We start from the raw sequence: 117,860 nt of genomic DNA, 5'->3' as shown, positions 1-117,860 counted from the left end.
GTATCTCACTGTGTCTGCCCAAGGAGTTAAAATAGCTGCGCTGTTGTAGGCTGGAAGTCTCCTGCCACAGGGATTAAACAAGGGAGAACCCACAGGATGGCACATGCAGTGGCTGAATGGTGCTTTGGGAGGTGACATCAAATCCAGACACAAAAGTACAGAGAAAAGTTTCTCCACATTGAATGGTGCTAAGAAACAGAGGCCAGTGTTGTACTGAAATGCTATATGTGCTGACAGATAAATGAACCAAAAGAGAGGTGACAGTATAAAGAATATAGTTATTGAGCAGAGCTATATTTACAGAGGACCTCAGCCAGACCAAGGTTAGCAATAGAGATACTGTTTACTGTTCAGACACTGGTCTGACAGGCTCAGCCTGTCCCCTGGCTAAGGGCAGGTCCATTCCAGCCCATGTCCAGGGAAAGGAAAAAAAAATTAGCCAAAACAAAAGTTACTGATTGTATATATTTATTTTCACAAAATAATTACATTTTGCTGTAGTATATAATTGAGTACAGTCATTGAGCTTAGCATATGTGGTCATCTGAAATACTTTACTTGTAACAAAGAGAACTTTTTTCCTATAAATAATATAAAAAGTTATATCTGAAACACATATATCACTCTTTGAGTTCAAAAATAAATCCAGATAGACCAAAGACAACATGAAACATAAAGCACCCTCCTCTAATGCATTAAGCAAATGGAGTTTTTGTTCTAAGACAGAGCATTGATACCAAGGTGTTTAGTCCATCTCCTGCATGTAGCTGTTAAATTTTACATCTCTTTGAACACTATACCTAAAAATACTGATTCTATGAATATTTTAATTTATTCTTTACCTCAAAATGCTGATAACTTTTATCATTATAATTGTTATCTATTTGCTATAATGTCCACTTTTCTAGAGCCATATATTTTATAAAGAAAATTCTTAACAGGAGAAATAAATAATTAAAAGGTACTCCAATTCCAGAGATGCTTTGTGTCCAGAGGGAAAAAAATGTGTGCTCTAAGAGAAAAAAATTAGTTGCTTTGTATTGCATCTTGCTTAGTGGTGTTAAAATGATAGAATCCAAGTAAGAATTTCATTCTCCAATTCCTGAAAAAAATCCTTCAGAATAAACATGAAATACTTCTGTGAAAGTGTTGAAGACATAAAAAACTCATATGGCTTCCATGGAGGTCAGATGTTTTTGTTGGAGAAATCCATTGAAAGTTACCAAGTGTAAAGATTTCTAGAGCAAAGTGTTTCTGAGCTGATAACTGCTGAAGGCTTGGAGAGGATGAGAATGAAGAATGATATGGGTTTGCTCTGTTCCTTCTCCTCTGTAGGCATCTGCTTGTGAACACTGCTGGAGACAAGATTAGGGGCTAGATGGATACAGCCACAGCCGCTCCCTCCCCTTTCCTACCCTTGATATCTCTGAAACAACTGAAGCAAGGACTCTAGAAATACTTAACTAAGCCAGCAGCAGGTCTAGTCTTGTGTATTTAATGAGGCAAGAGTCCAGTTTGGAGAAAAAAATAGGTTGCAATGATATAATTAAAAATGGAATGTTATATGCAAGGAAGAAGTATTAGAATCATTCAGGCTATCTCAGTACCTCTAATTTGAATTCAGAGTTTTGCACCTGTAATACTTTTGTTTGAATGTGGATCCTGATGCTTCATCTTTTAGGCTTGTGTGAATCAACTGGAAAATAAAATAATTCCATGTGGACATCGCACAAATGCCTGGGCAACCAAATAGAAAGAAAACTGGCTTTCCAGTTGGATAGGCAGCTAGAAACCCTGTGTAGTGGATTTTAATGAATTATTTCTGCATGGAGTTGGGAAGAGAAGCAGCAGGCACACAAATGGCAAGGCAGCATTGTATGGTATGAGCTACACATAAGCTCACACTGACTTTCTGCTTTCCCTTGACCTGGTACCTTCTGAGAGTATCTTCTGCTGGCCACTACCATCACTGCAACGTCTGCTCATAAAACCCAGTGTGTGGGTCGTGCTCTCCCTGAGACTGGCACAGCAGGAGGACTTGAGAAGGAAGAATCTCTCTGGGGGGAGCCAGACAATCTATCTAGGGTTTTTGGAGGACCCTGCAAAGGAACATCCCTCTTACCCTCACTCCACAAAGTGACCTGAGGCATTTTACCAGGGAATGCTATGGACTTGTGGATGGTTCTCATGCTGAGAAAGGGAGGTTTGTTGTTTGCAGCAACCAGTACAACTGGGAAACATTTCAGCTTCCTTTAGAGGATTTCCCAGGGTATGCTCCAGGCTAGAAGTAAACTGGGCAATATCATGTTCCTCACTTCTCTGTCCTTGTTGTCACAAGGACTGTTCACAAAGTCCTTAACTCACAAAGTCTGTGAGTTATAGAGGAAAGCTGCTGCATAAACCATCACATCATTTTGGGCCTGAAACAGCAGCCTGTCCCATATCATCCTCTGCACCCAAGGAGTAGCTAAAGAACAAAAACTATTCTGTGTCTAGGGAAGTGACTTTTCTCCTTGTATTTCTAGTCACACTTTTACAGCCTACAACATTCATTAGTATCAATTTGATCGGAAGCCTGGTAAAGAGTATTTTAACAAAGCAAGCTGTATACAGGACATTACTTTCCTGAATAATTCCTTGTCTTGGCAGCACAGCAAAATTACATCCTTATTATCCCAGACATTACAAGAGATAACCAAGAGATAGTTGCTGTTCTAAAGTGCCTGTAGTGCAAATGTGAAAGCACAACACTGGAGGCAAAATAATACAACTCTCATTTTATAGGTAGGAAAGAGTGGCACAGAAAAATTAGATGCCAATACTGCATTAAAATAGAACCCACCTCTCTAAGCTCCATCGATAGTACTTGACCCTCAAGACAACCTTTCCTGTTCTGCACCACTAAAGAGTGCTAAAACCATCTGATTTGCACAGTGGTATTTCAATCTCTCCCACAGTTGCAAATAATTTTTAAAGATGCAAGCTGGTGGGGAATCACGTCCTTGTTGTGCAACAAATTGTCACATTTTCCATGTCTTGGGTTTTGGTTTTTTTTTAATCATGGAATCATGTGCTTATTAGTTCCCCTTGTACTGCAGCCTGTCTGCACAGAGAACAGTCACCAGGTGCTATGATAAAGAAGAAAAAACATCCATAAGTTATTTTTATCAATCCACTGGGAAATATTAATAATTCTTCAACTGTTAGATGTTCATTCTTATTTGTCCTTCTGGATGTGCATCTCATGCTGAGTGTTAATTTTTGTTGCTTTGTGAACTGATCTACGGACTGTTGTCCAAAATCTGAAACATTTGGAGGCATGGCCAGGTGAAAAGGGGTAATAAGCTAAAAGCTAGAGCACTATTCAGCTCACAAGCATCCCCATTGCCCTGCTGCATATTATTGCCTCTTCAGATCTACTGCCCTGGCTGCATGCATGGTGATCTTTAACCCAAGCCTGTTGTAATAATCTGGATATGTTTAAGCACTGGAAATCATGTGCCTTACCTCACCTAAATCACTCTGAGAGAACTGGGTTGCATGTGTGGCTACAGCAGAAGCATGTGTTGAAGATGCTTCCTGCAATGTTGCCCCTGTCTCTGGTTCTCTGTGTGATTATTGTAAAAAGTTTTGAGGTAAGGGTAGGGAACACCTTTAAAGGAAAGTCTGGGGGTTTTTAAGGGGGGCTAGATCTATCCTAGTATTTAAGTTTATGGCATTCATCAGTGTTGACAAATTTCCCTGCAGTCCCCCAGCCCTCGGCAGCTGCGTGCACACACATGACACATGTATGTGGACATCACACTCACTTTTCCCCCTGGCCCTCCCTCACAAGCTGTCCAGAGACCTCCTTGCCCTCTCCTGCACTCCCCATCGACAAGGGGGTGCAGCTCAGCTGATATGTCATTCCAGCAGCACAGTAGATCTCTGTCCTAAGAGAGAAGAGACTCCATTCATCTACCACCCGAACCAGTAGATGTGACAAGCCTGGGACTGGAGTTTCAATGACAAAAACTGGGACTGGGGGAGGGCTGTCATAGGTAAAGGTTTTGATGGAGTGAGGGACTCAGGAAGATGTAGGAGTAACCTCTTCCTTCTCCCAAGTCTTCTACAATGACACATTGCAATGCTTTAATGTAAGGAGGAAGGGGCACGTGTAGAAAGAACATTTATTCTTCTGAGATCTCTTTCCTACATGAATTCCCATCTGATCCTCTGTCTAAACCTACAATCTTCCTTATTCCAGGACTGGCAGTCTTTCAGCAAAGGAGGGGTGGGTTGTATTTTTCTTTCCCCAGTTAGCTATTAAGTGTGCCAATGGAAACTTGGCGGGAAGCTGAAGATGCTGCCTTTGCTTGTAGGGGGAGGTCTCAGCTCCTGCTGAATTTGGAGCTCCTTGGGGGCCAGAAGCAAATGTGTGTCTCTTTAAATGTGCCACTGTGCTCTGACTGACAAAATCTGCCATGTTCTGTGTGATAAAGCTCATCTGGCCCCATCATATCTTTCCTATTGTCCTCTGCACTCTGCAGCTTGGCTATAGTTGGGCAAGTGACCCTGGGAATTACTCCACAAAATAGCAGCCCCAGTACCCTGGTATACAACAGAGGGAGGCAGGCAGCTGGAAAAGTGTGGCTGGTGTGTAGCTCCAGTTATTCATTGTGTAAGGCACCTTTCTTTTTTCTGTTTTTCCAAAACTGGTTGTTATAAAACAGAGAGGCCACACAGGGGACATATATTCTCCAAAGAAGAGATAAATACTAACTATGTGGCTGGGACAGCAAATGTTGGGACTGACTTTCTCATAGACTCCTTTAATATCTAAACCTACAGGAATGCTGACATTTTTGGGGATAAGCCTGCCTCACCCTTCATAATTAGGGCAAAAGCCTCTGTGAGTTGGCAACATCCCTGTGTTGCCAGATACTCCTATGTGTCAAGTACTGAATTATCCAAGGACCCAGAGACATCTTGGTGTCAGTGGAAATTATGCAACATATACTTTGAAAACAAATTCTGAAGTTTAACAACAGATTAATTAGGCCATTTAACATATACTTAAATGTCTTGCTAGATCAAAGTTGCACCGTATGTGCCTTGCTATGTATGGGGACTGACTGTCATACGTGGATTTCTTCCTCTGTTTCCCCCAGGGAGCAGCTCTTTTGCGCACTTAAATGAGCTGGAAACAGTTGAAATTAAATCCCAGTATGTAACGTGAATCCTGTGTTTAGTGGGTTTGACTTTTAAAAATGCGAACACACACAGGCCCTGATGACTTCAATAGCATTTATGGGTGCTCGGTGATTTTATAAATGTCACACTATTTATAACATATTTCTGTGTCCTTTTTTAATATTCTCTGTTGGCCTATCCATTTTTCACTGTGGTATCTTTGATTGGTATAGTCACATCAGGATGTAGCATGTATTTGAATAATTAAGAAAATACAAATTAAAAAAAAAAAACAAATAAAAGTTATCTTTATTCTAGTCCCTGTTTTTCCATTGCTCAACCACCAAAGATAACAATATCATTTCACCTTTGCTTTTTACATTCTATGAAAAATACTTTTCGTTTTGCAGAGGCTTATTAAATGTTCCACGTCCAATTATTTCAATCATGTGCCCCTACAGTTTCCCCCCTAAGCTTTAGAAAATTGTTTCGGCTATATCCAAACTCATGCCCACTTCCTGGCTTCTTGGCCGCAAGCCATCAGTGAGAGCTCTGCTAAGAACCACTTTGAGGCTCTCCTTGAACCTCCTCTTCTTGCTGCTTCCTACAAAGAAGTAAACCAGGGGGTTGATGCTACTGTTAACGGTGGAGAGAACAATGGTGACGTGGTTCTGCTGGCTGAGCAAAGATGACCAGTGGTGGTAATTCAGAAGATAGAGCAGCCTCATAGGCATGGCAAAGATGAGGAAGACAATGACTGTGGCCACAATGATGATGTAGAGCTTTGACGAATGAGGTCTCAGGGAGTTACGGCGAATCCTGATAACCAAGATCAGGCTGGACAGAATCATTAGAGGAATGAAGATCATGAAAGTCAGGATCCACGTGAAGATGAGCAGTGCTTGGCAATGGTTGCCGTCGTCGAATTGTTCCTTGGTTGAATCATCTTTGCATGTTAAATATTCGGCCACTGTCATGAAAAAAGACAGAGTCCACAGAATGGCGCACACGATTGCCGACTGGTGCTGCGACCGGTGGCATCGGTACCAGATGGGGTAAACAATAGACAGACACCTCTCAATACTGATGGCTGTCAGGAGATAGAGACCAGTATTATAGCCAAGAAGGAAGACAATAGATAGTGTGGTGGTTACATAATAGTAAAAACCGTATGCGAATCCAAAACCAGCAATGTACTCAATTGACAGAATAAACGTACAAAGCAGTAAGGAGATATCAGCAATGGACAAGTGTGTGATGTACGCAGTGAATGGGTTTCTTTTGATCTGGAAGCAGAGGCACCAGAGGACAATTCCATTTTCACAAAAACCCAGGAAGGAGATGATCATAATTACCCAAAGTGGGGTCAATATCTCCCAGACCCTTTCCTGTGTAGAAATGTTTCTGTGCATTGAGATGTTCTCTGTGCCTTCGCTGGGATGAAACGTTATGTTTGACTCATCCATGGGGAAAGCTCAAGTTTGGATAGCACAGCTCTTCCTTCTGTAAATATGTATAAAAATATACTGTGAGCATTGTGTGCTCCTCCCCTCCCCCTTCTCCTTCTGTTTTGTGGACCCTCAATTTCTGGACATACATGACGGCCTTGGAAAAAGGCACACCAGCTTTGATATACTGATGCTACCTAAAACCCAATTAGAACTGCTCTTGCCAATGTTAAAGGTCACTAAGCCTATCATGCTAGCAGAAATCCTGAGCTGCCTTCTCCAAGGGGCTCAGCCTGTGAGTGCTAAACCACAGCTAAAGAGATTCTCTTAAAGAGCTCTTGGACAAGCAATGTCCCCATCACACTGCACAGTTTCATTATATAGTCATGACAAATGGCATTGGTAGCTCTTGTTAGAGCCCTGGATTGTTCCCAGAGAGGTCTCTTCAGTTCCTGTTGAAGTTAATGGCATTAATTTTAAGTTAAACTTATGCATTTGAAGTGAACTTGGCTCATAGGCTTTTTGGCTTAAAAAAAACATTGATACCAACATCAGTTTTCCAGAAAGGGATTTAATTAAGTAAAAATAATTTGTAGTTATTCAGCATTGTATTTCCTCCAAGTACAGAGGTGGAGGGAAGGCAAAATGGCACTGTTTTGAGAGAGCAATTTCTTACCTGCTTTAAGTGCCATTTATCACAGCATAACAAAATTTAAACATGTTTACACACTCTGAACACTTAATATGACTGCAGGTATCTTGCAAACATTATAAATCTAACCCATCACAAGGAGATGTTGTTCATCACACCATGTTCATCATCATCATCATCACCACAATCTGTTCAGTTTCCCTGCCATTGTTACAATGGTTTTAACTGTTGTTTTGATGAGTTATGGGGTAAGTTCTCCTTTTATCTCATCACAGAGAGTTGGTAGCATTGGCTTCTGCTGATTTTCATACAAATATTTCATACCCCATTCCCTGTTAACTTCCCAGCTGCCCTGTGATGATGCACAGTCACATTCAGGACACTTCTGGATTTACTGATGTTAACAGGGACTAACTGTTGACAATAAGCTTGCCTGGCTGACTTGGTTCATCCACATAAGTTACCTTGTTCATTAACGTGCCATAGTAAGAATTTACCCATACTGTCAAGTAGTTAAGAACATCAAATGCAAGGTAAAGAAGTTTTACTGGAGTAATGATTATTTAAAAGAGCCATTCACCCTAGTCATAATTTTTCTCTCATGACCCTTGCATTTCCTGATTTTAAAATAGCTCCTTAAGACAAGGATATCACAGTCTAAGAATGAGCATTCTGTAACAACCTGGGAAGCCTCAGGCCTTGCTGGCATTTAAAACTGTGCAAAAACGTTAATGATGATCCCACCTGTATGCTGACCATGCTACCACCTGAGACAGTTGAAGACAACAAACAACATAGCTGGAGATGTGGTAGGGGACAGTGAATGCAGCAAGTAAATGCAGTGACCAGAATGAGTGGCAAGCCTCCCAAAAGCAGTGCTCTGCAAAAACTGCAAAGGAAAGGTGCTCAAAGAGTGTGCTGCTGGAAGTCCAGTAAAGGTTCACAGTAAAAAAAAGGAGAGGAGAATCTACTTCAAGAGTTAAAACAAGTAGGAAAGGAAAAAGAGAATTAAAAGACTCAAGTATGAAAAAGCAACAGAGTATGAAAATATTCAAGCAAGTTCTGGATTTGTATCACTGTAGGAAAAGAGTTTTCTCTCTGGAGAGTAAAACCAAGAGGAAAAAGTTCTTGACTTACTAAGGTCATTCCCACATGATAGCATTCAGAGATGAGGATGGAAAGAATCCTCTTCTTCCAGATACATCCATGGTTTGTCCAGATTTCCTTGAGGCTGTTGAAGAACTTCCTTGAAGAAGCAGAAGTTCACCTTCTCCAACCATTTGCCTTTGGTAAGAGGGGGAGCAAACAGGGACTCTGACCATGACTCAAAAAGAAGTGTGCAGTCCTCCCATTGCTCCAAAAGTCTGAGGCATGCCAAATAAAAGGTCCCAGGCTCATCATCTGAGGCTAAGCTTCAAATGGCATCACTCAGTAGCTGGCAACCCATCTAGCTGAAAGCCTGGGATTTAACTCTTGTGGGAACTGAAGGGCAGTATATGGAAAGTTGTCCTGAGCTGCTACAATACCAAGAGACCTAGTTTAAACAAACAAACATGAAGGGAGTAGAAAATCTATTTGGGGATGTTAAGATCCAAAGAAAAAAATCTCAATTTAGAACTGTGCCTCCACATGCCATCTAAAAGAAAAAAAAAGTCAATTCGCAAATTTGTTTCATATTTTTTGATATGAGAAAACAAGAAAGTGAGAAAGACAAAGAGAAAGTGAAAAAAAGAGAAGGAAAGGAAAGGAAAGGAAAGGAAAGGAAAGGAAAGGAAAGGAAAGGAAAGGAAAGGAAAGGAAAGGAAAGGAAAGGAAAGGATCACAGAGGAAAGAAAATAGCCCATCATTGAGTTAGTCTCATACATCCATTCCTCTAGGTAAAATCTATATCTAGAGATTATTCTTTAAAAAAAAACAAAAAAATCAACCAAACACAAAAATCTTTTCATGAGATTTAAATAGTCTCCCCTGAAAAGTTCAAACAAAACTAGGAGCTTGAAAAGTCTCCTGAGGATACCCCCTGCTTTTGTCCCAAGTATTAGGTTGTTTTTACATTCAGATATTAGCAGAACAAACATTCTTAGCCAAATAAGGAGAGAGTTTGCTTGGTCTTCTCCTTTAAATGTTTCACTAAAACTACCAAATCCCCAAACGGGAAGAGCAACTAGCTAATGTGAGAAATAAATGACCCCAAAGGGAGGGTCAGAATAAAGTTAGGAAGGGAACACAGTGAAATAAAACAACTTCTAACTGTTTTGTTGGCTTAAGTTGTAACCTACCTTACATTCAACACCTATGGGACCAAAAATTTCAAGCTACATCTGAAAAAGGAAAAAATCTGCTCCTTTCCCCAAAAAGGAAATATGCATACAAGTAATGAGAGAGTCATTACAGGAATATGTTAACATGTCAAGATTGACCAGGTACTTGTGTTTGCAGCCCACTGCAGTCCAAAGTTGGAAATGCCCTGGCATCCCAGTCTCCCAGAGGCAGTTTGTGAGATCTCCCTCAGGCACACGGCCCCTCCTGCATGACTGATCCCTGTAGCACCCTCAGTCACCATCCACATGGCCAGGGCACCAGAGTGAAACCTGGTCTTGAGGGAATGGGTCAAACACACCTTATCCTTGGTGATTTTGGGAGTAAGAGGAAGTTTGAATAGCAGTCTTTATATCAGCTATTTCTGAATCAGTTTAAGTATTCAGATATGAACAAGAGGGCTACAATAGCACAATGTGGAACTTGAACTGATTTTGGGACTAGAAATTAGTACTGACAGTAAAGACATGATGGGCAATATGGAAACTCTTGTAATTTTGATCTAAACTGAATATACAGCAAGATGTCACATGAATGATAATTTATCCTAAAATCTTTCTCTCTGATGCTAACTTGGTGGGACAGAGCAGCTTTGCAGTGGGTGTAAACTGAATGGACTAACACTTGTAAGTATCCTGTATGTAGGAAGCTAGTAGTGTTACCTTTTATCTTACACATTTTTCTTAGAGTCTTTGAATAATTTAATTTTCTCCCATCTCCAATTCCTGGAAGCAGAAGGCAACCTGTAAAGAACTTCCAATTTGTTCATTAAACACAACCCAACAACCTAGGATTTATAAACCAGATTAGAGGGGTTTATGTGGTTGGTACAGGTGCCAGTGTATAAAAAAGCCTCTGTGTACCCAGGGGTCAGGTCTCCCACTTTATATTTATATGAGCTTATATATATACTTATATACTTATATATACTTATATATATACTTATATAACCAAAACCCATCAGGGATGAGCTTTGTAGCACTTTCAGGAAGTGCAGTTTTTCCTGATGGTCATTCAGTCATTACCACTTTCCAGCTGAAATTTGTTCCTTAATTATTCAGCTCTAACAAAGGGTAGGAGTTGGGCTTAGGTTTCAGAGTGTGGACTGAAGATCTGGGTGCAAACCACTTACAGAGAGCTGAAGAGCACACTGAGAAACAGGGGTTGTAAGAGGGCCAGAAACTAAACAGGAGGCTTTAGAGTGCAAACAGAGGATATGGGACACACTGAAAACAAGCTGGAGAGGGACTTCTTACAAGGGCATGTAGTGACAGGACAAAGGGAAATGGCTTTGAACTGAAAGAGAGTGGGTTTAGATCAGATTTTAGGAAAACATCCTTTACTGTGAGGGTGGTGAGGCACTGGAATGACTTTTCCAGACAAGCTGTGGATGCCCATGCCTGGAAATGTTCCAGACAAGGTTATGGGGCTCTGAGGAACCTGATCTACTGGAAGGTGTCCTTCCTCATGGCAAGGAGATGAGAACTGGATGATATTTAAGGTGCCTTCCAACACAAACCATTCTGTGACTACAAAATGCATGGATCCTAAGAGTTTTAAGACCCCTTAAGTCTCACAGAGACTGGAAGAGCCATGATGACTTATGGATACTCCTCAGTAGGTGATGTGAGAGTGTCATTAAAGTAGGAGTTAGGTGTGGGGTAAACTTAAGAATTAAGGTTAACCTAAAATTCACCACAGAACTTGCTGGACATCTTTTATCCTACTCCTACCAGCCATGATCCTAGCATATACCAGTTCCCTAAAGGGTGGTAACTGATGGCTTGTGTTTAATAGGCAACAGGCATGAAAGCTGGCTTTAGTGCTGCTTTCTGCAAAACAAGGTGAAAATATATGTCACCAGCAAGCTTTGAAGCCAACACAGGTCATCTTTTAACAGCTAAAAGTAAGGTTATGGTAGGAGTTAAAATACAAGAAAACATAGGATAAAGATGACTAGGTCTGTAATTGGTATAAGGCTGAAGACTTCTTGGTGGCTGCTCAGTTGCTGTAAGGCCAATTGTAAAATCCTATTAGTGGCAATAACAGGATTGTGCTTTCATGAGAACAGTATGAAATAGCAGGCTCTGAATCAAGGATTCCTGCTTAATCCTGTAATCCTGAGAAATTTTGACAGCTAAAGTTGGTTGAGGTGAATTAATCGTATTATTTTGTGGGTGGTTAAGACCCACCACATTATGTTTATGAAAATGGATTTAGGGCCTGAAAGCCAAGTCTACTGTGGGAAACAGGGAAGAACCTTACCTGAAGAAAGAATTAAGCATATAGTGAGAGATGAGGTGGTTTATAGCTGGTGTTGGGACCATACAGGCTCCTAAAATTGTTTGGCAAGGCTGTTTTCAGATTACTTGTCTATTTTTTGTCAGAGAAATTTTTGAATGATTCATGAATTTTAGGTTCTGCTCTGAAAATGCTGATGAGAAAAGGGTAATCAATAGCAGAAAACAAGGTGGGGCCAGGCAAGCCCCAAGCTGGTGAGCAGATCTCTGGAAGCAAAGTGAAGTGTCTGGCCCATTACTCTGGTGGTGTTGCCCAGGCTGGTGGAAGGTTAGAGGACTTGCTTATGTGTTAACTTTATGGACTGACTGTCTCACAAGCAAGGGAGGATTTGGAGATGTTCCTGCTCCTGACTTGAGCCACACCTTCTTTTTTCTGACCTGCCCAGCTCTGGGTGGCAAAGCAGGGCTCAGCACTCGGGGTGATGCCAGCAGCAGCCAGAGCAGAGCTCCAGCTCGGCAGCCTCGGGGCAGGGCGTGTGCTGCTCACCAAACCCGTGACTGCTGAATTTTGTGGGGACACGGCTGGCTCCACTCCCCACAGCCAGAGGGGAAATTGGCCAGTTTGGCTATAGAAGCTGTACAGACCTATTCACACAATAGCAGATGTCTGTGTTTACCCACCTGGGTGGCAGCACACGTGGTGTTCTGTATCTGAGCTCATACCTCTGTGTCTCATCACAGCTGGTGAGAAAGCAGCCAGAGTAAATTGCAGGGAGTTTCCCAAATCAGAGAGAATCATAACAAGTGAGGAGCTCTTGGTGTTGCTGTGAGCTGGGGAAAATGAATGCAAAATAATTGTATATACAAAATAATATAATAATAATACAATAATAATAATAATACTATACAAAATAATTGTTTCCTAATGCCGATCTTTTTCCCCTGTATCCTTGGGTTCCAGAGGCTCCCCAGCTGTCTGCAGACCTGCCTTCAGCCATAACATGAATAGCAGGTGGTTGTTCTTATCTTGAAGACAGTGAAGTCTGTCCCCAGTGGAAATTCACCCTTGCTAAAATCATTCTCAGACTTATTTCCCTCTTGTTCTGGTCACTGACGGCACAAATCCTTGCACCAAACCCAGGGTCATCACGCATCAAAAGAGAAGATACCCTGCACCTGTCTGCTGGCAGCCCAACAGCAACCAAGCATGAGGGCCACCACTGCTGTGCAGTGTAAGACAATACAGGAAACAGTGTTTTCTCTCTACATTTTCATTTTGTATATGCAAAACAATGCAGGAAACCACTGGGGAGACAATTGGGTAAGAATGGCAGCAATAACCTGGTGTGTATGATTAGTATAGGCGGTTTAAACCACTCTAGCTTCAGTTGTGCAAAGAAGAAGTTACAGTTAGAAAATGTGACTGAGGCATGATAGAGATGAGTCAGAGCTTCCCATGAAAAAATGCTGGAAGGAAAGCTCTGAATGCTGATTAGCCAGTAGTGCACATAGAGTAAGTCATTTTGTATTATTGATCAAGTTAATGAAAGAAGGGTCTGATACCATGGTGCTCTCTCTTTCAACACATGTTGTTTCTGGATGTCCCCAGCAACATATATCCAAATTCTTCTTGAAAAAGTGTTGTTTGTCAGACTGAGTTGTGTCTGTCAAGTGCCCACCCTTGTAAGAAAGATCACCCTGAAATAATCTTTAATCTTGAATGTACTAATCTGCCTCTTGTCTTTTAATCTGCATCACATATTTATCATTTGCATGTATTTCCAGCCTTCCATAAATTAGCCATTATTCTTTATTTGCCCTCTGTACTGCAGGAGTAGGTGGTTAAATAAGATGCTTGATGCATGGTACTGTGAAACCTCTGTCTCTAGTGGTCAGTTCACTGAACACTCAGGATTTTTCACCTGAAGTCTGATGGCTCACCTGTCTCCCTGTTCTCTGCATGAGAGAAATAGCTATACTACTGAAGATTCCTTGTACTGGAAAATTGTTTAAAAGGATGATAACTGGTGTATGGAGTCACCAGGAGTTTAAAAAAAAATTATGTAGATGACACAGGAATTGTTAACAGCCCTTTCTGGACACTCTTTGGAATCAGCCAGGAGAGGTCTGTAACTCCTTAGGACAACATCTTTGCAAATCATCTAATGACATGCTGAAAATGGAACTAGTGTGTATGACTGTAGTTAGATAATAAGCAGTAAACAACAAGAGCTTTATAATGACATGCCTGAATGAGGTGTGTATTACAATGTGTTGGTGGGGCTTAAAGAAGGAATTTCCACCAGAACTGTAAAAGTGGTCTAAAGGTCCATGAATTAATTCAGTATTTTAAAAATCAAAATTTCAGTGTTGTAATGGGTGTGTGTATATCACATTGTGGTTTTGCAGGGAAACTGTAGCCCAGTTTTCTCATGTCTCATTTCTCCTTTTTGAACAGAGCCTCCCACAGTGCACCATGGAATATGACTTTGTATTACAATCCTCTTTTCTCTTGGTCTCCAGCTGGGAGCATGACTAATTGAAAAGAACCAGAGCAGAGTGCATCAAAATATCATTGCAGAAGGAAAATATTTCCTCCTGCTTTAGGATTTTTCCCAAATGCTGAATTTTTAAATGAGGACTCTCAAGAAGCTAAACATTTTCCTTTGAGTAAAGTTCTTCTATTATTTCTAAATTGCCTCTAATACCCATCTCTTTCCAAAGACAAAACATAGACTCTGAGATAATTTTTATTTTTCAAGGTGATGTATCTTGAACACAAGTGCAAAACAAGCTCATGCAGTGGGTTTACTGCATGAAGTCAGAAGGTCACTGAATGAAAACACTGAACTGTCTCTTCTATCAAGTGTACATATATACATGGGGAGGGTCTAGAGTCCTAAAATATAAAAAAGGCCATTATACTTTCTGAAAAATGAAATTGTTCAAGTGTAGCAAGACTACAGGACAATGATTCTGAGGGTAGAAATCATGAGGCCTGGGATTACTCTGTTTCAGACTGCCTCAACATCATCAAAATTCCTCCTCTGCAAAAATGGGAGGAGCATGGGAGCACTGGGAGGCCAACTTCAAATCTGTGAGACACTTATCTAACACAGTAATATAAATACTAAAAATACAAGGAATTTACTGACTGCTTCAACCTCACAAGAACAATAAGAAATTAGTTTGAGCCTCTTACAGGCAAAACAAGGAGTCTTGGCTTTTTATTTATATATTTTCACCTTTTTCAACTTTCACCTTTATACCTTTGACAGAAATGGGACTAGATGCTAAGCTGTGGTAGTCATCACATGGAAATCCATGTCATGAAACCACATCATAATTCAGGCCCTGCACTGTGGGGGAACAGAATGTAAGAGAATAGTGCAGAAGGCAATCTCACCCCTGAGGAGTTGCAGCTGTGCTAATCACCAAAGATTAGGAACCTGCCTGCCCTTAACAGGCCACAGCTGTGTCCAATAAGAAGAAGAGTGCTACAAAAGCGTGGGTTAGCCCCTTGAGAAGGGAGTTGGAGTTTGTGCTGTGAAGAAGGAGTCAGTGCTGTGAGGAGCTGTCTGTGAGAAATCGCTGAGAAGGTATGGGAACTTTTGTAATAAAATGCCAACACTGCACATGAAAAAAGGCTGTTCTTGAGGACTTTGAGTTCAGGATTTCTGTCTCCTACAGTGATGTAGTGGTACATCTTGCCAAAGTTCCAGCATAAATGCCTATATTGGTTATGTCACCAGTTTGCTTTCAGAAACAGTGTTGACTTGTCCTCTTCTATGCATAGTTTGATTTGGTAACAAAGTATTTGCCCTGCAGAGCTGAGATAACACTACATAAGCTGTGTTGTGGACAACAACCAACTAAATTGCAGCTGGAGATAAAGAACCTGAAATTCTGTGGTTTTAGGTGTTCTGCTTCTTCCTCCTGGATTAAAACATAAATTTCCTTCTTCCTTTGAGCTGGAGGGATTAAAGACACCACTTCTTTCTCTTTCCTTAACAGGGACTTCAAAAACTAAAATATGTTGAGTCAACTGAAGTTTCTATTTTCTTTATTTAATAGAAAATATTTTCCTTGAATTTAGATGTTCCAGGGACTACTGCTGCCTCTATTTCCTGCTGAATACATTTCCCAGGACTACATTTTTTTATTCCTGGTCATACTTTGCCTTTATCTTTTGATGGCAAGCACCCATGATTTTCCTTGCCCTATGAGCAGCACACCAGCATTTCGTGTGGCTCTTAGCCATGCAATAAGTGTTGCTGATCACAGTGGAGGCAGATGCAGGTGGGGCTCCAGGGCATGTCCCGGGGGGCAGCCGTGTCTGCTTGTGCACCCACAGTGGGATGGAGTGGGCCTGATACAGCTGTGCAGTGTAGAAATGTTCAGGCTACCACCAGCCCCCATGTCACCACATTGCTCTTCACAGAGAAAAGCAAGGTACAATTCTTCCCAAGAATATTTCTGGTTTTCACATTCTCTGAACCTCAGAGAAAGAAAAAACAATTATTATCTCATTTACTGCTCCTGTGTTTGTTCACAAGTGGAATGCATCATGGAAGATTGTTTACCTGAAGGAAATTGATAATTGGATTCTGGTATGAGTGTTTTGATTCACTGGCCAATTGAATCCATGTGTGTGTCAGGACTGTTGGCTGACAGTCACGAAATGCTGGGCAGTGGAGTGCAGTTCAGTGCTTGGCAGATTCAGTTTAGATGTAATGTAACATAGTATAGAATAATAAAGTAATTATTTAGCCTTCCAATAAGATGGAGTCCTCCTCATCATTCCTCCCCTTTGTTGGGGATGAAAATATCTCCAATACCCCCAGGCCAACACAGTCCCATGGGATGTAGCCCTGGCAACAAAGCACTTTGACTGCACTTTCACTGCTCACAAGGCACCTACACAAAAAGACTGAAGGCTGGTGGCTCTGTATCCTCTATCCTGTTTCTCTTTCTCAGTATCTTTTATTTTCTCTCTCTCTCTCTGATCCTGGCTTAATCTCTTAATGCCTTGTTGTGGTTTACGTGTACCCACATTCCCACTGACGAATCCACGTTTTCAGGGAGGTGGACAAGCAGAGTTTACAGGCATGACTCAGGGCACGCCTAAATACACTTAATAAGTTTTCTGCAACTGTATTATGTGGATTGTTCTGCTATGGTACAAAGAGATCAGACTCTAATCTGAGACATATTCTTAGCAAAGCTATTTCCTAGTCCTCCTCCAGCTATGGGTCGATGGAAGGAGATGGGAGGTGTCAGTCACAGAGCTATACAGCTCCTCCTCAGCAGGCCAAGTGTATCAATCACCCAGGTGACTGTGTAGCACATAATATTTCTATCTTACCAAAATTAAACTTAGTACTCTCCCAGGTGAAGAAAGGCTTGGTTTCTGGCATTGGGGTATTTTTTTGAGGGACAGAGATGAGGGAAGGAAGAATCAGCAAGAGACTAGAATACAGTTGGTTGTGTATAAGCCATATGAGTCAGAGGAAAAAAGTAGATTAAGAGATTTGTAAAATAACCTGATAATCTGTATCTCTTTTTTTTCACTGGAAAGTTTTGGAGACATTGTGATGGCTGAAGACCAGAATCAGAGCTGTCTTTTGACACTGCACAGAGATGGAGTGCCAGCATTCAGAGCTGGGAGGTAACTCCAGTGACAGAGTCCTGAAGCAGAGCCTCCTGCAGCACCATGTCAGGATGGCATGGCAGTGGGGCTCACCCTTCACATGGCAGATGAGTCACTGGAGTCCATGTCTCTTGCACCATGGCTGTTGGTTTGATGACCCTGCTGGGACAGAGGAGGCAATAATAATAGATACTGGCCAGAATCTGTAAACATGGGGTGGTTTTTGTTGCTATCACCTGTGATAGTCTCAGTGGGCATCTACTAATTCTGTTTTGGCAGAGCTAAACTACACTACAGCATATGTGAGCCCAAAACCAGGGAATGAGCCCCAGGTGCTGCCTGATCCCAGCTAACTAGTTTTACAAGGGTTTCTTGCATCCTCTCAGCTACTTAAGTGAGTGGCTATTTGCACCTCAGGATGGGATCAGGGTGCAGGTTCTGAATACAAGGCTTTGTATGGTATATAAAACACAAACTCTTCTGAAGGGCAAGCTCAAGTCAGGATGGAATGAGAACATGTCTTAAATGCCACCTAAATTCTAGCTGCTGTTCAGGCACTTTATTCAAACAAGGCTTAAATTCTTCAGTCTTCACATTTTCATCAGCTGGGAAGAAACAGCTGAGGGGTGGTGCTGCCTGTTCCATAATTGCAAATGTAAATCTTTCTTGGAATGATCATTAAACTGTAGGTGTGTGATTCCTGAAGGAACATTGTGCCAGGCAAAACAAGGCCAGGCTTTTCAAGCATTCGTCCCCTTGTGTCAGTGGTGAAACAGACTTCCCTGGTGGGAAACATGGGATTGATTAAGCCTAATTATCCCTTCTGGCTTCCAAGAACAGGCTGTAGGTTAATGCAAGAGGAGATACAGTCTCTGCCCCAATTCACAGCCAAGAGCACTTCCCCACTGCAGTAACTGGCATGATCTGTGACTGGCAATACTCGTATTGTCTCTTGTTCCTCAGACATCTCAAATACACCATTATACCCCAGGCACATGACTCCCTGGTATCGCTCTCAGACATGGCTGTTGTAGCACCATGAGGCAAATTCTGTGTTTGTGCACTTCAAAGCCTTTCTTTCCATAGAAAGTATTGCCTAAGAGTCAGAATTCTCTGGAATAGGCACATGTGGCCCCTCTCTTCTAGGGTCATTTCTTTCTCATATATCGAAGCCAAGCTCAGATGAGGATTTGGAAACACTTCTGGGGAAAGGAGGGGAAGCATTTATTTTTTGGGTGTCTGCCCTGGTCTTTTCTGCTCTTGGATAGCTGCGCAATCTGATGGCTGTAGAAGCCAGAGATGTTCTCCTGGGGCTAGGCAAAGGCCTGGGGTGCTGAATCGACTGCTCAACAGCTGATTTGAAAACAAACAGGCCTTAAAATAGTATTTCTGCCATTCCATTGGCTGCAAACTTTCAGCCCTGTGTTGAATTGGACCAAGCAGAAGGAGCAAAATAAGCAGTACTGAAATTACTCTTCTGCCTCCTTTGTCCACCATATTACTCCTGTGTCCACAGCTTTGGGTGTTTCTATTTTCCTCTTCCTTCTTTATGGCGTTTTTTTTTCCTGCTCTGTCCTTTCTCATCATTTCTGCAGCTCTCCCTTGAGGTGTTCACTTTCTTCTTTTGAAAGCCTGAAGTACCAGACAAGACTTGAGAGACTGGGAAAATGGAAAGAAGAATGATCCAAAATTAAAAAACTCTGAGGTAAAGAGGTATGGGACTTTCCCCTTAACTTCAGTGCAGACAGAGCCATCAAAGCATGAGTAAAACCAATATGGAGAGTGTGGAGAGTGCAGGCATCTTCAGTATCTCCCTGCCACATCCTCTCTGCATTCCTACTCAGCAAGCCACTAGTCTGATCACAACCTGCTTCAGACCCTTCTCCTGTCTCACCACCAGCAATTAAAGTTCTTCTCTCTCTACATGCTAATTTCAAACTCAGCCAGTGGCTCCAGGGAGCTGCCTTCACCCCCTCTTACATGTGCACCTTCTACCTCTGGGAGAAAATTTTTTGTCCAATTGTTTATGTAAAGTCCTTATTTGGTAGAGGTCTTCCAGGACACAGACATACACACAAAACATGGAATCTCAGAAGTTTCTTCCCTTTCCTAATTTAGGCAGAAAAGAAAACCTTTTGTGTCACCTTAACCCTTTAGATACACTGAGCATTGAAGGAATGTTACCTTTTGGGAGGCATTATGCTGTCCCTCCAGTTACAACATCAGCCCCAGAGCTTGTCCAAGTGCATGTGGTTACCTGCCTCAGCTTCATCTTTCACTTTCCTCCCTCATGGCTCATCTACAGAGTTGGAACACCACTAACACACTTGGGAAAGGAGTCATGAGTTGGACTAGCTGGGGGTCCCCTCACCATGAGCATGGCAGCTGCCACCGAATGTCTGCAATTCTTCACATGCACAAGTACCATTATCTGCAAAAAGTAGCATGCTGGTGTTTTTTTAAGACAAAAATAATTATGTCTAACACATATCTTAAACATTTGAATTACCACAGCAGCTCCCACTGAAACCTCCAGCAAAACTCATCGTTTGGCTTAACTGAGAGCAGGACCCAGCCTGACACTTGTTTGAATGTTGACTTTACACTTTTTGTTCTGAAAGACTGAGGAAAACTGCCTGTGAAGCACACTCTTTTCCTCCAGTTAGGAAATGATATGATTACTTCTGTTGGACATTATCTAGAAGTGTCAGAGTGACTTGGCCTGGATGACAAGAGTGTATCAATCACCTCTAGAACAACAGTGAAACTGGGCTGGAAACTGATCTGGTGGCAGAGGAGTATGGCTTTGGAATAAGCCTGAAATAAGATGAGGCAGAAAATCCTGAATACTTTCAGGAAAGAATACGATCAGCTTAAAGACTGGATTTTGGGCGTTATTTTAATTGCAATAACAAGAAATTCACCTTTGCAAAGAGCTCCCTTCTAGTCCTGCATTCCTTCTTGAGCACATTACTGATCTTACTTCAGTGTAGTGAAAAAAAAAAAAAAGTCAGCATATTCTCGTTTGCATCTCTTCTGCCCTTGGGGATTCTGGATTCAAGCACTTTTTGTGCAGGAGTGGTACTAATAAATCTGCTTATTTGGCTTTAATCTAGTTCATGAGTATGTCTGTGACTTTCCATTCCTGTACAACCAGTGGAGCCTTCAGCATCCCATTTGCTTCACTTTTCAGGTCTTACAAGCAGGAGTTGTGTGAGAAAGAAGGTGGTTGTCTCCTGCGAGTCCCTGGAGACCAGAGCAGTCTCAAACAACTGTAATAGCAAAAATACACACCCTTGTGCCCACGGTTCCTCCTTCACAGGAAACAAAAAACACATGAGGCTGCCACAAGGCTCACATTCAGCCCCAGTGAGAAGGGCGTGGGGCTGGGAGGTGTGGGCACGGTAAGCATAATGCAAGAGTCTTAGCAAATGCCTCTGAGCCACTTTGCTTATGAGAGAAGACAAATAGTTTGAATTATAATACTGGTTGACTCATTGTTTTAAATCAATGCCACCTAGTAGTCAATTCTTTTTTTCTGTGTCTTTTTTAATAAATAGAGTACACAAATAAGTATTTTAACAGTCTAAAGGGTTTCTGCCGTTTCATTCAAAACTCGGCGATCAAATGCTCCAAAATAGATTTCATTCCAAACTTAATGTTTTTAATAGTCTCATTTTAAAGAGCAGTGGTAGGGTTTTATTCTCACTTATATTCTCTAAAAATGCCCTTGCACAATTCACTGCTAGGTCTCTAAAAGGAGACTGATAAGGTTGGCAGGAGATAACCCGGGACACACTGGGGAAGGTCACAGTGACAAAGCAGAGTGCTCAGCCCTTCCTCACAACAGAGGCATTGAGGCCAAGTCTCCTTGCCTTGAGACACAGCCTCAGGGAGCACAAGACCATGGCACAACCAAGCTCTCCCCTTTGATGGATATAGAGAATCGACTGAAATCATCCCACTGGAGCTGGAGAGATCAGTGCTGCACCCCCAGTTGAGTCCTTGGAAGGAAATTACAACAAAGTTCATGACTTGTGGAAAATGTAGGACCTATTCCCTCCAAACTTTGACCATTATCAGCTGGTACTACCATAAATGGGGTAAAAGCTTCTTGGTACTTTGTGCTTTTCCAAATCTATGTAAATATGAGCAAACTACTATTTTTGCTAGATGGCAAAAGGCAAAAGATTGAAAGATACCATGAGTTATATTTACATTCTTTTATACATTTATCTATTAACACAGTACATTAATTACCATTTTAACACAGAGAAACACAGACCACTGATAAATGACTTTGTGTTCTCTAAAAAATCATGAACTGTTCAGTTAGATAAAGAAGACCTTATCCAGATGTTGATTTTTTTCTTTGATGGTAGTTATGATTTCATCAGATTGGTTTCCATGTTAAGTACCTAGTAGCTGATGAAGCACTTTGTAATTCAGGTATTTGCCAACGTGGTTATATTTCCTGGGTCTTTATCAAATGCCTCAAAAGAGGAGAAGCATCTTACAATTCTTTGGTTTCACTGGGATGGAGGATTTCAAGAAATTAAGGTCTCTCAAACTGTTTGCTAAGGGCTCTGGGAGCAATGATGCAATCAGTATCTTCAGTAATTAATTACCTAATTTTTAACTCACTCATAGTTCTCTCCAGTTTGATCTTGTTCATCACTGTCTAAAAGTGGCCTCCAAATAAGGCTTGACCTTACCATAGTGGTCAGTACCGTGACATTCCTCATCTTTGCCGTGCTGTCAGACTCACAACCGCTGTAAAACAAAGGCTTCCTGCATTGCTGCCACTCAGGCTCCTGTACATTTCTGCTTCATTCAGCATCACCAGCAGTGCAAAACCCCCAGCCTCCTTCTCTGTCAGGGCATGAAAGAAGATGAGAATTGGAGAAACCATTCAGAGAGCCCTGCAGAAAGCCTTAATGAATGGGACATGGGGAGCAAGGTGAGAACAGAAACAGAGCCAGGATGGGTTGGAAATGCAGAGGTTTAGTTACACCCTCTTGAAGGGATGCACTCTGCAGATGGATGAGTTTTTCAGATTTTTGAAGACTACAAAGACAGCAAATTGCTACATGGTATTACCCAAGAAGAGTCATAGTCTTCAGCACAAGTGGATTTGAGGGGGAGGTGATACCAGTGGCAGGAGGCGGTATCAGATTTGCAGCGTGACACAACCAAGCATTTTGCCATTGGTAAGGGAAATAAGTTTTTGAGGGGAAAAAAGTTAAACTTCACTTTTTTTTGTTTTAAAAAATAGTCCCATTTTTTGTGGTGAAAACTCCATTTGTCAATGAATTTGGGATTTCTTGGAAAAACACCAAAACCCACTAAATCTTTTAAACTTAAATAAGATATAGCATTTCACATCTCAAAAAAAATGAAGCACAAGTGGCTACAGAACAGGAAGCTGATGCTTGGGTATTGCAGGAATAAGGAGTGAAGGAAGGAATGCTTAATCCACCCTACCAGGTAGGCACCCTGCCCCTGGCTAGACTATTAAAATCACACAGGGTCCTTGCCAGAGTGATTCAAGGGAAATTTCCTCCCTGTCTCTGTCCCAGCTGAACAAGCCAGCTGAGCAGACTAAAAGGGGCAGAGAACCCAGCTCCAGCACAGAGGGCACTGGCACCAGTCCAGGCTGGTTCCTGCACCTGTGACAGGCTAGGGGCAGACTAGGGCAACCTTGGATGTATTCAGCTTCCTGGGACACCTGCCTGACAATGAGACACAGAGCCAGCACTATCCCTACACTGGAAAAAGTGTTGGTGTCAGGGGAAATCCATACTTACAGAGGAAGCTGCATTCATTTCCCAACTTCAGAGCTGTAGGAGGAGAACAGCAGGAAAGAAACACTGACCCTTCCTGTAGGTTGGCAGGTCCACACATCCACATCCATTGCTCCATCTCTGGTGGGATTTGTGGTGAATGTGGCAGATTAGAGGGTGAATGTGCAAAACCCTGAGAGAAGTGGTAACCTTCAGCAAGGAGAAACTCATGTGCAGCTGAAGTGCCAAAATCTCCAGTCTAAAGACTGGAGATCTTTTCTCCCTGTTTTCTCCCTGACTGACTATTTTCTCCCTGCAGATCATCATTAGCAAAGCCTTTCACATCACCTCCAGCTCCCAGCCACCTATTCCTGCCTGTTCTCTCCAAATCCAACTTTTTCTCCCAGTCCTTCTTCCTTGCTGAGGAGCAAAGCCCCATCTCTTTCCTGTGCTTGCTGTTCCAGGGATGTGGTGGGGGCCAAAAAGTGCAAGAAGTGGGGGGACCAGGGTTCACAGATTCACAGAATATTCTGAGTTGGAAGGAGCCCACAAGGATCATCGAGTTCCACTCTCAAGCAGATATCCCGTACAGGGACTGAACCCACAGGCTCTGTGTTATCAGTACCATGCTCTGAGCAGCTGAGCCAGTCTCAGTGTTGGGGTCCTCCTGTCCCAGCAGCAATGAGGCTGCTGATCCTGGCCTGTGTGTCAGGAGCTCATGGCCACTGCTCTAGCACAAATACTCATAGAAATATGAGACAGGCAAGCACATCTTCCTCAGGAACTGCCTACAGCAAGGGGATGCGGTGGTGCTTTGTGAAGCCACAGCCCTGCCTCCTGCTCGATTTGAGCCCACCATGAGCCAGCAGCCACAGACAGGCGCTATTTGCTCCTCCTCCTTCAGCAGTGACACCACTGGAAGCATGCAAGTAAAGGAGGGAAAGTTCAGTAAGGAGCAGATGTAGAATCAGAGGTGCCAGCCAGACTGTGCAACCACTTGGGAGTCTAAAGATGGAGACAGATGCCTGTAGATTTGGGAAGAGCTCTGGTTGCAGTTCTGTTCCCCCATCACCATGCAGTACTCTTGTGTTAAGGTGCATTTAGGACATTTATCAATGCAAGCCATGGAGCAAGAGCATCCCCCCTCACAGGGGTGCCTCTGGCTGCAGAGAGCCCCCAGACACCCCTCACTGGGCAGCCAGACCCAGTCCATCCCCTGGAGACTGCCCAGCTTCTGGAGGCTGTGGGACCCCAAGGGAGGCCCAGGAGCCCAGCATGTCTCCTGTGGCACTGCTTCCCATGACCCAGTGGCCCTGTGGAACAATTGCATCAAGCTGCTTCTGTCCTGCATCCCAGGGGAGGGGGCAAATTTTGAGCACTGCAGGCAGCTGTGGGAGCCTGTGGGTTTGCAAATCCTCTCACTTGTGTAGGAATGACAGAGTCAGTTGTGCATGTTTCATGCACAGGACAGATGAGTTCCAGAGTGAGTGAATGACTGCCTGTTTTGGTTAGGCTGGCTGCACTTGTAAGCAAGCATCTTGTTAAGTGGTGAGAAATTAAGACAGCTGTACCTCTGTTAAACAAAAGCTGGAGGCAAAGCAGGAATTTCTCGCAGCACCTTTTCAAGCAAGGTCAGAACATGTTACAGATCTGTCCAAACACTAGTGCCAAGTTTTATGGGGCCGGGCCAGTAAAATAGTTTGTATTACTTCAAGATTCAAAATGAGGATTGCAGATTACTCTTCCACTGCTTATAAACCCAGGTAAACTCCAGGAGTGTTCATGGGTGGACCAGGTCCAAACTTAGAAGTACTTTAGGATTTCCTTAATTTGTGTGCACCTTTTGTTTAATAAGCTGTCTTTAAGTTTTAAATAGCAGTCTTTTTTATTTTCCTTTTTAACTGGATGTGTTTCTGCCAGGGCACCATGTGTTTCCCCTGCACAGTGGCTATTACCTTTCACAGATTTCCATCCCACAGATATTTTAATGAGGTTCTTTGCCAACACACTTGCTGCTGCCATCTTCTTTTAAAGCTTGACCATGGAAGGTCAATAGATAAACACAGCCATCTCCAGAAACAGGAGAATGAGTGCCAATCTCTCCTGTGTCTGGAAGGGGTCTTTAGCTGTCCTGCATGGGGAGGAAGTGGTGCAGGAGTCCCATCTCCATCTTACCTTTGGTGAAACATCTGTTTATATGCTCATTTGGCTGGGGAGAAAATTCAAGAGGATGCAACTATTCAACTGCTTGTTAGGATGCTGATGGGATTTGAATCCACTTTCTCTGAGGATATGAGTCTCATTCCCCTGCCCAAGGTGCAGGGCAGGGGTCTGAATGTCAGGTGGGAACATATTTGCATACTGTATCTGTGGTTAAAAGGGAGCAACCCCAGCCCAGGTACCCCTCAGAGATGGGACTGTGCCAAGATCCTTCCCAGAAGGGAAGCCCAAAGGCACTCCTATAACTACAGCAACCAGTGGAGAGGGGCTGGGGCTGTTGGGGAAAGCCATGGGAAAAAGAGAGATTAAAAACCAGAAAATAAAAGTTTTATTGCTGCTGCATATAAAAGAACACCACAAAAATGTGTTAACAGAGCAGTTGCACAGCAGGGTTTTTCCATGTCTAAGGCATATGGAAACTCTGTCAGTCTCTTCATCAGCACACGAAGTTCTGACCCAGCTGTGGTGCTGCAGCACAGCCAAAGCTGTTCTGGCTTGAGGGAACCTCCCACCAAGGGGCTGAGCACTGCTGGCACTTGGCACCAGGCTGTTGCACTTCATTCATCCAGCAAGACATCTGCAACCTCACTGTTCCAAGGTTTTCTGCTATGATGTCTTTTGAATGAAAACAAACTGTGAAGAAGAACTGTTGGTTCACACCATTTAAAACCACAGAACTATAAAAAGTTTTCTTCTATATGGAAAAAGTATCTTTTCAGAGAGGTAAATCCTGCTCTCCTCTCCTCCAGTGCCAGTGGGAATCTGGCCTATTACCACTGAAGCCATGAGCTGCAGCATGAACAGAGGAATATTTAGAGATAGGTCTGCCTTTTCCATGCCTTCTCATTTGAGTGGAGATGTTATATCAAAACTCACATATTTAAACTTGAACACATAAAAAAAAGTCAATGTATCAAAAATCAAATTGTTCTTGTAAATAAATATATTCTGATCTGCAGTGTTCCTATTTGCAGGGCTATATTTTTAGCATACACCTTCACAACTTGAATTGTAACATTTTTTTCATTGAGGGTTGGAATTATCCTTTCAAGCCTTGCAGCTGAAGCATAATTTTCTCACAGAGCTAAGAGGCAGGTGGGCTGTAGCTGCTGCTAGGGACTCTACTGTGGTTTTACCACTGTCTAAGGGAGACAGGTTTGATTGTCTGAACTGCCAGCCCTCAGAACAACTCAGGAGCTCTGACATGCATCTCTTCAGGGCCAGAGTCACAAGTCAGGTTGCACCACCATGAATTGGCCTCACAAGAATCTAAATTATCTCCTACTGTCTAAATTATCTCCTTCTTGCAGGAGACAGACAAGAACAGGTATAACCTGAAAAACTTTGGATACTTCCAAGTTCAATTAGTAAGAATTCCCTAGTATGGAGCAAAAGCAACGGCTGAGGTTGGAATGGCCAGATTGACATATTCAGGAAGTTTTTGTCTTGATCAACATGAGCTCAGAAAAACTTGCTGCTCTGTTCCCAGGGCCAAATGTCTCTGCTCTGATTTATTTGACTAGCCCCCAGCTAACACATTTCATTGGAAGTGGAAGCCAGTACATCACAATGAGCCCTTCAATAGGCTCCAAGCAGCGCAGTACCCTTGATTATCAGAGAAGGCAACTTGTTTCTGTGAAGTCTTCCCTTGGAAGATCAAAACAGACTTAACTCACTCTGATCTCTTCATATTTTTACTCTGCATGTAAACTTAACTGATTTATACTAGGAATATCTAGTAGTTCTACAGCAATTGTCGCTTCTCCCAGCTCTAAAGCAGGAAAATCAAGTCTCTTGATTCACTACACCATGTTGCTACATGAAGTGTGTCTGTCTCTTGGAAATGGAAAACACATGGTCAGACCCATGGGCTATTTCTCCAAAAAGGGTGAGAGGATCTCTACTTTTGTCCACGGGAAAGTGTGCTTCTCTAGAGGTGAGCCAAGAGAGAGAACAGCACTGCAGGGAACTGAGTCATTATGTGTCTGTATGCCACTCTGAGAAGAATATGGGAGGAACAAAATTTAAAGACAGCACAGTTTCTTGGCTCCTTCAAAGTGCATGCTCTCTTAGAAACTCCTGGGCTTCTCACAGGTAACAGCATCTGTATCTTCATAATGCTCAGACTGTAAAGATCAGATGCAAGTGAGGCTTTGTCTCCCCACATTTAAACAGCTAGCTGAATCCAGACCTCAGAGAATAAGGGTATTATGTTTCCCAAGAAGAGTGTTTTTATGTGAAAACACATGCTACTGTATATAACAGCCAGTGGAAATCTTCCTAAACCTACACAACACAAAGAGCCTGTGCTCTCCTTGACACAAGGGGGGTGTCTAATGATGCTAGAAGACAAACTAACATTACAGAATAAACAGGGAGACACACTGGTACTTGAAGGAACACTGTGACAGAGAACCCCATCACTAAAGGGTTATAAAAAAGGTCATCAAGAAGTCCATTACTTGTCTTGTTTGTGACACAAGAGCTGTAAACCACAGCTGTGCAGAACTCAAGAGCCACATGTGAAGATGTGCAGCCCTCCTCCCCTCAAGAGCAGCAGAGAGCATGTGATCCTCAGGCACACCGCAGGGCTGTGCTGCTGCCTTCAGGTCCGCTGCAGCAGCTCCCACCTCACAGTCAATTAAGGCACATTCTGCCTATTAGGTGAGCATGGGCCCCATCCAATTAAGTCTGACTAATGACATCTAAGAACCATTATATGGAAACCCTGGATCAACAGGTTCTTTTTAAGAAGAGGAGATTAATAAAAAAAAAAAAATCTCTGAATACCAAATTCCCTGGATTGACAAATACTCCAGCTCTATCAAGAGAAACTGATCCACAAAGCATGTCTCATGCTTCTTTGGACAAAAGACTGCTCACATGCTGAGCACTAGTAGCAAACAGAAATGTGTGCTGACTCACCTGACCTCTGTATACTCCACAAACTGGAACCTGATAAACTCCATTTATCTGTGTCAAACCTTAGCTACACTGCCACTGAAAATACCAGTGCATGATACTGCACTGACAGCACTGCAAATTATTTACTATTCCCCAGAATCTCTCATGAGCCCCAAGAGTGGTTTCTCCATCAACTCTGCCCATTTTCATTTGGTAAACAATGACATTTCCCCTGCTTTACAACTGAAGCTAAAAATAGCATCTTTTATTTCAGAACTTCCTGAACTTTATCAGAAATGTGTTTTATGCAGCAAGCACTGGCACGGGGAACAAACTGAGGGAATGAATAGCTGTGAAGAACCTACAAAGGACCAGAGAAAATTAGGCATTGAAACAATCATCTCCCCCTTCAGGAGGAGATGATGCTTTGAGCAGATTACAAAATACCACGAACTGCAAAGCAACACACCCCCTTTAAAAACAGATTTCCAAGAAAACAATTCAAACAGTATTAATTTTTTGGGTTTTTTCCTGTTCTTTTTTTTTCCTCATTTTATTGAATGAAAGAAAACAAAATGGACAAACACAAGAAATAAGATCAGTGTTCCTCACATCTCATCTCTACAGTAGTCCTTTAGAGTCAACAGCTGCGAGCTCCTCCAAGCACAAAGGCCAAGAGAGACCACAGCGCCACAATACCAGAGATTCTAAGAGACAAGAATAATAAAATGCTGTTAGGCTACTTATATGTATGGCTTAATTTTTTGTTTATTAAGAGCTTAGATTCTTTTTCAAACCATGTCAAGGCAGAAATTCACCCTTCATGAGCATCACTGTCACCATCTCACAAGAGGAGTGCACTTTGAATCTGGAATTCTCTCCCACTGCCAAGCTTTCAACTCAGCTGTAGAAAAAAACCCACATCCATCCCACACCTGAGATTCTGCCTCCCTCTCACCAAGCTTATTAGAGGTGGTGCTACAGCTCAGTAAGATTACAACCTCCCTGCTGTGACAGCACATCCATAGTTTTGTGCTATCCTCGGGGAAACATTCCTGGGTTAACCAAGAGCAAGAATAAAGTCCAGTAGCCCAGGGCTGAAAGCTCACGAGCAGCCACCCAGCACCTGCTCCCGAGTCCCCTGCTCCTCCGAGGGCTGGCAGGAAGACACTGCAAACACGAGGCAGGCTGCTGCTGTGCCAGGGCCTCGGACCTGAAAGGAATGCTCCCCCCGCCCCCGCAACTCACTGCAGCAGGCAGTTCACGCTCGGCGAGTGCCTCCAGTGGCGATAGACGGAGACCTGCAGGTGAGGGTGGTGCCTGTAATCCCGCAGGACGTGCCTGACCCTGCAATGAAAGCATGGCTTGAGCTCAGCCCGCAGGCCGCTTACAGCACCCCACAGCTCAGGGCAGCAATTTCTATCCAAGAGCTGTCACAGCAGAGAGAGGGTGGGACAAAGGCCTGGATCAGAGGAAGAGAGGACATTGAAAGTTAAGACTTTCTGATCACTTACTGCTTGTATTTATTGGAGAGCAGAATGAACTGGTTCTTTGAAAGCCGTCTGACATCAAAGCGACAACGAGCCTTAAACTCTTGGTAAATCTGTCCCTCGGTCAGCCCCGGCCAGCCTCGGACATGAACAACCAAGGCAGGGGGATGGCGGCAAGGAGAATCTTCCCCAGAAAAATTCTGGAAAATGTACAGTATTGAGACATACCTGAATTTGGAAATACTATAGAGCCACTATTAATATAATAATAAAATATGCAGAACATGACAAATAAATGACAGGTTGTGTAATATTGCTGTTTGTGTAAAATTAATTTTGTTTTGCCCCAAGATTCATCTAAATATTGTCATAAAAGCAAATTGTCACGACTACCATGGAGAAACTACCTGAGAAAGAGTAATGTAAACTGGCTAATGCCATCTTACAGAATAACAACATAAATATAGTGCAAAGCAGAAATTCAACTCATTGGCCATTTCAAAAGATCGACTGCATCACTTGTACAATGACAATTTCTGCCAAGGTGGGCCCCAGCACCAGTGGATTCCTCTCCTCAAAGGAAGCTGTCAAGCAGGCTGCTAACCTATGCACCCCACAAACAGGTCACAGACCTGCAATTCATACGCACAATGCTTGAAACACCACCTCGGATGAAATTCACTTTGTTCACGTGCTCAGCCAACACGGCGAGGTACTGCGAGAAAGAAGGCTCAGCCTCCACTGCACCACTAAATCAGAAAACAAAAGAGAACAAAGTTTTGTTTCTCCAGTACTGCACTGCTACACAGTCCAAGCTCTTCAACTAGTGACAGAATAGATATTTCAGATCTTAGTATCTTCCTACAGAAGTCAAAAAGCTGCAAGAAAAGGGAAGGGAACTTAACTGAAGGCACCGATTCACACAGATTTCAAAAATGGAAACTAATGGAAAATTATTTGACCCTTACCCAAGTGAACTGAACTTGAGAGAGCTTGTTCTAGAACAAAGAAGTCACAATGTCATTTCCCAACCTCTGAGCCATCACATGGCCCCTGATTTCATTTTTAAAATGTCAGCTTTGACATAAAACTTTGACATAAATACTACTTTCAGATTTATAAAATAAAAATCAAATTAGGACATGACATTTCCAATAACACTTTCTTTTGTCCAAAAGGAAGACCAGTCTGAGAAACAAAAAGTCAGACAGAGCAAACAGAAGACTGTTTTCCATAGGAAAAACATCCCTTGTAATGCAATTTTCAGCATTACAACACTTAAACATTACTCACTCTGTGGATCTGCACAGAAGCAAATGAGCTGACATCAGAAGAACTAGAGAAAGGAATAATGAGGTGGCATTAGAAGAAAGCTAGAGAAACACAGCTAAATACATAGAAAGCAAAAATGCATTGAAGTGCAGCTAAGTTACTAAGAGCAACAGACAGTATATAAACAAATATTTCTTAGCATCAAATAGATCTAGAGAGAAGAAAAGATTGCCAAATCCCAACACGAGCTCTGAAGGAGTTTTTAAGAAGCATTTTACCTGAACCACAGAGAAATGCATCATAGCCTGCCTCATGAGGAAATTTCTTCTCACCTGTAAGTGTCCAACAAAATCAGGAAGAAGTAAACAAATCTAGCATGCTGTGAAAACTACTACGCTGCAGAATCCTAATTCATGAGATCTGCTATTCTGAAGGTTCTTTTCCCCCTCCCCTCAACTCTGTTTCCTTCCTCACCCTGAAAACTTGACACTCAGTAAAAAGGCTGTGCTTCTAACAAGCATTTTAAAACACCGAAAAAGAAGCAGCAGTTACATGAATGCCTGAAAAGCTTAGCAAGATGCACATTGAAAAAATTTAACTTTTATGAAAGTCTAAGCCAAACTGTGTTGTCTGTGTTATTGGTGGTATGGGAACCATTTCAAACTCAGGAGGCCCTGTGCTGCAGGACACGATGCTGCCAGGAGAAGCCAGGAAACATCTGCCTCACAGCCAGTATCACACCATGATCCTGGACCAGCCACCAAGCTTCGGCTACTTTGCCATTAGTTCCTTCTACCTTCCCTTCTAAGACAGCTGTTCCCCACCTCCCCTTGCCCCTTCCAAGGGCTCCTGACTTCACAGTCCAAGTCAGGTTCAGTTCAGCCCAACACAGTGTAAATGCTGTCTGTACCAGCAGCATGAGGCAAACCTGCCCTGCATTTCCCTCAGCAGCTACCAGGGACATGCAGAACTTGGGAGTCCAGGCTCTGGGTCTGAACAAAAATCTCTATCAGCAGCTCTGGGCAAATTCAGCAGACCCACTGGCATTCCTTCATCCTTTGTATGTGGTCCCCCAGAGAGTGCAACAAACCTCTTTTGATCTTCCTTACTCTGAAGATTTGCTTAAGAACATACCGTATCTTGAGCAGCCACTTGCAAGAGCTATAACAGGGCACGGTGGACCTTTGGGATTCTGGTTGCTGCTGAAGACAAGTGGATGTGTGATATTTTTGTCTTTTCTCAGTATGTTAGAGAAAAGTTACTGTTCTCTAGTGACCTGTAGCTTCATTTCAGAAAAAAGCTACTGGAGACTTTAAAATGAACTTTGGTAGGCCTCCAGGAAAAGGCTGAAATACTTACTTGAGTAATATCTACTCAAGTATTTTCAAAATATCAGTTTTCTTCCTGAAAACTAACTCCTAAATCCTTTCTTAGTCTCTTACCTCACTCAAAACTTATAAGCAGCAAATTTGTTCTAATTGCATAAAAAACAAAAAAGTGAGCAGAATTAAAACTGCAGGGAAAGAGGTTTACTAGATGGTTCTATTTGAATGGGGAACCCTGGAGGTTAAACAGATATCCCTGAAATGACTGAAATAAAACAATGAACAATCAAGCAGAATATGCAGTCTGAAATTGCTAATAAACAAACTCTCAGAATCCCAGTACTGTTTTTAAAAAAATATTATTTTTGCATCTCCTTCTTGGGACTAGGGGGTAACGGGAAACAGGCAAAATTTTCCTTTCTTTAGCAAAATTGACATGCAAAAAAATTAATTCACAAAAGAAGTGTGAAGTAAGTCTCCTACCACATCATGACTATGCTCATGAGGTACATCATCTACTCATGTGCTCCATCTGAACATTGTCTTTAGTTACTGCTTTGGGCTCAGTGCAGCCCTCTCTTAGGACAGGTATTTGAAATTAGGATGTATTTTCACCAAGAACTGCATCTTACTCATTTCAGAACATGGCATAAGCAACATAATTCTCAAGCTGAGTGTACAGTTGTATGCAAACCAAATTTGTGACCAATGAAATAAGGGCAATTCAATGAGAGAAGTGACTCAGAACAAATAATTTATTACACAATTCCTTTATAAGAAAGATGTGCAAATCCTTTGCTCTTAAATTTAGAAAGACAAGGATCCAACTGAAAGCATTTGAGAGGAGGGAAAGTATGAACATGGGATGTGGCTGACTGTGAAATATCTTTCCAAAGAAGACACAGGGATTGCTGAAAGCTCTACTGGCCACCACTCACCTGCACAAAACTGCATATGCCTCCACAAGATTAGATACTCGAGGAAACCGACATTTCTATAAAAGAAGAATGTATTAGAAAACCAACCATGACAAACCTTATGGTGAGTTCAATTACTTACATTGCCAATTTGTTAAATGAGATCTAAAATTAGAACTTCCCAAGGCAACACTGAGAACTGTTTGCAGTTCTGTTATCACAGGGCACTGAGGAAAGATATCCTCTCTCTTGGGTGAAACACAAGTTAAAATGTCAAACAAAAAAACCTGTGCATCTCACCTTCTGCACAGATTTTGTTACAGTCTTGGTGTCTATGATGACAGGAAACAGGTTGTGAATGTTCCTTTTAAACTCCTCATAGCTTTCTGAAAGCAAAGCACATGTGGAGAAAGGCATCAGGAAACTGAGGAAAATCCCATGCAACCACAAAGTAATAGGAAAGAGAAGTGACAGCAGGCAATGATGCTCTCTTCAGCATTTAGAACTCAGAAGAGGCAACCAGCCCAGCTACTGGCTAAGCCCTGCAGGTGTCTGTGGTGGCAAACTGCCACTGTACCTCCTGTTCCACCCCCAGTGCAAAGGCAGCAGCCCAGGACAGCAGCTACGCACGGCAGTACCTGGGAGGGGCCTGTAGAACTTGTCGTGAAGGTGCATAAGGTCCATAAGCATGTTGTGTCCCACCAGGGGCTACAGGAGGAATATAAACATAACAGCCCATTGGAGCACATTTCTGAAGAGAGCTCAGAGGTAAACACAGGCACACTCAACAGCTGTAACCCTTTCATCCAGCAGACAACATCCACACACACTCACACAGGAGTCATTTGGGCAGCAAGGCTCACTGGAGAACTACTGCCTTCAAGAAATCAGGCTTGTGGACCCTCTGAGAACCTATTGTCTCAGCAGCATTCTATTTTCAGTGGAGCTAAGTGGATTCAGGCTTCAGTTGAACAAGGTTCCAGCCATCAGATTTATATGCTTACTTGCAAGGGCAGGGATGGTCTTTGCTGCACATCACCCATAGTCCTCTAAAGCTGAAATCCATCTGATAAGCTGCATACAGAACGTAAGAATTTCCACACAAAGTCAGACCTATGGCCCACACGGTCCAATAAACTGGTCTGACGCATGCTGGAAAGCACAGCTTGCCCAAAAGGCAATAATCTGCTCATCTTTCTTTGATGGTGACTCAAACTGTAACACTAGGGTTTTAATATTGCATTTAACACAGCAATATTAAAAAGAGATGAAAAATGAGAGCAGGGTTAAGGCATTTTACCTTCTTGACTTTAACAAGTATTTGGAAGAGGTTGGTGAAGCCCCGGGCAGACAGGAGAATGAGCTTTTTCTGACAGTGGTCATAAGAAGAGTTCTCCAGAAGCTGACGATGCTCTGGACTCACTTTTTTCACCATTACCTGAAAAGAACAGTCACTGAGTATCTCAGCCTCCCATGTTAGTTGTATGTACATTGCTTACTGGGGATCAGTAATGCTGAGGTCAAGTTCAGCTTCAAGGCACTGAAGGACTGAAAAACTGCATCCCCTGGGACCTTGGGACTGTCTCACTTCTATACGGAGATCAGTGCTCCAGTAACTAAACAGCCTGCTCAAAGGGAGTCTTAATTGTGCTTCTCTACTCAAGAGGACAATTCCTACCAAAGGGCTTTTCTGAGCACAAATTAACCTAATTCAATTGAACTTGATGGTAAGTTCATATGTAAGTTGATATGGTAAGTTCATAGTAGCAAAATCCCAGAAACAAACAGCAATCATACAAGCAGATTCACCAAAGGCAATTCTTCAGATGAGAAGGCTGAGTAAATCTGACATTCTGGAGGCATTGGTTATCGGACCAAAGCAGGACTAATGCAAAAAAAAAAAAAGATTCCTGTAAGCTAATTCTAAGCAACTGACTGATATCATACCCATAACCCATACTTTGAGAAGTCTACAACCATAGTTTTACTACAGAAAATATTGTACTGAATGTAAAATACCAGTAGGGAATAGCAAAACAGCAAATCACAGAGTAAAAGTCTTCAAGGCAGCTTCATGGCAGGAGTTAGCAAAGGAAAACCACAGAAAATGCTAAAACTGTATATTCCTATGGAAGTATTGAAGGAGGGACTTTATTAAGTCTGAAGACACAGAGAGGGTGCCTCCAGAAGTGCTCCAAGGACAAGTACTTCCATTTAAAAGGATTTTGGGGTTACAGGACAAACAGAAACCAGAGTTACTCAGTTTTCTGTATCCCTTTTCTTAGGATCCCACAATCTACATTTCCTTTGTCATAGTCTTCTTCTGCTCCTTGACCCTATCATTAAAAGTACAAAAAACATTTCAGAGTCCCTGCAAGAATGCCAGTCCTATCTGCCCAGAGAGAAATTCTCTTTTCAAAAGGTCCACATTTCCATCTCACCTTCTTGTCTCCAAGAGGCTCTGTCCAAACATTTTCAAGAGCCTGCCTCAGAACCAGCTGAACTTCAATCACATGATAGCCTATGACACACACAAAAAAGGCAATATAAGCTTCAGAGGTGCAGAGAAGCCCATTAAGGAAAATACACCATTCCTCTAGACAGACAGACTGACATATCTCTCCCCCAACATATAGAAAATATTCCTCAGCATATGATCCTGGTACATTACCACACACAATGACTGAAAGAAAACAAAACAAACAAAAAACATAGACACACACACACACACACACAGAGGAAAGAAAACAACAACAAGAAAACAACAACAACCACAAACCCACAGAAATAAACAACAAGAAAACAACAACAACCACAAACCCACAGAAATAAACAAAACACAAAAAAAACCCCAAAAATCACATTTGCAGTGAAAATTTCAGGCAAATGAGCTTTTGTAAGGACACGGAGGAAAGGAAAAAACTAACTGAAGAGGGAGGAAGGCTTCTACTCTGAAAAAAACACTCTCTGGTTTGGGACAGTTTCAGTTTCAGAGCAACAGACCCAGAAGCCAATCACACAAAGGGTACCAATCCATTTTTCTCCACAGATGACAAGGAACTAACCCAGTCCTCTTCTGAACAGCATTAAAAGAGACACCTGAATCAGTCTTCTTGCTTACTTAAATAAATGTCTTTCTTATCACAGGTGCTCACCAGTGCCAGACTCTATTAAAATATCAGTATTATACCTAGCTGAAAAAGCAGATAAAAATCACAGCACAGTTTCCACCCCTCCTATTGCATACTCTGCAAAAACTCAACACACAAAGCCTTGAATACTCTGTTCTTCCTAACCTTTTCTATATTACACTCCCTGACCTAGAAGACGAAGTTTTGGGCTCTGTGAGTAAACCTACAAATTATTCCCTGCAAATATTCCCTGTTCTTCAAGTCAGCACAGAAGTTCCTCAGCTCTCCTATAGTGCTCCCAAAACCTAACACAGGGGTAAGTGACCTGTTTATTCCCACTTTCATATATGTGTCTCTATGGGGCTCCCTGTTGCTCCAACGAGAGGGACTCAACTCTGAAAGGAGGGGAAGAAAATAAAAAAAACCCAAATCACCCAGGATTTAAAGCATGTAAAATGTTATCCTGATTCAGAGTAACTACTAATTCTCCAGCTGCTGCTCAGAAGAACAACAAAATGGAAGCTAATTACAACAAAGCATGCTCCAAACGTCCAGACATCCATATCTGCTTCAGAAAGACCCACCACCCCAAGAGAGCAGAATAGAAGAGGCCAGAGATGAACTCCTGACAGGAGGTGAAGTATAAACTGGGGAAAAGAGTTGTAAAGGCAGGATAGGCACTGGTGCTTTCCCTCTCAATAGAGCAATTTAACAGAAGAAAGGACAGCTATAGCCCCAGAGGTTCACAAGAAATTATGAAGCCACTCAGAGCCCACAGGCACTTAAGAGAGGCACTGTTTCATACCACTCAGATCCTGCAGAATCATAGTATCCTCTTCCTTTGCTGCAGCTATCCAAGTGGTCACTTCATCAATAGCTTTCTTCAGGACATCCCTGTCTGCATTACTGGTGCTGGATGAGGGAAAAGAGGCAATGTGAGAAATGCTCTTCACAGGTGAAGCCTTGTGCCTTGCTGTAGGAATGCAAAAGCTTCATTTCCCAATGTGCACCCAATTCTCCACATAATATCCCGAGATCTCAATTCTCCTTCAGACACCATGGCATGCCGGAACAGCTGGCAGCGAGCTGTTCAGCCCGACAGGTTTCAGTATTCCTACAAAAAGTGATCTGAGTGAAGCTGAGCCATGAGCACAGTACTGAGGAAAAGCGCTCACCTGCGGACTTTCCAGGTACCTGCTAAGAGGTGCTGCCTAAGGATCTTCTCCTGTACCTCATTCATGTACGGGATTCCATCTTTGAGGAACTGAGGGGAGAGAAAATGCCAGGTTGGTTACATTCCCCTGGATTTTCTCACAGCACATTAGAGAATTAGCAGATTAGTCAGGACAAACAAACTGTAGGCAATCCAACAGGTATGGAGAAAAGAAAAGGATATTTGTCAACTGTAATCAGCTTTTTCGCTCTTCTTTTACTTTTCCTTTAATAAGATGCTTCCAAGAGTCAAGAAGTCAGATGGTTCCTGCCCAGAATTGCAAAACAGTACTCTTATGGGATAACAGTCTGAATTTTATGGGAATTGTGACAATATGTAAGATGCTGGTAAACTGATACTTCTGCACCTTCATGGATAGTAAAGACACCCACCAGGGTTTGTTTAGCAAATCCGTAACTCACCAAATATAAGGTTCTGGGGGATTTTTTGAGGCAGGAGAATCTGTCTGACGTTGACAAGGATGTGGTTATTGCCTTTATATTAGTTCAGACAAAACAGCACTCACTACCCCTGTTGGTAAGGAACTGCATGATGCATTCATACTTTAGGAAGATGCTATTTACCCCAGAAACGTTAACATTTAGGGATACTAATCTGATTTCTTCTGCAGTTGCAGAGATTTCCTCTGTTCTGCACTTCTGGCAGAGATTACATACCTTGTTGTAGTCAAAGCCATAATGAGACAGGAACTGAATACTAGATGCAGAGAGGGTGAATTCAACATCCTTTATTCCCAGTGTTGAGGGAAAGAGAAAAAAGTTATATGAATGCACCACATACCTAAAATGAAAAGAAAAATATCTCTAGAAGATAATTACAATAACTCTGCCCAAAGGGAATTATGTTTAAAATTTTTACTGCACTATCCTCATTGTAACAGAAAACTGCTTTTTGACTTACTTGTTTGAATTTTCTTTTGAGAATATTGCCAGCCCTGCAAGAAAGAAACCTCTGTTGAGATGGCAGTGTTTAGCTGGATGTCTACTGACTGCCTGCAAATGAGATGAGGGATGTGGGGAGCCCCTCAAGAAATACATGCTTTCCATTCAGGAATGTCACTGTGCCAATCCTAGCAGCAACTGCCAGGCCACTCCCTGGATTCCTGAGAGCTGAACAGGACCAGCTTTCACTGCTATGTGGGAAAATGAGTCAAATCTGAATTAAACAACAAACAGACTGAGCAATGGCAAGAGGTGAGGTGGTGATGAGTCCCTGACTGTGCATACACAGATGAGTCTGTGTGACCAACTACACTACAATAGTGTTTGGAACAAGCTGGGCACCACAGAGGACTGAAACATGGGTTCTCAGTTGTTTTTTTTTTCCTTCTGTTAATCCCTAAAAGGCACATGAAGATCTTACATACCCCAAGACTTTCAACAATATTTCAAACTGTTTTCAAGCTTGCTTCATGACTCCTTACTGGTTCTTAACTGCCAATAGCTCTCCTCCACAGGCCCTTTCTCATGCTGATTTGTTATTTTAGGAATAACAGAAATAGCAGCCTTTATTTTCCTCATAGTGCACTGTATCGAATGACACAGCTTTGAACAGGAGCTGCCGTCATACGCTTCTTGCTTGCATCCTCTGATTTAAAAGCCTCGTATTTTTAACTGTGACCTTCAAATATGGTCAACTTTAGACCCGTAAAAACAATATAGCCCACCTGACTTTATTTATTAAAAAGCTGATAGTGTTAAACTTCGGGGGTGAGGGGGGGGGACCCAACAAGCAAACGTCTCTGGAATGAGTGAATTAATGCCAGAGGCACCTGCAGGACGTTCCTGTTAGCAAAAGGCCAGTCACCTGTACGACCGCGGGAGATCACTTTCCGTGTCAGAGCCGCACTTACCGAGCTGAACCAGGGTGAAGCGCTGAACACTCTCCCTGGCCTTCACGTACCGCTCCGCAGGGGAGTCAAACAGGCTGGGAACAAAACCAGAATTGGGGAGAGGGGACACAAGAAGGGCTGCTATGTACAGGTTGTTCTCACAGGGCTAGGAGCAACAAGTCTCCCTCACATTTCAAGTCCAAGAGCTTTACCTGGGCTCGTTGTTTTGTAGGGAAGTTGAATGCAAACCAGTAAACTCCATATCAAGGGCTGTTGAAGTGGAAAGAACACAAGAAAATCTGAATTCGACGCACCACCAGGACGGGGGTCTCTCACACTCTCTTCACCGTAACCTTTGTCCAACCACAGGAAGCAGGCTCAAGAGAAAAAGCTGTGGGGCGCACACCTCCAGCTGCCTCATTCCTGAGGCAGGATGAGGCAGGGACACCTCCCCCACGCCCCTCAGGAGGGGCCTGCCTCACCCTGTGCTGTCTTCGTGCCCACACCCCGAACCCCAACACCCCTGGCCCCCAGCCGGCCGAGCCGAGGCCAGCACCGCGGTTGAGGTTCCCTTTCCCGTTTGAATCCCCGCGCCTCAGTGCTCGCTGTTGTGGGCGCAGCAGCGCCATTATCGGCTGCTATACCACTCAGTGCCCAGGTCCCCACGTCGGGCAGGGGCCCTGGGGGGCCGAGGGCAGCACTGGGGGCCAGACGAGACGCCCCGACGCTCACCCACGAATGCGGCGCGGAGGATGCGGCGCCGGAGGCGCGGCAGGCGCTGGGCAAAGCCCTCGGCGCCCACCTCCATCGCCGCCCTCCCGCTGCCCGGCCCGGCCGGCGCGCCTGCGTGCCCAACGCTGCCCCGGGGGGCGGGCCCGATCCGCGCCAAGGGACGGGAAAGGCAGCGCCGCGGGAGCCTCCAGCATGACCCGAGCGCTGGGAACGAAGGACTGGGAGGTTTAGGCTGGAAATTGGAGAGTCTGCGAAGGCCCCCGGCACAGCCTCCGCTCACAGGGAGCGCAGGGGCAGCTCCCACTGCGCGCCTGCCGGAAATACAGATCGCTCAGGGGCCGTCACTATCTGAGAGTTGCTATTATTATGAACCGACAACTCGGTAAAAATCTAGTAAAACAGTGGTTGTTTTTCATTATGTCTGAGGATTAAATAAAAATGCCAGAAGCGGGCCGGGCTCACCCCGCATGCTGCTGAATCCCGGCACAGACTCCTGGCATTCCCTTCTCCTGCCCCAGAGCACGCACACACAAGGCAGCAGGCACAGCAGCGGGACACAGGCACAGGAGTGGCACTGCCCAGGCTGGCCTCCCTGAACTTGCCTGTCAGAGGGTTCCAACAGAGTTTCTGTGGGGATTTCACAGCCTGGTCGTAGTTGGGAGCTCTGCCGAGCCATCAGGCAGAAACGCTGACAGCACCAGCCTGTGCGAAGCAGCGGACAGACACACAAAGGGAGAATGGGGCTTCTTATATAGCACAAATTTCTGCAGCTTCCCTTGTAGACCTATCCATGTGGTTAAGCAGTTAGAAGAGTCTCAGGATTGCAAGAAAGGTGCAAAGATGAGTTGGGGGAGTTTAATATTTTCACTAAGACTTTGCACATCTTTATCACTTTATCACAGTTCTAAACATTAGTGTAATGTCTACACTTTGCTAGGTTAGACTGGCAGTATACAGGGATCAAATATCAAAGCATTTCCAGAGTTCAGGCTGGAACAAACAAAATCAAATATTAAAAATAAAAATATTTCTAAACCATTGAATTATTAATAAATTTTGTCAAGTTGAACTATGGTAAGTTGATTCTAGCATTAAAGGTGTTGATCATTTTAGAATAAAGAATATGACACACTCCTATCCATTTGAAAATATTTTATTATAAGATGACACATTCCAACTTTTTCCAGCTCTGGACCTTCCCTTTGCCAGTACACAAACCTAAAGAAGTGATCCTTGTTCCTCAGAAAGTCTTCCCAACAATCTCCATTTTACCGGTAGATTCTTCTTGGTTCATGAAGAACAACACCACCCTCCTTCACAGCTTTCTCAAATTCCTGGATCTTGTTTAAAAGACAGACACAAATAAATACAAAAGAAAGCCAGCAGGACTTAAATATCAGTGGGAACATGTTATATGGAGGGGCAGAGGTTAACAGCCTCATGGAAGCATAATATCAGGAACTGCAGCTTGTCAAAGCCCTTCTGAGTGTTGCAAGGAGGGACTGTCAAGCTACATAAGTAAATTAAAGGGAAGTAAAATTAATGCCTAAAAAGGAAAGAAGGGCCAAAGGAATAAGTAGATGGGTACTTGCCGAGTCACAACGGTGTTCCCAGGGGATAATGGCTTTAAAGTTCACAAAGTTGATTCCTGCTTCCAAACAGCGCTGTGCCACGACACGGCCAAGGTTTCTGCATGCGGCTACTCCCTTGGGACTGTACAAGTGTCTCTTTATGGCCCACTCTCGGGTAGAGGCAGATACCACAACATCCCCGTTGGAGCGCTCGACAAAGGCTTCTACGTAATGCTGCGTCCGCTCTAGCCGTAATCTGAGGACAGGAAAGAAATAAAAGAGGATTATAATGTCTTTTCCAGAGAACAGGGTCAAATGCTTAAATTACTTCCTTTATGAAATAAAATTGAGTGTATTAATATAGTACATTATATTACGAGTTTTGCTCAGTAAGACACAAAAAAGCAATCATGTTGGGAGGAAAGGGTTAAAAGTGGAAGAATATCAAGGAGGATTCTCTCAAGTGACCTTGCAGCTGGGAATGCCAAGTCCTGGAGAATAACATTGTGGGAAACCCCACATATTATGGCTACTGCTGTTTATCCTCTGACTGTTTTGAGAAGTAGAATCTCTGTATAGAGATAACACAGGTGTTCAAAGAGCCTTGGAGGCTCTCTCATGGACATGCTTGAGCTCCCTCTTTTGACAGACAGAGCATCAAAGCTCAGAGATCATAAAAAGCACAGGGGAGACCATAGCATGATGGGAAACCTAAATGCCCCTAATAAATGGGTGCCAACAGCAGGCTCACCACCTGCACAGACTAGGCCTAACAGTGCCTGCATTCCTGCCTGTGTCTCTGCCTGGGTGTTGCTTTGGGATCCTTTAATTAGCAAGGTAATGAAATTAAGTGTACTCTTTGCATTTCAGCCATAATTTTGTGGTCGTTCCAGCTGCCTGCCTGTGTCAACTCACACAACTCCTATTGCTAGCTCAGAAGAGTGAAATTCCAAGAGCAACTTCTCATCAGCTCCTCAGGGCCACAGTCCTATGTTGCCTCAGAGCAGTACCCACTCCAAACCAAGCACTGTACACCTGTTCGGTGTGGAACAGATATATATGAGGAGAACTGCTCCAACAGAAATGGAACTTTGCGGTCACTCTGCAGTCCCTTAAAAGCTTGAGCTGACACAGCAGGTGTTGAGATCTGACACAGCAACTTGTTGAGATCTGCAAGTGGTCAGAAAGTACCCCATAAGCATCTACACATAACAGTAGAATATTTATTAGGAGCAACTATTTCTTATTGCACTGCGATAGTATTGGCTTTCCTGGTATGAACAAACTGGATGGGGTTCTCCCACAAAATAAAGACTTTGAAATGCCAGCTTAAAATGAACTTATTTTCCAGAGGACAAGTAAATTAAAACAAAACCCACACATTTAAAACAACCCTAAACAGACTATTATGGTGTCTCAAATAAAACCATGAAGCATGGTAAGCACAGGAGTGAGAGAACGCAGAGTTAAAAAGCTGTTGCTTAAGCAACATTACCATTGCCTTAACAATAGATGGAAAAATCTTGACTACATATGCTTTCACATACTACTAGTTCACTCCTCTCTGAACACAGAGGATGCCTACTGATAAAGACACACTAATAGAGCAACCCAAAAAACATGTTTTGTATGTAAGTTTCTGGGGTTTGTTTTGTTGTTTTTGTTTGGGTTTGTTTGTTTGTTTTTTTCTTTTGGAGTCTTCATTTCTGGTAGTAACTTCCTGACTCACCTGTGCCAGAACTCACGCTTTGGCCATGTGGTCTTCCAGCCACGCTCCTTCCTAGCCAGGGCCATCTGCTCCAAGTTCCGAGGATTTCTGTTAGTGAAGTTTGGGGCAACAATCTCATTTTCACTTGTGTCCACTTCAGTCTCAGTTTTGAGTCTAGCTGTAGTTGATGCAAAACGAACACCTTGGGGGGGAACGCAGATAAAAAACACCAAAGATTAAAAAAAAACATGCAGTGCAGCCAGTAGAACGGATACAGTACAGAATGACACAGCTTACAGAAGTCAGCAGGGCAGAATCATCTTGCTTTTATTTTTTAAGCACTTAACAGATGAACGACAAGACCTCAACCTGTTTCCCCAATCTATGAGGTGAACTGCAAGTATACTAACGCCGTTTCTAAACTCGTATATAAGATACAAACTCACGCGTGACTAGGTCCAAAGCTTTACAAAACGCTGAAAGCGAAGTACACAAGAAATCAGAGGCGGCGTTACCAAAGAACAAGGTATAAACCCTTCATCCTTGACACAGGAGCACCAAGACACCCGGCCGCCGGATGGCCCCGGGAGCGCGGGGGTCGCGGAGCTGCCGCCGGGAAAGGCCGGCACGGCGAGCCCTGGGCTTACCCGCTGCACGGAGCCCGGCGGCCGCCAGCAGCAGGCGGCTGCTCAGCGCCATGGGGAGCCGGAGCCGCCACAGCCCCGGGCGGTGGCACACCCCTGCCTCCGCTCAGGGACACCCGGGCGCCGCCATGCGCGAGGGGCGGCGCTTCCCGCGGAAGCGGCCGCGGGAATTCCGCCCGCCGCCGGCTGACGGCTCAGGCGGAAGCGCCGAGCGCGGGGCCGGTGCCGCCCCGCCGGCGGAGCCGCCCCAGCTCCCCGGGGAGGGGTGCCTGTGCGGTACTCACGTCTCGTAAAACACCAAAAAACACCGCTCCGGCTCGGGGGATCATATTTTAACTTTTGCCCGCGGAAAAAGAGCTTTAGGGAATGCCGGCCTTCGGGTCGGCTTTTCCTGGAACGGGTGTAGGGAAGAGGGACCAAGGCGCGGAAAGGAAGGGGGAGTGGGTAAATAGCAAGAATAGGTGTTTCGGGAACTACCATCTTCCTGTTTTAGGCTTCTTTTCAAGTGCTCCTGCGGCACACAGGTACAGCAAAGCTTCTCTGCCTTCCCAAAGCATCCTCCTGCCAGCATGACCGCGCAGGAACCTTACTTTGGAGCTGTATTTAACTGCTGTAGTCCTGAAAATGCTTTTGAGTCATCTAAGAGCAAATTGTATTGAAAGGAGGATGAAGGTCTGGAGATCTCTTGGCACCACCTGGCAGGGGAACTCTGGACACTGCCATAGGAGCCAGGTATAACTCTGGCAGTGGAGGTCACTCCTGGCCACACAAGGTACCTGCTTGTCGACATTCAAGAAGCCCGTTCACATCATGTCCTACGAATTCATACATGCTTATCCTGAACCTTGCAGATTCCCCATCTCCCCCTGAAGTTTCCCTCAGACTAGCAAGTTTTCCCCCTATCCTACAAGCATCGTCACTTAACCTGGCCATTGAAAAGTAGTAGGATAACGGGAACAGTTACAGCTCAGAGACCTTCAAACCATACAATGTGTCATTATCAAGTGCAATCGCAGTCATGAGTCAGGGTAATTCTCATTAAAAATGTTCTGCCTAAAGTATCAGCTTGAATCTCAGTTTCTCCAGGAAGCAAGTCTTCAGCTTCTTCACCTTTTGGCATCTCAGAACCCGAGATTGGTCTCGGAATTTGCAGCCTTCCCCCAGACTCGGGGTACACTCCCGAGCAATGGGTAACGTGTTTGAGAAGGGCAGTTATGGCACCGCATGCCGAGGTCCCCACTTTGGGAAGCTGGGTCTGTCCCAGCGCATCCCTTACCCCACCACCGGCGGCGGCAGCACTGCCCGCGCCTGCGCGCCCAGGCCCGCGACACCTTCTAGAAGCTCGTGGAAGCGCCCCGGCCGCGCCCCGTCTCGCAGCGCCTTTGTTCAGCGGCGCCCGCCAATCGCGGCTCGAGGCCTGGGGGCGCCGCGCCTCGGGATTGGGCAGGCTCGGGATGGGGCTCCGCCCCCCGCGGGGCGTGCCCCGCCCCACCGCCCCCGCGCGCAGCGGGGCGCGTTCCCAGCGTGCCTCGCGCCGCCCCGGCCATCCCGCCTCTCCGCGCCCTCCCGTCCGTTCCCTGTGCGTGTGGCGCCGCGCCCGGGCGGCAAGATGTCGACGATGGAGGGGCCCCTGGCCGTGTTCGGCGAGCGGACCAGCGGTGACACGGTCCGCACGCAAAACGGTGAGGGCGGCGCGCCCGGTGAGGGCCGGGGGAGCGGGGGAGAAGGGAGGGGCAGCAAGGAGCGAACATGGCGCGGCCATGGTCACCCCTGCCATGTGCTCACCCGCCCCGCTCTGCCCGGGAACTGCCGCCCCTCTCGAGAGATTCCTTCCGTCCGGGCCGCTGCTCCCTGCAGAGAGGGAGCAAATGGAGGATGGAGAGGGAGAGGCAGGCGGCAGAGGAGCGCACGCCTTCCCTCGCCGCTTCCAGGAGTCTGAGTGGCGACCCCGCGTTCCCCTCCCTCCGTCCCTTGGTAGCAGCGAACACCGGGCCACGGCTGCTGCTGCTGCCGCTGCACGGAGGCCGCTCTGCCCCGTCCCGGCCGCGTAGGGCCTGAGGCTGCAAGGCCTGCGGGGAATTCTGCAGGGGAAGGGGCAACTGGGGAGGGTCCCCGCCGCCCAGCACAGGGAATAAATAACCTGCTTCGGAAAGTGGGGACCACCTTCCAAATGCGTGTCTGTAACTGCGCTTCTCAAACACGTTACCCATTGCTCAGGATTGAACCCCAAGTCCTGGGGGAAGGCTGCAAATTTCGAGATCAATCTCGGGTTCTGAGTAGACAAAAGACAAAGGAAGAAGCCAAAACTTGCTTCCAATCAAACTGAGATTCTTTCCTGTAGCTCTGATGGTACTTTAGGCAACTACTTAAAATTTACGAGCCTTGCTTTAATTCACGCGTGAGATTCCACGTGTTAATGGCACCTTTGGTACAACGTTATTTCTTCTAGAAAGCTGACATTAATCATTGTAAGCAAAATAAATTGTGTTGTTTGTAGTATTCTGTTGTCCGAGTTATAACTCTTCCCATTTAACTACCACTTTTTCAATTTCTAGATTAAGTGGCTATGCTTGTGGGATAGAGAAAAACTTGCCATGGTCTGAAGGAAAAGGTTGATTGTATCTTTTTCCTATATGAAGATGGCAGAACAACCTTTAAACGAGTCAGTGTTTTAGAGGCTTTGTGTTGTTTTAGTAGTGACTCAAAAGTCACTTTTGGGTGACTTAGTTGCAGAAGTAAATGTTTTGTTTCAGTCACAGGCCTGATAAGGACCAAAAGATGTTTTACTGATTGATGTGTGGTGATACTGTTCTCTGTCTGCCCAGAATTGAGGACTAAGTGCGAGTGAAGTCTTGTGGCACAGCTTGCTGCAGCCAAAAGCAGCAGTGCTACCAACCCCTCCTGATCTAACACCACTGCTCCTCTGACCTCAGTCCTGTCCTCCATCTTACCGAGACAGCAGAGAAACCATTCTTTTTCTGGTCAGTCAGCGTAGCTAAACCAGCCAGAAGGGAAGAGTGAGGTTTGGCACAGATTGTATTTTTTTAGTAGCAGCAAGCCTAGCAAAGTAAGGTAAAGCCTCAGGTTAGATAGGCTGAAATGTTATGCTAGATTAGATCACTTGTCAAATTCCAGATCTGTTGGTTCTTGGCACTGTTTCTTACAAACCTGAGAATCATCCTAAAGCTGGGAAGATAAAACTTGTTTTTATTTACTTCTTTCATGTATTCAGTTACTGCTGCATCTGCTATTGCCAATATTGTGAAGAGTTCTCTTGGGCCAGTTGGTCTGGATAAGATGTTGGTGGATGATATTGGGGTAAGTAATGTTACTTCAGCAAGTGTCAGGAGGGCTTGTATTCCTGTGTAAAAGTGCTCCCACTTAGTGGGCTTCATAGGCTTAATGTGCATGTACCTGTTTTATCCTGAGAAGGGTAGGAGAACTGTGGTAAAATTGAGTATTGTGTAATGTGTGTACATCGTTTTAGTTTCATCTGTTGTGGTGGTAATGTATATGTTACAGTTACTTAATTTCTGTAGGTAAGTCCTTGTAACCACTTAAAATATGGATCAGATTGCAAGAAGAGAGTTTCACCATTTAAGTCAGGTTTAACAGGTGCTGACCTGTATATCCTGGTCTCCACATAAGGAGAAATAAAAAAAAAAATTCAAGTAATTCATAACCAACTTTTAAGCAGTATTTTGTATTTTAAAATATTTCCAGCAATTGAAGAAAGTTTGTCATTTTCCAGGCTGATGTAATAAAATACTGTTTTGGAGGGAAGTCGTTGCATGACTGCTTATCCAGTATTTGCAAAATGTTTGATGAGTTTCTGTACCATAGAGGCTTTTCAAAAGAAGGGGCAGATTCTGCACTGGTAACATTTCTGTTGCTAGAATGGAACTCCACGCTAAAAAAAAGCAGGAAAATTTTGTTATAAATAGTTATTTTATGGGCAATTGGAATAATAATTTCTTTTTGTATGAACATTACAAAGTGTAGCAGTGAAAGTGTAATAGAAATATACCTGATATGCATATTTGATTTCTGAAAATTAGGACGTGACCATTACTAATGATGGTGCGACCATTCTGAAACTGCTGGAAGTGGAACATCCTGCTGCAAAAGTCCTTTGTGAGTTGGCAGACCTGCAGGACAAAGAAGTTGGTGATGGGACCACCTCAGTGGTAGGTAGCAAGTTTTACAGGCAGATATATTGAACTTTGCATAGTTTCCATATGCAAAGTGGTGCTCCAGAAGGGAATTAGCTCACTTCTGTTTCATTATTGATTTTTCCTATCTTGAGGGTTGGTCATAGAGGCTGAATTTAGGTTTTTAATTTTTAACAACTGCTAGAAGTGAAGTATGAACAAGGGTACTGAGTGTTGAAAATTTACCTGAGACTTTAGGTACCTTGGTGGGGGTTGGAATTAGGTAGCTCTCACCTCACATCAGAAATTGGTTTTAGTTCTGTGGTGCACAAAGTAGTTACTTTGCTTGTGTGGAATGCACATATTTCGTGTTTGTATTTCAAACAGGTAATTATTGCTGCAGAACTTCTCAAAAACGCAGATGAGCTGGTGAAACAAAAGATTCATCCTACCTCCATTATTGGTGGATACAGGCTTGCCTGCAAGTAAGAAACTGATACAGTTGAATTTCAGCATTTTGTGACTGCATTGATACAGACTTATTGGCACCAAGTGGAATATGGTGGTTTGTTGCAGGAGGGCTGGGATTTTGGTTGGTTTGGGTTGGATTGTCTTGTGGGTTTTCTTTTTTTTTAATTGTATTTCATAATCATGTAAAGGAATGACAGCCATTCTTAGAGAGCAATTGATTTTATCCCTTTGTTATTTGAGGTAACATTTAGAAGAGCTGAAAACATGTACGTTTTTGTCCTTTTGTGGGGGTGGTTCTTTACTTGTATATTTGTCTTTATTTTACAGGGAAGCTGTTCGCTACATCAATGAAAATCTTGTTATTAACACAGATGAGTTGGGCAGGGAGTGCCTAATTAATGCTGCTAAAACATCAATGTCCTCAAAAATCATAGGAGTGTATCCTTTAAATTGATCAAGTGAGTGAAGTGGGAGTGGTTGATTAGGGAGCTTCAGTAGCGAGGTTAGAGTATCCTTGGCAGCAGTTTTTATGAGCATGACACAGTATTGAAGCTGTTGTGTTTATAACAGGCATTTTACAGGTATTGTGACATTTAAATCTGGGTTGGCACATCATGATAGCCTTTAAAGCGTAGTGTTTCCTAAGAATTGCTTTGCTTGTTGGGGAGATGAGTTAAAGAGTTGTGTGAGTAGAAGAATGTGTTACAGAAGTACCTGGGAGTGAATCAGAGGAAAGAAAGTTGAATTTTACTCCATGGGCACAGAAAAACCTGCATTTTTACCTTCTATGCAGACTGACCATAGGTTATGTATTTTTCTTTAGCAACAAAAGGTACGTAAAATGCAGGTTTCATACTAGTCTGTCATAATTTCCTACCAGCATTTCAGCTTTTGGAATGACTCTTTCCTTTAAGACAATGGTAAGGAGAGCTAGCACTTACATGCCTTTCTGAAGCTCTTTTTTTGGAAACTTAGTTTTGGCACTGTCAGTTATTTCTGTCATGGTTTGTTTTGGGTTTGTTTTATTTTTTCCCCCTTAAGCATAACAGTAGTTTCCTTCTTCAGTTTTAACCTTAACAGCCTCTCAGTGATGGCGATTTCTTTGCTAACATGGTGGTGGATGCTGCCCTGGCAGTTAAATACACAGACCAGAAGGGTCAGGCTCGGTACCCCATCAACTCGGTCAATGTCCTGAAGGCCCACGGCCGCAGCCAGAAGGAGAGCATTCTCGTCAACGGCTACGCGCTCAACTGCGTCGTGGGCTCTCAGGGTAAGCACAGCCTGCCTTCCAGAAATCCTCCATCTCACCTCAGTCCTCTCCGTCTTTCTGCATTGCTCTCCTTACTGGCTGTGCTCAGTGCAAATCATGTGGGTTTTCAGTTCCAGAACAGTTAAACAGGAACACAAAATACCGCACTTCACCAGTGCTTCTTAGACTAGAGCCTGCCAGCTAGCAGTGATCCACAAAGTGTTGGTGAGTTGCTGGAGTTTCCCTGGATCAGTGTCAGCATTGTGCTCTGGTGGAACTTCAACGCTTCCCTTGTGGGGAGCCACTGCCAGGTTTGTGGGGAACTGTTCCATTTAGCAGAGCTGTGCTGTGATTAGGTGACTTAGAGGATGTGAGACCAATAGGTCAGATTGTCATGGTCTTGCACATTTTGGGGACAGGGTATGTCAAAAAGTAACACAGGAAAGTCTCAGCATTTTTCTGCAGTAGGGCAGAACTGAAGGTGGAGAAGCAAACAGTAGGAATCTGAAATGTGAAAGTAATACTAACTTTAATCTCTAATGCTGACTTGATGTTCTGTTAAATTGATTTGACAAAATCCTTCTTGCTTATTTTTCCTCATCAGGTATGACCAAGAGAATAGTTAATGCAAAGATTGCATGCCTTGACTTCAGCCTGCAGAAAGCAAAAATGAAGCTTGGTGTTCAGGTTGTTATCTCAGACCCTGAGAAGCTGGACCAGATAAGGCAGAGGTGTGTGGAAGTTTGAATAACTGAGGCAGTGGGGTTTCACAGGCTTGATTTGGTGTCTTCAGTTGAGGTGGCTCAATTTAATTTTGGCTGAGTGCAAGAGGTAAAAAATATTTTGAATGTTAACGTTTTCCACTAATACCAAATAGTAATGGAAGATGCCTTCACTTCTGGAGGCAGAACTAGTATTAAGTCAGTTTTCAAGAAATGCAAGGATGTTTGTGCAGTGATCCATTCATGCAGAGCTCTGCATTAAGGTTTCATGAAGTTGGCTGACAGATGTGATGGTATATTTTATAATACCTTTCTATAACTTTGACATTAATCTTTGCAGAGAGTCAGATATTACCAAAGAAAGAATCCAGAAGATTCTGGCCACTGGTGCCAATGTGATTCTCACCACTGGAGGTATTGATGATATGTGTCTGAAATACTTTGTTGATGCTGGAGCTATGGCAGTACGAAGAGTCGTAAAAAAGGACCTTAAGCGGATTGCTAAGGCATCAGGAGGTATGCTTGTGTAAGAATAACTGGTTTATAAATTTATTCTTCAAAGTAGAAGCTGTTGTTAAGGTATTTCTTGACTCTTTTATAAAATACAACTTCTTAACATTTAAAGTCAGGATGAGTAAAGCTGAGCCTTTTTAGCTTTACTGTCGCTTTTAAGTGACCTTTGTCAAAGTAATAGTATTGTAAAACTCGATTGTTGAAGATGTTCTGTGGTAGGAGAAGCAGCTGCCTGGCACTGTGAAGACTGGGCCTCTTGTGGAAATAGGAGCCATAATCTGTGTTTATTTAGAAGTCTTTATTATGCATGCATTCATAAGCCTCTGTTTAGACAGTTAAGGACATTGTTTAGATAGTTCAAGATGAATAAGGAACTCCTAAATCACTAAATCATACTTTCAAAAAAAAAAAATCTGGTCCTGTACATATTTTTATCTGTCAGTTCTTTAGTTTGGAAGAAAACTCTTTCATTGTGGTAAAGCATGGGAACTTGTACTGGCTGTGAAAAAAGAAGTGCTGTAAAAGTTGAACAAAAGGAGATGTTCTCAGGCAGCAATTCAGTATTTCTAGCTGATAAACTAGAAGTGTTTAAGAAAAATCTATTCAACACAGCTTTTATTTCTGCTTTTCTCTCTGTACACCTATTCAGGGAAGTGGGCAAAGGATGATGTGCAGGAATTAAATGTTAACTTTGCTTTTTTGTTTGTTTGTTAAAGCAACCATATGTTCAACCCTTGCAAACCTTGAAGGTGAGGAGAGTTTTGAGGCATTAATGCTGGGACAGGCAGAGGAAGTGATTCAAGAGAGAATCTGTGATGATGAGCTGATTTTAATCAAGAAGTAAGGATCCTTTTAAAAATACTCAGTTTTGTTCTTTACTAAGTTTGAGATAAAATTGCATTTATTTACTTGATGCTATCTGAGTGGTTGGAGTAGTTATACACATAGGAAAATAGTTATACAGAAATCCAGTGCAAATTAGAGGTGAAAGTATCAGTATCTAGTCTTTTTTGCTGGAGCTGGATACATTACAGTATATGAGACAATCAGATTGCTAGGCAGTTTTTACTTAAATTTTTGTTTATAAACAAATGTTTCTAAACTGGCTTCCCTTTAGAGATGGTAAAGGGAAATAGGTACCATCTGAGTAATTTCATCTGAATAAAGAGGTGTGAGCTAAATCTTTCCATTTGTAGTGAAAGACAGTGTCCGCTTGTGCTGCTGTCACTGCTGTCAGGTACCTGAAGACTTAAATATCAATTCATTTCACAAGAACATACTTTGGATAATAACTTTTCCACTGCTTCAGTATCCCTTCTGCATGTTTGTGTTCCTGTGGTGTCATTTGAGCATGAATGACACACCCTGCCCATAGCACTTGTGTATCAGCTATATGTGACAGCCGTTTCTGTAACATTGGCAGTCATTAACTTACTTGAGGGCTGTGCAAAAGGGATCTTTCTTACTATCTAAGTACGCTTTCCCCTCTTTGATGGGGAAATATCTTGTCATCTCACTTTGACAGGTAGCTTTCTTTAAAAGACTAAAATTCAAGCTAGACGCATGCATGTTAGAAATTAAAATGGTGACTAAGTTACAATGTATGTATCCTGCAAGGGGGCATAATAATGTTAAGATTTTCTTTTAAATGTTGAAATAATGAGGCTCAACTGAACTTGGCTTTAGAAGAAAAAATTTACCAAGAAGAATTTTAATCTAGGTTCCATCCAACACAGCTGACTTCTGATTCCTTTTCTTCCTAGTACAAAGGCTCGTACTTCAGCATCAATTATCTTGAGAGGAGCCAATGACTTCATGTGTGATGAAATGGAGCGATCTATACATGATGCTCTCTGTGTTGTCAAAAGGGTTTTGGAATCCAAGTCTGTTGTCCCAGGTGGTGGTGCTGTAGAGGCAGCACTTTCAATATATCTTGAAAATTATGCAACCAGCATGGTAAGTCTTGCACAAAGCAGCAGTGGTGTGTATGTGTTAAGACTTGCACCGTATATCTCCAAGCATTTATTTTCATCTACTAGAAGTCATTTCTGTGGTTCATGAAAACATCATCATCTTACAGAATCTAAGATGGTTCTTTAAAATGGAGGATATTAGTTAATTCTTTCTCTCATAATTAGATTCTATGTTTTTTTTGACCCAAACACAGGTTTTGCATGTGAAAACCTGTACCTGTTAGTGCTTTTCTTGATTGTGGCTGTATTTTTTCCTCTCTTGTTGTAGTATCGGGCTAAAAACTTTTTTCCTCTTTCTAGGGATCACGTGAACAACTTGCAATAGCAGAATTTGCAAGATCCCTCTTAGTAATTCCAAATACATTGGCAGTAAATGCTGCTCAGGATGCCACAGATCTTGTTGCAAAGTTGAGAGCATTCCACAATGAGGCTCAAGTTAACCCAGATCGCAAAAATCTGAAATGGCAAGTATCTGTCTGGTATAAGGCTGGTAAAGTGATGTGGGTTGGTGACCTAGATGGAAAATTGTTCTCTCACTTTACTGAACCATGGTTTGCATAGTAAAAAAAAAAAAAAACGTCATCAGTGAACTCCTTTTCCCCTGCCCTTGAGTTGTGTGTATGTATTGCTGTAATGAAGCAGTAGCTACCCAGCATACTCCCAGCTGTATTTCTGCTGTTTCTCCCTCTCCATCTGACTGCATTCCTTCTTTGCAGGATTGGTCTTGACTTGATCAATGGAAAACCTCGTGATAACAAGCAAGCTGGCGTCTTTGAACCAACCATGGTCAAAACTAAGAGCCTCAAGTTTGCAACAGAAGCTGCAATTACTATTCTTCGAATTGATGATCTTATTAAACTGCACCCTGAAACTAAAGAAGAGAGAGGAGGGTGCTATGAGGATGCAGTTCAGTCTGGAGCACTTGAAGAATAACTTAGGCTTTATTTATGTTTGTTTCACTTACACTTCCCACTCTTATAACTAAAATGTTAATAAAACAAGTGGTTGAATGTTGCTGCTATTTTCTTGTGAACAAACTTAATTTTTGAAAGCAAGCTTGCTTCTTGCAGTGAGAATTTAGGCTCTAGAGTGTTAATAACTAGTGTGCCTGCAGTAACCACTGACCTCTTTGTCAAGTCAGTGCTTGAGTGTCAAAAAGTAATGGTGTAAGCTTACTTACATTTAGGCAAAACAAACAAAATGTGAGTTGTTAAAATGTTATTGAGAAGTTTATTAGTAAAATGTTTCAAAGCTAGTTCACACTAGCTGTTTATTCATTCCCTCACATTTATCTCTCAACGCACATGGCTATTCCCATTCCTCCTCCTATACAGAGAGCAGCAACACCACGTTTTCCACCAGTTCGTTCCAGTGCATAGAGGAGAGTTACAAGGATGCGACAACCAGAGGCGCCCAGAGGGTGGCCAAGAGCAATAGCTCCACCTTGTATATTGATCTAAAAGGAAAAAAAAAGCCAACATAGACAGTCAAGAACATTTAACTGGCTTAGCTGATTTTCAACATAAATGACTTCACGGGGATCTAGCCCTTAATTATTTGTGAGCTTGAAACCCCAAGCCTCACTTCATGCAAGAAAGTGCATATGAGTGCAACAGCTGGTAATAATCAGTATTTCTTCTGCAAGGGTGCAGTCTTCACTCTGAAGATAAGAGGTGAATTTAGGGAGGGGAGAATAATACCCATGGTTTTTCCCTTCACTGAAATAATACTGTGGCAAATATATTTGAGGCAGCAATTTCAAATTCTGCATTAAGTATGTTTGAGCAGTTGCCTAGATTTGCACAACAATCCACTGCAACAGCACTGCAAGTTGTTCAGCTAGGAAACTGCTAGCAAAGCCAGCGGACAGAGCAGTGTGAGGAAATGCCTGCTGGGGCTCCCACCCTATTTGCTTACACCAAAGGGATTGCAAGAGAGCTGTGCTCATCTTTACAATCCACATGCATAGAATGGGACAAGTTTGAATTACAGGAGGTAAGCTAATGCCAGCCTACAAATCATTACCTTTTCTGGGTTTACTTTCAGTTCTTTTGAAATTGCAACAGATAGTGACGCAAAGGCTTCATTAATTTCAAACAGGTCAACTTGTTCCAGAGTCCAGCCAGCTTTGTCAATCTGAGAAAACAGTGCAAATAAGACCTTACTATCTTTTAGCTCTTAGCACCAGAGGAAGCTTTTCATAAGATGTAAATAGTGTGATTTGAAGCTTTAGAAAAGTTGAAGGAAAACAATTTTTTATAGCCAGTGTTGACAATTCTTGAAGACTACAGGCTTCAGTGTCAGACAAGTCGGTACAATGAGCTGTAATAATGCTGGCTGCTCATAAAAAATCTTGATTGATTTTACACGTAGTAGCAGTGGTGGTGCAATTGTGAGAATCAAACTGTACCCGGTGCCCTTACTTCAACAAGCACTGCATTCAGAAGCAGGCTTTTAACAGATTAAAAACAATTTTTTTAGGACATAGTCTGACTCCATTAGGGTCTCTATTATATTAACAGAGACTTTTAAACAGGAAAGAGTGTGGTGTCAACCATTAGTGATCAGTGCCACATCTGATTTGTCCAGTCTCTCCTGCCTTTACATTGAAAGCTTGCACTTTAAGCTTTTCACAGATGACTATTTTTGAAGATGGTTTGGTCATGTTTTCACTTGAGAAACTTGTGATGCAATTGCCTGCTCTGGTACAGGCATAGGCATGTTTCACATGTGTACATTTTTACTTCCACTTGCTTTGTTTCTAACAGCAATACTTTATCAGCAGAATCATCACTATTGATGTTTCACAACCTAGGCTGGCCAGACTGGTGCACCTCTGAGGCTACAGTCAAGGAGGGGAGCCTTTTTCTATAGATAAAATAGACAGTATGGACTATCCCATTCTTCTGGGAAAAGCTTAAGATACACAATGTTATTGTAACTCTTAATGTATAACATAGTCATTCTCTTACTGTAAAGTGCTACTCTAAAATTCTGAAGTGATAAACAATACATGGAGGGTCTGAACATTTGGTAACACACAAAGTTTAATCACAGAATCACAGAATATGCTGAGTTGGAAGGGACCCATGAGGATCGTCAAGTCCAACTCTTAAATAAATGACCCATAAAGGAATTGAAGCCACAATCTTGGTATTATTAGGACCATGCTCTATGAAGTAGTGTGCCCTTTTTCATAGTATGTATACAGTTATAGGTACAGCTCTGTTCCACAGTTTATACTAAAACTGTATTGTATATGCAGTTACTGCACCCTTCATTTAAAAGAACAATTTGAGATCTGGTAAGAAAAAGCTTTAGCATTATAGTTCTGATTTTCTTGTCAAAAGCCACAGAGCTTGGGTGAGTTCAGGTAGGACCTCCACATTGCTAGGACATTCAGAGGTGAACAAAGTAAAGCCTTTACAGAGTATTAAAAAAATAATAGATCAAATCTGTTCTTAGCTCTTTTCATGCTCACTTTCATAGCTAAGCTTTAACAAATAATCAGCTGGGGCTGCTATGGGTTATGGATGCATTAGCAAGCAGTGTGGTACCAGCAGGGCTGCTCACTGGGGCACTGAGAACCTTGTCCTGTGGACTGAACACTCAGCACATCAGTGGGTGCAGTAATGCTCGGAGCACGTTAGATGTGGCTTTGGAACTCCCCTTCCTGTTTAGTTACACCTGAAAGGAATCCAGTTTGTAAGCTCCAAACGTTTTGCAGGCCAAACTGAAACACAATGGGCACTGTCCCATTGGCTAATGCAGATGGCACTCAGTGGCCCTTCCCTCAGTGTTGTACTACTGAAAATACATTCAGGCAATGATTTGAAAATTAACTTGGCCAGACACATCATCAGAACTGTATCACTGAATTGGGTTAGTTACACACATGCCTGAAATTTGATCTTTAGTTTCCTAGGTTATCTAGATACCTTTCCACAAACCTGACTAGTTTATGCTCTGAAGTCCATTTATGCACATACACATTGGGGTTTTCTTTTTCCAACATGTAGGTACTAACCTAGTAGCACTAGGATTCCAGTCTTATATACTACACAGTTTTGAGGCTGTTTTTCACATAGTTTACTTTTTTCCTACTGAGTTTTCTTTAGAACAGGGCAAAACCAAGACATGGCCAGAAAACAAAAAGCAATTAAAACCAAGAGTTTTAACATTATGGATACACAGATAAGTGATTACTTACAGCTTTCCTTATTGCTGAAATGGGCCCTACTCCCATAATAGATGGATCTATACCTGTCTGAGCCCAAGATACAATCCGAGCCAAAGGCATAAGACCTCTCCTAGCAGCTTCTGACTTTTTCATTAGAAGAACAGCTGCAGCTCCATCATTTAAACCTGTGGAATAACAAACAACTTGTATCTATTTGTTGGACTTTATGGCTTTTACTGTACCACTTTCTCCTGCTTGCATAAAATCACAACCTAGACAAAACAAAAATCACAAATAATTTACTCGTTTAGGTCAGTACTGCTCATGCCAGCCAAGTCTGTTCTCTGCCACAAACACTTGAAACTATATTGCTGTAAATGTGACACATTTGTGATTCTATTTGGAAAGCAGCAGGTGGAAGAATCAAAATAAAATCTGAAAAGTAAGTACATCACACTTGTTAGGCAGGCTTTGGAAGGAGCAGCATAAAGACACAGGAAGACATTTAAAAGCTGCTTGTGGCAGTCCCACAGGAGTAACATTTTTAAACATTAATCATTAAGTTTTCCACTGTCCAAACCTGCAGTGTCAGAAACCCTTAGACAGTTTTAAAAGGAAATATTCCTTCCAGCCTATCAAATACTGCTGTTATTGCCCAAACTCTTGTATTGTTTCATAGAAAACAAGGAAACAAAAGACAACTCTCTAAAGAAATCCTCCACCACATCTCAAATGGAGTTCTGCCTACGATGTCAAACACATTGCCATTTCCTGCAAAGCAGTGAACACACAGCAGCCACACCCCTCACAGAGACCCTGCCTTCAGCCACAAGCAGCTACTGTTCTTTTCCATGTCATTTAAGCCAGATGGACCAACCTGAAGCATTAGCTGCTGTTACCGTCCCAGTTCCATCTGTCAAGAAACAGGGCTTTAACTTTGACATTGTTTCCAGGTTGCTCCCATGTCGAGGGTGTTCATCTATTTTAACTTCTATAGGACCTGCAAAACAGCATTATGCTCACAAGAGTGTCTAACCACGCAGACACATCTCTAACAGAAAGACAGCAAAACCAACATGCTGAGTGGGAATATACACCATATTCCTTTCAACCAACAAGGCATTCTTACACTGGAGACAGCTGCCAACTCAGGGCAGTTTAGCAAACAGCTGCAACCCTCTAGCTCCTTCTAGCAGGGCAGACAGCTCAGGTTTTCTAAGACGAACACTAGCAGCTAAAATACTGTCTAGTTATGCAAAAGTCAGTATTGCTCTTGCTGTTCCTAACCCAATACCTTCTCTTTCAGCAGAAGGCTATATGTCAAATGATACTTCTGGTAATCTTGTTACAAAGAATAGTCAAGTGACGTTGAACATTATCATCTAAATTGGTATCATGTAATAGTTTGTAGCCAGCCTAAAGCCAGGACTTTTTCTGCAGGGTCTCTTAAATTGAATTGTTGAAGAACCGATTCTTGATATCTTTTTGGAAAATTCAGTTTTTGCACTACCTCACAAGGAGCTGGGGAATTCCCCTGCTCAAGAAACAGACTTTGGCTCAAGCGTTGTAATAGGTCTGTTTGTACAGATATGTAGATTTGTATCACTCACAAATCTAAAGAGAAGCATATCCATTATATGTAACCTGACTACATAACTAACTCGTAACCCTAACTATTGTCACTCTGTATTTTACTAAATGGGCAAGGTTTGCCAGATCAATATGACTGTTTTAAGTTTGGTGCAGCAGGAGTCTTAAGAAAATGAAAACCACTGATTTCGGTACTATATCTAAGCCTATGTTAAGTCAGTGCTTTGTCTAGGTTGTTATTCTATCTTCAATAAACACACTATTACTATTTGCAGAAAGCTACACTGAGATATTCCACATTTGCATTGCTTCTCTCTTATTTAAAATATAACCACTGAAAGCTGCAAAAGAGAGCAACAGGCCACATGCTTACAAAAAAGCTGTGTAAGCGGGAAACCATCCGGGAAACCATCCACTGATTACAGAAGCCATAACAGAAAATAGATTCTTTTCCTTAAAATCAGCTCTCATTATCCATTCACACCTACCTTTTTTAGAAGGTACAAGAACAGGAACAATTTCTTTTGTAAAATAGCCAGCTTTCTGTGCTGCCTCTGCCCTGTTTTGTGACTGTACAGCAAGTTGGTCTTGCTCCCCTCTACTGACTTGCCACTTCTTGGCCACATTTTCAGCTGAAAGGGGAAGAAAATGCAAACTGCCATCAGGAAATGCCAAAATTTTAAATTGCAAAATTGTAAGCACAAAGGTAGTCAATAATGTTTGCTGTAGCAAGCAGCTGAGTTTGTTGAACCGTTTTCGTTCTGATTTCCTAATTTTGTTTACTCATGATTTTCTACTGTATTTACACTTGAGGGTGAAGATTTTTGTGTGGAATCTCCTCCTAGATGATATTATCAAATTAAATACAAATGCAAACAAGCTTTTGTAGTTTATTGCTTCTCTGAACTACTATGCTCAGATCTCTCTACAGGAACTCTCTACAGCCACATCAGGAAAGGGAACACTTCTGCAGTCACTCTGTTTCACGAGCAGGGTCTGGAGAAGCAGTTGGCTGACCATCCCAACCAGGGTGCAATAACCTGAAGCTGCAAAACCATGCATATCCACAGGGCACTTTATGTAACTCCCCCTCATCGTAAATCTGTGCTGCTGAATGCTCCAGTTACATACAGGGATTATTTTATTTATATTTTTTCTGAAATTAAATTTCTCAGATGTAGAAGAGGTGCAGAGAGATTAGCTCAGACAGAAGAAAAACCCAAAGCAGCAACTTTACAAACAAAACGGAAAAGGCTTTCAATGTCTTTCAATATTATGTATTTCTTTCTTTCTTTTTCATGACTGCAACATAAGGACAGCTTACATGTTATTTGTAATTTCAGATTTCTGAAATTTCATGTCAATGAATTCTTTCAGTTGACCATTTCATTTTATGGACTGTCATCACTTACCTGTTATGCCCATGTGATACTGATAAAAAGCATCTGTAAGGCCATCAAGGATTATGGTGTCCTGCAAGGAAGCCTCTCCCATTTTGACCCCAGCTCGCATGTGAATGACGTGAGGAGCCTGCAAAAGCATATATTGAAAGGAGTGAGATGTCTACATCTCCAATACACAATTCAGACAGACCATTGCAGAGACAGACCCCTGCCTGGTGGCTGGAGGTACCCATCCCAAACCCTGCCCATCCCTCCAGAGCCTGCCAGCTGGCATGCCATTTGGCCTGTGCATTCCCCTGGTAGCAGACCACCACACTGCAAGTGTTGTTTCCTCTCCACAGACCAAATCTGTCATTCCTGGGCCACATGGCTGTAGCTCTCCCATCCTACTAGCCTGCTCCAGCTAGTTCCCCATTGCACTCTGCTGTCAGGGAATGTTAACACCACTTTCAGCACAGGCAGCTGAGCCCTGGCAGAAGAGGCCATCCGTTTCTTGGGAATCAGATCACCAGCTCCGACCCATTCCTGAATACAGCCTTGGAATGAACACCTCGAAATAAAACTGCTTTGCTTTCTTTCCAAGCCCTAATTTCTTGGCAAACAATAACATTTTCAGTTATTCCTTCTCTGGGCTTCTTGCAATACAAAAATCCTGTCTATTGTGCTATGTCACAGGAAAATCTGTAGGGGGATAGAATATAAGAAAATAAAGATAGTGTAGAAAGTAATCTTACCCCTAAGGAGTTGCAGCTGGGCCAATTATCAAAGATTAGGAACAGGCCTGACTTTACCAGGCCACAGCTGTAACCAATGAGAAGAAGAGTGCTATAAAAGAGTGGGGTGGCTGGTTAAGAAGGGAACTGGGATCAATTGGCTGCTTTGTGAAGAAGAAAGAGGCAGTGCTCTGAGGAACTGCCCATAAGAACCACCAAGAAGGATGAAACTTTTGTGATAAGGAGACAATAGCATAGAACCCCTATAATAAGATGACAACAAAAATCATTCAGCACAACAGAGCTAGATAGAAATAAAAATGGAATTTTAAATGTAGCGTGTGTTTGTAGGGCACGTTTTCAGTAGCTACAGTATGAAGTCTTTTTTTGCAAGAAGTGTGCTACTGTTGCACGTGTAAATTCATTCGCAAGCACAGCGACCCTTTCGCTCTGCCTCCGGGTACCAGCCTGCAGACCCAGGCTTTCGCCACGGGGCTCTCTGCTCCCAGCACGTCAGCGCAACGCTTGTCTCACCCTCTGCTTTACCTTGCTCATGCTCTCCATGCCCCCTGCGACCACGACACTGGAGTCTCCCATCAGTATGGACTGAGCAGCCAGACACACAGCCTTCAGGCCCGACCCACAGATCATCTGGCAGCTCCAGGCGGGCACGGAGTACGGGATTCCCGCAGCCACGCTGGCCTGCCGCACGGGGTTCTGGCCAGCACCTGTGGGAACAGGCAGCAACGTGCTTTTGTCTGTTCTTAAAAACACAAATCCACCTTGTCACTGGTCACAATACCCTGATTCCACAAAAATTTAGAGCTTGCTCCTTTTAGCTGGTGGGTAGAGAAGTGCCCAGCAGTAATCTATAAAGAGATAACCTCTCTCATTTATATTGATCAATAAATACCTGCTACTGATAGTTTGATATCTACAGCTCTGCTTTTGATGCCAGGTCAGAGGAAACACTACTTCAGATCAGCCCTAGCCTGTTGTATGTGTAGGATGAAAAATCATTTAAATTGCTACTTTCTGAAGAGTTTCTTTTTGACATCTTCTGTACATCACCAGCAGTTAACTTTCCCTGAAAGTTCATATGGAAACCAAAAGCACAACTATGCACAGATGGACCTGAAAGCTTCCAGTCTTTCTTGTGATCTTGATGGAGATAATAGGAGCACTATATTCAAAGAAAAGAGTCTTCATCTGCATCTCCCGAGGCCAAAGCTCTTTGTACACAAAGAAAAGGACAACGAGAGCACATCATTCAGTAAACTGAAAATACAGAGGAATCTGAATCATCTTTAAACAAAAATATATATTTCCTTCCTCCACGTTTAAAATACAAAGCTGCCTATGATTCTACTGATTAAACATTACCCTGGAATAAGCAGGAGCTAGTTCAAAATAAACAATTCCCTGCCAGTTACACTTTCATTAAATCAAAATATTTGTCTCCAAACAAGTTGCATCACAAGATCTTGCAGGTTAGTCCTGTAGATAAAACACAAATGCAGGCCTAGCTCTTAAAATCTCAGAGTTATCATTACTTAGGATGTTCAACTCAGCAGCTAAGATGATCAAGGTAAGAAGGATGCTGTAACAAAGAAAAGAAACTGACATTCACATATACACTGTTGGCTACTTCAGGGATTTTTTAAAAAACCGAACTTCCCACAACATCCTTTCCAAAACCCCATCCTTTCGGTCACCCAGAGCATATGGAGAAGTAGCCACGATGCCTATCAAGTCCTTTGTTAAGGAACCGTGTTTCCAGTGGCAAGGCATACCGCCCTGGAAGGTGAAACCCGGGCCGTTCCCATGGGACAGCCCCGAAGGGATGCTGGCGCGGGCGGAGCGGTGCCCCCGCCGGGCCGTACCTGCGGTGAGGACCTGCCCCAGGATCACCTCCGACACCTCCTCGGGGGCCAGCCCGGCCCGGCGCAGCACCTCCCGGATGGCGGCGGCGCCCAGCTCGTGCGCGGGGAGCGACGACAGCCCGCCGTTGAAGGAGCCTGGCAGGGGGACACAGAGGGAGGGAGAGCTCAGCACCGGGACACCCGCCCGGCCCCGCCGCGAGCATCCGCCACCCGCCGCCGCCTCTCACCCACGGCGGTCCTGGCGGCCGACACGAAGACGACGGGATCCGCGCTCATGGCGGCGGCAGCGGCGGGCACGGAGCGGAGCGGCGGAACCCGAGCGGAGTGGCGGGCGCGGAGCGGAGCAAAAGCGGAGTCGGCGCCGGTCCCGCCCCTCGCCGCCGCCGGGCGGGGCGGCAGGACGGAGCCCGGGCACGGGATTCGCCGCCGGACACCTGAGCACAGCGCGGGGGCCGGGCGGGCGGTGGCGTGGTCGGGCCGGCCCCTGGGGCGATCGATGGGGCGGCCTTGGCCGATTCCTTCCCAGCCCCTTCCCTTCCTTCCCCTTCCCTTCCCGGGAGAGAGGAGCGGCTCCGCCCGGCACGCCGGGGCTGCCGGGGCTGCAGGGGCCGGGCACTTCCCCGTGCCCCCCGCTCGCACACCCGGTGCCTGCGCAGCGCCGGCTGCCAGCTCCCTCTGGATTATTTATTTACAAAATAAAGCGTGCGGGTCAAGTGCTCCCTTGTCATATTGTGGCTTTACGGACAGCTTGTTTATTTTTCATGGCGGCGTTTCTTAGGATCTGCGTGAGCAGGGAGAAAAGAATAATAATTTGAATTAAACTATACAAAACTGCCTATCGCTGGTTTGATTTGCACGGCAACTGACTCGCAGAGATTATCAACACCCTTTAAATATACTTACTATTCTAATATTAAAATATTAACATTTATAATTTAATTTTTAATATTAAAATATAAAATGTTTTAATATCTTTAATATTTTTCCTAATTTCAGCAGAAGCCAGACATAGGTATTTATATTTATATATTTATATTTATATATTTTTATATTTATATTTGTATTTATATTTATATTTACAGTGCTCCGCCGCTGGCCCAGAAGCTGTTCCTGCCTGACCTGATGAAAGAGGCAAGCAGGAGGCTGTTCCGTGGGAAGCGATGCTGCAAGGGGAAAGGCGAGGTGGTCTGGAAGGACGCAGCGCTGGCCTCAGGAGCTGGAAGGAGAGGAGGCGGCCGCAACCCACAGCCGGACGGGCAGGCAGGAATGTTTCTCTGCGGGAAATGTAGGTGGGAAGCCTAGAGATGCGAGGTGGGAAGCAATAAGAATAAAGGGAAGAACCAAGAAAGTAAGTCAAACTAACAATAGTTACAACTAACAACAGTAACAACTAACAACAGTTAAAAGAAAATTTATGCCGGCTGAAATAACTGGTCTATTGTACAGCCTTGATCTTCAGTCCTTACTCCTTCCTTCCTCATTCACGGATACCGCCTAAGGGACATGCCAGCCAAAGCACTGCATTGAATTTGCATCTGAAGGCCAAGAAGATGGTTAGAAAATCTGCTAACCACCACTTAGCTACAAAGTCGGGAGACTTTTTTTTCTATCCAGGTAGTAAAATTCTGCAGGTTTTCATAGAGAGAACAGAAGTACAAATTAAGTCCTAAAAAAGCGCATAGCATGTGATGACAAACACCCACAAACATAAATGTGGTTATATATGCAGTGAATGCACCAGTACACCTGTGGTCACATCCTGCATGTTGGCTACTCTGAAGTTGGCAGTATTAAATCTGCATCCACAAAATGTATCTGAACCTTCTGTGAGGGCACAACAAGCAACAGGAACACTACAATCCCTGAGTTGGATTCTTCTGACTCCTATCAGCCTCTATACTTGCTTTAAAATGTAAAAAACTACAGCATTACTAGATAGGGAAAAAATCCTACTTTAGCTTTGGAAGGCAAGATTGGCCTAGATTTCACCAATAACTGTTAAATCATGCTGCAGGACTCCAACACTCAAAATACATTCCTCCTTTTAGGTAATTTGGTCTTTGTGAAGGATAAGGCCAAAGTACAAAACCATGTGTTCTTCAGTTACTTTGGGGTTTCCAGCTTTCAGCAAGAGATGAATCCCCTCAGGTGTCTTCAGGAAAGGAAATTGCTGGAAAATTCCGCAAGCAGCTATAGGCAGACTGATGTACCAGTCTCCTAAGACCGCACATTAAAGGATGCATTAATTGGCAACATACATGCAGCACTGCTTTTCTTTAAAGGTGCTGTGCACTCAGAGCAGCTGATAAAACTGACAAAAATGTAAGATTAAATCTGGAGGGGAAAAACATGTTTTGTGTCTTTTCAAAAGGCTATCACTAAGCAAGTAGTAGAACTAACATAAAAGCAAAACTCAGGAATCTAGGATTCCAAGAAATACAGTGATTGTTTCAGAAAAATATTGTACAATTCCTGAGCACCCTGCATGACTGAATGTAGTCCCTGCACATTTTCAAAATTCAGCAGAGAGTGAGTAACACAGACATATGAGGGCAGCACCAAGTAACATCATTTATCAACTGTACCATATACCAAAATGTCATTCTTAATGCAACATTTGACTGATTACAACTTAAGGCCATTGATGGAAATACAAAGTCAATAATGTGAGATGAGCTCAGATTAAATGTCAGCAGGTGTTCACAACTGACACTACACCTGAAGTAACCCTTATGAACAGGATTCTGTTGAATTTAAAACTTTACAAATATTGAATGGAACATAAAGTGAGGCTTCAGCCCCTTCCCTCCCCACAGTTCACTAGCAGACAGAAAAAGTTCAAATATGAAGCAGCCTTAGGGCCTTGAGGCCAGCGTACCCCAGTGAGCTGACCTGCTGCACCTTTGCTCTCAGCCCCAAACATCAGAAGAGTTTTGCAGCTCAGCATTAGTGACAAACCAGGCTGTGAGGCTGGAGCACCCCAAAACAACAGAGATGAATTTTATCTTGGTATGTCTATCAGGTTTGCAGTATTCTATTTAACTCTACTTGGGTGGTGTCCAGGGTTGATATCCAAATGGACAAAAGGGGCATGTAACATAGTGAAATAATGTAGCAATCGCACAAAGGCAAATAATTATGAAACATTCATGGTACAGATCAAAGTTAAGTTATTTAAATGCAGAAAAAACACTTCTGAATGGGAGTAGGCAGCTGTGCTTTTAAATTCAATGTAGTTAATGAGCAGCATAATACTCAATAATAAACTACTGCCCTATGCTGGTACATTTTGTCGTTTCTCAGAAATCTAAACTCTGGGAAATGAAGTAATCAATTCAGAACAGAAATCTTACCTGCTATCAGTTGCACAAAGTTTATTTACTACTTTGCTGTGAACACAATCAAATGGACAAGTGCCTTTGGTTAAATACTCAAGGTGCAAAGATTTTTGCATTTTCATTTGCTAGTGGTGGCTCTGTTTTATTAGAAATAGACAGAAAGTTAGAGGATTTCAGTGTTCACTGATTTACTCTCCTGCTAAATAACTTTTTTCTAAATCTGACCTTTTAAGAGATCAGTATTGTTACCAAAATGCGAAGCCCTTGCGTTTTTTCCTCAAATCTGACACTTGGTCAATGAATACTGGCAAAACCAGGTGTTGGGAATGTGATTTTAATAAAAACTAAGCTGCACCTCTTAAAGAAAAAAAAAAAAAACCCAAACAAAACCCAAACCAAATCCAATTACTTTAAATTAATAAATCTCAATATGAGATAATTCTATTTTTTAAAATAGATTTCACAACTTTCCTGTAACGGCAAATTCTCTAGTTTATAAAGTCTTATACACAAATATTGGTACTAATATCTGCTATGGGAACTCAGGCTTCCTGGACGCCTTTAGTACTTTAAGACCTTTCTTCATGTGTAGAAAGACAATTCATTCTTTTTCCAGGTCTTCTTAGCAATGGACTGACATTCAGTTGTCTATGAGTAGGTTCAGCACAGAAGGCCTGTTTTAAAAACAGACAGATACACTGTTTTCCCAGTGAGGTAAAGAGCTACATTTTCTAAAATTTCTCAATCTCCCACCTGACTGACAGGGTCCTTGGAAATCAAGGGAATGAAATGTCCTTGGCTGTGCTAAGACCAATCTGTGTTTTCCTTGAATCCATTTTTGTAAGGGAATGTTCGTAATCTAATTGGTGCTTAATTAAAAAATGTAGTCTTCCCCTCAGGCAGGAAAACATTTGCACTACTAAAACTATCTTGGCCTTTCTATGGTTTAAAAAAAAAAGTATAGTAAACACCTGGGCTTATATCCTTAGCAACTATATGCACACCTGTACTCCATATGCAGTATTCATCAAGCATCCCCAAAAATGAATTTGAGTCATAATTTGGTTGTAATTGTATCTGGATGGATTATCAGTCAGGGGATGTCTTCAGGAGAGGCTCTGGAGTTCACTCTCTCTATATATATATATATAAATTGCTGTTAAATAAAAAGTAATTATTGCAAGAGCTTTCTGAAGAAGTTTATTTACTTCTTGCTATAAAGATGTAAGCAAAATAGGTGATAATTCCACTAAGACCCATAAAAGCATGTTAGCAGGGGATATAAAGACAGCATTAAGCCTGCAGCCTCACATTCAGGAAACTTCTCTAAAAGAGAGTTCTCTGATGTCAAATTTGGGCTTTCTGCAGCCTAGATCTTTACCTAGTAGTTACCTGAAGGACCTCTCTGTATCCCTTTCCTCTCAGTGCAATCCACAGATTTTATCTTTCTCCCACACCTGTAGGCTGCAGCAGCCTTTTCCAGTGCTCCTGAGAGCTCATTCTCTGCTGCAGATGTACCATGGGTTTGCCTTGCTCCATCTCCTGTCCTTGCAAGTCAAGGACAGCCTTTGCTACAGCCGACTGGCCTTTCTTCTGTTCCTGATATTTCAAGGTCCTTTAAAATGCCAAGAGTATGTACAGTACTCCAAACTTTTTTTTTTTTAACTTTTGAAAAAGGCTTTATGTCATTTTCCCCCTAATTCCTCACTTTCCTGACCTACAGACTAATTTTTTTTTTACAAGTGTTTTACACTAGGAAGTGTTTTCCTTCAGAGCCTGCCTTCCCTGGGGACAAATAGCATCCCTCAGAGCTGGGAAGCATCGTGGTATTTGTGTTGGTCCACATGGCTTCCGTGTGAAACCAAGGGGTGGAACAGAAACCCAGAACTGAGCCAGTAAAACCAAGGAGGAGCCATCCAGTTAATGGATAATTAAGTTAATGAGTAACACACCATCATTCAAGGAACCTAAAACCCAGTGAGCTCTGCTGCCCACTCATTCATAATCTGGTTCCTATTCCATTTTATCATTACAGGTGAACCAATATATGAATTTGGCTTTTGTGTTGATGCTTGGACAGATCAGGACACGCCCTCTCATCCAAAGAGCAATGCTGCCGCTGGGGGTTATGATAGCACCTATTACCTGAAAAGCTAATTTACTCCAGTTACCACACTGTAAACACAACCCAAGGCGGGTGTTGACACGTTTGTTCCAGCAGCACTAAAAAGTCCCAGGTTAGTTCTCACTGTGTAAGAGATGTGCAAACAGAACAAAAGAGTATTTCAGTTAAATGTCCTCTTCCCAAAAGTATCAGAGGACTGGTTACCAAATTGTTGCCCTTTTTTCCCTAAACAAAAATTGTAGGTGTAGCTTGATAATACACTTACCAACTTGAAAGTACAGAAGGAAAGCAGCCCAGAATATTAAGCTCTGTGGGCTGATTCCACTTATCTCTACATGTCCCTGGCTGCCTGCCTCTTGTTTAGCTAGCATATTTCCCACAAATGTAATCTACACTTGTAAAGATAAATTTAAAATAACTAGGTGCTGACAAGGGGTAAAAAATGCAGGACTATTTTCTACATGCTCATGAACACAAACAATTGTGGAAGGTTTACCATCCCACACCTTTGAGGGTGTCTGAGCTAGACCCTTTATCTGTACTACTGAGAAGACACAAAGGAGTTTTGGTTTCTGAAGAAAACAAAAAGTAGCCAAACTCTAGACAAAGTACTGGGAGATCTTGAGTTTAAATCACCACTGATACACAGAACACGTTAGGTATGTTATACACAGAATAAAAGAAGCCCTGAGCATACGTCTGCATCTATTTTATGTAGAAAAAGTTTCAATTTCTTCTCCTGCTTGGTTTATATGCATTTTTAGTATTGTAATGTTTACATTTGCACTCAAGGAAATCAAGTCAATTTGCTACATTAATGTTTTTGTTAAGGCCTACTCTAATGTTCATCTCTCATGATGCCATATCCTGGGATGGCTTCATCTGTTAATTGGTATCTTGAATGCTTAAAACAAATATCTGCAAGAAAAGCAGGAGCAGGTAACCGTACAGTAATCACAGTGCATCTTTTTTCACTTTTAAATGAGGTAAGATTTCAAAGGCATTTATTCAGGTCCTTTCTCCTTGTGGTCACCTTACCACCCTACCTCGGGTAGCTACATCAGATCATTTGCAGTGTGGTTTTTAAACGTTTTAAGTTCTCACTGAAAATTCTGTGTATTCATATATACACATACATGTGGATGTGGGACCACGTGCCTTAGGTTCTATTCTGTAGTGATTATATTGTTTCTGGTACCATGAAGAGTCAGGAGAGATTTCTGGAGCACCTTCAGCACTGACATAGTGAGTGACAATCAATTACCCAGGTGACAGACTAATTTAGCATGCAGCAGCTGTTCGACTTTGCCGACAAAAGGCAGAAGTATTTACCCAACAGCACAGCCTGCGAAATCACGGACGGTAAGAAGGATAAACTTTATTTTAAAGCACCAGCTCACTTGCTAGACCTCCACGAAGGGCAAACTTCACTTTATCAGTTTTTATTCCCCAACGCGTTAACTGATGTTTCACTTCTTTGGAAGCAGCTGGAATTTAAGTCCTGTATCTTTCACCAGTGGCGGAGGACACTGACTCGTACTGCCGGCGGGCAGGTAGCCCCGGCAGCAACGCCGAGCAGCCCGGCACCCATCTTCTGCTTTATTTACTGCTGCGCGTAGTTTTTCTTCCCAGAGCTCCCATCTTCCCCGCCAGCCTTCCGGGAAGGCGCCCAGCGCTCTTCCCAGGAGGCGCCGGGTCCCGCTCCCCTCAGCCGCTTTGGCGGGAGACGGGCGCCGCTCGCCCCATCCCGCCGGACAGCAGCGCCCCCCGCTGGCAGGAGGCCGCGCGGCACCCCACGGACACGAGCCCTACGCGGCCCGCTCAGCTGACAGGGTTTAAATCGGCGCTCTAATAACCCGCGGGAGCCCACTTTTCCCGGCGGGGCGAGCGGGATTCCCCACAGCGGCCGCCCCGCAGGCGGGCTGAGGTACCCGGGCCACGGCCCTTCACCGCTACGGAGCCGCCGCCGCCACCGCCCCCCCCACGCCGGGTGCGCGCGCAGCCGCCGGCCGCGGGGCGGGGCGGGCGCTCATTTCCTCCCTGGGCGCCATTTTGTAGCGCAGAGAACCCGCAAATAAAGAGCGGGCGGGAGCGGCGTGCGGGGGAGCTCGGGCGGGGGGAGGCGCGGCCGTCCTGGCTGCGGAGCTGGTGGTGGCGGAGGCGCCCGCGCAGCTGGTGGCGGCGGTAGGCGTGGAGGTGGCGGCGTTTCGCCCCTGCTCGATGTGAGGCGGAGCGCGGCCCAGGCAAGCGGCGTGCGAGGGGCGCGGGGCCTCCGCGCCGCAGGCGGGAGGTGAGTGACCGTGCGAGCGCTCCGCCCCAGCGGGACGGACGGACCAGGCAGCCCAGGGTGCCGGACCCTGCGGCGCCTCTATCCCTCAGCTCGGGCGCGGGGGAGAAGAGCGGAAGCACTTAGAGCCATTTTGTACGAGGCCCCGGAGCCTGGCCTGGCAGCGCGGCCGGGATCCTCCTCCCCCGGCCTTGGGCTGCCGCCGCGCCCCCGGCCGCGGGAGCCGCGTTTGGTGCTTCCCTTGTGGGAGAAGAGCGAGGGCGGCGGGGCGGGCACTGCCTGGGCTGGGGGGCGGCCGCAGCAGCTGGGTCTGTCAAACACCTGCGGCTGCGGCCCTTGGGGTGGGGGTGGGACTCCCGCGGTTGTTGCTGAGGCGAGTGTGAGGGCTGGGCAGTTACGGGGCTACTGTGAAGCTTTTTCTTCTAAACGTCAGAAGGCTCCTTAGTACGAGGGAGACAGGAAGATACTGGAAGGGGTCCAGGGGAGGGCTACAGATATGACTTGGGGTCTGGAATGTTTCTGTTGCGAGGAGAGACTGCGTGAGCTGGGCCTGTTTACTCTAGGGAAGACTAAGAGGGGCTCTCATCAATACATACAAATATCCTGAAGGCGGATGCTGTCTTAAAGTGAAGGGTGCTAGACTCTTTTCAGTGGTACCCAGCGGCAGGACGAGGGTCAGTGGCCATAAACTAAATAAACATAGGAAGTTTCACCTCAACATGAGGAAGAACTTCCTTGCATTGAGGGCAGCAGAACAGGCTGCTGTAGTGGTGCATTGCCCCTTAACTCCCTTCCAGGCTGCAGTGTGAGCTGAGAAATTTTTGAGCAATCTCAAGCACACTCATTCGGGACAGCTGCCCAGGCAGGTCACGGAATCTCCCTCTCTGGAGACATCCGGAACCCACCTGGACACGTTCCTGTGTCATCTACTCTAGGTGACCCTGCCTTGGTAGGGACAGGGGGTGTGTTGGACTGTGTAATCCCCAGAGGTGCCTTCCAGCCCTAACGATTCTGTGATTCTATAAATTATATGTTTGTATATATATGTACACACGTACGTGCTTTGGGAGCTGGGAGCCCATACTGGGGTTTTCCCCATGGAACTCTTTCTTGGTATCGTTAAAATAACTCTCAGTTTGTGTATAACAAGTAAAGCCTCATACCTGATTCAATTACTTTTTGTTCATTGAGGTTTTTAAAAAAGTTTTTAAATTCTGTGCTTTATAAACGTTGTAGGAAAAGCTGTGTGAGCTTCTATCAGAGTTATTAAAATTAAAATGTACTTCCCTTGTTTCACATTTCTTTTAATTGAAACTGCCATAGATGCCAAAACCATTGAGTTTTTCTGAAAATTCTTTTACTGCCTGTTATTCTAAGTATGGAGTATGGTTTTGTGTTGCTTGTTGTTGCCAGGAGCAGATGTGCAGGAGTGGTGTGTGGCAGCCACTGTTTCTGCAAAATCATGCAAGTGCTTAGTTAGGATAGTACAGTTAAGCTGTTGATAATATAAATCACACATACAATTGTGTTAATTCCAGTCAGTTATGTAGGAATGTTGTTTACATTGACTCTTTTTATTGTAGAAAGTGACTCTTCATCATGTTCTTGCAAGATATTTCTGATGTGGGTAGGAGAGAGATGATTTCTTCTAGAGGCGAGCCGAGTGATAAGCAGCATCTCTTGATGCGCAGTGCTTGAGAAGTTACTGTATTATGTTAAAATACGTTAAAATAATGAACATTTCAGTGGCAGTTGTGTCTGTAGCATACAGATTCACCTGTTTGTGGACAGAAAACTAAGGAAAATCACCGTGACTGTTGCCGTAGCTGGCCTGGCACTGCTGCTGTTTCTGAGAAACACGGAGCACAATGACAGCAGTGTTCAGCAGTAATAAATGCTCAAGCTTCTGCTGAGTTACTGCAGGTTCCCAAAAAGCTGTTGCAGGGCAGTAGCAAGGTGAAATTTATATGTGTGGAAAGAACACTAAGTGTTTATCTGTAGATATTATCAACCTAACTTTTCCAGAATAACCTATGGAATATTTTTAGCTAGTGTGTTTTTATTTTTTAGTGTGTGGTTTTATCATAGCAAGTAATAATAGGTGGCAGTAGGGAGTAACTTCTGTAATGCAGTGACCCATAACTTCAGTCTTTCGTGCTCTTATCTGAAAGCAAGAAGTGGTTTTGTAAACAGTGATGTGCTGGGTGTAGAGTTAGAGTAGCCTGGTCTGGTGCTGGAATTCTGTGTGAGGTCTGGAGATGCAAGGTTTGACTACCTTTGCATTGGAGCATCAACCTTTGATTTCTTGTAGTCTTGATTGTGACAGCAATTGTATGTTTATAATTGCTATATGCTGCAGCAGGGGTTACAAGCCAGATCTTTGGGGGAAATTAATGTTTTTTGGTATTTGTGTGCTTCTGGTACTTTTTTGGGGAACACACACGTAATGACGTGTGCACCATTTAATCAGTGTTAGGCGTAGTTGTGTGAGACATCTGAAAAGCATGTTTCTCTCTGTCAGGAACTTAACACTAGCTGAGATCTTCAAGACTACTTCCAAACTCCAAAGGAGTTAAAAGCTCTAAAAATATTTGGAAAAATTGCAGTGAAGGGGAAGGTAGGCAGCTTAAATACAGGGGTCACAAGCATTCCCTCTGTAATCTCAGGTTACTCTGAATGATTGAATTGGGTACTGGCAATTTGTATCAGCAGCCTCTTATGCTTGTATTTTATATTTGAGGTATGTTTTTGGTAAAACAGTTTCAAATAAGGAGCTGCATGCAGAAGTTCGAGCAAAATACTTGAGTAACTTCTTGTTAGCAGGAGGGAAGGGGGTGGGAGTGAAGGGCACTTCGTAGTTTAGGGAAGCACTTAGGTGTCTGTGTGTTACTAAGCCTAGCAACAGGAAGCTGCTATTCATTAGTGAGATGCTTCTACTGAATGTTTTCTTTCTGTGGGTTCTAATGTCAGTATTTATTATAGGAAGGGAGTGTGAGTGTTGGTTGTTTTGTTTGTTGTTAACCAGGCCCTTGTTTGGTAGGGTGCTGTGTAGTTGTCAGCAGTGTCAGTGAGGGTTGAAACCTGCTTCATTGGAATGTATTTGCTTGTCTTACTGACCGACAGTTTTAGGATTTGCAAAAGTTAAATTGGTTCATTGAGTGACATTGTGAAAAAACTAAGATAATCCATAAAAATCATTGAGAAAATAGAATATCTACTCCTTAAGAGCATTGTTTCTTTAAAGCTCAGTGTTCACAACTAAGGAGTTGACATATCCTTTCCCTGGTACATGTGCAGTAGTAGCTTTACAAGCTTGTCAACTCTTAATATTTTATGCAACTTTTCCACTGGAAAGCATATTGTGAAGATGCATGCCCTCAGCACACCCTGCATTTATTGTTACTTGAGTGCCTGTAAGATTTAGGAACTCAGTATTTCTTATATAATCATAGTTGGAGAAAATACTGTGTTGGAGAAATTACTTTTTGGAGATAAGGAAGCATGTCCTGTAACTCAGAGCAGTGTGAATATTTAACTTAGCAACATGCAGCCCTCTTGTGCTCTGTGTGCACCAGAGGAGTTCAGTTTGATGGCCTATCTAAGCTATTTTGCATCATACTTTTCTTGAGAATATTTGCATGGGTTTTAAAATAACCGTACTTCCCGTTTGTTTGAATCTTAAGAGAATAAGTACTTGTAAGAACATGTTGTAATGTTCACAAATTATTCTCTTTTATTCCAAAGAGGAGGAGCAGTAGTATAAATTGCTTTCCTCAGACCCTGATTATCCTTTACCATGTAAAATACAATGTTATGTAGATGTAGACGCATACTAAATGTCAGTTTGATACAAAGTAGGGTGGTTTTGATTAGTTAAATAGGAAGGATTGATTACTGATTGGCTTTTTAGATAGAAATAGAAAGTTTGAGATAACTTTTAGAAAAAATGCAGCTGACTATATCTAGATTACAGGAGCAAACATCATAGTGTTATTTTGTACTCTGGTGCTGCATTGTGCAGGACCAATATTTCAGTGGTGTAATATTGCAAACCAAAACAATTAAGGCTATAAGTTTCTGACTTGTTCAGTGTTCTGTTTACACTAACTAAAACTCCTTTTTTTTTTTCTCCCTTCAGACTTCACAATGACGAATGAAGAACCTCTCCCAAAGAAGGTATGTGTAAAATTACCTGTGACTTCACCCTTCCAGGTAATCAGGACAGCTTGATAAGTTATGCTTTTCTTTTTGCTTCATAGGTTCGCCTTAGTGAAGCAGATTTTAAGGTTTTACCTAGAGATGAGCTTATCCTAAGGTAACGTAAAATTCTTTTTTTCCATCTCAACATTTTTGTGAACTTCCCGTGGAAGATGTGTGAATTTACTCTTTCATTGTCTTTCAGCATCCTTGTTCTGAAAAACAGTTTTATTTGTTTCATAATTTATCTCTTCTGTAAAGTTCTCCTCTTGCCTCAAATATTTGTAGTTTGGGAGGGAACACTTTTGCCAAGAGGCAAAATCCTTAATAGTATTTTGTAGAACATGAATACATGTACTTTTTTTCCTTCAATCATAATGATAGAAGATATGATTGCTTACATTCCTTGACAGATAGCAAGCTATTTTAAACATCAGAAAAATGTCAACTCTTTACTTCTCCTGTACTTTTTTATGCTTTCTCAGTCCTTGCAGTTGTCTTCTCAGCATGTTCAAATATTAACAGAAAAATGTTAAAATGAAGTTTTCATTGCCTAGAACTTTGATAAGAAAGAACCTGGCTGTCTTTTTAACTTTTTAGAAAGCTTAAGTGTCACAACAGGAAAAACTATGGGGAATTCTGTTGCACATACCACCTGCTTAAAGAAACCACCCCGGCCACTTGTCTCTGTATGCCTGAATTTCCTGATTTGTAAGCCAGGGGCTGTCCAAACCAGCCTTCTGTGGGGCATCTGTTTATCTGCTGGAATAGTCTGTGCATTTTGGTAAACATTAGTTCTTGGCTTCTTGTACACTGAGTTATTAGTGTTATTAGGGTCTCAAGGTAAATTTTGCTGTTTCATAAAACAAAGACTAAATTGTGTAGAAACAAGAGGTTACATATGCAACACTTAGTGTGTACATGGTGATCAGCTACCCTCCCTTCTGGGTAAACTGTCCTGCCAGCTACTTTTGGGGTGACAGTTTTTTCCAGGGAGTAAACGGTCTGGCTCCATATGTTTAAAACTAGTTTCTGTCTGCTTCTGAGTATCCAGTCTTTTGGGTTGTAAAGAAAAATGTTGTTAAATGCTAAGAAAAATTGCTTCTTTCATAAGTGGTTTTGACCCTGTGATCCTTTTTATAGAAAACTCCTAAGTCTCCGAAGCTGTGCCCTTAACTTGCTGTGATAAAATTAATGTGAAAGTTCCAAAGCATAGATTCTGTGCCACTTGCTTTCTGACTGATAGTGTGAAAACAAGAAAAGGCTATCAGTTGTAGTCAGTTTCTGTAACTTGCAATCATTAGTCACTACATAGAAGAGATGAGTTTCCAGCACATATTCAGGAGAGAATGTGACGGAATGCCCCCAAGGAGGTAAAGTATGCCAGCAGCTCACCTGTGTTAATGGAGAGGCAGAAGGGAATTTGCTAATGACAGCTATGTTGCTATTGAATCATCTTCTTAGTGTGTAGAAAAACTAACATGCTCTCAAAAAGGGCACTTAATGGATTTAAGGAATATAACTGTTCAATATATGCAGAAATGGAAATTTACTTCCATTTTGATCATGTCCATTTTATTAGTTTGCATAGATCAGTCTTTCAAACACTTTTTTTTTGTATGGGGGCAAATTATGGATTTCTACTAAGTTCACCTCTAATTGTGATTTTATGTAAAACTAGCAATTAAAAAAAAACTAGCTGGCTTCTCTTCTAGGCTGGAATAAAATATTATTACACATATATTTTAATCAATGGCATTTCTGTTACTTTGAGATGCAGAAAAGCATGTGTTGACCTTTAGATTGTCTTAAGATTTGGAATGTGTTTTTTGGTCTGTGCTTTGGTGAGGCAAATAGTTTTTGAGACAGGTGTGTAATCACCTTTAAGTCTTTTAGGTAATAAGTTACCATTGCTGTACAGTTGCAGTGCTGAAATACATACACAGAAAAAATGGGGGGCTTGGTCAGTTTCTGTGCCATGAGTCCCAGTTTTACTGTTCTTTTCCATGAAGTACAGAATTTAGGTTTGTTCATCATAACTTTTGTTGACTAAACACAAGCAGGACCAACACAGAGCCTTTAGACCTGACCTTGAATTTCTGCTTGTCTCATGACTTGTTGCTCTGGAGTCATTCTAAACTTTCCCCTCTTTATTGCAGTAGTTAGCTTGACTGTAGGAGCTTCTGAGAGAAAGAGCCAGGAACATGGTAAAGAAATATTCTGTGGATCATAGCTAAAAATCTCATCAGTATTGCTGTGATAGTTTAGCTGAGTGATTACCTGGTGAAACACTGAACCACTCTGATACACAGAAGTATTTCTGAGGAAATACAGTGCTTTTACTAAACTTCAGTTAACAGGGACTTAGAGCCAGTGATTTTTGGAATAGCCTGGGTTCAGTGTGTGTCTTAACCCCTAACTGCTGTAAATCATTTACTGTGAACCCCAAAGCTCAGCATAAAAAATGGGTGCTTCAGGAAAAAGTATTTATGACTTCATGGCTTCAAATTACCTCTATAAAGTCTGCTAAATATTTTTAGAGGATTAAGAGAATTAAGTAACTGACATAATGCTGCTTAGTTACCTTCCAATTCTTGTGATACTGTAAGCAATCCCTTGAACACAGAACAGATTCAGGAGTGTCCTCCCAGTTCTCCTGTGTCTGTTCTTGAATGCCTTTGCAAGTAGCACTGCAGTGAAGCTCTTCAGGTTATTAATTTTGAACCATCAGATTGTGGACATAAACTACCATAATGAGTGGAAAACAAACTGATGGGAGGAGAAAAAAAATCTGCCTTTGAGCCCTTGTCATTCTTCCCCCAATCAGATTCAGTGATGAGCTGCCTTAGTCTGCTACAGATGTGCTGGAAGACATAATCTGGGGCAAGGCAAGGAGGTCAAGGGTCCGTCTGGCTGTGTTCCCTCCAAAGATCTTGCCCATTCCTGGCCTACTGAGGGGGGAATGTTGGAAAACGTGCCTTGATGATGTGTGAGCCCTTCTAGCAGTGGCTGAAACACTGGTATTTTACCAACGCCATTCTAGCCATGAGTGCACAGTGCTGTGAGGGCTACTGTGGGGAAAATTGCCTCTGTCTTGGCCAGGCCCAGTGCAGGTTGCTTGAACTGCAAGAGTCTTGACCAGGTTTTTGACAAAATGCCACATCTGAATAGGTATATTTCTAGAAGTGTTGGTAGGTGTATGACTTGAAATCCATGACATGGTCTAGTGCCATCTAGGTTTTCTTTTCCAGGAGTTTGGTTCTTGCCTAAATACTAACAGTTGTTGAGAGGTGAGTTAGAGCTATTATCTACAACGTTCTTGGTGACCATAGGCTACGTGGTTTGTTTGTGGGTGGTTATTTCGGGGGTTCTTTTCCTTTTTTTTTTTTTTCAGCTAGAGGTCTGGCACATTTACTTAATTTGTTTAATGTCCTCGTTTCACTTGCTCTGTATATTGCTCCTGTTAGGGGAGTGTGGGGGGTCTCATGATTTTAGAATTACTGGGTTTGGGCTGTGAGGTGTAACTTGAAAGTGAAGTAGTCTGTATATTTGAAGACCAACTATTTATTGCATGTCAGTTTTTTAATGTAAAATTAGGTTCTTTCTTTCTAGATTTGCTGTTTAGTAGGCCATTTCAGTTTTACTTCTGGGAGATTGAAATCTCCTGAATTAACATAGAATTTTTAATGGTCAAATGGTGAAACTTCTTAGTGCAGAGAGATCAGTTTAAGGGTTAAGTATGAATACTACTGCTCTTTTTTACAGAGCTTTGATAGTTTGTTCATGCTGTTGCCATGCTCAGCTGAAGAGAGGTAAAATTTTGTTGTTGCTTGAAGGAAGAGATCTCATGATTTCCTTTTCCCAGTGATGTGGTCTTGCTTGCTGTTACAGATCTCTGATGCCTTTTTAGACCCTTCAGTGTGCTGTTGGAATTCACTAAATGGTCCAAATTACCTATAGGTAGATTTTACAGTTTCAATTCAAGTAGTGGTGTAGGTTAGAGAGTTAAAATGGAGCAGTTGTGATGAGTCTAGCATAAAATACATGTCATGGGGAGGAGGGAGCAGATGCCTCCTATAGTGGTAAGCTATCAGATGAATTTTCTTTATAATGTGCAGTTGGACCATCATGAGGAACACACATCGTTAGGTGCAGAGTACTACTTAAAAACCCTAAAACACCATGCTGTGAACTTTTCATAAAGCATTTCATGCTAAACTTTACAGCAGACTTTATTTGCTACTGATTTGATGGTTTGTATAAAATGCAGTGCTGTTTTTAGGTGACGTTGTTTGACTGCCGATGAATTTCCTAAATAACATGTTTTCAAAGAGTTACTAAATTGTTTGGCTTATGGATGATGGATGTAATCAGAGAGTGATCTTAACCTGAATGAGCTGATAGAGCTGCTTAACCTAGACTGCCATTTCTAGTGTTATGATACACTTCTGCTTGTCCTGTTCACTTGGTAACATACTTAATGTTGTATTTGTATTGCACTTTGTTACAGAATTGTTTGAATTGCTCTGCTATGAGAATAAGATGCATATAGGGTACTTTACAAAGATAACAAAAATAAGTAGTGTTTGATCCTAATGTTTGTCTAAAATACTGATTTTTAAGATGTCAGTTTTAAGTGTTGTAATACACAACTACTATTTTGTTCCTGTGAGATGCAAAGCAAACTTAACTATTTCCACAATTAAAAGCACTTTTTTTTAAAACTGGAATTGTCTTTTGTGCAATTGTGTAATTCCTTCTTGACATTTTCTGATTATGGTATCAGTGTGTGCTCTGAAAGCTTAGGAATGACATGCCTTGATTTAATAAACAGAGCTTCAGAAATTTTTTTTCTTTTTATATCTGTGACAGGTGGAAACAATATGAAGCATACGTGCAAGCTCTGGAGGGCAAGTACACAGACCTTAATTGTAAGTTAGCTGGGTTTCAAAATGGTGCACGTAATCAGAATGTATAAAGTAATATGTGTGCTTTCTAGAAGTGCTAGAAGTAAGATATAATCATCTGTTATGTCAGTTACTTGTTAGGAAAACAGCCCTTGTTTTTTCTGCTGTAAGTTTTCAGCCTCTCCCAGCTTTCTTACCAACTTTTTCCAGTTGCAAATTTCTCCCACCACCTAAAGTCTTATTTTTGCATCTATAGGACACAGACTGCTGGGCAGGGAAAAGCTTCAAAGCATAACTGTATAAATAGGTGTACTTTCAGAACTTTAACATTAGAAAAAGAAACTCTGTTCACTGGAATACTCCAGCAGTGTCTGTGCCTTTAGTAGCCTTACAGGAATATAAGGCTGGGAGGAGAAACAGTGTTTAGAGGTAAATGTCTAAAATGAGTCCCCAAGGATTGTTTGATCTGATTAGGCAAATTTGATTGTCATTCTTACATGGTTGTTAAAACTTGGCCCTTTGGAAGATAATGTGGGGAAAATATCCTACTCTGAAATGATAAAATATGAATACATTCTGGGAGTGACTGAACAGCCAATCCTAAGTCACTTTTAAAAGTTGTATTGCCAGTTAGGGATGCTATCTTTCCTGTTTTCCACTCACCTTTTCAGTCTAAATACTTAAAGCTATAGTACCACTGAGTTTGAAGGCTATTTTTCTGTCAGTCCAAATGGATGTCCTCTCTTTTGCTGTTGTTACCTCCTTCTTCTACTGCTGTCTCATAATATTTTGTAGAGAATAAAATAGAACACATGGAAACAGGTGATTCCATTCACATCTCAAACTGTCTAAACATAGATAAATAAGTTGTTTCAACGTTCCTAGTTTCTTGATTTTGGAAACAATTCATTAACACTGACTACTATGGCCTGTACTATCTGCAAGGATTTATTTAGAAATAAATTTGATGTTTGGTAATTTGATGTTCAGGTTTATTTACAGCTGATTATTCTCCAGAAATTAGGAAAAAATGAAAATTTAAATTTTTCAAGTTTTTAGTTGTGTTACATATAACAAGTAGTAGAGTGAAAGTAAACAGTTGGTATTGAGCTGTCTGCATGTTTTTGTTTGAGTAATTTGGAAATGTGCTGCATTCGCTTGTATTTCATATATAATTTTTCAAAAATGTCCATGGATCAGAATTCTAGTTGGAACAGAATATTCTTGAATATATTGCTGTTTGCTCCTGGAGTATTGAGGCCAGTTTGAGGATTGCCCATAAAAAGCAGTGTTTTACAGACTGCAGATTGATTTTTGCAGCACAAAGTGATTTCCTATACAAACATGGAAACATTTTGAAAGTTTTATTAAGTCTTAAAGGAGGACCAGGAATATGGCTTTAAAGCCAGCTGTTGCTAAGCTTTTCCAATACTTAATTACATTTTGTTTTTTGTTTATGCTAGTTATAAACATGCCTGCAAAAAGTTTAACTGTTTATGAAATTGGTTTTTAGATTCTTTTAGCTGTCTTTTTAAAACTTCCTGTGAGACGGTACTATAAAACTTGCTTTCTCTGTTGTTGCTTGTGTTAGCTAATGATGTGACGGGGCTGAGAGAATCTGAAGAGAAGTTGAAACAGCAACAGCAAGAGTCTGCCCGAAGAGAAAATATTCTGGTGATGAGGCTGGCAACTAAAGAACAGGAGATGCAAGAGTGTACTGTAAGTATTCAAAAAGTATAAATGTGTTCAAACTGTTGTAGCAACATCAGCTGTTGAGCCAGTACCTATGAGCTGTGCAATGTTTTTTGTGTATCTACACCATCACATTTTCTGTGTTTAAAGGCACAGCAGGGTAGTTTAATTGAATTAGTAAAGATCACTTCTTAAAAGTTTGGGGGTTTTTTAATACTAGTTATTGCTATTGATTTTCAGCAGCAGTTGTGATTGAAGCTTGATTTACTTCAAACCAAGCTAATTCTTGCATGTGCGATGCTTACTCTCTTCTAGCATTTATCTGCAGAGTCTATCTACAAAAATGTTACTTCTGAGTATCATTAGAGTCAGGAACAAATAAAAACATAAGGATATGATTGTGTTTGTTTGGTTTCATTTAGGAGGTTTTAGGCTGACACATTGCCTTTGGCTAACAGTGTAATGCTATTTGTAAGCCTCTGCTTGGCCGGATAGGTGAAGTTGCTACTGACTTGTTTAAAGTTCTTTTGCAATTTGGCAGATCTGCTTAATTTCTTCTGTTCTGAATATGTATTTTGTTGATCTTTGTTTCTTGCTCCTTCATTTCTGGCCATTCTCTGTGTCTTTTACATCTGTGTTTAGTTTTGGTTTCCTGGAAACTATCTCATATTGGATTACCTTCTTAACATAATTTTCATTCTGCTTGAATCTGGCAGTTTCTGAGAGGAATGTAAAAAGCTTATTGCTACTTTTAGTAATATACTCTTTAGAGCTTCTCTTATGAAAAATACAAGCTCTGTGCAAAACTAATAACTAGTGTTGTAGTTTTCCTTTGCTTTTTAAGTTTTCCTTTCTTTTTTGCCTGAAGTTTTTCAGAGCAGTCAGGTATAGTAGTGTGACTGAACTCTGTACACAGTATTTTCACTGTTCTTAAGACCATAAGATCACTTTAGTTCACAGTGTTATAAACAAGAAAAAAAATAAAGGGGATTAAGCTTACTTTGCAGTGGCAAAAAATGAAGCCCGGAATCATTGAGGTTGGAAGAGACTTGCAGTTTCTAGACCAGCCTGCCTGTTCACAGCAGATCAGTCAGACCAGGTTACTCAGGACTGCACACTATTGGCTTTTAGACATATCCTGAAATGGAGAGAAATGCAAAAGTCTTTGACCTGTGCCAGTGTTGAGCCACTGATACAGCAGAATGTGTGTTCTTACGTTTAAGTGGAACTTCATGTGTTTCAGCTTGTGCCCATCACCTTCTGTGCTTTCCGTGGGCACTGTTGGCTTTGCTTTCTTTACTCCCTATCAGGTATTTATGCACATTGGTAGCATCTCCTGAGCTTTCTCTTCTCCAGATTGAGTAGCCCTAACACTCTCAGCCTCTGTTTGTGTGTCACATGCTCCAACCCCTTAATCAGCCTCACAGCCCTTCATTGGCCTCACCCTGATATGTCTGTGTCTCCCTTGTACTGGGGTGTCCAGATCTGGACCCAGTACCCCACATCTCTCACCAGTGTCAAGTGAGAGGAAGGATCACCTCCCTCAGCCTGTTGCAAGCACTCTGCTAATGCAGCCCAGGATGCCAGTGAAGATATGTTCTGGTACTGGACTGCAATGCTTCCCTAGTTGTAAGGCTACTGTATTGGTCCTGCTTCACTTGTGAAGTTGTAGTGATAAATTCTGCTATGTGGAGCAGCAGTAATAATAGTTTTTTTTTTCTTTTGACCTTCTTAGCATATAGCTAAAGCAGTAAATACTAAAAATAAATAAATAAAAAGAAATACAAGTTTTTCACCAAAACCAAATTTGTGTGTGCTATGTTTGTCTTTGTTCCTTCCTTGAAGTTATAAACTTCAAGTATTTAATGCTTTGAATTTTGGCTATCATGAATGATTTGAATATCGTGAAGACTATAGGGGTTTTGGCTGCACTTTGTTAGATGTTCATAGTTGCATAGTCTTCCCAGAACATCTGTTTAAAAGAACTTCTGAAGAGCTTTTATTTTCTGTGTACTTCAAAAAAGAAAAAAAAGGGTGGGTAATAACCTACCAAAAAGAAACAAAAAACAGACACATGCCTACACACTCAGTGGCTTATATTTCTCCTGCTCTTGACTCAAGAATAACACTGAGGATGTAATCTCCACAGTACATGGCGGTGGGAAGATGCATCCTTGAAGACGAGGTGTAAAATGGGTACACTGGAGATGTATAATGGAGACATGGTCACGTTTAGATATTTTCAAGTTCAAAAATGCACATAGTTTCAAGAAGGTCTGAAGGACTGCTTGGCTTTGTATTACTAGAGAGTATTTTTTCCACTACAGTAACAGTAGAAAAATGTCATGTTGGATAAGATGCAAAGTGAAGCTACAGGTTGCTAAATCATTTAATAAGCTATAAATCATGTGATGTTACTTGACATGCCTGATTTTAATCCATAAAATAAATTTTCCACATTTTTATTATAGTTAACAATTCTTTTATAATCTAAAAATACACCATTAACGTTTATATTAACATTTCATGTTAGTGGTAAAATATACCAATAACATTTATATGTAAGCCTTCAGTGTTTCCTGTCACATTATAATTAGAAAGACTGAGCTTTTATGGTGTCTAGTTTCTTGAAAACCTGCAGATTTGGGACATTTTATTTTTACAAACTTACCGCATTCAAATTTAAATGGTTAAAAACTTAATGCCATACCATGTTCAACTGGTAGTAGTTGGCAAAGACTGAGTTTTCTGATCACTTATGTAGAACACCTTGCTTACTGAAGTACACTAGCTCTGTTTTAAAACAAGAGTGTGATGAGCTCTATTTTGGTGTTTTAATTTTCACCCTTTTTAAAAATAGTAGCTTTTTTGTGTGTTTTCAGCTTATGAAAGTCACCAGTTGTCATCTTAAAGTGTAGGTGTGCATGTCAAGAGTAGTAGTAGCAGAATCATTGCCCTCATTCTGTGTCAGTGCTGTTTTTGAAGAAAGAAGATGAGAGGGGGGTGCATAGCTCCATTCTCTCTAATGCTCTGTGCAAGAGAATATATGGATTTCTTCAGAGCCAGCAGTTTAGTAAAAGTCTGTGGCAGGTGCTGCGAAGTTACTCTGTGATTTTAGAGTCACTGAGGGCTACCTTGAAGTACAGGTGTTTAACATCTGTGTGCCCTGTTGTCAGCAGCAGCCTCGAGCTACCTTCCCCCAGCAGGAACAGCCCTCTAGAAGAGGTTGCTGCTATTACGGAGCAGTATTGGCTATGGTTTCTACATAAAGCTTTATTTCTGGCAGAAGTGGTGGTCAAGTTAATACCACTTCAGGGAAAGGCCTTAACCTGTTTCCAGGCTACTGCACAGTCACTGAGAGTCAGTGGGTAGACATTTGGAAATACTTGCTGCTCAAATATACTTTTCATGGAACAGATAATGATGAGTGGAACTTTCTGTGGGTGCAATTGGACTGTAGCATTAGGTAGTCATCACTCTTGTGGTTTACGTTACAGCTCTGTTGTGTTTTTTCTCTTCTTAGTGGTGCACTTTATTCCTTTCTTATAAGAAGGATATGCAGGTGATCTGATTTAGGTTGCTTATGCTTTCTCTCAGGCACCTGTGATCTGTTTTGTAAATTTGTCATGTTTAGAGTGTCTGGTTTTTGTAGCTATCTTTGGATGATTACAGCTGAAAGCGTGCAACTGTTTCCAAGAATGTGAGAACTAGGGGGATTGAAAATGGTTTTGTCTGTCTTTAACAAAATAATAAAAATCCACATGAACAAAATCTCACACAGCCCTCTAAATAGACTGCTTTCAGTGCTCTCCTACCTTGGGTTGGAACAGAGAGAAAGCTGATAGCAAGATTTTTATTCTCTTTGTGAAAATTACCTCTACTTGTCCATCTGATAGGCTTTTGAAAAATACCGGCTGGTGTCTGCTTTCATGTTTGGGAACATGAAGAGTCTGTAGGCATTTCAGGTGTTGGAAGTGGGCATTCCCTGGGGTCTGGCATTGAACATGACTATTCCTGTATGTTCAGCTATAGCTTGAAGTTGGTCCTGACTGTAGGCAAGCTCTCCTGCTTCCTAACCCTTGCCACCTGGAATATCAGTGGGAGGTGACTCATACCAGAAAGTGATTAGGGGGAGCAAGAATGTGAGGTTTGGACTGGCTAAGCAGGAAGAATTAGGAAATTGGCAGAAAAGAGAAGACATTTGGACTTGCTTTGGGAGCAGGTCATACTTGGGAGGAGGAGGTTGTTAGGTCTTCATGTATGAAAAGCCTCACAGATGAGAACTCTGGAGTTAACAACTGGAGAAAGCACTTGTGGAGGAATTGAGAAAATTTAGGTTGGAAAAAGTAGAGGGAAAGAATGGTCCTTGAGGTTTGGGGAGGGAATCAGCAAGGATTGTTAAGCTTAATTAAGTTTTTTCTACATGACTGCTTTAGAAATAATGGTTGAGCTGAAGTCCTGTGCAGATGCCATCTTGCTGGGCTCAGGAGTGTGAGCTGGAGAGACCCCAATGAGATTGTCAAATAACTGGCATTGCACAGCATTGGCTGGGTCCTCCGGAGTGTTTCAGTGTGTTTCAGCATTTCTGGTGTGACTGAGCAGCAGCAGCAATTCTATGTGCTAGTGATCCAGGGAATCTGTTCCAGTTTTTAGATTTACAGTGTAAGAGGGAGGATTCTGGGCCTTGGTAAGACAAGGAACATGGCCTTTATCCCCCCCAGGTAGTGATGTCTCTTGAAAAATGGATTGGGAACAACGTTGTTGTATCATGATTATGTATCTGAAATATATTGCCAGTGCAGTTGTCCATTTTAGTGTCTACTACCTCTAGCCATCACAAAGAATTGACAGGTTGTTGAAATACTTCAGTAGCAGAAGAATCAAATACTTGAGTGGATAGGAAATAGAAATCAATAACAATGAATAAAACTTACCTTTATTCAGTGAGCAATATATTTGCATTCAGTAAGGCAAAGGTCCAAGAGGTAAAATGCCATCCAAGAAATGTTAGCATAACCTTAATCTGGATTTTCCTGTTTCTAGGTGCATTACCCACATTGTATGTGGATTCTTTATTTCCTTAAAATATTTATATGAAGTGCTTTATTCCCTTTATATTTCTTTCTGCATATATAGAACTTTGTCTATTTAAAATTTAAAGTATGATTATTTCAATTTTAAGTAGCTAAGTATTTTTATTTTCATAATAACAAATAAATGTGTCAAAGGAAATACTTCTGTTATTCTACCTTTGAAACTACTTGAAATAAAATCCAGGAAATTTTACTACTTAACAATATATAAATTAAAACATGTTACACTCAATTTAGAAGTGACTGAGGTTGCTACTGCGCACTGAATGTATGTAGGACTTCTGTACTTCCTCTTCACCACTGCTGTGTGAAGACGCCATAGGAAGTAGCTGCATGTACAGGAACATGGTTAAGCTGTCAGTGCTGCTGGCTGTGCTGTGTCCCAAGGAATGGAGAGAGTGCAGGGGGACTCTTTCCCTTTAGGGTTTGTCAGTTAAACTCTCTTGCTCTCAAGTCTGCAGGACTGCCTGCATGGGAAGCAAACCATGTGACTTTCAATTAGTGTCTTTTAACAGTGTGTGATTATGTTCCCCTCTTGCTGATGAATAAATGTGTGTGATACAGGGGCCATAATAAATTGAATTTAGGAATTAGCACATTCTGTGCAGGCTTATACAGTATTGGTGATTAGCAGGGTTCCAAATGTGTACATTTCGTACAATTTTAGATATGTCTGTTGTGATGGGATTAAAATTGAAGAAACTTTTAAAGTTAATCCTATTTATTTACATTTTTTTTGAACAATAAATACCATATTTAAAAGGAAACCTCTCAGCTACTAGTTCTGAAATTTTGACTATTGCAAGTGTTTCAAACATATAAAATTGTAACTCCTTTGGCTTATGTTTTTTGCAAAGAGAATAAAATCCAACCAAAATCTGTTTTAATTGCTGTTAATATGTCTAAATTTTTGTTTTAGAAATACACAATCTTGCATCATAAGTGACTACTGTAGTTGCAAAAACCCTTAGGTTCTAAAAAGCTTTTTTATTTGCTTGTAAATATTTCTTGTCAATTTCTGCTGTAATGTTCCTTAATAACTTCCACTGAACTTAAGTGGGAATTAACTATCTGTTTTAAGCAGGTAATTCTTTCCATACACTCTTTGTTCCCCAGAAGGATTGCAGGGAGATAGAAAAGAAAGGGAGCATTCTAATGTTCCAGATATTGCTCTGAAAAATGCAAATGGACATGTAGAAAATAATCTTGGGATCTGGAGGGGAGTCTGCCATGAAAGGTAAAGCATGGCAGGTGCTTAGGATGGGGCCTTGGGTGAGCAGGCACACGGACAGGGTGCAAGGTGTGCACAAGTGGTTTTTATCCTGCGTTTTTCGGGTTACAGTGTGAGAGAAGGCAAGCTACCTTAATGTTAACTTTGGAGTAACTATTGGTATTGAAATGACTCATAATTTTTATTTATGAATAACAGTCTTTTTTTCTTATTTTATGCAGAATCAGATTCAGTACCTCAAGCAAGTCCAGCAGCCTAGTGTTGCCCAACTGCGATCAACAATGGTAGACCCAGCCATCAACTTGTTTTTCCTAAAAATGAAAGGTGAACTGGAACAGACTAAAGACAAACTGGAACAAGCCCAAAATGAACTGAGTGCCTGGAAATTTACGCCTGATAGGTAAACAAAACAAATACTCCCCAGTCAAGACTTCCCTGACAGTCCCACTACGAGAATGCTATGGTGGGACAGCCAAGTACTCGTTTCCACACCAAGACTCAGACGTTTTGAGGCAAAAGCCACATTCTTATACTGTCCAGCTTGTAATGCTTAATGTAAAACTTACCAGATGAACCTTGTGTTTCAGCTTTTTTCTCCCCTTTGCTTCAGAGGCCTGACAACGTCGGACTATTCTGAAGAAATGGCCATCTTCGAAAAAATCTTTTCTAGAACATGTAGACATTTGCAAAATTGTTCTATTTGAAGAAAATAGAGGGAGAAACAGAAGTCTTAAGTCTGTGGCACACTGTGTCTACAGACAGTTTGAAGGAGAGAGAACCTAGAGATTATAAATCATGAATTGAACATGTAAAATTCCCAAAAAATGTAGAAGTGGAATATGCTTCGCTCATAACCTTGAGCCTAGTGACTTAGAGACACTGTAAGTCAGTTTTGCCAATAAGACTGTGGACTTCCTGCTTGTTCACTGAACTGCTGGGTCAAAACTCGATGAGGTGAATTTTGCATTAAAGAGTTTACTTGCTAACCAGTTTTGAATAGCCACAAGAGTGCTATTTGATATCACAACAGTGGTAGTGTACACATTTGACTGTTTAGCCTTTGGGCGTTCTAGCACTTGATGCAGCCTTAAGTCACTGTTGCTAAATAATGAACTGTTTTCTGGATGGTTGGTAATACTGTGGACGCCTCAAAATTAGGACTGTACAAAACTGTACGTTCCATCTAAATGCAGGTTTAAAATTGTTTGAAGCAATATATATTTGATCACAACTAGCATGTATAAGAAAAACTGGTTGTGATAAGAATTTCACTGCATGTTTTCATGCAGAAAGGAGACTTTTTTGATCTTCATTCTAAGAAGTGATCTCAAATGCTTAATACAGAAGGCACACGATGGCAACTGTCTTCAGTGTTGGTGGGGTGTTTTTATTCCGTTGTACACCTGGGGTTTTTGTATTGTGCTTCTCTATAAAATGTGCCTTGAAATAGTTGTAATACATAGTTCAAGGAACACTTCTGGTTATACTGTTGTATCGTGAAACTCCTCGGATGAACGAGAATTGAACAGATTGTTATTTCTGCATTGTCTCGTTCGCTGAAAACAAAGTCAGTATTTTAACAAACCAAAAAAACCTTAAATGCATGCATTTTCTTTGGTGGATTCAGTGAAGGAGTTTTTGCTACTCTATTGATGCCTCTGTTCTGTCCTCCCAAGTTACTTGTAAGAGTAGCAATCTGGGACAGTTGGGAGTGCATGTCTAAGGTCTGTAAAGCAAAATGTAGATCTGGTGTAGCATTTGTGTTTGTTTCTTCCCATAGCAAAGAGAGGTCTATTTAGTAATCTGAGGTGTTGATTTTTCAAAACAGTTGGGCAACGTTTTATGACTCAGTTTAAAAAATTCGTTTTTAAATTAAAGAGCCATTCAGCTCTCACAAAAGGTGATGTATTCTAACAGTTTTGCTGACTTTTATTAAGATGCCATTACATAATTTTGACTCAGAAGTATCTTTAACTGTTTGTGCTTCAGATGATTAATATGGGATCAAAGAGTAGTATACTTATGCAGGTTTTTTTTCTTTTTGCATGAGTAATGACTTAACACCAAAAGAAAAATCCACAGAAAAACTTTACCTTTTAAAAAAAGTGATATATCTGGAATGATTTTGCTATAGCAGTATCTATGATTTTATTGATCTAGCATCAAAACAGAGGTAAGACTTACATTAATAAAATGTTAATATGTTACCAAGCCATTTGTAAAGCTCACTGCAGTGTGTTGAAAGAGGCATGCCATGCAGATTGCTTGTTTCTAACTTGGAATTCAGAAAGTTATTTAATACATTTAGGTACAGGTTGGTTGTTTTCTAAAGTCTTCAGGCTCTGAATGTGTGAGTACAACTGAGGAGAGACAACTAACTTGCCACTTCCTTTCAAACCCAAGCGTCAAAAAAAAAAGTTATTTCTTTAGCTACAACATCCCCTAATTTGCATAATATAATTTTAAGTCAGTGGTGTGAATGTGCATAATTCATACATGCAGTGGCAGGAATATAGAAAGTTAGTTATTTCATGGTAAATGATTGAGGCTTTGTTAACTGGGTTAAGATTTTACTGGTTTTATTTCTTGAAAGGTGAAGAAATTGGCTCATGTAAAATATTTGTAGGGTTTTTTTCATTCTCTTTGCATCTTGGGCCTCCTCCCCAGTTGTTTTAATTGTCCGTCCTTGTACACAACTACTCATTTCATGGCATCTGGCCTAGGTTTTGAAAGAGGCAATGGCCCTATTCAGGTCTTAAACTGGTGTTCTCGGGGTGGTTAACACATTAACTGCAGCCCTAAGCAAAGCTAGCTCTGGACCTTAATGTAGATAAAGCTGTGCAGCATAAACATTGCTGATGTCTGGAGGGGAAATAAAAGACATGTAATCAAAGGAGTGGCTATGGTAAGCCATTTTAACCATCATTAAGCAGATTATAAACTTGGAATAAAAATTAGTTGAAATGCCATTTTGCAGTAAGTGTAGTACAACAAACTTTAGTCTTCTGAAATTTAACCATTTATATTCTTACAGGTTTTGTTGCATGTATGTTCAAGAGGATTTGTGAAAACAATGCTGAACTTAGTTTTACAGTTCATATGAATTATTTTAATAGTTACTGTATTTAATTTTCTTGAATGCACTGTCTTTTTTTGTAAATTGCAAGGGTTATTCTCTACTAGTTCAGAACATCTGGAAAAATTTTGATGAGAAGAAATAGCATTATAGGTAACTATGCAAATTTCTATACAGGTAATAAATATTTTACATTTTGGCAGGAGTTAACCTGAAGATATTAATGGGATTCTAAAATTGTCCCAATTCCAAGGTAACTGGTACTTGCTGATTCTGCCGTTGATGTTGGTTTGTGAAGAGAAAAGCATTCAATGACATAAGCATTGTAAACTTTTTCTATTTGTAGTGATGGTGAATACATTAACAGGAATTTGCAAATGGCTAAAAATCATGTCTGCCTAATAACTTTTGGGATCTGTCACATTGGTTATCTCCAAAGTGGTCCTGCTTTGCACAGAATGAACACCTCTAAGGAAACTTGCATCTTAAATGTGCGACTTGGACTGTATTAGGTCGGCACAATTTAAACTTCAAGGACCTGGCATTGGACATCACATCAAGAAAGAAAACAGGCTGCTGCCTTTAGCAGATTTTCAGGCCTCCAGGACTTTACACAGCCAGATTCCTTCTGGAGCAGCCCATCTGAAAGATTTGGGAAAGTCAGTTGAAAAATGTTAAATGGGGCAGAGTTGGCAGAGAAATTAAAAGTTGTTTAAGGCTTGAGTGCTCAGAAGGTAGCTGATAAGGAATTGCTGTTTTAAATTATTGTATTTTGGTTGCAGGAGAGAACTGTGGCTGTGATTGTAGCAGAAATTTGCTCTTCTACTTTTTTAATCCTCAGTTTTTTTCAGTATTTGTCACTTGTTTAAAAGCACACAAAAAATTAAATGACCTTCTTGGTCTTGAAGAGTAATACAAGTCTTGCTATTGAATTCACAATAAAACTGTTCAAGTTTGGGGTTTTGCCAGAGCTTACACCTCTGTAGAAAAGAAGACAGCTTCATTATGGTGCTGAGCCTATTAAAAGGAGAATTGTTTGGGGATGCTATCCTGACTTGGCAGACTGAGAGTCTTAAAGGACTTTAATTTCTTTCTTTCGTGGAGTCAGCTGTATTGCCTATATATTAATTTGCATACTACTTCCTATAATGCTTTACAATGAGATTTTTATCATGAAGATTAAAGATGTGTAACATTACCAATTTAGTAAAGAAAATCTTGTCAGTTTCTACCTGTTTCACATTTCTTTCAGAAACTGAGTGTCCTAATGATCATTACTTACAATCTGAAATCTGTCAATTTAAAGAAAGTAGATAGATAATATACCCCTTCCTTTATGTCCTTACAATGTCCAGCTACATTTTCATTCTTCTTCACCATACAAGATGTACTTCAGAAATGGTGACCATAGAAATTACGAAGCAGACTCTGCATGTGACTGTCAAACATATAAGTTGAGTTGGACATCTCTTTTTTTAAACAAGAGTACCTGGACAGCATTTAAATGAATGTTTAAACCTATTAAAGAAAAATGGTTGTCAGTAGGAAAAATGAACATGAGATTTATTATTTCTCCCAAGCAACTTTTCTTCACCCAAATTCAGTTATTAAATTTCATTACTACAACAACTGGGCAATGATTTTGCTTATAATTTGCTTGTGTAGTTTCTATGCAGTCCTTGATTTTTTGAAGTGAAAAACACATCTTTAATCAAATATTTAACTACATTAAGAATTGGCACATGCAAGATTGTGCATACTGATAATCCAGATGTTGGTATTAAAAAAGTGCAATATGCTTATTCATATTTTCAGTAATAAAACTTGCCTTCCACTTTGTGGGACAGCGACAGAAGATCACCTGGCGTTGGAACAGCATGTGGTAACTATAGGGAGACTTTCTGCTATGACAATTATGTTGAGGCATAATGTTCCTTGAATTGTGACATGCAGAAATTGCATCTCCTTTTTGTCTTTATTCGTGATTGAGGAAGATAACTGAAGGTTTTATATTCATTTTGTGATAGATGGCTCTTTCCTTTGCAGCCAAACAGGGAAAAAGTTAATGGCGAAGTGTCGAATGCTTATCCAGGAGAATCAAGAGCTTGGAAGGCAGCTGTCCCAAGGACGTATTGCACAGCTTGAGGCAGAATTGGCTTTACAGAAGAAATATAGTGAGGAACTTAAAAGCAGTCAGGATGGTAAGGGATTTTTTAACAAAAATAGAAGTTGCCTTGCACTTCTGCAAGTTTAATTTTGTGATGATATAGATAATACAAAATCACCTTTGCCAGAATGAAAGGGCAGTATTGAGTAAAATATGTAATAGTAAGTATTAATTGGTAGTCTTAGTTAAACAAAATCCTTAAATTTGGGGGAACTCATGGGATTCAGAGCTCCAGTAATGCAGTGTTTGAAATAGAGATTTTTATACTGTAAGTCTTGCTATTTAATAGGGAATGTTTAGACTGCACACATTACTGGTGAATTGGCAAGATGAAAGCTGTTAACATATAGCCTAGGCATGCACTGAGAGCAGAAAGCTTCGTGTTAACTCTGACTCATTTGGGATTTTTTTTAAAAATTCAACTTTTCAACAATGCCTAAAAGTATGACAAACTGATTTTTTTTTCCCTTTGGTAACTCATATGAATGAAAATGTTTCATTGTGTTTATAGTCTAAATTTTGCAACACCGTAAGTCTAAATTGAAATGATCTAAAAACTCTGACCTCTTGCACAATTTAAATGGAGGGGAAAATGCAGGTTTAAAAGTTTTCAGTCTCAAATTCTGTGTAGTGTCAGTGGCTCTTCATAGAATGTTAGATTAGGTTATCTGAATATAACCTATATAGGTTGTCCTGGGGTTATAACCTATATAGACATCACATAGACCTGAATATCTTTTTGTTTGTTTTGCATCTGAAGATTTTAAGATACCAGAAACTTGATATGGCATCCCATCTAAGTCTGAGATGCATTTTTAAGAATAGATCATATTCCCCAATCATATTTTCATCTCTTTGAGAAAGCAGCAGTATAAAATAACTAGAACTCTTAAGGTAAATGATTGTATAGTGTCATTTTGTGGGAATAGTAACTGCTGTTTTGATAATGCACTTCAACAAAATTTACGAAGTACATAATTGAAGCAAGTGTAGACGTTCTTTAAAGACTGCTGCTTTTGAATGTAGTAATTTCCAGCATTGAGTTGCTTCTTCCCCATATATGAATGAAGATGATGATACTCCTGCAGTAAGAGTTCTCCTAATGATTGTCTTCTGTAGCAGCAAGAACATTTAAAAAAAAATTTACAATATTAAGCAGTTTGCATTTTTTTTCCTCTGGCATACTGATGGTGCAGTTGAACTGAAGACTGAATCAGTGTTTCTTATACTGTTTTGTGGTCAAATTTGTTTTGTTCCAGAATGCAGTACTAATTGTAAAAACCTTTTTCTGCTATATAAATATTAAAACACTATGAAATTAGTCAACCCTCTGTTGGTAAGAAGGTCTTTTTGTACTCTCCCTTGAACGATTTCAAGGATTAAACACACTAAGAATTGAAACTTCCTTGAAATAGGATGAAAAACTACTACTTTTGGCTATTGAATAGGGTTTTGCAGTAACTCAGATTTGCTACGTATGGATATGGTCCACGGTCACTTTTACAGTATTTCTGCCCAGGATTTATACTTGAGTAAAAGTAGACACAATAGAATCTACTTGCAAAATATTAATTACTGCAATTGAGCTTTTTCCTGAACATCTTCCTTTCTTGCTCAGAAGTTAAATTTTTCTCACATATTTTCAATAGCAGCTTGGAAAATAGGTAGATACCACATTTTCTCCTTCAGAGGCAGAGTATCAAAACCAGTGCATACCTGATGGCTGAGAAATAGTTCATTGAAAAATTTCAGCATAAAATGTTGAGTTACGGGATTTTAATTTCTTGTCTGAGATTTAAACTATATATGGGCTATTAAGTGTTTGCAACAAATGTGTTTTCTTTGCATAGAATTGAATGACTTCATCATCCAGCTTGATGAGGAGGTAGAAGGTATGCAGAGTACCATTCTAGTTCTTCAGCAGCAGTTGAAGGAGACTCGGCAGCAGTTGGCACAGTACCAGCAGCAGCAGGCGCAGGCCCCCAACCCAGGTACCAGCAGGACTCCATCCTCTGAGCCCACGGAGCAGGGAGAGGCTGCGGGCAAAGACTGCAGCCGCCTGGCAAACGGACCAAGCAATGGCAGCTCCTCCCACCAGCGGACGTCTGGGCCTGCATTTTATAGGGAGGGTAGCGGCACGGAAGATGACTTCCCAGCTTCTCCAGGGAATGGTAATAAGCTATCCAACCACTCTGAAGATAGAACTGGTAGAGGAAGTGGTAGCTACATAAACCAGCTCAGTACTGGGTATGAAAGTGTAGACTCTCCCACTGGCAGTGAAAACTCTCTCACTCACCACTCAAATGACACAGACTCCAATCATGATCCTCAAGAGGAGAAAACAGTGAGCATGAAAGGTAACAGAACTGTGGGTTCTCGTCATGTCCAGAATGGTTTGGACTCCAGTGTAAATGTGCAGGGTTCAGTTTTGTAACATTTTTCTGCAAAATTTTTATACAGTGTCATTGAAATTGGGAGAGGATACTGTCCAGAAGCCGTTTAAATTAGTGCATACTTGTCACAATTTTGCCTTTTTGTGGGTTTCTTTTTGCTTCAATACCTCTGCCACTTTGGAAATTTTAACAGTTAATTACGTTGAATGTTGCTAAAAGGATGTTTGTGTAGCTCAAGTTATTTTTATATGAGTTAATGTGAAGTTGAAATGGAAATTATTTCCATAAAGTATAACATAAATGATGTCTGTACAAATCTGTGTATATCTAGAACCTGTGCTGTGTAAGGGCATTCTTACTCATACTGTTATACTTAACACCACCTTCAAGATTTGTCATAATAGCTGTGGGTTTGACTGCCAAGTTTGCCCAGTACAGTAGTTTTATCACTAAAAAGATGGACTTACTGAAGGAGTCCTGTAGTAGTTTCAGTGTTAATTACAGTTTTTCCCACCATACATCTGTGCATTTTCTCCTTAGGTGACCGAATGTTTATGAATTGTGTGCATAGTTACTCAGTTTTTAAGAACTGTTGTATCCTGTTGATGCATATTGCTCTGTGACTCCACTATTATCTTACCTGTACTGACCAAACCTAAATAAAAACTTTTAATAATGTAATTTCCTCATTGTTCTGCATTGGCTTACGTGGCTTATTTGTATGTGGTGTATTTATAGTCCTTGTTTTTGAGTTGAATTTGTATCTGTGTTAATCCTCTCTGATACAGCGTATGCCCAATACATGAAGGTGTAGGTGTGTGCTAGTACTAATTTCAAGACAGCCTGATAGTGCTTGTTCCAAAGGTTTTGTCCTGACTGGCAGAAAAAGGGTGGGGATGGGGGGGGGAGGTGGAAAGGAGAAGTTAATAAAAGTAAACCTTAGAGTTTGAACCTGGTTTTATTAGCAATTATAGAAAAACCCAAAAAACAAGCCAAACCCAAAAGCTTGAAGTACGTAACAGGTAAATGCACAAATTAAACTAAAAAACATAAGGAATTAGCAATTCAGCCTTTAGAACTGGTTAACTTTGTTTTTAAATGCCTGCCTGAGGAAACTGATTCCGTAACAGGTGCAGAGAATGAAAGAATTCCCTTTAATTAAATATACTCTTATTGCTCAGTAGCAATGAGCTGTGAATTTCACAACCTGGATTTCTCGTGTTTATTTTCAACTACTAGTTTAGTGTTGGTAGCACATGAGCAAGAAGATGAAAAAGCACTGTTCAAGGTAAGGTAGAAGTACTTATTAGTGTATTTTAGGGTGGATTAAAGAGTTTCCAGTTTCAGCATTTTTCTACCTGTGAGTCTTGTAATTCCCAGATGATTAATAAAATTAATGCATATATAGCTACTTAAGTAACAAGAAGTGGCTTAGCTGCTTTGCAATTCACTGTGGAAATGGACTTGTTTGAAAGGAATATTTCTCAAAAGTTCTAGAGCATACTTGCCTTGATTTAAATTTACAGTTAGAGTAAATTCTTACAGAAGGGCTTCTGTGGTAGCATTTTTAAGTGGCAGAAATTTAGTATCTGCAGTAATACTGTCCAAGACAAATGGATGTAATTAAAATGCTACCAGTTATGCTTGTTTGTATTAAAATCATGCTAGTCCATAGCTAGCACCACTGCTATTTTAATTTCATAGGGTTCACATCAGTGTTCTAAAATCACTTGGTAGTGGTCACTGGAAGTATGAATTCCATTGGTGATACTTTGTTGCTTATTGAATCTTGCTTCAGGCCTTATTGCTTGAAAAATAGCAGTTGAATGGTTGAATGCATGAAAGAGAAGTGACAAATACCTATACAAAAATGGTACTGCCATCTGGCACCCAAAGGAGTTTTTAGATCACAGAAGTCCCTCATGATGGATTTTATTTGATCTTAACATCATATTGCTTGCTTATGTAGCATGTGTATATATTTACCACCTGGAATCCCGTATATGGTAAAATGCAGTATTTTTTAAGAAGCTTCCAATGCTGATAACACAATATAGTAATCAGGTTTTATGTGATCAGATGGTAAAAAGCCTACTGAGGAAATCTGGTCATTAAAAAAAAGGCATAGCACTTAGGTGGTGATGACTTTTTACTTAGTCCGGTATTACAGGACATTCATGACTTCAAAATTATCTTTACATGAGGTTTTTATTTTCTCAAGTTTTTAAATAGTAAAAAGATAATCAGAAATACAAATTATACCATCAGACTTCAAGTTAACTTTTTGGGAAAAAAAATGGTGTAAAACCATTCCCCTAAGCAGACACCTCTGCTTTGAAGGTGTCTCCTAAATAAGGAGGTTGGCGTGCTTTGTGTGATTTTTTTTTTCTTCCAAAATGAAAGCAACCCAGCAACTGTGCCAGTTAATAATAAAATTAGAAATATAATTACATAATTTACTTGCTTTCATGGAACACTTGCTACAAACATTAGTGAACTGCAGTGTAATACTGCATATGCAAGTGCTAATTACTAAAAGCCTGTAATATTCATGGTCTTGCCTGGCTGTTGGTGCCTGTATTATGACACTTAATAATCCTGAATATAGTTGGTTCATTTTAACAAAAAATTACGTTTTATTGATCCAATAAATACAATAAATTCCTCTTTAAAATTAGATATAATTTATATATCTCGCTGAATGTATTTTCAGTAGTCAGGGATGAAGAAACAACTCACTGATTTTGGACAATTTGCCTTCTATCTTAGCTGCTGCTAAAGCAGCTATTTTCACTGCTCAGATTCCCACAATAGCACCGCTGGTTCCTCTTCATCCGAGGAACTAAATTACTGTCCTTTTCTAGGAGGCCTCGAGAAGTGAGGGATGGAAGTCTGTCTTCCAGGGCTGGGAGTCCCTTTGTGGGTCTTTCCAGGTGGATTTCTTCACAACTGGCAAGATGAGGTTATTTATTCTCAACAAAATTGTTCAGGCTTACCCTCCACTGAATTTCTGTAATTTGAATTTTTATAGTCTGGTAACTGTGGGTGCTAGAAGATCTTAAGGCTATATGTATTTATTTAGAATGACAAAATATGATGATAGAAGGTTTTGTGGTAGCAGAGATAAATTGTATGGAATTAAAATTTTACCTAATGTTTGTCTTGCCTGCAGAGTTTCTCCTCCCTGACTTCGCTGGAGAGCCAGTTTGTAATAGGTCTTTGGACTCATTTGCATTAAACTGGGTAAAGGATTTTCATGAGCACCAGAGGCCGCTGAATTGCTACATGCAGGAAAGCACGTGTTGGGGAAAACAAGATGCCCACAAAATGGGCAAAAGAGCAGAAATGAAGCAACAAAAGCAAGTCGTAGACAAAAAAGCTGAAACGGTAGCGTTGGTGCTGCCGGTGCCGTCGCTATGCTGCCAGAACCATGTCATTGCGCGGCGGGTTTTCAAAGCCGGGCTCTGCCGTGCTGCTGCATCCTGCCGGGGGCATCGGGCGACATTTTATCTGCTGCTAAGGCAGCCTCGCCTTGCCTGGGACTACGGCGGGCCTGAGTTTTACGATAACGATTCTAGGAGCGTTCCGTTCAAAAGGACAAGCTAAGCAACGCTATTTGTCCGCATTGGAAGGCCGGGGGTGGCCGCGGGGTGTGTCACCTGCGGCTCGGCCCAGCTCAGCCCCCGCGGCTGGGGCGGGCCGCGGCTGCGCAGTGACAGTCGCGCCCGGCTGCAGACGCCGCCATGTTGTGCCGCTTCGCCGCCGCGAGCAGGTGAGAGCCGCGCCGCGCCGCGCCGGGGAAAGCGCGGGGCTGGGCAGAGCCCCGCGCCGGGAGGCGGCGGCCGCACCGTCCTTGCCCTCCGCCGCCGAGCCGGGGAGGGACGCCAGGAGCGGGGGAGGAGGCGGCGGGAGGGTCGTCTTGTCGCCCCTCGGTGTCGGCCCCCCGCCATTTCGCGCGCAGGGAGGTCGCACTGCTGCCGGCTGCCCCGCCGGGTCGGCGCCGGCCCGGGCGGGAGCTGCTGCCGTCGTCCTTGAGCGCTCTCAGGTTCTGCCCGCGCCGTCCGCCGAGGAGCTCTGGCGGCGTGACACGGTGCTGCCAGACACTCTTGTTTTTGCTGGCCGGGGTCGCCGCTCTCGACCGCTCTTCAGGGTCCTGAGGGCTTCGCTCGCGGTGTGTCCCTGGCCTATGTCAAGGTCACCAGCGATGCGGCGGCGGCCCTCAGAGCTGACCGCCCTGCCGGCCCGGCGAGTCTCCTCTCGTCGTGGCCCTTGTGTCGCATGACAAGTGCGAGGTGTTAAAATGGGGAAGGGTAACGCAATCTGCGCGGTGTCTGTGTAGGGCATCGCGGCTGTGACGCCCCGTGTGGTTTCCCGGTACGCCCTGTGGGGACAGGGAAACACGTGTCTGTGAACAAATGCTGGAGAGATTCAGTCCTGGAAACCCGTGACTGTGCAGGTTTTTTAGCACTTCCCAGTGCGCAGACCTTGTGGATAACGAGGGAAGGACGCCTAGGTGGCATCTTTGCTTCTATTTTTAATGAATAAAGATTAGGTGAAGCTTTGAATGTCATCAGGTTACAACTGGCTCTTCATTGCTGTCCCTACTTTTCCCTCACGTGCATGCTTGGGAGGATTCATGAGTCTCTGCAGGGGCCTGGAGGCTCGGATTGAGAAGCAGCAGCTTCACAGTGCAAAGCCCTGGATATGTGACCTTGGTGTGAATTCATCTTTGCAGTTAAGCTGCAAAGTATGTTTCCTTTAAGCTCTTGAGAAATAGAAATATTATTTCCTTGGCTGAGATAATACCCCAGGTATTTAAAGCAGCTGATCAGAACAGCAGGGTATGCAGTCTATTTCACCGGTGAAGCCCAAGTTTTACTGAATAAGACTGCTTCTTTCTGGTTTTTTTTTTTTCTTTTCTAGAAGCAGTGCCAAGTTGGTAGCACCCTTGGGGTGCTTGGTTTCTAGGCAAAAGCACACTCTTCCCGACTTACCATATGACTATGCTGCTCTGGAACCTCATATTAATGCAGAGATTATGCAGCTGCACCACAGCAAGCATCATGCCACCTACGTGAACAACCTGAATGTTGTCGAGGAGAAGTACAAAGAAGCAGTGGCAAAAGGTTTGTATCTCTGCAGTCAACAGGTGAGATGGAAGCTAATTGGTGTAGATGATAGAGAAGAACAAAATAAAAAAAGGAGTGATATATATTCTTTGAAAAGCTTTGGATTATGTCATTGCAATATGGTAAGGGGAAAATCTTTTATTGTAGCTTCCGTGGTGCTGATAATTGGAAATCGAATGTAAGTAAAAAGCAAGAATTCTGTTCTCTGTAGTGCTGTAAAACGAGAAGATTTATTGATTGTTGTGGGTTTAGTCCATACTCCATTAGTAACTTAAACTGAACAAAGACTGAGTCAGTAGGAAATTGCAGTCATTTTGCTGAACAAGTACTTTGCAATAATAGGTTAGTGGCAAAATTCGATAAAGTGAAAAATGCGTGCCTTGATAGTTTTCACATCAGATGCTCTGCTCAGTCTTTGTAAATAATCTCAGTTGCCTGCAATTGAGGTAAGACAAACATGTTGTTAAAGCATACAACACATAGTGCAGAGACCTGAATTTGGGTATCACTTATATCACTGGGTCAAATTAAAGGGTTGTATAGGTGATAATCCCATGTGAGACACAAAAATATGCAGGAAACCATCATGGAATTTTTTGGTACGATCCCAGAATTTGAGATACACTGCTTTTTGCAAAAGCTTTGCAGGTGTATCAGAGCTATGCTGAAACATGAGATGTGTTTTTTCCAAACTTTAAGTCTTTCATTTGGACTGATAAAAGTGTGTGAAATAACATGTATGTCTTTTTAAGAAGGTGGAATATTTTCTGGGGTTTTTTTCTGTTGTCATGATCTTAAAAGGTATCAGTTTATCTCAGAGAAATGACTACTGTACAGACTCACTTCTGTCTGCTTGCCAGGTGGCTTCACAGTGGAATTTAATGCATGGACTTGGGTGAAAGTTAGAATTGCTGATATCTGAGTAAACCTGAACCATGTGTCCCTTGATAGTTAATTGCCAGTGTATTTGAATAAAAAATGGGGCTTTTCAAGTACCTAAGTGAGCCTAAAAATAACTTGTGCAGTCTGAATTAATGAACTAATGAGATTCTTTTAAGAAGCAGGTTATCAAGACTGACTGCTGCCTTGCCCTGCCAGTAGCAGATCCAGGAAAGGTGTATTCTGGAGATGTAATTAGTGCAAACACAACTGGGGAGGGAACCTGAAGTGTCAGAAGACAGTGTGTGTGCTGCTGCTGTTACTGATGCTGTTAAATTACAAAAGCTTCAGCTACTAGTGGAGGCAGAATTTCTGGTTATCAGAAGCATCTGCAGCGTTGTGGATCCTTTGAGTTATTTTTTAGGAATTACAGCTTTTGATATTTTGTTGAAACATTTATTACTTAGAGATTAATTTTTCCTTAAGGATTCTGCAGAGATTATTTTCCAAATGGGTGACTCACTGGTTGTGGTCATGCACACCAAAGCAGACAAATAATTACTTGGGATATTGGTGATTGTGTGGTTTGTTAGTTTGTTTTTTCCTGATTGGTATCTTAGTTTACCATGTGCAGTATTTTGACCCTCATAAGAAAAAATTCTAAAACCGGGCAAAGTCTGAACTGCCACCTCATTTTGTCAGTATTGTTATTTTTTCATACTAAAACTGAGCACTGTCAAAAATCTTGCTGGGCTGTGTATCAGTGTTGGGTTACATAGCGCATCTGATCACTATCTAATAACTTTTCTGGGCAGCAGAACCTTGTCAATGTCTCTTGTTCAGCAATAGAAAGCAAAGTATTTTCTTCAGATTAACATGTTCTTCATTTATCTATATTTGCCTAGAAAACTCAAAGCCATCCTGTTGGCTTACATTGTCAGTTCATTTGAAAATGAATTTACATTTCTGTGACAGCGCAGGACTTTGTTTCAACATAATCTGGTCCTGACTACTGGCCCATCAAAATGTGTCAGATTTGCTCATTGAAGGATATTAACTTGAATCTCATTTTTATTGAAAACTTGTTCCTACCATAGTTTTCCCTGCTCTTCTTTGACCACCATGCGACCTGTGATTGGACTGTTACAAGGAAACAAATTACTTAAGCTGAGATCCTGAGCTGACTACTCTCTTTAGCACCTTTGAGCTTCTTGTCTTGGTTTACTGAATTGTCCACTGATTCTATACAAATAAATTCCAGTATACTTTTGCTGTAACTTAAGGGCAAGTTACCCCTTTTCAATTGTTTATTTCCCCAGTGCAAAGTTCAGCAGCACAAATACTGTTTAAGGACAATGGTGAAATGCCATCTCTGGTTTCTAGGGGTCCTGAGGAGTGGGTTCTTCTAAGGAATGGTGGAATAAAGAGTTATGGACGCATTAAAGGCTTTCTAAGTTACTTTTTGATTTCTGACTTGCTATATGTTCTATGCTCTGGATGAGCTTGAAAGTGTCATTAAGGCATGAGAAATTCAGGGAAAATATCCCTAAGATGCCATCTGAATGGCCATGAGAGACTTCTTATCCTTAACCTGATACCTAAATCCAGCAAATAATGTTTTTACAAACAAAGCATTGGATGCTTTGTTTCAGTGCTGCACCCCTCTCTGAAGTTGTGAGGAAATGTTGAGAACACGAAATCCTGAATTAAAACCTTTGATGCCTTGTGAAGGCTGTCCTAGAACAGAGACTAGACGGAACTAAAGAATAAAGTAGGTATTTATTAGGAAGCCTCAATGATCCACCTTGAGCAGCACAAGAGTTCAGCCATGGCTACAGCCCAGGAGAACCCAAAAGGGTCACAAAAAAATGGACAACCAGTCATAGGGTGTCACACCTTTATGAGTTTTGGTCCATTAGCACATAGGAGTTAATTGTCCAATTACAGCATTAGCCCATGAAGTCCCATCCTTCTAGTTTTTCTCTCTTTGGTCCACTGTTGTTTGTGGTTTTGGGCCTTAGATCTGGATCACTTGTCCTTGGGACCCCAGCTTAGAGAAGGAATTGTTTTGTCTACCTACTCTGTGAAGAGAGCTTACTATCCCCTAATGTGAAGCCCAGACCCACACACTAAAGCAGCACAAGATCTCAAAAATATAAAGGTTAAAACCTGAGGCATCACCTTAGTAACAGATTGCTTTGAGGTGCGCTACTTCTTTGAGGATTGTCTTCATATCTGTGTTCTTGAGGTTTCAGAAAATTTCTACAACTCAGTCCTGAGAGTTGGGAAAACAGGTCCCCCACTGATTGCTAACTAAAGAATGCATTGGAGTGGTGGAAAAAGCTTTAAAAACCTTTGAAATGCTTCAGTGTTTTTAAAAGCCAAGATAGTAATGAAAAGACTTGCATTGAAGTGGTACAAGACTGTTCAAGACACAAGGCACCAGTGAATTCTTCAAGAATTCTTCTCTGGAAGTACAGAGCTGTTTGATCTTGGTTTCAGATGCAGGATTCCGTCATGTGTAGCAAAATTATTTCGATCACTTTTCTGTGAGTACCTCCCTCCAAATGAAACAAAAGATAGGAAGGAGAAGAATATTTTGTGTATGTGCTCACTGTACTTACTGACTTTTCTCAAGCACAGGCTGTTTGCCCTGTAAATTGTTTTAAGAAGTTTAAAAATGCTTAGTTTGCAAATCAGTGAACTAATGGGTGAATACTATTCTTGCATTGTAGTGATGATACTGACAAATTTACAAGTGCTGGGTCCTCAAAGAGTTCTGGCTGTGCTCATTGCTTTATTCTGCTGTAGAGTGGCAGTAAGTCTTAGGTGTGTAGTATGGGCTGCCTAATAGTTGCAATATTGCAGCTCACTTATTACAGCATAAAAAAAGGTCAAAGATAATAAATCTTCAATAGAATTTGTCTGTGACTGTCTAAAATATGCATAACAGTACAGACTTTATGTTTTCCATTGATAAGTTATATGCTTGTAGAAAGATTTTGGCTATCAGCGGAGGCCTAGTAGAAACTTACTGCCTGTTATGGTGATGATAATGTTTTTATTTATATATTTTTATTTTCTGTATCCTTAGGTGATGTTACAACTCAGGTGTCACTTCAGCCTGCCCTGAAGTTCAATGGTGGGGGTCATATCAATCACAGCATCTTCTGGACAAACCTTTCTCCTAATGGAGGAGGAGAACCTAAAGGTTAGTGCATGTTACAGTGGTTTATTGCATCAGTTTTAATTAACAGGTAGAATTGATCTTTTCTCTCTTTAAAGGAGTCTAAAGGATCTTTATTTTTCAGAGTTAATTCACCTTTCTATGTGACAATTACCAAAATTCTGAGGTATTTGGGGGAGGTTTTGGATGCAAGCAAAAAATATAAAAAACGAGTAATGTTCAAAGTCTTTTTTAATTTCTAGAGCTGATTATGTATACACTGCAAAATACCTGGCTACTGCTGTATATATACCCTTTCCACCTTCATAAGAGAAAATAGTTGTACAAGGCCATGCTAATTAAATTGCTCAATGTACTCGATTCACAGAAAGGGAAGAAATGTGCTGCAGGTCCACCCAGCCTAGTGGCTGGAGTTATGCTCCAGTTTGGATAGGGATAGTTCAGCAGTTAAAGCCTAATGGAAGGAATCCCCCTGGGGAGGATGGAGTACTGATTACCTAAAGTGACCTGCAATTAAAGATAAAGGCCCTTTAATACAGATCTCACAAAAGCTGTTGTGATAAACCTGGGAGGTTTGGATCGAGGTTGATACGCTTGTGATCTTTCTGTCCTTTTTTTCTGTTAAAGGAGAATTGATGGAAGCCATCAAGCGTGACTTTGGTTCTTTTGCAAACTTCAAGGAGAAGCTGACAGCTGTATCAGTTGGTGTCCAAGGATCAGGCTGGGGGTGGCTTGGCTATAACAAGGAGCAGGGGCGCCTACAGATAGCAGCTTGTGCAAATCAAGACCCTTTGCAAGGAACAACAGGTCAGGTTTCTTTCCTTCCACTCTGCTTTTGTAGATTTGGTGGGCAAGTGTATGACATCTGAAAAATGGTTTGGGAAAACGTTGAGAAGAAATTGCTGATAAATAGATGTGAAAAACCAAATGTCTCTTCTAGCAGAAGTGAAAACTCAGTTTTTAGAGTAGCATTTGTAAAGCAGAACTTAAAAACTTTGAACAGCAGAAGGATTAAGTGTCCTTCTAGTCCAAGGAAAAATAGATGGGTCATGTTGTGAAAGTGCTTTTTGCTTGGTGAATATTTTAGCTTCAGCTTCCTTGGATTTTTGAGCAACTGGAGTAACTTGCACATATCAAGCAACATTAAGCCTCTTGCCTTCAGATTTTTTTTTCTCTGGCAGAGGAGCTATTCACAGCACTGTCAGTGGGGGCCAGACAACATGAGAGGGGAAGATGAACATAATAACTCTTGTTCCTATCTAGACTGGGTTTAAAATGGAGCCTTATAATTTGCTTCCTTTATAGTTATGACACTCCTTTAATGCGTATCAACCAAATTAGTCTGTGATGTGGTTAAGTGTTACAGCTAGACAAGCAGCATAGTACTGGCAATGATCTCTTTCCAAGATATTCTTACTTCCTTAGAGAGACATGGAAGTGATAATGGCAGGCTGGACACCCTTCACAGAGGGAAGAGGTCATGATCAGTGAGAATCTGCTTGCAGTGACAGTTTGTTCAAATCATTTTGCAGATACCTTCTGCAGAATTCATAGAGAATGGGAAGGAATTTCATGTATTGCCAGCAGTCTGTATTGCCTATCAGTAGGGTGAAAAGAAATTATAGATTTAGTATAGGGACATAGATTATAATGGGGGTGAATTTCACCCTCCCTCCTGTGAAAATTTACCATAAAAAATTCAGTGACAAGGGTATTTTAGCACAAAAGCAAGGAGGTAATTAGGCACTTAACAAATAGCCTGTAATTAAAGTATTGGAAGCAAGCTGGCATCACAAGAAACCTTCATAACGTAATTTTTTATGAAAGTGCTTGCATAAGTGTGCAAAAGATAGAAACCTTGCAAAAATTACTTCATCTGGTTTCAGTTATGTCTTCAAGGCAGTTCCAGAATATTTATAGATATGTTTACCCAAATCAGCTCTTTGAATTTATGCAGTGTGTGTGTGTGTGAGCACAGTTTTATAAAATACTGCAGTAAAGACCAGTGTTCTGCACAGCTCTTTGTCTTCTGCAGCTTAAGACTCAGAAACTGGGTACAGCTTGAAGATGCAATGTAAAACTTTACATGTAAAGTGTGTTTTCATATATTTATCCTCTTTTTTTCACAGGTCTCATTCCTTTGCTAGGCATTGACGTATGGGAACATGCTTATTATCTTCAATATAAAAATGTTCGACCTGATTATTTGAAAGCCATCTGGAATGTGATCAACTGGGAGAATGTATCTTCAAGATATGCAACTTGCAAAAAGTAGAGTGGAATTCTTGCACAGACTACTAAAATGTCACCAGTTCTACTCTGATACCACTCTTGTAGTAGTGCCTGTGGCTTACAAATGAATTGTTCTACTGCAGAAAGCACTTCACTCATCCAACAAAAGCATTTCATAATCAAGCAAAGTGTCTGCTTGTTTAATTCTGTGAAAGGTATTTACTTAGAGTTCTGAAGCTTTAAACTGTTGTGCAACAAAGGCAGGCACTTTAATCTGTTCCATTGCATATAGAAACATAGGTCACCTTGCTGAAACCTAATGGATTTCCTTGTTGCACTAAAGTACCTAAGTGGAAATATGTGCTACTGTTACTATAAACAAATAAAACTCAAAAGAAGAATCTTCTATAACTGTCTACAAGAGACTCATTTTTAGTAATATCTGGTCTAGTTACTTGATTTTAAAACAGTTGGAAGAGAAAAATGCCTTTTGTAGTTTGTTGTATTACAGGCTGCAGAGCTTTCATAAAGGTTGAAAAGATAAATAAAGGGGAAATAGGTGTTGCTGTACCTGCCTGAATTGACTGTCTTCAGTCATCCCTACCCCTTCCTGCATTTCTTATGTGAGGTATTTGTATCACACTGATGCACAAGCATTGGAAGCATTACTTTGCACAGAGATTACAGTACTGGCTCAGGCAAATTGTTCACATAGGGCCTGAATGACAGCATGTGGCACTCATTTTATTCTAACTGTTCAGATGTGTCTTAGACCATCCTTTAACTGAAGGGGCTGATTGCATGCATATATCAAGTACAAGTTGTCTCTGTCCAGCCGTCTTGCTGAAGCAGTAGTAACAAATTAAACTTGATGCTTGAAGGCAGGCATGAAGTAACCTTTTTGTTGTAACAGAGCATGCCCATGGTCTTGAAATAGTTGGTATGTTGTGTTTACCATGGTGTCTGCTTGAAGGCAAAGGAAACTGGAGTTTTTTCTGTTCCTTACTACATACAGTGAAGTACCACATAGCAGAGAGGAAAAACAAAGTGGTGGAATGCTTCTCAATATGAGTGCTGAGGCAGGGCTTTGGTGGTGAGTGCTGTAATGTGTGTGCCACTCATCCTGGTTCTGCACACTCCAAAGGAACAGGAGGTAAATGTGCCTGTAGACTGGTGCTCTGGAAAGGAGTGCTTAAGCTTGGAGGAAGCTTGAGTTAGCTCCAGGTGGTTGAGGATTTTAACCACGGAGAGCTCCTCAAGCACAGCCAACATTTGCTGAGGCTCTAAAGGCAGTAGTGTGAGACCCAGCACATGCTGGTAAGGCTTAGTTTCTGCTGTGCACCAGGTTAAGAAGAAGTTCCATTCCTCTCCTGCTTCCAGTCAGCTGGTGAGTTGGTTCTGCTACCTTGTGTCCTGTCTAGGTCTGAATGTGCCAAGTCCTCAGCTCTATACAAAAAGCAATGTCTGTGGCATAGGAAGATGAGAACTTACTAACTGTTGAAGGCAAATAGTAGGGACAGTGAAGCAGTGAAAAGCATTTAATGTGTGCAGCACTATGAGGTTGAGTATGGGCCTGTAGCAAGTGTGTTAGCAAGTGTGCTAGCAAAGCTGTTGACTGGGCAGTGAAAGTGCATAAACCTCTTACTAATTGTGTTAGGCAGTAAGCTCAGAATTGCTGCTGAGAGCTAGCATTTAGTGTTACTGTGGTTGCTGTGGAGGTGAGCAGGTCTGTCTCTCCCTACATGAACTGAGAAACAGGAAGGGGAAGCCTCACAGCTGATCTCAAATGCGCTGTGTGGACAAGTCTGAGATGCATTAGTCAAACATGAAATTACCAGTTTGTTCTATCTAGACCTTCCTAACCCCAGATGTAAAAATAGCTCTGTGTGTTAAGTCATCTCCAACCTGAACTGTGCCCAGTATCACCAATGAGCATGGAATTGATCTGCATGAAAGGAGCAATGAGTTTGCAAATTTCAGTGCTGGATTAGTCTTTGACCTGGACCAAACAGAAAAGTTGCAAAATTGCATCCAGACAGACCCCAGGGCTTAGGCATGTCGCTGCCATGTTTGTAGACACAGTTAATTTGTGTGTAGGCCACATTATGTTAAAATAAAAACTTGGAATAATTTTCAAGAGGGCAACAAAGTGCAGTACCTAACCCAAAACGTGGGAAATTAAAGTGTGTCATGGGCTGAAAGAGCAGGGTGCATCAGGGTGAACCCATAATAAATACTTGCAGGTGCACACAGAGACTTTGGTTTGCACATTGCAGATTTTGGTGGCTGAATGTTTCTCAGAAACACGCAGTTGGGTCCAAAAGGATTTGGTGGCTGAATGTTTTTCAGAAACACGCAATTGGGTCCAAAAGGGCAATCTGTGCTGAGAAATGCAAGTGCACGTTTGTGACTTTTCAGACTATAAAAAGGCATTAGAAGGCCAATATGAATCACAAGGTGTGTGTATCTCATTCTCTACCAGAACAGATGAAAGTAATTCACAGCCAGCCAAACTGAGCTCTTACAGCCTTTCTGCCACCCCCCGTGGCAGGCTGTGGGGATGATGCCATGGCCAGTCCCAGTGAGCCCTCAGGATGGCACCTTCAGCCTCCTGGAAAACAGGGGGGGTCTGTGGGTGTCTGCTGAGCATGCAGAAATGGAAATAGATCAAAGAGGCTTTCCCCCTCTAGCTTCTAATTGCCACCTTGCAATTTTTTTTTATTTTACCTTCATCTACAGCATGCATTAAAAATCCCCCAAAGTAGTAAACCCCTAAACTGTCTCCAGAAAACTGACAGTGACACAGCTTGTGAGCTGGTATGCTCTCCTAGATATGAAAGGCTCTTTATTTACTGAAGACTTACTTGTCTATACTTTGCATTCAAGAATTTAGTTCTCTTTAGGTAGTAAAGTTGGTTTAAAATGCCACTGTGCCATTCAGCTAATATTTTACATGCCTGTTGCATTGACCTTGCAGAAGTTAATCATTACACTACTATAAAATGAAAGAGTTGTGTTTGCAGTCATGTCTAATACTGAAGAAATAAAAGCACTGGTAACTTGGTAGGCTTAATCTGCTTTTCTTCTGCTTAATAATTAAAAGTAATTCTCTCAGGTTTCATCATAGCTGTTACTGTTGTTGATTCAAAAAGCAAAGGTTTCTGTGGTAGGAGTGTGTGAACCTGCAGAGCTGAGGCAGCTCCAGTCCCAGAGACCCAGAGCTGTGCCTTCCCCACTAGGTGGGAGTGTCTGTCTGTCTTACTCTGCTGACTTGGGCTTCTGAATTGAATTTCCAAGAGTCAGGTCAGGAACCTGGCTGGGTGTTCTCACTGCTCAGGAGGAGATCTGTTTGGATTTCCACTTTCTAAATAATCGAGGTGACCCTCTTCAGTGAACACTATGTGGGGAGGAGACAATGCTGCTGTGCAGAAGGCAGTTTGTGGTAATACATACAGTCAAATACAGAATTTACTGTAACTAGAGCCAGGCAGGCAGAGGCTAGAGGGGGGTACTCTTAATTAAAATGAAGATGCTTCTAAGTGTGTTTGTGGTACATGACATCCTGAATGGTCTTTCAAGTCCAGAGACCACAGATTTAACTGCAGGGGATGAAGCCTGTCACATTGCTGTAATTAAGCCAAGTCTGCAGGGAGCACACAACCTGAGGATGGAGCTTTGTAGTTACAACTGTGCTCCTTTATAATGCTGCTGCTGCAGCAGCTTTTCACTGGATCTTCTTACCTAAGAGGATTAATAGACCAGTTAGCACAAATTGCACAAATTAGCACAGAAATAAACCTGCTGCCTGGACCTGCCAGAGCTGGAGGTGGACCCACACAGCCCTGTGACACCACAGAAGCAGCTTTGACATGTGTCCTACAGCAGTGTTTTAAAGCATGTCTGGATTGATGGGAAATCCCTGGAGCTCAGAGAACTCCCTATAGCACAGTACTTGGGAAGTCTTGACAATAGGGCTGTGTGAAGTGACTGGCAGTCCCCATAGTTATGGGCTCCCGTTGCATATAAATTTGAAGAGGAAATGACAGTTTTCTGAAACTATTAATTTCTGTGGAACTGTGCAGAAACATACAAAAGTTGTTGGTTATTGCACATGGTATTTGCAGACAGGTTGGAGGCTTTGAGAATCTGACTTCCTGTAAGGGAGTTTTGTCTCAGTTGGAAAGGTAAAAACTTTGAAAAGTCCAGGTCTGTCTACAGTTAGACTACAATTCCTTAGTCCTTTCTTGCTTTCATCACCTTTTTTCTGAGGAGGAACCAAGTCTGTACTTCCCTGGCTTCTCCCTACCTCTCCTGAGGTCTCTTATTGAGCTCCACTTCCTTTGGAGTGTGCTCTGCAGTTGTGTTCCTTTGCAGCTGTGTTCCTTCTCACCAGCTGCTCCACAGTGCTGCATCTTAAGGGCTTGTCCTTTATGCTACTGGCACTAGGACTGTAGCTCTAAAAGGTCAGATCTAGAAGCAAGTGGCATGGTGATGCAGCTACTTTTATCCATAACCTTTGCAACACTCAGAAGATTACAGGAATTTCAGTTTTGCTTTGTTTTTGTAAGAGAAAAGTCTTTGTGCAGTTACTACAAATCTAATCAGTATCACTGACACATTAGATGTCTGCAAATCAGAAGGCAAGAGAACATCTGTTCATTTAAGTGTCATGATTTGAAGGTAATCTCACAATTCTGAGAAGGACTAATTTGTACTGTTTCAATATTTGAACTCGACAGGAAATGGTGATGTTGCAACCCTTGTTTTGCCTCTAGAAATTCAGACCTGAGGTAGCTAAAAGCAAGGGCTCCCAATTTTCAGGAATTTTGAAATTTGGCTGTGGTCAAAACTGGATAGAATTGACAACTTGTCAGTGTTTCCAGGAATCCAGAAGCTCCCCAGGCCCTACAGCTGTCAGAGAAGTCTGGTGTTTTGTCTGTCAGGGCAGCTGTTGTGGGCGTCAAGCCTCAGGCTTCTCCAAAGGTCATTCACATAGAGCTGTTTCAAACAAAACTTTTTAGGCTCATAAAGGTATTGTTTAAGAAAGCTCTCTGTCTCTCTATGTGTCTGTCTTCTGGCTAAATGCTTCACTGGGATATTTCCAGCCACTCTTAACCCTCTAGCAGAAATGTGTTAAGAGGCTGTAGGGAGGAGAGGAAATGCAGCCTTTCAAAGGAAGCATCATTAAGCTGTCTTTGAGTTCTTCCTCCTGAAAAAGGTGCACACAAGCCTGGCCAGCCTGCCAGGAGAAGAGTTTGGGTCTTGGATCCCTTGAGTATTTGAGTTAGTTTCCCAAGTCACTGAGAGAAACTTGTGTCAGAAGAACTCTAACTACTTCTTCCATCTGGGCTCCCCACCTCTTCCTGGGTTTAATTGCAATAGGTTCTACTGGTATTTTCAAGGAAATGTATTCATTAGTTTCTGCTTATTTATTTTTCTTGTGAAAGAATAAGGGTCACAAAACTAAAGCTCTCACCTGGGCTTTTTGGGAATGAAGGGATATGATTTATAAAAGCTTAAGTGTAGGACTCAGTGCTTGTTTGCATAACTAAATAAAATGGGAACAATCAACTGGAATTAGCCTGTCTGAGGGTCAAATGCTCCAATGGGAGTTTTCACTTGCCTTCATGAGATCCAGGTCAGTTAAAAGCAGCTCAGGGCCAGAATTGCTGCTTTTCTGTATTATCTAGCTGGGAATTAGAGTTGTCCCTGGATTTTGTTTCATTAGAATGTAAGTCATAGCAGTTAAGTGTTGGTTGTTGTCCATCTACTGATATTCCTTGCTGTCCCAAATGCATTCTCTCCAGCTGGTGTGAGACTGTGCAGTGCACATGGAGTATGTGAGTGGCAAACCCATGTCTTGTACAGGGAAAAGCATGGGATATTAAGTGGAACAAAATGGTTTTGTTCCAGATGTGGCTATCTGGCATAGATACTGTGGAATGGATAGAGGTGTGGGCTAGTGATGAGGGTTCAGCCTTGAAACTGATGCTTGAAATTAACAACTACATCTACTGATTCTGAGCTGACCTTCCCAAATTTCTCTCCAGCGGACTGTGATGTCAGCTTCATTAGAAAGTAGCATGTTTTTGTTGATTCAGAGAAGTATCCACCAGCTAGATCATGTTGGGATGCAGGACCATCCCATCAAAGCCTTCTTTCCTTTGCCTGAGCATTTTGCATCAGCACCCACTATGTCACAACAATGCAGTGATCTTCCTGCTGTATTTTTTTCATTCCAAATCCCAAGCAGTTCACTCCCTGTAAGGCAGTTTTGCATGGGTAGAAAAAAAGCAAAGCTGCCCATGTCCAGCTGATGAGTTGTCCCCTGGTACTTCATCCAGGAGCATGTGTTTTTAAGTGGTTGCAAAGGGATTCTGTTGATTGCACCCTTAGGCTGATCCTGACATCAGAACAGCAATATGGAAAAGTCCTAGTCTGGCTGTTACTCACTTGAAGCTTCTTGCAGAGTCTGAGCTGGACCTGACATCTGAAAATCCTAGTCCTGCCTGTTACCCTTAGGGATTACAGTTTTGAGGGGGCTAATATGTGTATGTGTCTAAATATACAAATACGATAACAAACTTACCTCTATGTGTCATTCTGTTAACCTCTTCTGAAATGTTTGGAGAAAAAAATGGCAGAAAAACCATCTGGTTGCACTCACTCTTGCAAGCCAACATCTGGCTGCCAGACTTGAGAGGCTGTGTAATCTCTGCTCATGTGGTTTCCATGCTTTGATTCCCCGCTATGACTGAGTGCTGCAGAGGAACTCGCCCCTCGTGGCAGAGTGTGATCTGACAGTGTGCTGGAAGGACAGAAGGTGTCCACCATTAGACTTTGTTTACATGGAAGTGTTTCCAGAATAATCCATGTGGCAGTGTATGTGTATGGTTCTCCTAGTGCTTCATCACTAAAGCCTTGGCCTTAAAAGCTCTTGCTTGGGCTGACACTGTGTTTGCAGTTACCTAGATATATTGTAGAGGTGAAATGTCAGTCCTGCACTGTGAATACAATAAAAGTGAATGCTTCCAGTTAGCCTTAGAACTGAAATTCAGGAAAAATGTGCTTTGCTTTCCTTACACACCACACACACACAAGCAAGGAAATTAGACCTTGTGTATTGCCTCTTTGATTTATTTGTGGATGAATGAAAAGGGTGGGATGACAGTGCAGTTCATGCAAAGAAGGAGGACGTGGGTACTGGAGCCTCTGCTGTCTGGCTAGGCACTTCAGACACTCCAAAATTCAGGAGAGCAGCATGGAATTCTTCCTCTGCTGACATGGGCCTGAACATGTATCTCCCACTGGGGTGCCCTGTCTGCCATGGCAGGAGCATTTCAGAGGTGGTGTGTTTTGAGTTCCTGCAGCCAAAATGACTGAACTCCTGCTTAGCTGAGGCGGTCAGGCAAAAGTGACCCCCTCCAGACCAGTGCCCAAGGTACTCCCCTAACAAGGTGAATCTGGATGTCAAAAAAATACTGTGGGCAGAATCCTGACTGCTCAGCATGACCTCATTCCACTAACTGAGCCCCACGTCCTCTTTCCAGCTCCAAGCATTTGGTGAATTTGGATGAATTGGCGAGACATTCTGAATCAGTCAACACCCCATATTCAGTAAATAAGTTATTTGCTTCTCCCAGTCTTGCCCAAAGCATTTTTCAGTTGCATGAAACTATTTTCTATTGGCTTGAAAGGGGAAGAGGAATGAAATAAATTTGTTGTCTGAGTCAGTTAGCTGTAACAGCAGCTAAACAATAACTTTGATTTTCTGATTTTTGTCACAATCAAATTTAGACTCCATCTTCCACAGATATTCAGGCTATGGAATGTTTCTTTTCCAAAGGAATTCACAATGAATTTGTTCATCTCAAGTCAGAATGACTGTCTTGGTGGCAGTTGGCAGTGACATTTGGGTTATGTGAATGAGAGCAAAATTAAATATAGTGCAAAACTAAATTTAGCACAAAGTAGGAACTAGTAACATGAAAAATAAGTGAAAAAGAAGAAAGAACTACCAGACTGTCAGACTGCAGATCAAAGGGAGAAAATTACTGGAAACTCCCAACACTAGTTTGGATTTTTAAGGGAAAAAAAATACAATAGCCTGAAAACTGCGATAATACTTTTCTTTTTTGAAGCCACATAACTTCACCTTCTGTTGGAGGAACAATCAGGTTTTAAACTTCACCTTAACCAGAAAAATAAATGCAGTGGAAGAGACAGGGAGAGGAAAAAGGCTCTGGTTTTGTCTTTCATACTAATTTGCAAAGTTCTTGACAATGGTGAAAAATTTGTAAAACTTTTCTGAGAAAAAAGCCCAAATGAAGGAATCAGAAAAATAAAATAACTGGAAAACAACAAAACAAAAAAGGTGCTTGTAGGAGCCCATATGTTGGTTATCTGTTGGAGGATATTTTTTGGTGGAGATTTAAAGCTGCCCATAGAAGTCAGTGGTATTACCACCATCCACTCAAAACAATCCATCACCTCCATTGCCATCATCTGTCAATATCTCAGGTTGCAGTCAAGGATTATCAAGCCTGCCCCAGCCTTGTTAGCAGTAATCTTTAAGAAAAATATGTCAAATAACAGGGGCCCCACTTAGACCAGACTATATCCTATTGCCCCGTTATTTTCACTCTCAAATCAAAGTGACATGAAACTAGGCAGCATTAATGTATGTAGGGACCTCTGCTCTCTTTAGAGGGAGCTGCTTCTTATCACCAAAGGAAAAGCTCCCAGAAGAGCCTGTAGGTGCTTGTGGGGTTTATTGTCTAATGTGTCAACATTCCAGCTTCCAACATCAAGCTTTCCTGAGTGACAGCAGTCGCACAGCTCAGACCTTCATGACTCAAACAGAGCAGGCAGCTGGATGAATGCATCAGGCAGCTGTATGTTCAGCCACAATCCACACAGGCAGAGAGGAGCACTTCCAGCAGGAGATGGTATTTATTTCCATAGAAACAAAATAATCCATTTTATGTCACTCTCTTTGCCATGTGGCAAAAGAGAGAAGAGGACAGACAATGGTAACCCCATCTGCTTCTTGTGCTCTCTCATATGTCAGTATGTAGAGGTCTAAATTCTGGGCAAATCTATTTCTCCATGATTTATGCTAAATTGTTCACATGTGGTGTTCATAGCCAAGAGTGTAATGGAGTAAAAAGCCTGCTGCATTTCAGAGACTTCTCCATCAGGCAAGTCTCAACACATCTCTGGAGCTGCTGAAGTCCTTGAGGACTGCTGATGTTGTCCTGCATCCTCAGCATGTAAAATTTTCATTCTTAACAAGTCCTATATGAAACTTCAATTGAAATTTCCTTAAGACATAGGACATCAATACATTTCAGAAGAACATAAGCAGTAGAGACCAGAAAAAATGCTGCTGCTTTCTGAAAATACATCAGATTTGTATGTATTTGGAGAGGGCGTATCTTGAGAAGTGTTTTGTATTTTTTTGTTGGGAACTTAGGAGTCCCAGCAGCATGACAATGGTCTGTGATTGTCTGATTGCTAAGGCTGGATTAGAACAGCTATGTCCTCGTGGCTTCTCACTCTTCTTTCTGTACCACTTAGAAGATTAAGGTTATGAAATTTAATGTGGCATAACAGTCCAAGCAATCATTGCTGGGGCTGTGGTGGTGTCTGGAAGGTCATTGCCTGAACCCTTGGCCTGAGATAAAATTAGTATTAAAAGAACCCTCTGTAGTAGCAGGGTCCAGGAACTGCTGGCTGTGTGTGGGGTGGGTGAAGCTGTCTGCTTGCTCCCCTGAGGCACAGCCATAAATACTGCTGTCATAAGGAGAGCTTGCAGAAGAATCTGAGACAGCTCTTCCTCAGAGGGATGCTGACTTAGAAGTAGTTTGAATAGCAATATATGTTCTCTAACAAAGAGGTTTGGGAAATCCCATATTCTTCTGAGATTCCCTAGTGAATGTATGAACCATATCTGAGGTATTTTTGCACAAGTTCACATCTGGAACAGGAAATAAGAATGTATTCCCCAAATTTTAATGGGTGACACTGGTAAAATACTGCTATATTAGCATAAAAGTAAGGGTTTTTTTCAGAAAACACCTGTAATTACAGCTGTAGAGGAACTAACCACCTATTTATTTGGAGGTAATCAATCGTGTTATGGCCTGGCTTATGCAGGAATTTATGCAAAATGGATGATCACAGTGTCTCTGTGTTTTAAAGCCTGTAAATTTAATCTTTTATCTTCCCTTTCTCGTTTCCTACATCATTTATTTACTCTTTCTGTCTTCTCCTTGATGAGAAGTTGAGTTCTCTCTCCTTGTAGAAGCTGAAAACTTTGATCAAATCCTTGCCTTCCTCTTTCTAATGTGTATAATCCAGTAGAGAAGGATGTCTGTGGCTGGTCTGAGCCTCTGCACTGAAGTGTATGGAATATCCAGGTTTTCCAAGGCCAATTCTGTGTGATACAAGAGAACCTCAAAAAGAAATTAAGATATCTTGTTTTAGAAGCAACAATAACTAATCTCCCTCTCAATCACACTGATGTAATATAATTTTTTTTTTTTCTGTAGAAGAAAGAGTTTGGATAGGAAACTTTCAGGGAGAACTAAGGAGCTTTACTACTAATGTAGACAGGAGACCTGGGTTGCCAAGAGGATAGGATATACGTGGTGAGCAATAGGTTTTTATGTGGACTAAGAACTTAAGATGTTCACAAACCAGTTTTGTGTTCCCATGCTTTGCTGTGTTTAACTGAGTTCTCCTTCATGCTCTGTCACCAACTGTATGAACACAGTCTCCAACCAAAAATGAGATTTTCCTTGTAGCAGATCTCTGAACCTGCTTTATTTTCAG

General features: G+C 41.9%; 7 protein-coding genes and 1 non-coding gene across 10 annotated transcripts; 4 read left to right on the top strand and 4 right to left on the bottom strand.

Annotated features, from left to right (window-relative positions):
- Window positions 1–5,187: 5,187 nt before the first annotated feature.
- Window positions 5,188–6,638, bottom strand: MAS1 (MAS1 proto-oncogene, G protein-coupled receptor). The gene has a single exon (XM_071428172.1). The coding sequence runs from the start codon at window positions 6,636–6,638 to the stop codon at window positions 5,649–5,651; it is 990 nt and encodes a 329-aa protein (XP_071284273.1). The 3' UTR covers window positions 5,188–5,648.
- Window positions 6,639–25,795: 19,157 nt separating this feature from the next.
- On the bottom strand, window positions 25,796–40,658 carry PNLDC1 (PARN like ribonuclease domain containing exonuclease 1). Of its 3 annotated transcripts, none has more exons than XM_071436002.1 (19): window positions 40,321–40,655; window positions 39,801–39,858; window positions 39,610–39,683; window positions 38,658–38,691; window positions 38,414–38,537; window positions 37,699–37,787; window positions 37,329–37,435; window positions 35,834–35,913; window positions 34,693–34,830; window positions 34,031–34,100; window positions 33,693–33,778; window positions 33,414–33,469; window positions 32,285–32,352; window positions 31,429–31,482; window positions 31,172–31,214; window positions 30,528–30,627; window positions 29,903–30,078; window positions 29,637–29,735; window positions 25,796–29,095 (listed from the first exon to the last, which is right to left on the bottom strand). In XM_071436002.1, exons 1-19 carry the CDS (start codon window positions 40,394–40,396, stop codon window positions 29,029–29,031), a joined length of 1,599 nt encoding a protein of 532 aa, XP_071292103.1. In that variant the 5' UTR covers window positions 40,397–40,655; the 3' UTR covers window positions 25,796–29,028. The 3 variants fall into 3 exon arrangements, 2 of the variants coding, with proteins under 2 accessions (XP_071292103.1, XP_071292111.1); XM_071436010.1 differs by having other exon boundaries at window positions 32,285–32,349; window positions 40,321–40,654; XR_011680539.1 differs by lacking the exon at window positions 25,796–29,095 and having other exon boundaries at window positions 30,511–30,627; window positions 40,321–40,658.
- Window positions 40,659–41,457: 799 nt separating this feature from the next.
- On the bottom strand, window positions 41,458–44,436 carry MRPL18 (mitochondrial ribosomal protein L18). The gene is made up of 4 exons (XM_071435989.1): window positions 44,247–44,436; window positions 43,621–43,801; window positions 41,913–42,147; window positions 41,458–41,660 (listed from the first exon to the last, which is right to left on the bottom strand). Exons 1-4 carry the CDS (start codon window positions 44,296–44,298, stop codon window positions 41,589–41,591), a joined length of 540 nt encoding a protein of 179 aa, XP_071292090.1. The 5' UTR covers window positions 44,299–44,436; the 3' UTR covers window positions 41,458–41,588.
- Window positions 44,437–45,738: 1,302 nt separating this feature from the next.
- On the top strand, window positions 45,739–54,343 carry TCP1 (t-complex 1). The gene is made up of 12 exons (XM_071435964.1): window positions 45,739–45,925; window positions 47,476–47,561; window positions 48,302–48,430; window positions 48,782–48,879; window positions 49,193–49,303; window positions 49,954–50,135; window positions 50,719–50,845; window positions 51,177–51,352; window positions 52,066–52,189; window positions 53,113–53,305; window positions 53,623–53,786; window positions 54,039–54,343. Exons 1-12 carry the CDS (start codon window positions 45,853–45,855, stop codon window positions 54,253–54,255), a joined length of 1,680 nt encoding a protein of 559 aa, XP_071292065.1. The 5' UTR covers window positions 45,739–45,852; the 3' UTR covers window positions 54,256–54,343.
- On the top strand, window positions 46,765–46,900 carry LOC139600353 (small nucleolar RNA SNORA29). Its single transcript, XR_011682497.1, has one exon. It is a non-coding gene; the product is annotated as a small nucleolar RNA SNORA29 (small nucleolar RNA).
- Window positions 54,344–54,525: 182 nt separating the features above from the next.
- ACAT2 (acetyl-CoA acetyltransferase 2) lies at window positions 54,526–63,810 on the bottom strand. The gene is made up of 9 exons (XM_071435976.1): window positions 63,319–63,810; window positions 63,092–63,226; window positions 61,755–61,936; window positions 60,505–60,622; window positions 59,581–59,724; window positions 58,380–58,502; window positions 57,533–57,687; window positions 55,348–55,458; window positions 54,526–54,778 (listed from the first exon to the last, which is right to left on the bottom strand). Exons 1-9 carry the CDS (start codon window positions 63,365–63,367, stop codon window positions 54,611–54,613), a joined length of 1,185 nt encoding a protein of 394 aa, XP_071292077.1. The 5' UTR covers window positions 63,368–63,810; the 3' UTR covers window positions 54,526–54,610.
- Window positions 63,811–70,606: 6,796 nt separating this feature from the next.
- WTAP (WT1 associated protein) lies at window positions 70,607–96,278 on the top strand. Its single transcript, XM_071435938.1, has 8 exons — window positions 70,607–70,844; window positions 74,980–75,017; window positions 75,101–75,156; window positions 79,911–79,969; window positions 81,537–81,664; window positions 88,183–88,361; window positions 93,084–93,238; window positions 95,055–96,278. The coding sequence occupies exons 2-8, from the start codon at window positions 74,988–74,990 to the stop codon at window positions 95,636–95,638; spliced, it is 1,191 nt and encodes a 396-aa protein (XP_071292039.1). The 5' UTR covers window positions 70,607–70,844; window positions 74,980–74,987; the 3' UTR covers window positions 95,639–96,278.
- A 2,933-nt stretch (window positions 96,279–99,211) lies between these two features.
- Window positions 99,212–107,599, top strand: SOD2 (superoxide dismutase 2). Its single transcript, XM_071435951.1, has 5 exons — window positions 99,212–99,369; window positions 100,521–100,723; window positions 104,700–104,816; window positions 105,420–105,599; window positions 106,922–107,599. The coding sequence occupies exons 1-5, from the start codon at window positions 99,341–99,343 to the stop codon at window positions 107,065–107,067; spliced, it is 675 nt and encodes a 224-aa protein (XP_071292052.1). The 5' UTR covers window positions 99,212–99,340; the 3' UTR covers window positions 107,068–107,599.
- Window positions 107,600–117,860: the final 10,261 nt, after the last annotated feature.

Source organism: Agelaius tricolor, unplaced genomic scaffold (assembly GCF_023055355.1).
Source record: "Agelaius tricolor isolate 1412-34295 unplaced genomic scaffold, bAgeTri1.0.p SCAF_1, whole genome shotgun sequence".
NCBI lineage: Eukaryota > Metazoa > Chordata > Aves > Passeriformes > Icteridae > Agelaius > Agelaius tricolor.
Note: the sequence above shows the minus strand (reverse complement) of the source record. Positions and strands in the feature narration are given on the sequence as shown.

Coding starts and splice junctions, on each gene's coding strand:
- MAS1 (XM_071428172.1), bottom strand. CDS start 6,638: ATGGATGAGTCAAACATAACGTTTCATCCCAGCGAAGGCACAGAGAAC.
- PNLDC1 (XM_071436002.1), bottom strand. CDS start 40,396: ATGGAGGTGGGCGCCGAGGGCTTTGCCCAGCGCCTGCCGCGCCTCCGG. Junction 38,538..38,657: donor TCAAAAGAAAATTCAAACAA/GTAAGTCAAAAA, acceptor TTTTCATTTTAG/GTATGTGGTGCATTCATATA. Junction 32,353..33,413: donor GCATATGCAGTTTTGTGCAG/GTGAGTGGTGGC, acceptor ACTTGTCTTCAG/CAGCAACCAGAATCCCAAAG.
- MRPL18 (XM_071435989.1), bottom strand. CDS start 44,298: ATGGCGCTGAGCAGCCGCCTGCTGCTGGCGGCCGCCGGGCTCCGTGCA. Junction 43,802..44,246: donor CGCCGGGCTCCGTGCAGCGG/GTAAGCCCAGGG, acceptor TTCCCCCCCAAG/GTGTTCGTTTTGCATCAACT. Junction 41,661..41,912: donor GGGAACACCGTTGTGACTCG/GCAAGTACCCAT, acceptor CTTTTAAACAAG/ATCCAGGAATTTGAGAAAGC.
- TCP1 (XM_071435964.1), top strand. CDS start 45,853: ATGTCGACGATGGAGGGGCCCCTGGCCGTGTTCGGCGAGCGGACCAGC. Junction 48,431..48,781: donor GTGATGGGACCACCTCAGTG/GTAGGTAGCAAG, acceptor TATTTCAAACAG/GTAATTATTGCTGCAGAACT. Junction 50,846..51,176: donor CTGGACCAGATAAGGCAGAG/GTGTGTGGAAGT, acceptor TAATCTTTGCAG/AGAGTCAGATATTACCAAAG.
- ACAT2 (XM_071435976.1), bottom strand. CDS start 63,367: ATGAGCGCGGATCCCGTCGTCTTCGTGTCGGCCGCCAGGACCGCCGTG. Junction 57,688..58,379: donor AACAGCAGCTAATGCTTCAG/GTTGGTCCATCT, acceptor GTTATTCCACAG/GTTTAAATGATGGAGCTGCA. Junction 55,459..57,532: donor TTTCAGCAATAAGGAAAGCT/GTAAGTAATCAC, acceptor CTGTTTTCTCAG/ATTGACAAAGCTGGCTGGAC.
- WTAP (XM_071435938.1), top strand. CDS start 74,988: ATGACGAATGAAGAACCTCTCCCAAAGAAG. Junction 79,970..81,536: donor CAAGTACACAGACCTTAATT/GTAAGTTAGCTG, acceptor TGCTTGTGTTAG/CTAATGATGTGACGGGGCTG. Junction 93,239..95,054: donor ACTTAAAAGCAGTCAGGATG/GTAAGGGATTTT, acceptor TTCTTTGCATAG/AATTGAATGACTTCATCATC.
- SOD2 (XM_071435951.1), top strand. CDS start 99,341: ATGTTGTGCCGCTTCGCCGCCGCGAGCAG. Junction 100,724..104,699: donor CAAAGAAGCAGTGGCAAAAG/GTTTGTATCTCT, acceptor CTGTATCCTTAG/GTGATGTTACAACTCAGGTG. Junction 104,817..105,419: donor TGGAGGAGGAGAACCTAAAG/GTTAGTGCATGT, acceptor TTTCTGTTAAAG/GAGAATTGATGGAAGCCATC.